This window comes from Pecten maximus, chromosome 5 (assembly GCF_902652985.1).
Source record: "Pecten maximus chromosome 5, xPecMax1.1, whole genome shotgun sequence".
Classification (NCBI taxonomy): Eukaryota; Metazoa; Mollusca; class Bivalvia; order Pectinida; family Pectinidae; genus Pecten; species Pecten maximus.
The window spans coordinates 5931863-6071100 of record NC_047019.1 but is presented as its reverse complement, the minus strand read 5'-3'; the positions used below and the strand labels follow the sequence as shown (position 1 = coordinate 6071100).

Here is a 139238-nt window from a genome sequence, read left to right as displayed (position 1 = left end):
ACAAAAAAAAACTGATACCATATATTATACGTGTAATATGAAATTTTATTCTTGACTCAATAACATTTTCTGTCAAGGAAGGGATTTTAATTCTATACGACCGATCTTCTTTAATGATTGTATTATAGTCCTAAAAAGCATCAGTTTCTTTCAATTTTTCTTTCAACACACACATAAACGTTCTCATATTCATTTACCATTATACTTCGTTTAATTTTATCAGGTTTATCATCCGATAGCTATTTTAAAAAAACCTTCCCAAGACTTAAATTAGTTCAGTACTAACATGCTTCATGTGTAGGAATATTAATTTTTGGTATAACTAGTGCATTTATTATAGCACTTTATCCATTCATAAATTTTATAGTCTATATTATCCCAGTTAATCTACTCTTTTACAACTCCTAACATCATGTTTTTGTTTTTGACCAACCAGATTTCTTCAGAGTATCCGATATACAATTATTATTAGTTATACACCCGTATACATTTCATAATACATTGTTCGAGCCCAAGACACAAAATATTCCACGAATCTAAAACGTTTTAAAGCCTTTAGCATAAAATCACGTTAAATAGTATCAAAAATCAATAAATCGGTTTTATGTATCCGTTTGGTCGGGGTCTTCCCCGAACACCAACTCTGGTTAGGGTGGGGTGTTTACATAGGGATTAAGGTGTGTTGATAGGGAGTTATAGTCTGTTACAGAAATGTTCTCAGTGTTAGAACACAGGTAAATCAGAACACAGGTAAATCAACTCACCTGATTCAAGATTTAAAGATTTTATTCACTATTCATAAAGTGTGTAACAAGAGTTCAATATGCCAAAATAATGTACAAAGCTGACATGGTAATAACGTGAAAAAGTGTATCTACTAACATAGTTATAAACAATGTTATCTCACTATACATATAATAACTACAATACAACATATGAAATAACATACTTATCTATTATCTACTTGAAATACAAAGTTTTTCTACAATTTCCAGGAAATGACTCACTCTAGATAATAATGACTTGTTACATATTTCAAACATACCTTCCATTTTAGTTAAACTTGGATTTATATAGTAATAATTTGGAATGTATCTGTGTCCAAACTCTGTCACTAAAATATCATTGCATTGAAATAAATAGTGGTATTCATCACCAATACCGTTATGACATAATAAGCAATTACGATCATTACGTGGTATACGAATTCATCTACCAGTTTCAACAGGTAACTTTAAATTTGAGATTCTAAATAATAATGCGCTCTTGGGAATTAAGCTTAATTAGATAAGACTCAATGTTAAACTGTTTTTTAAAGATAGAGTAAAATTGTCCACGAGACGGTGATTGGATAGTAGAAAACCAGTTTTGAATGAATTGGTCACATAAACGTCTTTAAAGCAGCGTTTTAAAAACAGTTTTATTTAATGTGCAAGGGGTTTGGTATATCCAAATGTTGTTAAAACCAGGATCATTAAGTATTTGTTTTATATAGCTAAGCCATTTAAAGTCTGCTACTTGATTTTCTTGCACTTTGTAGCCCTTCAGGAGATTCGGACATCAATACGGTATCATCTGTATATAGAATAACAAATAATCTAACATATACACCAAGAGTATGTTCACATAAACTATCAATTTCTTGCTAACAAGAACCATTATTTTGTTGAAGATAATCTTCTAAATCGTTAAAGTATATAGAAAAAAAATGGTAACAAATTTTCGTCTTGTTTTAAACCCACGTTACACATGAACAAATCAGATGTCTCACTTCCGTTTCGAACACATGATTTAGTGTTATTATATAATTTATTGATAACTTGGACAATTTTACCCGTGAGGGAAGAGGTCTGCACTTTTCTCCATAATCCGATACGCCACACCGTATCAAACGCTTTTTAAAATCAATAAATGAACAGTATAGTTTTTTTTTATTTTTAGAGAAATAGATAGAGATAAGAACATGTAGTATGAAAATATTTTCAGTGGTTGCGTATCCTTTTCTAAAACCAGATTGTGCTCGAGATATACTACTTAGTTTTTTTGTGTTTTTGTTTTTTTAATTTACATGTTTACATATTTATATAATTTTAATCTAATATTGTCATTATAAATAGTAATATATATATTTAGTGCTTTGGTTTAGGGAACAGCTTCTGAATTTTATTTGTTTTTATATATATATTGTAATCTGATATTGTTACTATTGATAATAAAATATATAGTTAGGCATAGTGCTTTGGAAATTAGATTTTTTTATTTATATATTATATTTATAAATATTGTCATTTCATTTTTATTACTAGTAAAATCATCTATATGATAGTGCTTTGTATTAGAAAACTATATATCTGATTTATTTACCTGAGTTGACCCTTTTTTTTTACCTGAGTTGGTATTCCATATTGAACAGGCTATAACTAAACTTCAAAGAACTTCCTACAATAACACCTCCCTTTGTCTTCACCAGAGTTGGTGTTCGGGGAATGAGCCGTTTGGTCGATATGTATGATTTTTGGCATTATTTTTTAATACTTTAATTGCAATTTCATAAGTCACATTTAGCAGAGCGATAGGTTTCTAGATTTGTAAGAAGGCTTTATCATTTTTTTTTTTGTAGATTAATGACAGTATACCTATTTTTGTGATTCTGACATTTCACCTTCACTATGCCCTTCATTTAGTTAATCTTTCCAGTCACCTTAAAAGTCAATAAGTTGTAAGTTTGATAAACATGTACTTTAAACAGCCAACTATATAAATATGGAAGCAATAAACATATATGCACATATATTGGAACATGTACATACACATGCATAGTGTGCATGTATATACATATGCATACCAACCTTTTACATTTACATTTTTACTTTCTGATACATTATGCATATTGAGGTTAATTGCTGTCTTTTAGTGGAGAACTTAACACTTGCATATAAGGTTGACATCATACATGCATATACACAACATACAGATGCAGACATTTTATTTATACTTATACTTCAGTTTTGTATGTTTTGAATATATAAATATGTTTTTATCTTAATATGCACTTTACATATATGCACTTGAATGTTACATACACATTCAACCATATACACATACATGTATTTTACATGCCGGATTTCTATTTTCAGACATTTTGCACATCTTTTTATTTCTAAACAATTAGATGCATCTATACAATTACGTTTGATAGTTTCACACATACGTGTACATGTACAATATTGTAATAAAATATACACATAATTTAAGTGAACTCCAGAACTTAATCTTCCTTCTTTCAGAAATTTTGCATATGTATACATGTAGTTTGATGTACCAATACACTTATATATATATATTTTTTTTTTAAACAAAAAACTTAACGTTTGTTTTAAAATTATTATTCCGTCCGTAAGGATCAAATAACTGTTTTTATTGAATATATATGTATATATATATCACGGTACTTATATTTCCGCATCATTTACATCCATGCATGAACCTATACATGCATATGAGAAATGTGAAAGCATATGTTCATGCATATATTTATTTTATTTTTACATATGTAAGGTTTTTTTTTCTACACTTTAAAAAAAGTATAACTAGATATAATCACATACTTTATGTTACAATGCATGTATCCTAGTTACTTCCTTTTAAAAAAAAACCACAATAAATGTTTGTTTTGATACCTTAGTTTTGTTCAATAACAAAGTTCAACACAAAAAGCGTTTGTCTGCAGTTACCGAACACGGGGTAAGTGCTTTGTACTATCTATGTGACCTGCACTTGCACATGCAACTTAGTTTTTTTAGACTTGCAGAGGAAGAGATGGAGTTCTGTTCGAGTGCCCCCCCCCCCCCCCCCCCCCCCCCCCCCCCCCCCCCCTTTTTTTTCTCTCTTTACTTTAGTCTTTTTTTTTTTAGTCTTTTGAGTGCCTTTCGGGCTATAAGAAGTGTTTATGAACTCTTCAATAGAAAATCGATAGATCTTTTTGCCTTCAGATCTTTTCATTTTTTGTTCTTTCTGCGCTGTTCCTGTAAAGGCGTTGAGATGCTCGAACTTGCACGCGAGAAAGTCTCTTTTCTTATCTCATCATCACCTGAAGAGTCGCTGTCGCGAATTGCATCTGTGCATGTACTGGTGCCATCGTCAAACCTGTCAATGTCGTTGGGCTGTTCACATCGCGTTTCGCGTTCTTCCGGGGAATCCGAATTTAGTTGTTGGTCATCATTTGCTTGTATGTTTGGTGTGTCTTGCAGTAAAGTGTGATAGTCAAATATACGATGCCCTGACATGTTGAACTGCCTGTATACCCATACATTTCTACAGTCCCTAATCACACATGCCCTGCCTGTTTCTACATCTAGTCTTGGCATCTGCGAATGAAATAGAGGTTACACAACGAGTGGTTGTTGGATATGGAATTTATTTCACACGAGTAAGTTATTTTTTAAAAGTTACAAAAGACACGAGCTTTAGCGAGTGTTTTTTGCAACTTTCAAAAAATAACTTACGAGTGTGAAATAAATTCCATATCCAACAATTTCGAGTCGTGTGACCTGTTTCTACCACAATAATATCGGCTTGAATCAAAGGGAAACGTGGCCAAATATAATTTCGCGTATGCAAATAAAGTGTACCGGTGACGTCCGGGACCCGGTGATGTGACGTCATTAGATTATTGATGACGTCAATAACAATTGCAGCTTGGGTCAAAGTTCACCGTGTTAGCCAATCGAAATGCGTACAGAGTTTATACCACGTGTGGTATAAACAGATTGTTAATCAACAGCTGTAATGGTTAACTGATGGTCTGAGAGTTGAATAACACGGCGTATTGTGGTAGAAATAGAGGTTACACAACGAGTGGTTGTTGGATATGGAATTTATTTCACACGAGTAAGTTATTTTTTAAAAGTTACAAAAGACACGAGCTTTAGCGAGTGTTTTTTGCAACTTTTAAAAAATAACTTACGAGTGTGAAATAAATTCCATATCCAACAATCACGAGTCGTGTGACCTGTTTCTACCACAATAATATCGGCTTGAATCAAAGGGAAACGTGGCCAAGTATAATTTCGCGTATGTAAATAAAGTGTACCGGTGACGTCCGGGACCCGGTGATGTGACGTATTGTGGTAGAAATACGGTTTCATTATATTTACCGATTTCATACTTCTGAGGCGGGAGTGGTTAGATTGTCCGCTACCACTACAATGTCCCCTATGTCACAATTTGTGAGTTTATTGCCCACTCTCATCTTCTCACGATGCATAGACTTTATTACACACTTGTACATTGTTAGAGCTCTTTGATTTATCCGCTATAGACCGATAAGGGGTACTTTAGAAACACGGATTCAGTTTGTGTATTCTGGGTTGTTATCAGGACGCCTATGATTTGTGGACAATGAATGGACATTTTTTGCGTATGATCGTACCTGAAATCAGCAGTTTGGTCCGATTGTGCATGTTGTCCACATATATCCGCCACATTTTCAATGTTCGTTGCAAATACCACATCCATGGTTCACCTCTCTTTTCACCAATATCATTGCAAAGTTCCTTGTGTGTGAGCCGGTCCTTGCGCTTCGATTGAATCAGACCAAGAATGTATTTTTTCTAGTAAAAAGATTGGCGTAGTAGATCCGTATCCTTCTACAACATCCATTCCAGTATGGTCTCGGCTACTGGAAGCTTTGATGTTAGCAAAAGATGATTTGCCTTCCGTATTTCCCGCCATCTTGTCCTCCATTGTCTCGGATATATCTTGAGACATCAACATTTCTTCCAGGTTTTGGTAATTATCGCCACTCAGTTCAAGAAGATCTGTAGACCGGCACGATTATGTGCAGAAAACAATTGACGTAAATATTTATATAACTTACGTTATTTTGCAGTATTCCATGAAAAATACCGAAAACATCGAGGTGGAGAGAACATTCCAGTCATCTTAGTTCAGGGGCGATACCTCTTTTCTCTCTCTCATTGCAATGTATCGTATAATATACAAGTGTAGTATTTGAGCGGAAATGTCAAGTCTTATCTAAATTAGATTGTCTCGGCATATAACTGTTTTTTTACATTTAACAAAACCTTTTATTTTTTGTTTGTGTTTTTTGGATTTTTCTTCTTGGTTTTTTTCCAAGATCTGCTTTATTTGTTCCATTATGCCACACAGATCAACTTTTATTTTTTCCTAAATATGGCTATCATCACTGCAGAGATGTTGGGTTTGAGGTTTTCATTCCCATGAGTGTCATCTTTAATTCATATTTGAGAAATCCGTACGTATATGTAAATAAAGTTCGACCTGTAGGTATAGAATATATTGACATAGCCATCGAAGATAAGACAGCTGCTATTAAAATATTCAAGAGCTGTCCACTGAATAGCCTTTGGCCAGCCGAAGCGATGTTTTAAACTCTTCATTCTGTGTATCATTTACTATAGACCTATATATATCTGTACTTGTTTACATGATAATGGCCAAAATGACAAAGTGACCAGAAAAATTGACAAATTTCCTCTATTTAATGTTTGTATTGCTTCCTTGCTAAAACTCTGCAGTTCCACATTATTTGCCAACAAGAAATGAAAAGAAAAACAAAATGGAAAAAAAAAAAACAAAAAAAAACAACAACATAAATTAGATCTTTAGTGATATTTATTTCATAACCAAAATAGATGACCAATTAGCTAAACGTTTTAATGCATTAACATTGTGGTTCAATATGTTTCCTGGATTCTAAATTTCAAACCAATGATCAATGATTTTCCGAACAAATATTGTAAGTAAAAAAATACATTGAAATTCGACCCATATCTACATTGATATATTTATTGATAGTAAACATTGTTGTTATTTCGAAATAATGGAATCAATTTTGTAATCACCTACCTTGCCGATAGGTTTCCCGGATGTTTCCATGGCAGCCTTAATTCCAACCCCGGCTGCCACGCCCAGTTCTGCTATCAGGTTGTGTCCACATGCGTGACCAATATCTGGCAGCGCGTCATATTCACACAACACCGCCACATGTGGACCCGCGCTATCGTCACCGAATGTGGCCCGGAAAGCCGTGTCGAGTTTGTACTTCCTCTCCACGTGAAATCCTTGATTATCCAGGAAATCAGTCAGTATTGTGTGAGCATGGTGCTCCTTATAGTTCAATTCTGGGTTTTTCCATAATTCCTGACTGATATTGTTTAGTTCCGAAGCTACCCCGTCGATCGCTTCACAAGCAACTTTCTTTAACTCCGCCATGTTTTGTGCCGTTGTGACTAATGCTGTACTGTTGTAATGTTACCGTATATAACGGATATTGAGTCGCCGTTAATGATAAGTAATGTAATAAGTATGATAGGTATAGAATATATATGAATTTCCTGTCGTAGTTGTACTCGACGAATTTAAATAAATAAATGAATAAATAAATAAATATTAGTATATATGTATCGAATTATACAACAAATCTCGTCATAAGTTAGTTGATGGTATGGCGCTCGTGTCTTGATCACTGAGGTAAACATTGTTTATTTTATTACTATGGTATGATGATCCAGATTCTACTACAATAAAGAAGAATCCATTTTCTAAACATTTTCGTTCTGTTGTAATTAGTTCTGTAGAAAGTCGATTTTGGGAGTTTTCGCTATACATTCATAGGAAACCAACATTTGGTAATTTTCCGAGTAGGTCGTTGTTATCTTGTTATCCCTCATTTCATTCGACATAAGTTGATAACGACAGATGTTACCGACATTTTCATTGGTCAATGAAATCGTTGGAATCTGTGCTGTTTGTTATTACTATTATGTTATGTTATTCTCTTGGGTTCTCCTAAATATTATCTGATGAACAAAATGGCTATATTTTTCAATATGTTCAAAATTTTATTAAATCCAGTAAATCGATTTAAGGTCATCTCTCTCTCTCTCTCTCTCTCTCTCTCTCTCTCTCTCTCTCTCTCTCTAGGTCGTATATACTCTAGAGCGCATTTAACTAATACAAACATGTTCAGGTATACAATCTAAAACTGTGTAAACATTTGTAACAGCAGAACATTTTAAATATTCCATCCAAACACGGTTCGTGTGTTTCCGTCAACCTATAAACATCGGGAAAATTGGCCAATTGATGAATATCCCAAACGAAAATTGTAATTTATTTTGCTGCTAGAAATATGGCTAAATTTTTACCAATTTTATGTAGAATTGATAATTTTATATTCATGTTTTTTATCGATTTGAAAGATATTTTTTATCTTAATGCGTTTCCTATGTAGCTCTGAAGTGGAATGAAAATATATCCTTTTTCATAATGTACTTACTAACATTTAGTGTAATTTAAACTTCCATTCTCAGTAAACAGTTAATTATTCCTTTGTTAACAAAATATGTTGATAACAACGGGATGCAAGGGCTTTTACTGTCAAATATACTGTAAAGTGTTTATTTTCGTCCGGATGGAGCCGTATGGGTAAAACAGGTTACGTAATGAGTTACATCCGACAAAGTGAAATATGGATTACAAGATACGTGTTTCCTTGTATGCCCGAGTGCAGAATATGAATATGATTTTATTTTGAGGTAAACAACAGGATATTACAAATAGACATTCTGTACCAGTGATTTATAAAATTCGCTTTCTCTTGCGATGCTTGACAGCACTGTTTCCCTCAAAGGATGAGAGGCAATGCATCAGACAAAGGGGGAAATCTCCTCTACGATCGAGACAATACTTTATTTCTATAGACATATTCATATGTCACTGATTTAAAATTAAAGTAAATAGAGGGATACGGTTTATGCCATGTGCTCTTATAAAAAGAATGAGTTTTGAATACACGTGATCGTTGATAAACAGTGAGTTCTGGATGGCTCATAGACAAACAATCAGTTATGAATACATGTGATCGTAGAGAATGATTTCTGAATACGTGTGATAATAGACAATGCGTTCTGAATACACGTGATCATAGACAATGAGGTCTGAATACACGTGATCATAGACAATGAGTTCTGAATGCACGTGATCATAAACAATGAGTTATGAATACACGTGATCATAGACAAACAATGAACTTCGAATATACGTGATAAAAGACAAACAATGAACTCAGAATACACGTGATCGTAGACAAACAATGAGCTCATAATACACTTGATCATAGACAAACAGTGAGTTTTGAATACACGTGATTGAAGACAAACAATAAACTCTGAATACACGTGATCACAGCAAACAATGAGTTCTGAACACTCTTGATCGCAGACAAACAATGAGTTCAGAATACACGTGATCACAGCAAACAATGAGTTCTTGTTACACGTAATTGTAGACAAATAATAAGTTCTGAATACACATGATCGTTCACAAATATTGCGTTATGAATACACGTGATCACAGACAAACAGTGAGTTCTGAACACACGTGGTTGTAGACAATGAGTTCTGAATACACGTGATCATAGACAATGAGTTCTGTATACACATGATCGTAGACAATGAGTTCTGAATACACGTGATCATAGACAAACAATGAGTTCTTGTTACACGTCATTGTAGACAAACAATGAGTTCTTGTTACACGTGATCACAGCAAACAATGAGTTCTTGTTACACGTCATTGTAGACAAACAATGAGTTCTTGTTACACGTCATTGTAGACAAACAATGAGTTCTTGTTACATGTGATTGTAGACAAACAATGAGTTCTGAATGCCCGTGATTGTTGACAAACAATAACTTCTGAATACACATAATCGTTCACAAACATTGCGTTCTGAATACACGTGATCATCGACAAACAATGAGTTCTGAATACACAGGATTACAGACAAACAATGAACTCTGAACACATGTGATCACGGCAAACATTGAGTTCTGAATATTCGTCATCATGGACCAACAATGAATACACGTGATTGTTGCAAACAGTGAACTCTGAATACACTTGATCGTAAACATACATTGAGTTCTGAACAAACGTGATCGTAGACAATGAGTTATGAATAAACGTGATCATAGACAAACATTGAACGCTGAACACACGTGATCATAGACAAGAATGAGTTCTGAACACGCGTGATCATAGACAAGGATGAATTCTGAATACACGTGATCGTTGACAATGTGTTCTGAATACACGTGATTGAAGACAACGTGTTCTGAATACACGTGATCGTAGACAATGAGTTCTGAATACACATGATCGTAAACAAACATTGAATTCTGAATGCACGTAATCGTAGACAAAAAAAATGAGTTTTGAATACACATGATCGTAGACAAACATTGCGTTCTGAATACACGTGATCTTCGGCAAACAATGAGTTCTGAATACACGTGAACACATACAATGAGTTCTGAATACACGTGAACACAGACAATGAGTTCTGAATACTCTTGAACACAGCAAACAATGAGTTCTGAATACACGCGATCACAGCAAACAATGAGTTCTGAATACTCTTGAACACAGCAAACAATGAGTTCTGAATACACGTTATCACAGCAAACACTGAGTTCTTGTGACACATGTTCGTAGACAAACAATGAGTTCTTGTTACACATGATCGTAGACAAACATTGCGTTCTTAATACACGTGATCATCGGCAACAATGAGTTCTGAATACACGTGATCACAGCAAACAATGAGTTCTTGTTACACATGATCGTAGACAAACATTGCGTTCTGAATACACGTGATCATCGGCAAACAATGAGTTCTGAAAACACGTGATCGTAGATAAACAATGAACTCTACGCACACGTGATAGTAGCTCTAAATGCTCTTAGACAATGATGTCTTTGTTTCTGAAACAACGGAGTTGACACTTGATCAAGTAATAAAACAAATAACATATTTACGTTTCTATATTCTATGAAATTTACAAGGAGTAGAAATTGTAACACCTTTATGATCATTATACCAGATTAATTTTTAATGTGTCATTATCTTTATTCTTTATTTCAGATATTAAATCTTTATTAATTGTAGGTCAATACTGGTGAATATATCTATTGATGAATATGATTGGACGTATACTTTGAGACCAAACTTTGTTGCAACAAAAGCACGTTTTCACAAATTAAATCATAGAACAAGACATTATTGGATGATAACGGCTTACCAACGCATAGTTTAAAGCGAGATGCAGTGATCCTAGAGACACAGGACATGTATGGGGGCACAAAATGGCTAAACACTTTATCGTCGAATGTTACACTGAAGCATCATAGAAATAACACAATACATTTCAATCAAAATTTGGACTTCTGTTTGAACTGCAACCCCTACTCAATTGTGTTATCTGATGATTTGATATACCTATATATCGTTAAAATATAATCGCCAGTGGTTTATCGAAGATGCTGAAGATTGTAACATGATTCAACAAGGCATTAAAATGCAATAGATTTAGCTTGTCGCTCGCATATATTAACTTACAATGCAATTTCTTCCTCAGTGTAAACTTTTTGAAAGGGTCAGGGAACAGAACCTTTGTAAGCAGCCTTGATTAATTTAATTGGTACCACATAGCCTAATAGTATGAAATCAGAGCTCATATTGTTAACTGACTTAATGATATACTATATTATCTGCCATTTAAATCTAAAACACATGCTTTCATAATGATGGTTATACGTGACACCTCTTAAACAAAGCACATACTACTTTGCCATGAAGTGCGATCATAGGGCTTTATGAAACCTAACATTTCTAAGTTCATCAGTTGACCTTATCCTAAGAATTTCCGGGTTTACATTAATCTTTGCTCTCTGATTTCATGTAATATGACATTACGAAAACGGAAGCACAATCACCGCCATCTTGTGGATTAAACAAATGGGTTAGTCTGATCCTTTGATATACATCAAAGAAATTTCAAGACCGCCATGCCAATTATTTGACAGACTTTGAACTTGGTTGTTACTCATGCATTAGTTCAAAGAGTGGTCACGTTTTTTGTTTTATCTTGATACCAATCATATAGCTTGTCGTCCGCTTTCGATTTTACCTTGACATATTCCAAGGATGCAGGAAGCGAAAGTGAAAGTATCCCTTTAAGTATCGAGGATGGGGTGACTGACAATATAATAAGTTTCCGTAAAGTGTTATCAGTTATATGACATGCTGCAAGTTTTGTCAACAGTGGTGTTCTCAATAATCACCAAATTTAGATTGCTAATGTATTGGTCCGAGTACATTTGTTGGTTAAGTGTATACTCTTTCTATAACTTATGCTATTATAATTCTCGTTAATTGTTACAGAATTTTTATTACAACTGCTATAACTCATTGCTGATTTGAATACAGCCAAACTTCGGTATCTCGAATTCTGATGACTCCAATACTCTGCTTAACTCAGAGTAATAATTCAGCTTCAACAAGAAAATCCTTATGAAATAAGCAAGGTTATCTCGAATATTCGGGACATACCGAAGTTTTCCATGATTTCATAATTAACTTCGAGATAACAAGGTTTTACTACCATATAAAGGTTTTTGTCTTACAGGCACGTGCTTATTAGAGAGTTTGCATGAGTGGTATTACAAACCGCATGTACAAAGAATATAATAGCATATTGCTTCAAGGATACGTAGCCTCCTTCCGACAATGCATCAGACAAAGACAGAAAATAATTAAAGGGGAAAGTAAAATTCTAAGATTTGCAGAAATCACAGTTGAACTAGGAGTAGTGGTTTGCCCTATTATTCAAATATTGAAATAAAGAAATATTGTTGACGCATTGTATTATTCTATGGCTGTATATGACCACTCATAACTTCAAGAACATGATTCTTACATATATGCTATAACAAATAATATAATACATATATGATATAACAAATAAAATGATACAGCTATGATATAACAAATAATATGATACAGATATGATATAATAAATAATAATATCCAGATATGATATAACAAATAAAATGATACAGATATGATGTAACAAATAATATAATACAGATATGATATAACAAATAATATAATACAGATATGATATAACAAAAAATGATACAGATATGATATAACAAATAATATAATACAGATATGATATAACAAATAAAATGATACAGATATGATATAACAAATAATATAATACAGATATGATATAACAAAAAAAATGATACAGATATGATATAACAAATAATATAATACAGATATGATATAACAAATAATATAATACAGATATGATATAACAAAAAAAATGATACAGATATGATATAACAAATAATATAATACAGATATGATATAACAAATAATATAATACAGATATGATATAACAAAAAATGATACAGATATGATATAACAAATAATATAATACAGATATGATATAACAAACAATATAATACAGATATGATATAAAAAAAATGATACAGATATGATATAACAAATAATATAATACATATAAGATATAACAAAAAAATGATACTGATATGATATAACAAATAATATAATACAGATATGATATAACAAATAATATAATACAGATATGATATAACAAATAATATAATACAGATATGATATAACAAATAATATAATACAGATATGATATAACAAATAATATAATACAGATATGATATAACAAAAAAATGATACAGATATGATATAACAAATAATATAATACAGATATGATATAACAAACAATATAATACAGATATGATATAACAAATAATATAATACAGATATGATATAACAAAAAAATGATACAGATATGATATAACAAATAATATAATACAGATATGACTAACAAAAATTGATACAGATATGATATAACAAATAATACAATACAGATATGATATAACAAATAATATTATACAGATATGATGTAACAAATAATATAATACAGATATGATATAACAAATAATATAATACAGATATGATATAACAAATAATATAATACAGATATGATATAACAAACAATATAATACAGATATGATATAACAAATAATATAATATAGATATGATATAACAAAAAATGATACAGATATGATATAACAAATAATATAATACAGATATGATATAACAAATAATATAATACAAATATGATATAATAAATAATATAATACAGATATGATATAACAAAAAAATGATACCGATGTGATATAACAAATAAAAGGATACAGATATGATATAATATTAAATAATATGAAGGTATGATATAACAAATAATACAATGCATATATGATAAAACATAAAATGTAATACATATATGATATTACAAATAATGTTATACATATATGATATAATAAATAAAATAATGCAGATATGATACAACAATAGTTCAGACAACAAAGAATATACAATATTCAAATATACATTTTGTAAAAACATAATCTAGTGCACAATAGCTCTCCCTACATTTCTACAGCTGTTTCGAGAACGTTAAACCCAATATTCAACAACCGATTTTAGCTACATTGCATTTCAGAATAAACTCACGTTTATCTCCTGAATCATTCTAAAACAAGATATAGATCATTAGATTCCATTCTGTTTAAGGTTTATTGTAAAGGATTGTTGTACGTTAGACACACTAAATGCTATTTTAGTTTAGTTAGGCTTTGGCGGAGTGAAATGAAATTCGGAACGGAAGGAGTTGTAACATTATATATATTTGCAAACGAGTGAAGACAGTAGCTTATCATGAATTTCCGCTTCATAGTTCTTTCTTTGGTTGACGTCGCAACGTATGTCACATATGACGTCACAGTTTTCATAATCGAAACATATAGCCAATAACAGGTCTGCAAAATGCCACAATAGATAAAACAACAAACAAACAAAGCAACAAACAAACAAGCGAACAAACAAACAAATGCATTTACTTTTATTTTGAAAATGAAAACAGTGTGTATTAGTGTCCTATTAAAACTACTTAATCTTAATGTGAAATAAAACATACAAACTTGTTATCACATAAATGTATACTAGGAGGATGAAAAGCTTTTAGAATACATCAGAAGCACATGCCGTGAATAACATACTTTTAAGTAGAGGACTCTCAACAAGACGCTGGCGATGACAGAGAAATGCGATTAATTGAGATTTAAATGAGACACTTAAAGAAATGTATTCTTAAATCAATGGTATGCAGGTGAAAATAAAATATAGAACACAAATTGTATTCTGTAGGTATTATTGCATACTCCAGCTTTCTAACTAATCAGCTAGAAGTAATGAAGTACCCTTACTTCATCTACCTATGTTGAGGGTGATTCGACATTCAACGACTTCTCGAGATTTTCCTTGACAAATTGTGTCTATAAATGGGAAGGCTAACAACATATGTTTTTAAAAGATACAAGTTGATAAGGATAATTGTTCGTTTTATGACCAACATCACGATCTCCCTTGGAAGTATGTTTCCTTATGCGATACGAAGCCGGTTTCTGATGTTTGTTGATACGCTTGATGGCTACATTGTCATCATCCAAGTTCAAGACTTAACCTGGATTTGCATGGCGTGTGTCGTCAATAAAGCTGAAAATGCTTACTTTATGGACCACCTTATCTTAATATACCTGTACTGTTTCCGTTTACATTTAAAATTTCCAATTGTTTTATTGATTTTTGTTTGGATTTACGGATTTGTTTACAAGTTTTATGAGAACTCGTATAATACAATACCACCTTACAAACTTTATTGGTCAGGTGGCAATGACCTATATTCTGTTCTATTCATGATAATATTATATATGGTTTATTATGATAATATTATGATAATTATTAACTAAAGATTTGATAGCATGTGATTGTGAAGAGAATGTGTTAGTATTACGAACACACGGCTTATTGAATTTACATTTTCAAAGCTGAATTTACTTTTTCAATGGACTGTCAATGTGTGATGTTAATCGGACACCAACAGTGTTGTATTCACACAAATATGGAAACGAAAATCAATAGTTTTGAATTCACCCAAATATGGAACTGAACATCAATAGTGTTGAATTTACCCGAACATGGAAACGGAAATCAACAGTTTGGCATTCATCCCAAAACAAGGTGGTCATAGAAGAGTAAAATAAAAGATAATATTTTTGAAGTCACCGCAAGACAGACTAGTGACGTGTTGGTGAAGTGAAAGTTCTAAGATATGACATCTAGTGGTTCTAGTATACATTTATACGGTTGGTTTATCGGTGCATCATGAATTAAACTGCTCTCTATCAATATATACATATCAATCTGATAATTATCTCCCTTTGACCGGAAAAGGGTTTATATATATGCTGGTCTGTGTTCAGGTCATCTCATATACTGTTCCGTAGAGAACAGTGGTATTAATCAAATCTAGATGGAATAGATGACGTCCAAAACATGGATGTCGGGTCATTTGAAAAGATTGAAGATTTGTGTTTTGTAGTTCTCATTTTTATGCATTTTAATATGAGGTTTCTTTCTATTAAAATGAAGGGGAGGTGTGCTAAAAATGCAGTGTTAAAGATTCAATCGTTTCACTATCAAACTATCAAAGCGTATTAGGTATCATCCCTGCTATATTCGTTCTGGAAAGAGGTTGACCCAGTACAAACCGGCACCCACCGGTTTCTTGGCTTGGTTACCTGCGTAAAAATGCATAACCAACATATTCCACCATTTTGGACAGTATTGTTTAAGACATCTAAAAACACCAAAAACGAACAGGAAATCTATCTTCCGCTTGACAAGGTCTAATAAAGCACATACTACGTAATAAGAAGGCCTCTATCTATCAAATGGACTATAATGATCCAATTAAATGAAATATAAAGATATATATTTTATTTAGATCTATACAATTATATGCTAACTTGGGACTGGTATATAATCAGCTATGGACGGCAAGTAAAATAAACAGTATATTTTTATACTATATATTATTATATATTATTGACAATATAATTATTTCGTTTCGTTAATGTAAGTGTGAATTCTGATACCGTAATTTGGAAAAACATTCCATATTTGGACCAAGGCCATTTCCAATTGGCTGAAATAGGTAAAGGTAAAATTTAATTGTTCAAGGAAAGGGCCGTGGGGCTGGGACTGTAGTCATCATCTCCACTCTCTCCTCTGCATCAAGACGACGTCTTGGATTTGTTAGAAATTTTTCCTCCGAAAACAGTGAAAATTCCCCTGCCTCCTCCCCTTCATTAGTAAGCAATTGTCTCAATTTACATGGGTTATTTTTATACTATTATTATTTAGATCAGCTTTATCAGCTGAGCATTGTAAAATGTTGTTCCAAAAATATGTGTTTTGTATGTGAAACCTTACTAAGACCATTGTCTTTTGTTGTATCATATCTTTTTCATGTTTGATTCAAACTGCTTTTCAGCAGATTTAGGTCAATTTGTTGCTTGTTTAATTTCAGGGTCACTTGAGGCCAAAAGAGTATTGTTTATATATGTACTAAACAATGTGTATTTTAATCTGTTGCATTTCATGCAATCAATTCATTGTGGTTATGAATGAGTGAGTAAACACTTACCAGCTGGCCTCGAGTTTAGATAAATCCTACTCCCTCTTAACCTAATAAAGGTGAGAGGTTGGGGCAGCCCGCTTGCAGCACACTTGAGGTGTTAAATAAAGCTTATGTTTGATGTTATTGTACCATTTTAAAGTGATGCAGACTCTGATGGCGGTAGCTGTTGCCACATCTTCACTCAAAAATCTTTTATGAGGCTTAGAAATATTTTGAATCATTCTTAACTTCATGTAATAAAATCCAGCAACCTTATCAAAGTTAGCAATTTACGCAAACACCTGTCTGTTTGTTGTCTATTTTGAGTAAACAAAGCTTCACTGCATGTTAAGGGACATGACAATGATAAGGGAGACCAGGAAAATCAGTTAACAGGTCAAATATATTCTTTATTTATTTTTCAATTTTGTTTCCTGTCTTCGATAATGTTATCTGTAGATAAATTAATATTCACGAAATATAGGAATTTATGACTCACAAAATATGAATCTCAAATCATCCGAAAGCATTTTGTGATATTTAAACTTGTGTTGCATTGGCTCGATTATTTGCGGATATGCAGTTTCAGGGGAAGAGATTCCATCAAGCATTCCAAATGTCGTGCTTGAACTATTGTCTCAATGTTCTGTTTTTTGTGTTACGTTTTTTTGCTATCGATGTGTTAGATTCATTTGGTGCACTACTTACGTAAGTAAAGTAATATTCATATTTTGTGACGTCATGACTTATAGATGGTCTCAGACCACAATTTATCTACCTCTATATTCTACCAAAGAATAAAAACAAGATTAAAATATTCCAAAACTTTGCAAAATAACTGTGTTCACATCACGTTGTAGAACTATTTAAGCTGAACCCTACAGTGAGCTGGAAAGTACCTCATGATCGGCATTTAAGAAAGATATTTCGATTTAAGTGTCAGCACCCCAACATATTATAGGAATATCCGGAAAATTACAACAATATTACTACTCAAGCCTTATAACTCCCTGTGTCCTACCACACAAACAAACATGGAAATTGTGCCAGAACAAAATTATATCACTAGAATATATATTGCACTATAATTCTATGCTAAAATTATGCACATATCTGCAACAGCTAAGTCAGGAAAAATGTTTAGTAACAGTCCTGAAATAATCATATGTACTACATTTATGTACAACGACCCGGAAGTATAATTGTGATCTAGATCTGAGGCCAAATGTTGGATAGACATCGAGAAGGCAGGAACTACGTAAAGGTCAGTGTGTAAATGTTTGGTTTGCTACTCGAACGCAATGCTCAAATCATAAAACTTAATTAGCTTTGAATTAATGCAGTGTTTAGGGGATCTTCCTGGAACAGAGTTCAAGCTCACGTTCCAGCTCGTCTCTGTCTTTACCCTGTATACATTGTTCAGGGATCTGGCTAGCTCGAGTTTATGCTGACCCTGCCGCCATAGCCCCTGATATCATGTCTGGTGTAGACTTTGTGTCGGGGCTAGCGGAATTTCTAACTAGGATCTGGTATCAACAATCGAGGATAAGTTGGGTGAAGCTCTCTGGGTCTTTCAGTAGATGTTGTTTTGTTGGTTTAATAAACTTGTTGAGTTATTGTGTTGCATAGCTTTCTGATGTCTTTCAGTCTGCTACATTGATCTCTGCTTCATGGATCTGAAACTCGTCTGTTGTAAAGACACACGTTCATTCTAATATTTTTCTTTTACAATGTTGCTGCTTGTTTCCAGATAGTGCAAACCATGATTTGTACAGGAGGATTTTAACTGTCAGTTCTGATATGTAAATGTTCGTGTTTTGGAAAATATTCAAAAAAAATATTTAATTTAAACCTTGATTTAAAAAATTGTCATTTTCTTCGGTATACAAAAGCAAATACTGAACGACCGGAACAGGCCTAGAGTAAATCTCTGCAGAAAGAAGTCACTTGAAAGCTTGTAAAAGGTGGTTTTTATGTTATGATCAGTGTGATCAGTATATGCAGAGAGTATCAATTTTTCCTGCCTTCAGCATTCATCATAAGTTTGTCTCTTTTCTTTTAAATTTGATATACGATGCATCACACATTTGACACAACTGTCATTCTGGCGACAAAAACCACAGAATTATGAAAGTATGTATCAGGGAGAATACCTGGATTTTATGAGTTGCCATATAAGAATGACAGTGAACAGGGAACCAGGTAAATACTTTACCATAGGTGTTCTGTGTACTGCCATATAAAAGGGAAAATATTCACAAATCAGATGGAAAACCAAGGGGTATATCTGGTTATGTGTGTTGTCATGTTAGAATAACAATGCACAGAGGCAGCCCAATATCCAGGGATACATCTGGCTTTATGTGCTAGTATTTATTATCAGGGGTGGTTATTTCGTCCTGTGTGTTGCAAATATTTCTACTATTCACTTAACCAGATAATGACAAACCTACCAGGGTATCCGGCTCTGATTTTTGAAAATCCACAGAACCAGAAAATGACATACCCTAGCATGAATCTGGATCTCTGTGTAGCAGTGGTTCAGAAACAGACTAAATTCCAAGGGGTAGACATCTGTTTGTTGTGATGTTAGTAGGATAATTCACAGAACCAGAAAATGTTCTACCTGGGGTGAACATGGCTCTTTGTGCAGCATTGATAGTATACAATTCACAGAAGCAGATGTTATACCTAGGGGTGAACCTGGTTCATGTGTAGCATTGTTATTGGACGATTCACAGAACAAGATAATGTCATACCTAGGGTGCACCTGGTTCATGTGTAGCATGGTTAGTGGACAATTCACAGAACCAGATAATGTCATACCTAGGGTTGAATCTAGATCTATGTTTCAATTATACAGAAACAAATAATGATTTATCCAGGGGTATACATGGTTTTCTGTGTTGCCATTGTAGGATACAAATTCATAGAATCAGATAATGACATTCCCAGGAATATACATCAGGTTCGGTTTTGTTGTGTTGTTAGAATGACAATTCACAGAGAACCAGATGATAACCCAATCGTATATCCTGTTATGTATGTTGTCATGTAAGGAGGATTATTTTCATACACAGATGGCATACCAAGGGTTTTGGTTGTTGTCATGTTAGAATTATAATGCACAAAGGCAGTGAATGATATACCAGGGGTATGTCAGGTTTTGTGTTGTAGCATTTGAGGATGACATTTCACAGAGACATATAATGACTCACCCAGGGGTATATCTGTTACTTTGTGATACAATTTCAAAAGGAAAATTTCCAGGAATTTAAAATGACATACCCAGAGGTGTCTATGATTCTGTGTGTTGCTTGCTATCTTTGGAAGATTATTCACATTGCCAGATAATGACCTACCAAGAATGAACCTGGTATTGCATATTGTAATTTTAGGAGGATTATTCACAAAAGGAGATACTGAAATATATATGAGTGGATCTCGTTCTGTGTGTTGCCATGCCAGGATGAAATATCACAGAACCAGTGACTAATCCAGGGGTACATATAGTTTTGTGTTGCCATGTTAGAAGACTATTCCTAGAATCAGGTAATGAGATTCTCAGGAGTATACACTATGTTATGTCTGTTGTCATGTTAAAATGGCAGTGTACAACACTAGATAATGACTTATCGGGGTTATATTTGGAACACCAGATTCTGTTTGCTGTCATGCTAGAATGGCAGTGTACAACACCAGATAAAGACTTATCCAGGGGTATATCTGGTTATGTGTGCTGTATTTTTAACAGACAATTCACAGTACCAGATAATGTTATACCTAGGGGTGAATCTGGTTATGTGTTTTTCAATTTCAGAGAACTAGGTAAGGAGTTATCCAGGGATATATCTGGCTCTATGTACTAGTATTTGAGGTTGATTCACTCAGGGGTGGTTCATCTCGTCATGTGTGTTGCAAATGTTAGTCCTGTTCACTTAACCAGATAATGACAAACCTACGGTGTACCTCTGCATTTTAAAAATCCACAAAACTAGATAATGAAATAACTTAGCATGAATCTGGTTCTGTGTGCAGCAGTGGTTCAGAAACAGATTAGATTCAAAGGGGTAGACATCTGTTTGTTGTGATGTTAGTAGGATAATTCACAGAACCAGATAATGTTCTACCTAGGGGTGAATGTGGCTCTATGTGCTGCACTTTTAGCACAGTGTATACAATTCATAGAACCAGATAAAATCATACCTAGGTATGAACCTTGCTCTGTGTCTCAATTATACCTAACTAGATGATGACTTATGCAGGGGTTGCAATGTCAGGATGGAAGACCAGGATCGGTTTGTTGTGATGTTAGTAAGACAATTCACAGAACCAGATAATTACTTATCCAGGGGTATGTATGGTTGTTTGTGTTGCCATTGCAGGATACAATTAGACAGAATCAGATAAAGAGATTGCCAGAAGTATACATCAGGTTCGGTTTGTTGTCATGTTAAAATGACATTTCACAGACTCAGAGCAAGAAATTACCATGAGCATACATCAGGTTCGGTTTGTTGTGATGACCATTTACAGAGAACCAGATGATAACCCAATCGCATATCCTGTTATGTATGTTGCCGTGTAAGGAGGATTATTTACATACACAAATGACATACCAAGGGGGTATAACAGGTTTTGGTTGTTGTCATGTTAGAATTATAATGCACAAAGGCAGTGAATGATATACCAGGGGTATGTCAGGTTTTGTGTTGTAGCATTTGAGGATGACATTTCACAAAGACATATAATGACTCACCCAGGGGTATATCTGTTTCTTTGTGATACAATTTCAAAAGGAAAATTTCCAGAAATTTAAAATGGCATACCCAGAGGTGTCTATGATTCTGTGTATTGCTTGCTATCTTTGGAATACTATTCACATTGCCAGATAATGACCTACCAAGGATGAACCTGGTATTGCATATTGTAATTTTAGGAGGATTATTCACAAAAGGAGATACTGAAATATATATGAGTGGATCTCGTTCTGTGTGTTGCCATGCCAGAATGAAATATCACAGAATCAGTGACTAAACTAGGGGTATATATAGTTTTGTGTCGCCATGTTAGTAGACAATGCTCAGATTCAGATAATGAGATTCTCAGGAGTATACACTATATTATGTTTGTTGTTATGTTAGAATGGCAGTGTACAACACCAAATAATGACTGATCGGGGTTATATCTGGTTATGTGTGCTTTATTGTTAACAGACAATTAATAGAACCAGATAATGTTATATTTAGGGGTGAATCTGGTTCTGTGTGTTACAATTTCAGAGAACTAGGTAAGGAGTTATCCAAGGATATATCTAGTTTTATGTTGCCATGTTCAAATGAAAATGCACAGAATCAGATTATGAAATTTTCAGGAGTATGTATCAGATTCTGTTGTGATGTAAGAATAGCAAAGCATAGCGCAAGATAATGTCCGACCCAATGATGAATCTAATTCTGAGTGCTGCTTGATTAGTAGGGCTTTTCACCAAACCAGAGAATGAGAATCCAAGAACCATATATCTGTTCATTAGATGGTGACATACCTAGAAATAAATTTTGTTCTGTGTGTTTTCATGTAAATATGACACCTCGCAGAACCTGATATTAACCTACCCGGGGATGAATATGGCTCTGTGTGTTGTCATGTCAAAATAAAATGTTCTTATGTTTTAATAGAATCTATCAATACAATACAGGCGTGATATCAAATTCCATGGGGTTATTGTAGCACACTTTACACCGACGCCATGTATTCATGATAGGAACATATTCTGACATGTGTAGTATTGTAGTATTTGATCTCAACGACACATGTATATATCGCGGTAAATATCAGAGCCAAATCGAAAATAGACACTGCGCATGATCCCTTTTTGCACTTCCGGCCAATATGAGTAGACGGTGATGGAATTGTCACACCACTAGTTTAACAACTTTAACATCTTCTCATAATAAAATCCATGTAACCGGTTACTAGCTTCGCCAACACAGGATTTGAAGTTGTATTAGGTGAGGTTTGAGCACTTAAAAACATACCAAAGAGAGTGCAATTGTGTAAAGTAGGCTGGTCAAGACATGACCTTCGAGATTGAAAAAAAGTAAACATTAGAAATTTAATCTTTTTTTTTTTTTAGGTTTTATTGCAAATCTAGAGAATAAATCACATTCAGGTGTGATTAGGAAAGCTGTTTATCAGCCATACGCCAACATTTGACACAAATTTGATTTCGTGACGTATGCAGTTAATCATCGAGCTCATTGTTTCTCCCGGACTGTTTCGTATTCAGAGTTAGCGTTACATGTGCTCACCAGGACTCTTATTTTTACACCTCTAATTCTAAATTTGAACTTCAGTTTTATATTTTACGATTGCTATGGCTTTTGTTTGTTAAATGCAGCTGTGGTTGAGCGTTTTATTTTCTTGTTTACACCAGGTTAGGAATATCCCCTCGTTTGGAAGGACACCGTGAAATCAAACACATTTGAAACTCATACCAACTCAGTTGCAGCCATATCAAGGTAAGTTCCTTGTCAAAATCACCACAACAAATAGCATATTCTAATTACACATGCAAATGAATAACTTAAAAATGTGTTGTCTGCTAAGTTGACTGTCTGATAAATGCATAAACTACACTATAAAATGCATTTTACAATCACAGTCAAAATTATGCAGTTTCCATCTCAAATTCGAAATTTGAATTTCAGTTTGATTTTTTTACGATTGTCTTGGCTTTTGTTTATTAAATACAGCTTTTTTTGAACGTTCACTCAGTGACGTAGCTTGTTCTGTGTGTTGCCATGTAAGGAGAAATATTCACAAATCAGATGATTAACCAAGGGTTAGTATTTCTGGTTATGTGTGTTGTCATGTTAGAATAACAATGCACAGAGGCAGCCCAATATCCAGGGATATCTGGCTCTATGTGCTAGTATTTGAGGATGCCTCACTCAGGGTTGTATCTCGTCCTGTGTGTTGCAAATGTTAGTACTATTCACTTAACCAGATAATGACAAACCTACGGGTGTACCTGACTCTGCTTTTTAAAAATCCACATAACCAGATAATGACATACCTTAGCATGAATCTGGTTATGTGTGCTGCAATGGTTCATAAACACATTACATTGCAAGGGGTAGACATCTATTTGTTGTGATGTTAGTAAGACAATTCACAGAACCAGATAATTAATGTTATACCTAGGGGCGAATCTGGTTCTATGTTTCATATTTACAGAACAAGATAATGACTTATCCAGAGGTATATATGGTTTTCTGTGTTGCCATGACAGGATGTAAATTCACTGAATCAGATAATGTGTATGCATTAGGTTCGGTTTGTTGCGATGTTAGTCAGACAATTCACAGACTCAGATAATGCCATACCTTTGGCTATATCTGACTCTATGTGTTTTTATTTGAGGATGATTGCTCACATAACCAGATAATGACATATCTTTTGGTGGATCTGGTTCTGTGTGTTGCCATGATGGGATAAAAATTCAAAAGATGAAATTGTATTGTGGTGAATAGATGAAAATCAACTGAAACAGAAATGACTCACCCATGGGTATATCTAATTATGTGTACTGCATTATTTGTACATATTTTACAGAACCAGATAATGCCATACCTAGGGTTGAATCTACATCTATGTTTCAATTATACAGAACCAAATAATGACTTATCCATGGGTATACATGGTTTTTTGTGCTGCCATGGTAGGAGACAAATTCACAGAATCAGATAATGAGATTACCAGAAGTATACATCGTGTTCGGTTTGTTGTCATGTTAGAATGACAATTCACAGAATCAGATAATGAGATTACCAGAAGTATACATCGGGTTCGGTTTGTTGTCATGTTAGAATGACAATTCAACGAATCAGATAATGAGATTACCAGAAGTATACATCGGGTTCGGTTTGTTGTCATGTTAGAATGACAATTCACAGAATCAGATAATAAGATTACCAGAAGTATACATCGGGTTCGGTTTGTTGTCATGTTAGAATGACAATTCACAGAATCAGATAATGAGATTACCAGAAGTATACATCGGGTTCGGTTTGTTGTCATGTTAGAATGACAATTCACAGATTCAGATAAAGAAATTACCATGAGCATACATCAGGTTCGGTTTGTTGTGTTGTTAGAATGACAATTCACAGAGAACCAAATGATAACCCAAATTGTATATCCTGTTATGTATGTTGTCATGTAAGGAGGATTATTTACATACACAGATAACATACCAAGGGGGTATATCAGGTTTTGTGTTGCAGCATTTGAGGATGACATTTCACAGAGACATATAATGACTCACCCAGGGGTATATCTGTTTCTTTGTGATGTCATTTCAAGAGGAAAATTTCCAGAACTTTAAAATGACATACCAAGAGGTGTCTCTGGTTCTGTGTGTTGCTATCTTTGGAAGACTATTCACATTGCCAGATAATGACCTACCAAGGATGAACCTGGTATTGCATATTGTAATTTTAGGAGGATTATTCACAAAAGGAGATACTGAAATATATATGAGTGGATCTCGTTCTGTATGTTGCCATGCCAGAATGAAATATCACAGAATCAGTGACTAAACTAGGGGTATATATAGTTTTGTGTCGCCATGTTAGTAGACAATGCTCAGATTCAGATAATGAGATTCTCAGGAGTATACACTATGTTCTGTTTGTTGTTATGTTAGAATGGCAGTGTACAACACCAAATAATGACTTATCGGGGTTATATCTGGTTATGTGTGCTTTATTGTTAACAGACAATTAATAGAACCAGATAATGTTATATTTAGGGGTGAATCTGGTTCTGTGTGTTACAATTTCAGAGAACTAGGTAAGGAGTTATCCAAGGATATATCTAGTTTTATGTTGCCATGTTGAAATGAAATTGCACAGAATCAGATTATGAAATTTTCAGGAGTATGTATCAGATTCTGTTTGTTGTGATGTAAGAATAGCAAAGCATAACACAAGATAATAACCGACCCAATGATGAATCTAATTCTGTGTGCTGCTTGATTTGTAGGGCTTTTCACCAAACCAGAGAATGAGAATCCAAGAACCATATATCTGTTCATTAGATGGTGACATACCTAGAAATAAATTTTGTTCTGTGTGTTATCATGTAAATATGACACCTCGCAGAACTTGATATTAACCTACCCGGGGATGAATATGGCTCTGTGTGTTGTCATGTCAAAATAAGATGTTCTTATGTTTTAATAGAATCTATCAATACAATTCAGGCGTGATATCAAATTCCATGGGGTTATTGTAGCACACTTTACACCGACGCCATGTATTCATGATAGGAACATATTCTGACATGTGTACTATTGTAGTATTTGATCTCAATTACACATGTATATATCGCGGTAAATATCAGAGTCAAATCGAAAATAGACACTGCGCATGATCCCTTTTTACACTTCCGGCCAATATGAGTAGACGGTGATGGAATTGTCACACCACTAGTTTAACAACTTTAACATCTTCTCATAATAAAATCCAAATAACCAGTTACTAGCTTCACCGACACAGGATCTGCTGTTGTATTAGGTGAGGTTTGAGCACTTAAAAACATACCAAAGAGAGTGCAATTGTGTAATGTAGGCTAGTCAAGACATGACCTTCGAGATTGAAAAAAAGTAAACATTAGAAATTTAATCTTTTTTTTTTTTTAGGTTTTATTGCAAATCTAGAGAATAAATCACATTCAGGTGTGATTAGGAAAGCTGTTTATCAGCCATACGCCAACATTTGACACAAATTTGATTTCGTGACGTATGCAGTTAATCATCGAGCTCATTGTTTCTCCCGGACTGTTTCGTATTCAGAGTTAGCGTTACATGTGCTCACCAGGACTCTTATTTTTACACCTCTAATTCTAAATTTGAACTTCAGTTTTATATTTTACGATTGCTATGGCTTTTGTTTGTTAAATGCAGCTGTGGTTGAGCGTTTTATTTTCTTGTTTACACCAGGTTAGGAATATCCCCTCGTTTGGAAGGACACCGTGAAATCAAACACATTTGAAACTCATACCAACTCAGTTGCAGCCATATCAAGGTAAGTTCCTTGTCAAAATCACCACAACAAATAGCATATTCTAATTACACATGCAAATGAATAACTTAAAAATGTGTTGTCTGCTAAGTTGACAGTCTGATAAATGCATAAACTACACTATAAAATGCATTTTACAATCACAGTCAAAATTATGCAGTTTCCATCTCAAATTCGAAATTTGAATTTCAGTTTGATTTTTTTACGATTGTCTTGGCTTTTGTTTATTAAATACAGCTTTTATTGAACGTTCACTCAGTGACGTAGCTTGTTCTGTGTGTTGCCATGTAAGGAGAAATATTCACAAATCAGATGATTAACCAAGGGTTAGTATTTCTGGTTATGTGTGTTGTCATGTTAGAATAACAATGCACAGAGGCAGCCCAATATCCAGGGATATCTGGCTCTATGTGCTAGTATTTGAGGATGCCTCACTCAGGGTTGTATCTCGTCCTGTGTGTTGCAAATGTTAGTACTATTCACTTAACCAGATAATGACAAACCTACGGGTGTACCTGACTCTGCTTTTTAAAAATCCACATAACCAGATAATGACATACCTTAGCATGAATCTGGTTATGTGTGCTGCAATGGTTCATAAACACATTACATTGCAAGGGGTAGACATCTATTTGTTGTGATGTTAGTAAGACAATTCACAGAACCAGATAATTAATGTTATACCTAGGGGCGAATCTGGTTCTATGTTTCATATTTACAGAACAAGATAATGACTTATCCAGAGGTATATATGGTTTTCTGTGTTGCCATGACAGGATGTAAATTCACTGAATCAGATAATGTGTATGCATTAGGTTCGGTTTGTTGCGATGTTAGTCAGACAATTCACAGACTCAGATAATGCCATACCTTTGGCTATATCTGACTCTATGTGTTTTTATTTGAGGATGATTGCTCACATAACCAGATAATGACATATCTTTTGGTGGATCTGGTTCTGTGTGTTGCCATGATGGGATAAAAATTCAAAAGATGAAATTGTATTGTGGTGAATAGATGAAAATCAACTGAAACAGAAATGACTCACCCATGGGTATATCTAATTATGTGTACTGCATTATTTGTACATATTTTACAGAACCAGATAATGCCATACCTAGGGTTGAATCTACATCTATGTTTCAATTATACAGAACCAAATAATGACTTATCCATGGGTATACATGGTTTTTTGTGCTGCCATGGTAGGAGACAAATTCACAGAATCAGATAATGAGATTACCAGAAGTATACATCGTGTTCGGTTTGTTGTCATGTTAGAATGACAATTCACAGAATCAGATAATGAGATTACCAGAAGTATACATCGGGTTCGGTTTGTTGTCATGTTAGAATGACAATTCACAGAATCAGATAATGAGATTACCAGAAGTATACATCGGGTTCGGTTTGTTGTCATGTTAGAATGACAATTCACAGAATCAGATAATAAGATTACCAGAAGTATACATCGGGTTCGGTTTGTTGTCATGTTAGAATGACAATTCACAGAATCAGATAATGAGATTACCAGAAGTATACATCGGGTTCGGTTTGTTGTCATGTTAGAATGACAATTCACAGATTCAGATAAAGAAATTACCATGAGCATACATCAGGTTCGGTTTGTTGTGTTGTTAGAATGACAATTCACAGAGAACCAGATGATAACCCAAATTGTATATCCTGTTATGTATGTTGTCATGTAAGGAGGATTATTTACATACACAGATAACATACCAAGGGGGTATATCAGGTTTTGTGTTGTAGCATTTGAGGATGACATTTCACAGAGACATATAATGACTCACCCAGGGGTATATCTGTTTCTTTGTGATGCCATTTCAAGAGGAAAATTTCCAGAACTTTAAAATGACATACCCAGAGGTGTCTCTGGTTCTGTGTGTTGCTATCTTTGGAAGACTATTCACATTGCCAGATAATGACCTACCAAGGATGAACCTGGTATTGCATATTGTAATTTTAGGAGGATTATTCACAAAAGGAGATACTGAAATATATATGAGTGGATCTCGTTCTGTATGTTGCCATGCCAGAATGAAATATCACAGAATCAGTGACTAAACTAGGGGTATATATAGTTTTGTGTCGCCATGTTAGTAGACAATGCTCAGATTCAGATAATGAGATTCTCAGGAGTATACACTATATTATGTTTGTTGTTATGTTAGAATGGCAGTGTACAACACCAAATAATGACTGATCGGGGTTATATCTGGTTATGTTTGCTTTATTGTTAACAGACAATTAATAGAACCAGATAATGTTATATTTAGGGGTGAATCTGGTTCTGTGTGTTACAATTTCAGAGAACTAGGTAAGGAGTTATCCAAGGATATATCTAGTTTTATGTTGCCATGTTGAAATGAAATTGCACAGAATCAGATTATGAAATTTTCAGGAGTATGTATCAGATTCTGTTTGTTGTGATGTAAGAATAGCAAAGCATAACACAAGATAATAACCGACCCAATGATGAATCTAATTCTGTGTGCTGCTTGATTTGTAGGGCTTTTCACCAAACCATAGAATGAGAATCCAAGAACCATATATCTGTTCATTAGATGGTGACATACCTAGAAATAAATTTTGTTCTGTGTGTTATCATGTAAATATGACACCTCGCAGAACTTGATATTAACCTACCCGGGGATGAATATGGCTCTGTGTGTTGTCATGTCAAAATAAGATGTTCTTATGTTTTAATAGAATCTATCAATACAATTCAGGCGTGATATCAAATTCCATGGGGTTATTGTAGCACACTTTACACCGACGCCATGTATTCATGATAGGAACATATTCTGACATGTGTACTATTGTAGTATTTGATCTCAATGACACATGTATATATCGCGGTAAATATCAGAGTCAAATCGAAAATAGACACTGCGCATGATCCCTTTTTACACTTCCGGCCAATATGAGTAGACGGTGATGGAATTGTCACACCACTAGTTTAACAACTTTAACATCTTCTCATAATAAAATCCAAATAACCAGTTACTAGCTTCACCGACACAGGATCTGCTGGTGTATTAGGTGAGGTTTGAGCACTTAAAAACATACCAAAGAGAGTGCAATTGTGTAATGTAGGCTAGTCAAGACATGACCTTCGAGATTGAAAAAAAGTAAACATTAGAAATTTAATCTTTTTTTTTTTAGGTTTTATTGCAAATCTAGAGAATAAATCACATTCAGGTGTGATTAGGAAAACTGTTTATCAGCCATACGCCAACATTTGACACAAATTTAATTTTGTGACATATGCAGTTAATCATCGAGCTCATTGTTTCTCCCGGACTGTTTCGTATTCAGAGTTAGCGTTGCTTGTGCTCACCGAACTCTTATTATTGCGCCTCATGCTCTAAATTTGAACTTCAGTTTTATATTTTACGATTTCTATGGCTTTTGTTTGTTAAATACAGCTATGGTTGAGCGTTTTATTTTCTTGTTTACACCAGGCTAGGAATATCCCCTCGTTTGGAAGGACGCAGTGGAATCTAACACAATTGAATCTCATACCAACTCAGTCGCAGCCGTACTAAGGTAAGATTCATGTCAAAATCACCACAACAAATAGCAAATTCTAGTTACACATGCAAATAAATAACTTAAAAATGTGTTGTCTGCTTAGTTTGATAAATGCATAAATTACACTATCAAATGTATTTTACAATTACAGTCAAAATTATCTAGTTTTCATCTCAAATTCGACATTTGAATTTCAGTTTGATTTTTTACGAATGCTTTGGCTTTGGTTTATTAAATACAGCTTTCAATGAACGTTCACTCAGTGATGTATCTTGTTCTGTGTGTTGCCATGTAAAGAGAAATATTCATAAATCAGATGATACACCAAAGGGTTAGTATATCTGGCTATGTGTGTTGTCATGTTAGAATAACAATGCACAGAGGCAGACCAATATCCAGGGATATATCTGGCTCTATGTGCTAGTATTTGAGGATGCCTCACTCAGGGTTGTATCTCGTCCTGTGTGTTGCAAATGTTAGTACTATTCACTTAACCAGATAATGACAAACCTACGGGTGTACCTGACTCTGCTTTTTAAAAATCCACATAACCAGATAATGACATACCTTAGCATGAATCTGGTTATGTGTGCTGCAATGGTTCATAAACACATTACATTGCAAGGGGTAGACATCTATTTGTTGTGATGTTAGTAAGACAATTCACAGAACCAGGTAATGTCATACCTAGGGGCGAATCTGGTTCTATGTTTCAATTTTACAGAAAAAGATAATGAATTTGCCAGAGGTATATATGGTTTTCTTTGTTTCCATGGACAGGATGTAAATTCACTGAATCAGATAATGAGTATATATAAGGTTCGGTTTGTTGTGATGTTATTGAGACAATTCACAGAACCAGATAATGCCATACCTAGGGCTATATCTGACTATGTGTGTTATTATTTGAGAATGACTGCTCACATAACCAGATAATGACATATCTTTTGGTGAATCTGGTTCTGTGTGTTGCCATGATTGGTAAAAAATTCAAAAGATGAAAAAAAAAAAAAAAAAATTATCCATGGTCATATCAAGTTTTGCGGCAATGCACTGAATCAAATAACGAAGTTTCCAGGAATATGTATCTGGTTTTGTGTATTGTGATGAATAGATGGAAATTAACTGAAACAGAAATGACTTACCCATGGGTATATCTAATTATGTGTACTGAATTATTTGTAGACTTTTTACAGAACCAGATAATGTTATACCTAGGGTTGAATCTAGATCTATGTTTCAATTATACACAACCAAATAATGACTTATCCATGGGTATACATAGATTTCTGTGTTGCCATGAGAGGAGACATATTCACAGAATCAGAAAATAAGATTCCCAGAAGTATACATCAGGTTCGGTTTGTTGTGTTGTTAGAATGACAATTCACAGATTCAGATAAAGAAATTACCATGAGCATACATCAGGTTCGGTTTGTTGTGTTGTTAGAATGACAATTCACAGAGAACCAGATGATAACCCAATCGTATATCCTGTCCTGTTATGTTGTCATGTAAGGAGGATTATTTACATACACAGATGACATACCAAGGGGGTATATCAGGTTTTGTGTTGTAGCATTTGAGGATGACATTTTTAGGGGACATATAATGACTCACCCAGGGGTATATCTGTTTCTTTGTGATGCCATTTTAAGGGGAAAATTTCCAGAAGACAATGCTCAGATTCAGATAATGAGATTCTCAAGAGTATACACTATGTTCTGTTTGTTGTCATGTTAGAATGGCGGTGTACAACACCAGATAATGACTTATCGGGGTTATATCTGGTTATGCGTGCTTTATTGTTAACAGACAATTAATAGAACCAGATAATGTTATATTTAGGGGTGAATCTGGTTCTGTGTGTTTTAATTTCAGAGAACTAGGTAAGGAGTTATCCAAGGATATATCTAGTTTTATGTTGCCATGTTGAAATAAAAATGCACAGAATCAGATTATGAAATTTTCAGGAGTATGTATCAAATTCTGTTGTGATGTCAGAGTAGCAAAGCATTACACAAGATAATAACCGACCCATTTATGTATCTAATTATGTGAGCTGCTTGATCAGTAGAGCTATTCACCAAACCAGAAAATGAGAATTCAAGGAACATATCTGTGTTAACCAGATTATGACATACCTAGAAATGAGTTTTGTTCTGTGTATTGTCATGTAAAAATCAAACTTCACAGAACCAGATAATAACCTACCCTGGGGTGAATATGGCTCTTTGTATTGTCATGTAAAAATTTAATGTTCTTATATTTTAATAGAATCTATTAATACAATACAGGCGTGATATCAAATTCCATGGGGTTATTGTAGCACACTTTACACCGACGCCACGTATTCCTGATAGGAACATATTCTGACATGTGTAGTATTTTGGATGGTTCAAAATTTGAACTAATATGGGAATAAAAACAGAAAACATCAACTAAACCGTGAGGTTTGATCTCAATCACACATGTATACATCACGCTAAATATCAAAGCCAAATCGAAAATAGACACTGCGCATGATCCCTTTTTGCACTTCCGGCCAATATGAGTAGACGGTGATGGAATTGTCACACCACTAGTTTAACAACTTTAACATCTTCTCATAATAAAATCCACGGAACCGGTTACTAGCTTCACCGACACAGGATCTGTGGTTGTTTTAGGTGAGGTTTGAGCACTTAAAAACATACCAAAGAGTGTGCAATTGTGTAAAGTAGGCTGGTCAAGACATGACCTTCGAGATTGAAAAGGTTAACAATGTAAACATTTGAAAATGTAACCTTTGTTTAGGTTTTATTGCAAATCTAGAGAATAAATCACATTCAGGTGTGATTAGGAAAGCTGTTTATCAGCCATACGCCAACATTTGACACAAATTTGATTTCGTGACATATGCAGTTAATCATCGAGCTCATTGTTTCTCCCGGACTGTTTCGTATTCAGAGTTAGTGTTATATCTGCTCACCAGGACTCTTATTTTTACATCTCAAATTCTAAATTTGAACTTCAGTTTTATATTTTACGATTGCTATGGCTTTTGTTTGTTAAATACAGCTGTGGTTGAGCGTTTTATTTTCTTGTTTACACCAGGTTAGGAATATCCCCTCGTTTGGAAGGACGCAGTGAAATCAAACACAATTGAATCTCATACCAACTCAGTCGCAGCCATACTAAGGTAAGATTCATGTCAAAATCATCACAACAAATAGCATATTCTAATTACACATGCAAATAAATAACTTTAAAATGTGTTGTCTGCTAAGTTTGATAAATGCATAAACTACACTATAAAATGCATTTTACAATCACAGTCAAAATTATCTAGTTTTCATCTCAAATTCGAAATTTGAATTTCAGTTTGATTTTTTACGACTGCTTTGGCTTTGGTTTATTAAATACAGCTTTCAATGAACGTTCACTCAGTGATGTATCTTGTTCTGTGTGTTGCCATGTAAGGAGAAATTTTCACAAATCAGATGATTAACCAAGTGTTAGTATATCTGGTTATGTGTCTTGTCATGTTAGAATAACAATGCACAGAGGCAGACCAATATCCAGGGATATATCTGGCTTTATGTGCTAGTATTTGAGGATGACTCACTCAGGGGTGGTTATCTCGTCCTGCGTGTTGCAAATGTTAGTACTATTCAGTTAACCAGATAATGAAAAACCTACGGGTGTACCCGGCTCTGCTTTTTAAAAATCCACAGAACCAGATAATGACATACCTTAGCATGAATCTGGTTCCCTGTGCTGCAATGGTTCAGAAACAGACTAAATTCCAAAGGGTAGACATCTGTTTGTTGTGATGTTAGTAGGATAATTCACAGAACCAGATAAGGTTCTATCTGGGGGTGAACCTGGTTCATGTGTAGAATTGTTAGTGGACAATTCACAGAACCAGATAATGTTAGACCTATGGGTGAACCTGGTTCATGTGTAGCATGGTTAGTGGACAATTCACAGAACCAGGTAATGTCATACCTAGGGGCGAATCTGGTTCTATGTTTCAATTTTACAGAAAAAGATAATGAATTTTCCAGAGGTATATATGGTTTTCTTTGTTTCCATGACAGGATGTAAATTCACTGAATCAGATAATGAGTATATATAAGGTTCGGTTTGTTGTGATGTTATTGAGACAATTGACAGAACCAGACAATGCCATACCTAGGGCTATATCTGACTCTGTGTGTTATTATTTGAGAATGACTGCTCACATAACAAGATAATGACATATCTTTTGGTGGATCTGGTTCTGTGTGTTGCCATGTTGGGATAAAAATTCAAAAGATAAACAAAAAGAAGACTTATCCATGATCATATCTAGTTTTGTGGCAATGCACTGAATCAAATAACGAAGTTTCCAGGAATATGTATCTGGTTTTGTGTATTGTGATGAATAGATGAAAATTAACTGAAACAGAAATGACTTACCCATGGGTATATCTAATTATGTGTACTGCATTATTTGTAGACATTTTACAGAACCAGATAATGTCATACCTAGGGTTGAATCTAGATCTATGTTTCAATTATACAGAACCAAATAATGACTTATCCATGGGTATACATGGTTTTCTGTGTTGGCATGGTAGGATGTAAATTCCCAGAATCAGAAAATGATATTTCTAGGAGTATACATTAGGTTCGGTTTGTTGTCATCTTAGATTGACAATTCACAGATTCAGATAAAGAGATTACCAGAAGTATACATCAGGTTCGGTTTGTTGTCATGTTAGAATGACAACTCTCAGTTTCAGATAAAGTAATTACCATGAGTATACATCACGTTCGGTTTGTTATGTTGTTAGAATGACAATTCACAAAGAACCAGATGATAACCCAATCGTATATCCTGTTATGTATGTTGTCATATAAGGAGGTTTATTTACATACACATATGACATACCAAGGGGTTATATCAGGTTTCGTTTGTTGGCATGTTAGAATTATAATGCACAAAGGTAGAGAATGATATACCAGGGGTATATCTGGCTCTGTGTTTTAGCATTTGAGGATGACATTTCACAGATATATATAATGACTCACCCAGGGGTATATATGTATCTTTGTAAAAACATTTCGAGAGGAAAATTTCCAGAATTTTAAAATGACAAACCCAGAGGTGTCTCTGGTTCTGTGTGTTGCTATCTTTGGAAGACTATTCACATAGCCAGATAATGACTTACCAAGGATGAACCTAGTATTGCATATTGTAATTTTAGGAGGATTATTCACAAAAGGAGATACTGAAATATCTATAAGTGGATCTCGTTCTGTGTGTTGCCATGCCAGGATAAAATATCACTGAACCAGTGACTAATACAGGGGTACATATAGCTTTTTGTTGCCATGCTAGAAGACAATTCCTAGAATAAGATAATGAGATTCTCAGGAGTATACACTATGTTCTGTTTGTTGTCATGTTAAAATGGCAGTGTACAACACCCGATAATGATCTATCGGGGTTATATTATAATTACACATGCAAATAAATAAGAAATAAATAAATATGTGTTGTCTGCTAGGTTTACAGTTTGATAAATGCATAAACTACATTATAAAATGAATTTAACACTCACAGTAAAATTATGCAGTTTGTTAATGTTTATTGAAGAATACACTTACCTAAATATTTCAAAACGATTGCACACTAATGCGTCACATTTGAGAGAGCCAATGTCGGTCGTCAGATCTGAGAGTTCCTGTGTATATTTTTAATGAGATATATTTATATATACTACCGACCAGTTCATTGTTTCACTGCTTCGCATTGGTTCCCTGCTCTATCAAATCCCGTTAAATGTCAGAAATGTATATAATGTTCAGCAACTCTTTGCTGAAAATGACATTTTGAATAGAGATGATGCTTATTGATATAATACGATAAAGTATTTATTAATATTTACACACTAATGCAATACTTACGGATTTCCTTCGTGTGATTTTATATATTTTCATATCAAATATCCTCTGTTTATGTTTCCCTATCATTTGATTTCGACACGACCCCTCAGAAATTCTGTTTTAAAAAGACCACCGAAGTAAGTAAACAGAGCGTTACTGACGTCAGTATGGTTGTATGCACTCGAATAAAACTACACTAGATAAAGTACACCACTTAAACATTGATAAAAATGCAGTGTGTATATGTGTATACTTTAACATTTTGAAACGACCCCGTAAAACAAATATTTGTGACGATCATAGGTCAGTTAAAGAACACATGACGGGCCATTTAAACAGTGTTGGATAGCGTATTATTAGCAGTTTAACTGCATGTAGTCACGGAATGTACAAATGAGACTCATCATTATTTATTTTTTATAATGAGGTTAGTTGGGAATATATTTCCTAAAAAATACAACGAAAATAGTAAAAATAATTAAACAATAATGTTTTACACAATACCAAAGTCACTCTCTTTTACCCACATAGTCGTTTATGTTATAGCAGTTGTGTATGTATGGATTTGAAGTGATGAAAATTGACCTATATCAGATAGATCTATTTTGATTAAAAATGTGGATTTTTGAGACAATAAATGAATAAATAAAATGTTTTACTTTGGCTTTGTGGTACTAAATTTAGAACGTATTATTCACATATGATTTAACTTAAAATGGTATTTTGAATGTAAAACACTAAATTTAGTACATCATTAAATAATTTTATTTTAATTAATATGATAATACTATGAATATTGATAATTTGCATCAGAAGATATATATATATCAAAGATATTAATGGTGGTACACCCGATATCGTGTGATTAAATTTTAGACTTAAGAATGGTTTTAGAAAAAAATAATTTTACTCGGTCGTTAAAGGAATATGGTCAAAGCAACTGTAGGTGACTCGGTACTGGCGGTGTTCCGTAGGCACTGGAACACTAACCATCTCATTCGTTTCCCAGTATTCCGTCCAGGTTACTGGTACTTGTATACCTGACCAGTTTTAATATCAGTAATATTTGATATACAAGGCATCCAGTACCAGAAACCTCGGGTCAAATACACGCGGCAAATTTGACATACGACTTTTACATGCTGTGTGTCAAGCTGATGCATCACTTTTCGGCCTTCAGTATAATATACAGATAATGCCTATGTATGCCTTGCCAACGCTAAATGAAGGGTATGAAAGAAGACAACGACACGCCCACAGAATTAGCTATAGCTTTTCGAGGAGGACATATACGATATTAGGTGTAGGTTCGACAACATAAGGGTACCCTAATTCATGGCGGTCTAATGAATTATCTATTTGGTAAAAGACGGATGGTCTAATATTCGAACTTAACTTTTGCATTTCATATTTCGGTAATTATCTCACCAATATTTTATTAAAACATGAATTTGAAATTGCGTTTCTTTGTTAACTTTATTCATTTGATAATAATTACGAAATAAGTTATATAAACTTATATTAATCACGCCAAGCCTGCGAGGGGCCTAACTGTGGAAGGAACCCGGAGAACACGGGGGAAACCCACATAGTCGGGCAGGTGACCCGATACCTTTTCACGTCCGATCTGGAAATCGAACTCCAGACGCCTAGGTGAAATGCAAGTGTGTACCCACTGTGCCACCCGTTTCTTTATCCTTTCATTATATTTAAGGCTTCCAACTCGTAGTAACGTTTGTCTTTATTTGAATATGTAGGTTAGACACTAACCAGGGTTTGTAGAGTTTGTGATTAACCCATTTGTAAACGTCACAGAATTTTCAAAGCGAGAAAATACAAAAAAAATCTGCACAAAACTGGTCATGTGATACACCACAATGTTGATCTAGAGTTGCCATGTTAAAATGTGGAATATTCAACTTATTACATCATTATTTACTCAAATGTCGAGCTGGTACCAAACAATATTATGATCCGACATGCAGATACGGCGATATCAGTTTTAAACATCAGGATAGGGGATGCCTTACAGAATCACTCTTGTTTCTAATAATATGATGTTAAACCACTATCATCATTTTTCTTGCATTTAGTATGAATACAATATATGCTTACATTTTATTTTTTTTCAGGTTTTATCGTCAATACCTTTCCAAATATGTGGAAACGAAAATCGAAGACAAAAAGATGTAGTTTCTGTCTAAATGACATCCCTCCATCTACATTGGATCAAGACAAGGGATCCATTTTAACTTCTGCTGACTTACTTCCGTCCTCTGAATGGAATCGGAGATACGGCAAAATTACTTTCATATATGGAAACCATTCCGAGCAATCAAATACAGCTGATGATCATTCAAATGAATATAAACCATATAATTTTTCTGATTCAAAACATTCTACGACCATTGCGCAAAAAGATGAAATTTGCGCTAAAAAACGACAGGGCGTTGCTCTTAAACTAAGAAATGGCGTGAAGAAAAAGTGTAACGTTCTTCGAAAAAGAATCAGGCAAACGTTTTTTGGTGATGAATGCAAACGGCCAATCCAGGAAACACCACAGAATATAGACAGTGACAATGAAACAACATTGCTGTCTTCATATTCAGATGTTCTTTGCAACAAAGACAAAATTTCAGCTTTATCTATGGAAAATGGAGACGAGCAGTTGAAAACGGAATTCGAAAATGACGAAAAAGAAGATTTTTCACTCCTAAGCGAAAGCTCACAGTATAGTCTTAATAGCAAAGTTATACCGGTAGAAACTCCGTGCCAAAACAAGTTCATAAGTACAGAAGAAACAAATGATGAAGTTGATCAGAAGGTGTCGAATGATTCATTAATTGAAACTAAAGATGAACATGTCTCTCAGGCAGTGTCATGCTCTGTCTTTGTTTCTTCAACAAGAGAAGGACTATCTTCAGACGCTGGGTGTTTAGAGTCAGTGGATGACGAAAGCACTTTCACAAAAGACATACATAGTGATTATCTTTTTTTACGCAACACCTCTAGAAAAGAAATACCTGCACCGATTCCACCGGACCATTTGTGTTTAGCAATTCCATCTTGTCCTTCGTCTCAGCCAAGTTCAGAACACCAAGTGGAAACCCAATCGTCATCAAACCAAATTACTGCTATCGGTAATTATGCATTTTCTATATAATTTTTGCTTTGTTAACAATTTCATTGTGAATGTATTTGGTATATAAGACAATGTTTGTTAGTAAGGTATTGGAATTAGTACTTTAAAATCAAACATACAAAGGTGTAGTAATGGTGGGAGGCTATATCAATTTTCATTAATATTGAAACAAAAATAATTCATCTGACATTTTGAATGCGGCTTCATTTTGTGATAATAATTGAAATAAAAGACATTCCGAGAAAAACAATGGCAATCTTTCTGGTAACTCGATATTGCGAGAAAAGAAAAAGCAATGAGTATTTTTATAAGTTCTACTAAAATGTTGAACATGTAAAAGGTATATCTAAAAGTCTTCTTTCAAATATAGGAGGTGTTGGATGAAAGTAGGAAACCAAATTATGTCTAAAAAAAGAAAATTTCCCAAAATGTGCTTTCAAAACATGACTAGTAAAAGATCAAACTTCCGGTGTTCAAATAACATATAGTAACAATGCCATCTATAATGTTAACAGACTGCATATTAAGCATAAAAATGTTTTGATTAAATGAAAAGTTTTGTCACCATTGAAGCTAGCTCTTTTAACATTGCAGCTACGAATGAAAACCGCCATGGAGTTCGTCATGGAGGTGACAACAGTAGTTATATCCTGGACGAAGAAAGTACCAGTGAGGAAAAAAGTTCATCCGATATCAACAGAACAAACACCACAGGAAACCCTTATATCTTCTGTGAAAAGGATTTACACAATGGGAGCATTGTCAGACATGATTATTTCGGCAATTCATCAAAATTTGAACAAGAAAAAAAATTCAGAAATACAAGAGAAACCATAGAAGATGATCGAAACAAAAATCGAAACAACCATTTTTTTGTAAGAATCGGCAAAAGAATCATCGTAGAAACAGAACGACACGAACAAGATATACACAATGAAAAAATAAATGATAGGTTACGTGGCATTCCCGACACTAGGACACACACGGTAACACGGCCCAGTGACAATCAGGAAACTGTGACACAAGAGGGAACACGGCCCAGTGACGGTCAGGACACTGTGAGACTCGAGGAAACAAGACACAGTAACGGTCACAACACTGAGACACACGCGGTAACTGGGTTCCGGGACGGTGAAAATGTCACAAGAGGTAACCACGACAGTCACGAGACTGAGATACACGCGGAAGGCGATCCGCGTTACTCTCTCGACTTTAAGATAAGATGGTCCAATGACAATCACAACTCTGAGAAACAAACACTTAGAGAAACCCGTGGCAGTCGCATCATGGAGCCACAAGCTGAAAGGCGGCGCCATGACAGACATAACGCTGGCAGAGGACCGCTTCACTGTCACAACTCTGAAAAACAAGCGGTCATAGAAATCCATCACATTTACAAATTAGACTGGCAAGCTATAAATGTGCCCCGTGACAATGAGAACACTGATAAATACGCCATAGGAACGTCCCGCAACAGAGAGAAACACGCGAGAAAAGAGTCTCCTGGTAGCCACAGTACTGAGCGAAAAGCTGAAAGAGGCCACTATCACAGTCACAAATCTTACCAACAAGCTGGGATAGTGCCCCGTGACAATTACAACACTGATAAATACACCAGAGGAACGTCCTATGACCTTCGCAATAGGGAGAAACACATAGAAAGAGAGCCTCCTGACAGTCACATCATTAACCAAAATGCTAGAACACAACCCCACGACAGTGACAACTCTGTGAAAAACACAAACATAGGGCCCCGTGATCGTCAAAACACTGACCAACAAACTGGAAAAGCACCCTGTGACAGTCAAAACACTGGAAAACATCCTGAAAAAGTGGCCAGTGACAGTCACAACATTGACCAACAAACTGGAAAAGCGCCCTGTTACAGTAAAAACACTGGAAAACATCCTGAAAAAGTGGCCAGTGACAGTAACAACATTAACCAACAAACTGGAAAAACACCCTGCAACAGTCAAAACACTGGAAAACATCCTGAAAAAGTGGCCAGTGACAGTCGCAACATTGACCAACAAACTGGAAAAATACCCTGCGACAGTCAAAACACTGGAAAACATCCTGAAAAAGTGGCCAGTGACAGTTACAACATTGACCAACAAACTGGAAAAACACCCTGCGACAGTCAAAACACTGGAAAACATCCTGAAAAAGTGGCCAGTGACAGTCACAACATTGACCAACAAACTGGAAAAGCGCCCTGTTACAGTCAAAACACTGGAAAACATCCTGAAAAAGTGGCCAGTGACAGTCACAACATTAACCAACAAACTGGAAAAGCGCCCTGTTACAGTCAAGACATTGGAAAACATCCTGAAAAAGTGGCCAGTGACAGTCGCAACATTGACCAACAAACTGGAAAACCACCCTGCGACAGTCAAAACACTGGAAAACATCCTGAAAAAGTGGCCAGTGACAGTCACAACATTGACCAACAAACTGGAAAAACACCCTGCGACAGTCAAAACACTGGAAAACATCCTGAAAACGTGGCCAGTGACAGTCGCAACATTGACCAACAAACTGGAAAAACACCCTGCGACAGTCAAAACACTGGAACACATCCTGAAAAAGTGGCCAGTGACAGTCACAACATTGACCAACAACCTGGAAAAACACCCCGCGACAGTCAAAACACTGGAAAACATCCTGAAAAAGTGGACAGTGACAGTCACAACATTGAGCAACAAACTGGAAAAACACCCTGCGACAGTCAAAACACTGGAAAACATCCTGAAAAAGTGGCCAGTGACAGTCGCAACATTGACCAACAAACTGGAAAAACACCCTGCGACAGTCAAAACACTGGAAAACATCCTGAAAAAGTGGCCAGTGACAGTCGAAACATTGACCAACAAACTGGAAAAACACCCTGCGACAGTCAAAACACTGGAAAACATCCTGAAAAAGTGGCCAGTGACAGTCGCAACATTGACCAACAAACTGGAAAAGCGCCCTGTTACAGTCAAAACACTGGTAAACATCCTGAAAAAGTGGCCAGTGACAGTCACATCATTGACCAACAAACCAGAAAAGGGTATTTTCACAGTCACAACTTTGATGAAAAAGCTGGAAGAGGGCTCCATGACAATCGCAATCCAGAACAACTAGGTGGTAAAATGCCACGTGACAGTAACAACTCTGAACAACTAAGTGGAATAATGCCACGTGACAGTCACAACACTGATAAATACGCCAGAGGAACGTCCCGCGACCGTCACAATTATTACAAAGAAGCTGAAAGAGGGCTGCAGGACAGTCACCACTATGCACAAGAAGGAAGGAAACTGTCTCAGAGCAACAACATTGACCAACAAGCTGGAAGAGGGCGCCATCACAGTCACAAGTATGACCAAAAAGATGGAACAGCGGAACATGACAGTCACAAAACAGAGAAACAAGCAGTCAGAGTACCACATGCCAGTCGAAAAAGTAGGAAACACCTTGAAAGAGGGCATGGTGACGGTCACAACTCTAAGAAATACGCAACAGGACTTCCCCGTGACAGTTACAACGCTGAGCAACAAACTGAAAGAGGACCCCATGACAGTCAGCACTTTGAACAACAAGGTGGAAGAGGGCCCCAATGTGTGAAACGACCTGATGAGAGTAACAACACTGACCAACAAGATGGAAGAGGGTGTCATGACAATTACAACAATGAGAAATACGCGAGAGGAGTGTCCCGTGACAGTTACAACACACAGAAACAAACTGGCAGAGTTCCGCATGATAGTCACAAAATTGAGATTCAACCGGATATTGGGCCCGGTGAAAGTCACAACTCAAAGAATCATGCCAGAGGAATGTCCCAAGACATTTTCAACCATGAGCAACATGCTGGAGGAGGGGCCAATGATAGTCAAAACTCTGACCAACAAGGTAGAAGACGGCCCCATCAAAGTAACCACGCTGACCAACAAGCTGAAGGAGGAGCCCATGATAGTCAAAGCTCTGACCAACAAGGTAGAAGAGGGCTCCATGACAGTGGGAATTCAAGCCGTCATGGTGGAAGAGGGGCCCATGATAGTCAAAACTCTGACCAACAAGGTAGAAGAGGGCCCCATCAAAGTAACCACACTGACCAACATGCTGGAGGAGGGGCCCATGATAGTCAAAACTCTGACCAACAAGGTAGAAGAGGGCCCCATGACAGTGAAAATTCTGCAATGCCCACCGAAATAGTTTCCCATGACAGTCAGAATTCAGACCATCCAGGTGGAAGAGGGCCCAATGATAGTCACAATACTGACCAACAAGGAAGAGTGCCCCATGATAGTCGGAATTTAAACTATCAAGGTGGAAGAGGGTCCCATCAAAGTAAAAACACTGACAAGCATGCTGGAGGAGGAGCTAATGATAGTCAAATCTCTGACCAACAAGGTAGAAACGGGTCCCGTGAAAGTCGGAATTCAAACCATCAAGGTGGAAGAGAGTCCCATCAAAGTAACCACACTGACCAATATCCTGGAGAAGGAGCCCATGATAGTCAAAACTCTGACCAACATGTTGGAGGAGGGGTCCATGATAGTAAAAATTCTGACCAACAACGTAGGAACTGGTCCCGCGACAGTTGGAATTCAAACCATCAATGGGAAAGAGGGCCGCATCAAAGTAACCACACTGACCAATATGCTGGAGGAGGGGCCATTAATGATCAAAACTCTGACCAACAAGGTATAAGAGGGCCCCATGACAGTGGGAATTCAAGCCGTCATAGTGGAAGAGGGGCCCATGACAGTCAGAATTCAGACCACCCAAGTGGAAGAGGGCCCCATGATAGTCACAATACTGACCAATCAGGAAGAGTGCCCCGAAATAGTCGGAATTCAAACTATCAAGGTAGAAGAGGGTCCCATCAAAGTAACAATACTGACCAACAAGGTAGAAAGGGGTCCCGTGAAAGTCGGAATTCAAACCATCAAGGTGGAAGAGAGCCCCATCAAAGTAACCACACTGACCAACATGCTGGAGGAGGGGCCCATGATAGTCAAAACTCTGACCAACAAAGTAGAAGAGGGCCCCATCAAAGTAACCACACTGACCAATATCCTGGAGAAGGAGCCCATGATAGTCAAAACTCTGACCAACATGTTGGAGGAGGGGTCCATGATAGTAAAAATTCTGATCAACAAGGTAGAAGAAGGCCCCGTGAAAGTTGGAATTCAAACCAACAAGGTAGGAGCTGGCCCCGAGACAGTGGGAATTTAAACCATCAAGGTGGAAGAGGGCCCCATCAAAGTAACCACACTGACCAATATGCTGGAGAAGGAGCCCATGATAGTCAAAACTCTGACCAACATGTTGGAGGAGGGGTCCATGATAGTAAAAATTCTGACCAACAAGGTAGAAGAGGGCCCCGTGAAAGTTGGCATTCAAACCAACAAGGTAGGAACTGGCCCCGTGACAGTGGGAATTCAAACCATCAAGGTGGAAGGGGGCCCCATCAAAGTAACCACACTGACCAACATGCTGGAGGAGGGGCCCATGATAGTCAAAACTCTGACCAACAAGGTAGAAGAGGGCCCTATGACAGTGGGAATTCAAGCCGTCATAGTGGAAGAGGGGCCCATGACACTCAGAATTCAGACCACCCAAGTGGAAGAGGGTCCCATGATAGTCACAATACTGACCAATCAGGAAGAGTGCCCCGAAACAGTCGGAATTCAAACTATCAAGGTGGAAGACGGTCCCATCAAAGTAAAAACACTGACCAGCATGCTGGAGGAGTAGCTAATGATATTCAAAACTCTGACCAACAAGGTAGAAACGGGTCCCGTGAAAGTCGGAATTCAAACCATCAAAGTGGAAGAGAACCCCATCAAAGTAACCACACTGACCAATATGCTGGAGAAGGAGCACATGATAGTCAAAACTCTGACCAACATGTTGGAGGAGGGGCTAATGATAGTCAAATCTCTGACCAACAAGGTAGAAACGGGTCCCGTGAAAGTCGGAATTCATACCATCAAGGTGGAAGAGAGCCCAATCAAAGTAACCACACTGACCAATATGCTGGAGAAGGAGCCCATGATAGTCAAAACTCTGACCAACAAGGTAGAAGAGGGCCCCATCAAAGTAACCACACTGACCAACATGCTGGAGGAGAGGCCCATGATAGTCAAAACTCTGACCAACAAGGTAGAAGAAGGCCCCATGACAGTCAAAATTCTGCAATGCCCACAGAAATAGTTTCCCATGACAGTCAGAATTCAGACCATCCAGGTGGAAGAGGGCCCAATGATAGTCACAATACTGACCAACAAGGAAGAGTGCCCCATGATAGTCGGAATTCAAACTATCAAGGTGGAAGAGGGTCCCATCAAAGTAAAAACACTGACCAGCATGCTGCAGGAGGAGCTAATGATAGTCAAAACTCTGACCAACAAGGTAGAGACGGGTCCCGTGAAAGTCGGAATTCAAACCATCAAGGTGGAAGAGAGTCCCATCAAAGTAACCACTCTGACCAACATGTTGGAGGAGGGGTCCATGATAGTAAAAATTCTGACCAACAAGGTAGAAGAGGGCCCCGTGAAAGTTGGAATTCAAACCAACAAGGTAGGAACTGGCCCCGTGACAGTGGGAATTCAAACCATCAAGGTGGAAGAGGGCCCCATCAAAAAAACCACACTGACCAACATGCTGGAGGAGGGGTCCATGATAGTCAAAACTCTGACCAACAAGGTATAAGAGGGCCCCATGACAGTCAAAATTCTGCAATGCCCACCGAAATAGTTTCCCATAACAGTCAGAATTCAGACCATCCAGGTGGAAGAGGGCCCCATGATTGTCACAATACTGACCAACAAGGAAGAGTGCCCCATGATAGTCGGAATTCAAACTATCAAGGTGGAAGAGGGTCCCATCAAAGTAAAAACACTGACCAGCATGCTGGAGGAGGAGCTAATGATATTCAAAACTCTGACCAACAAGGTAGAAACGGGTCCCGTGAAAATCGGAATTCAAACCATCAAGGTGGAAGAGAGTCCCATCAAAGTAACCACACTGACCAATATGCTGGAGAAGGAGCCCATGATAGTCAAAACTCTGACCAACATGTTGGAGGAGGGGTCCATGATAGTAAAAATTCTGACCAACAAGGTAGAAGAGGGCCCCGTGAAAGTTGGAATTCAAACCAACAAGGTAGGAACTGGCCCCGTGACAGTGGGAATTCAAACCATCAAGGTGGAAGAGGGCCCCTTCAAAGTAACCACACTGACCAATATGCTGGAGGAGGGGCCCATGATAGTCAAAACTCTGACCAACAAGGTAGAAGAGGGCCCCATAACAGTCGGAATTCAAATCATCAAGGTGGAAGAGGGCCCAATCAAAGTAACCACACTAACCAACATGCTGGAGGAGGGGCCCATGATAGTCAAAACTCTGACCAACAAGGTAGAAGAGGGCCCCATTACAGTCAAACGTCAGATCAACAATCAGTTCTAAGAACAGGACAATTGGTAAGTAGATTAATACTGGTATTTTATCCCCCGTCCAACGAAGTTGGGTTCCGTCCGTCCGTCCTTCTGTCCCTCGGATTCGCTTTCTGGACGATATCTTTTGAAGGAATGATTGGATTTTGATTAAACTTGCTTGGTATACCTATAACCTGAACCCCTCGCTGAAGTTCGATTATCGGCATATTCCGCGCATATTTATTGAGGCTGCTGTGACCTGGTTGACTGATTGCTTTCGGACGATATCTTTTGAAGGAATGATTGGATTTTAATGAAACTTGCTTGGTAGACTTATAACCTGAACCCCTGGCTCAAGTTCGATCATCTGCATATTCCGCGCATATTTAATGAGGCTGCTGTGAGCTGAATTGCTGATTGCTTTCTGGACGATATCTTTTGAAGGAATGATTGGATTTTTATGAAACTTGTTTGGTAGACTTATAACCTGAAACCCTCGTTGAAGTTCAATTATCGGGATAGTCCGTGCTTATTTAATGAGGCTGCTGTGACCTGATTGACTGATTGCTTTCCGGACGATATCTTTTGAAGGAATTATTAGATTTTAATTAAACTTGCTAGGTAGACTTATAACTTGAACACCTGGCTCAAGTTCGATCATCTGCATATTCCGCGCATATTTGAGGCTTCTGTGAGCTGAATTACTGATTGCTTTCTGGACGATATCTTTTGAAGGAATGATTGGATTTTGATGAAACTTGCTTGGTAGACTTATACACTGAACCCCTGGCTCACGTTCGATCATCGGCATATTCCGTGTATATTTAATGAGGCAGCTGTGACCTGATTGGCTGATTGCTTTCAACATGATATCTTTTGAAGGAATGATTGGATTTGGATGAAACTTGCTAGATAGACTTATTACCTTAACCCCTTGCTCACGATCATCGCCATATTCCATGCAAATTTAATGAGGCCGCTGTGACCTGATTGGCTGATTGCTTTCCCTTTAATGTATTTTGAAGGAATGATCAGATTTTGATGAGATCTGCGTGGTAGACTTGTTATATTGATAGCTTTCACAGGAACTTGATACACAAATAATTTAATGATTCTAAATGATATGTCATGTGTTTCATGTTTTTATGAATGTTGCCCACTTTAATTTCGTGTAATACAATATTTGCATTGGCGGGGGATCTTGACGACTATATGTCCTTGTTGAAATATATTCTTTGAGTGTTTAGTACCATATTGAGCATTTTACATCGATATCCAAATATATTACTGAAAGAAATGAAGTATTTGTTCGTCGTAAGGATGGTTATTGTTGTTTTCATAATAGACTCTGGGTAACCAATATGCCATCAAATAATAAATAAGGTTTTTGTTTTCTTTCGTAGGAACCTGTTGTAATAGAAAGGGATAGTTTGGATTTACAAACATCAACAGTTCCACCAGGTATTTTTTTTACGTTATCAGAAACCTTTTGAGTAATTGTGTGACACGCCCATCGAGTATCGTCCTTTCGACATTTCAAAACACAAAATGTTTATTCTTGAAAGTGAATGGTATTATCTTGATACAAGACTCTATTGCAAATGAATTTTAACTTCCAATTCCTGTGTAGTGACATACAAGCCTACTTACCAATTGCATGCTACAATAAATTTGATTTTTGCCAACACCATGACATTATTTCTAGATCAGTATGAAAGTATCAATAAGTATTTTAGTTTGTCGATAAATGACATGTGAAAGTTGAATTAAACTTGAGATATCTCACCATTGTAATATTACAGATCGGTGTCTTCAAGCTCCATGCAGGGTCCACTCTGGCGCGCGACCAGAGGAACCAGATCTAAGCAACCTTGCTACTCGTTTAAGGTCGTTCGATAATGCACCTGACAACCTCCGTGCCTTGGGAGAAAGACTGGCTGCTGCTGGATTGTATTATCCTGGTATGTGGCTAATATAATGCTTTAGTTAGCGTAGGAAAATCGACGACTAAATATATCGAAGAGTTATGCATTACATTTCAAGTGTTGGCATGAAACGTAAAAAAAAGGATTAAAAACATGCTTTGCTATCTTCGAAAAAAAGATCAAGAACATTTCTAGAGTGGTTCATACATCTTCATAATTATTGTTGTTTATGCTTGAATTGATTACTGTAAATATGGTTATTTCGCAGTAAGTTAAATTTCGCGAGTTCTATAGGGTAAACTATATGAGTGGGGTTATTTCGTGATTTTTTTCTTTTTCACCTGTACCATAAATGACACATACGTCACAAGTTCATACGCGTGGTGGAAATTTTCGAGGCTAAATAGCCTTTGTGTATCTAGAGTAAATTGTACCAACTGTACATTTAGGGCATGTTTGCTAATTGGATTCGTCATTCTTTTGCAAATGTAGCATTACATCAGGCAAAATACTGACAGAACTGCATGTGTTAACACAGTCCTTGAAAACCTTCGTCAAGATTCGTCTGAAAGTAATATAAAACCACAAGGCCCACCTTTATTCCATCACAAATAATCGGTCCAACCAAAATTACCCCGGATGTTGGCATTTTGACAAAAAACATGCATGCGGTCTTCATACGACGAAATAAAAAAAAGTAATAAAAAAGAAAATCTTGTATCTTTTAAACTTTGATAGTATCTGTCCCTTTAAAAACAGAAGCATTTCTTTAAAAAAAAAGAAGTTATCTTTGGTAGGGTGGTGGTTACATTTTTCGAAGACAACACGTACACCTTTGTGTACACAACTTCGCTAACTCGAACTCGGATAACTCAAAGAACCCATTTAACTCGAAATATCACTGCGGTCCCGGCCAAAATCCTTCTCTTTAGTAGTAAAAATTCGGATTATTCGAACCGAAGTATATATCTTATCATATGTTTTACAGATCATGGAACATCGGTTAGGTGCTATTCATGTGGTGTCATATTGGACATTTGTAATAGAACCCTAGGGATCAGGGAATTTTATGCTGTCATGTCTCCCAGATGCCAATATCTTATCCAAAGGATGGGACAAAGAGGTATAGCGCTTGCACAAAAGAAATTAGTTAACCAGGTAAATATTAGTCTACTTTGTGGTGACTTCTAAAACATTTTTATAATTTCATTTGACAGCAAAGCTAGTCTGGTATTTTGCGACTGTAAAAGCCTTTTTAGTATTTTCATTCTTAGTACAAAAGTTATTCTATTTTAGTATTTTCATTATGGCTGCAAATCTATTTAAGCAGTTTCATCGTGGCAGCAAAATTAGCTTGATCTTCCATTGTGGTCTTGCTTCAAAATTGTTTTAGTATTTTAGTCAATAGGGACTTGAACAATCAATACACATTGTTTACACTGAAAACCATGTCCAGTACACATTCAAAATATTTTTGAAAAAAAAACACAACTAATTTTGGCCGTCATAGTACATGGTTCAACTAACCCTTCTTAGTACCAAGGGAAGCATCATACATAAATACTTACGATGGTTCTCACTTTGAAAACTTTACATTATGTGTACTTGACTTAAGATTAGATACATTGAACATTTTACATTTGATATATAACTGTACAAACATTATGTATTAAGGAATACGCCAGAAATACTGGCAACAGAGACCGTAACAGCGTTGCCTCTGGACACCAACAGTCTCTTGCAAGGTATGCAACTCCATCGCCGTACCAACAAGATCATTCTAGAGCAGATGGAATGAATTATTGTGTTCGAAACGATTACATCAATGAGATGACCAACGGAAATGGAGAACCAAATCGACAAAACACAATTTGGAATCCAGGAGAACCATCTAACAGGCATAATACCGGGATATGCTCGGGTGATGTTGCATCAGGATTGCAATGTGGAGACCCTACCGAGGTCTTGGTGAGTATTCCCCAAAAGTCAGGTTATACAACTGAAACAAGATTATTTATTGTAAGGTTTAGTTTACAACTCAAGTTCGTTTTACCATTCATTTCCTCAGTAGCAACATGCCAGCTCCCAGTTTTAATTGAATTTATTTGTTTCAAATATCATGTTTTATCATACTATTGCGGTCAAATGTAGGTTAAAGGAATGTTAAAGTAAGATTTATTCACGTATCTGTTCTTAGCCTACATATTTGCTATCTTCTAGGAAACCTCCAGAGACGAAAGCAGCAGCAACAATAGAGAAATTCAGCAGCCATCTGCACCGAATGTCATCGTATCTGGTGATGACAATGTTGATAACGACGATGCAGGACGTTCTTCCACACGCCATACTGCTGATCTAGCATTAAGGGGATGTCTTTTAAAAAGTTTAGGAACCGAACCCCTATCATTTGCCGAACTGCAAGAATTTTTTAATGCATTTCCTTTGCTACAAGGATGCCTGGTTTTCTCCAATGTTGACCTGCCACGGCCATTCCCCACTATGCCCATCAGCGTGGGGGTTTTCGTGGTATATGAAGATGCAAGAAGTCGTGGCGGCTCTCCTATTGGTCTCGGACATTTCATTGCCGTCGAGATCAACAGACTGACTCCCAGCGAAGGGCATGTCACTATATTTGACCACTTGAGGCGAAATGAAATTAACGAGCACACCATACGACTAATCGGAAAGCTTCTTAACCTGCAACCCGGTACTATACTAAACGTATGTCTATTTCCGGTGCAGAAGCAGCTTTTTAATAGGGACTGTGGGCCGATGACACTGAATGTGGTTATACATTTAAGACATGGAAAAAAGGATAAACTGCGAGGACGGTTTGATCAGTCACAGATTAGAAGTCACCTTCGACATTGTATAGAAATTGATTCATGCAAGTGCTTGCCGCCCATCGTAGAATATGAACCTGATGCTAGCGATGAAGAAACCATTTTAACTTATAAACTAAAATAATGTAATATCATGGAACTGTTTCAACATTCACATTAACAATTAAGGACCTATTTCCCTATAAAAGGGGCCGTGGTGACCGAGTGGTTAAGGTGTCCCGACACTTTATCACTAGCCCTCCACCTCTGGGTTGAAAGTTCGAAACCCACCTGGGGCAGTTGTCTGGTACTGACTGTAGGCCGGTGGTTTTTCTCCGGGTACTTCGGCTTTCCTCCACCTCCAAAACCTGACACGTCCTTTAATGACCCTGTTTTTAAATAGGACGTTAAACAAAATATTTCTCTATCTGTTTAAATCTATACAGCAGCTATCTAAATATAGCCAGGAGATGTAACAGATAGACTAGGGAGATATGTACTTACTCTTTTGTGTATCATGCATTATATCCATATACTAACAATCTTGAATCATTTCATTATTTGTACAAATTCCTGTGCTGTATTTTTGTTCGTTGTACGTATTTCTCTTGATGTGCATGACTCATAGATAGATTATCGACTCAATATCATTTGACATTTACCATAATGAATATAATTCATTTAATCTATCTATGTGAATTAACCATGTTTTAAATCAGCCTTACTGATGTGTAGATACCTTAGACCTTATTTCATCCAGCCACATTCTCCTTCCTGCCAGGTTTATTAATTAAAATTGGTTGTTTAATGATAATGATAATAATCAACGGTGCCTTGTAAATCCAAACTGTATTTGTATTGTTGTCGGATAATGAGGGGTGGCTTGCATAATTAGATTGGATAGTGACTGGATTAACTCTGTTGGATAGTGGGTATCTAAGTAGTGGTGACTTGATTAACTCGGTTGAACAGTGGGTGTCTCATTAGTGGTGACTTTATTAACTCGGTTGTATATTCGGTGTCTCATTAGTGGTGACTTGGTTAACTCAGTTGTATAGTGGGCGTCTCATTAGTGGTGACTGGATTAACTCGGTTGGAAAGTGGGCGTCTCATTAGTGGTGATTTGATTAACTCGGTTGTATAGTGGGTGTCTCATTAGTGGTGACTTGATTAACTCAGTTGTATAGTGGGTGTCTCATTAGTGGTGACTTGATTAACTCGGTTGTATAGTGGGTGTCTCATTAGTGGTGACTGGATTAACTCGGTTGGATAGTGGGCGTCTCATTAGTGGTGACTTGATTAACTCGGTTGGATAGTGTCCGTCTCATTAGTGGTGACTTGATTAACTCGGTTGGATAGTGTCCGTCTCATTAGTGGTGACTTGATTAACTCGGTTGGATAGTGTCCGTCTCATTAGTGGTGACTTGACTTTTTTAACGGATGGATAGTCGTCGCCTACTTCGTTGCAACTAGATAAGGCTTTTTAACGTGCGCCTAATTCGTGGCGGCTTGATTATTTATGGTTGTTGAATTGCTAGGCTAGATATAGACTGGCCACCAGCCCCCAGGTTTTTTGTTAGAACTGCTCCACTAAATTGTAATACTAGATTGTCTCCCCCTAGTTTGAAACTAGAATCAGACATATCCTAGTGACCAAAATCATAAAAGTCCATTTTGTTTATAATTTTAATATTCTAGAGACAGGGAGCCAGTCTAGGCTAGATAGTGAGCAGCTAGATGAACCGAGTTAAATAGTGAGTGCCGCATTAGCGATAAATTGATTTTATTTTCTGTTTTTATTGATTCCCGAATTGATCATCAAATATTCAGAAGCGTTATAAACTTAAAACATATTTCCATCTATAGGTAAAAGGCAGATGTATCATTCAGGTTTGTTTTGTTTTTCTATTTATTTATTCATACTTCATTGTAAATATTCTGGATTGGCGTAAATCATTGATTAAAATTTTAAATAGATGTGTTATTTACTTACGTATCTGCTGTATATTACTTAAACTTTTTCGAAATGGAGAGCAATATGATAAATGGGACAAAATTACCTTATAATGGATCAAACAGAAAATATGGATAAGAAACCTTCAATATTAAGATAACACAATGTACTTGATCCATGAGATTTATCAGATTTATGGTACAGCTGTAGACATGTGAATTATTCTGTGTTTGTCAATAATGTCATACGTATAGATGTATTCACATAAGTGTGATATGTACAATTTTTTACTTGAGGTTGAAAACACATTCTATTCAGTTTTCCATTATCATCACAGATGATTTCGGGATGATTAATATACAGTAAACACGAAGCCTGATTTTACCTAGTTATTTATTCAGTATCTTGTTTAGTATTATACTTAGAAATACACTGATTGATATAATACATGTTTGCCTGCAAACTCATGCTTGGCCGGCCTGCCTAGAAAAGGAAATGTGTTGTGTAAACTGTATGGATTGTATTAGCGTGAACAATATTGGTATTTATGATACTTTGTGTTAGAATATCAATTGGTGTTATTTTCAAATATTAAATATGTTTTGATATTGTATGCTATATATTGGAGGGTGTGACTTTTGAATACTAAAACTGTTTTAAATATTGTACAATATTGGTGTGATTTTTAAATATATATGTTTTAATATTGTATGATTGGTTGTGATTGATGAATATTGAAAATGCTTTTTAATATTGTATGATATTATTGTTATTTTTAGAAATCAAATGTTTTTGATATTGTGTGATACATGTATTGCTGTGATTTTTTAATAATCAAAATGCTTTAATATTGTGTGATATTGGTGTCATTTTCAAAAATCATTTATGTTTTAAATATTTTGATACTGTCGTGAATTTTGAATATTAAAAATGTTTTTAATATTATATGACGTTAGTCATTAATAGTGTTGTTTTCACATATTCACTTTGTTTTGAAAATTGTGTGCTATTGGTGTGATTTTCGAATATCAAATATTGTTTTCAATATTGTATGATATTGGTGTGATTTTCGAATATCATATTTGTTTTTAAAATTATATGATATTGGTATAATTTCCGAATATCGAAACAGTTTTAAATATTATATGGCATTGGTATAATTTTCTGTTGACATATTAATTTTAAAGTGTCATGAACGTCATTAATTATGTCTCTAAATGTCCATTAACATGTGTAAGTCTTGAAATGCAATATTGGAATATTATTGTGAATCAACATTTGTGTATATATAACAAATAAAAGTAATACAATGTTTCTAAATAGTCATGGTTTTCTATAATTGGACTTTCTCGAGTACATGGGTAGGACGAAGTCATTTTTATATAGATACAGGGGTATAAAAATATGAATTTGATTGATCGTTGTCGAAAGTATCCCATGATCAGATATTAATGACGTCCAATGATTAGAAAAGGGACTAGGCTGTTCCCTTCTTTCACGAATGTTTCCTTTTTTTTTTTTTTTTTTTTTTTTTTTTTTTTTTACATATATATCAAACATCTTTTGATAGTGGTGGCGTCCCTCTAACATCCTGTTCTTTTTTCTTTTTTTTTTTTTTTTTTAAAGGAGTATTGAGTATAATCACTTTCACACCAATAGACGATCGTGCATCCATAACAGAATATGAATGTAAAATAAGCCAGTTAGTGACTGACACACTATTGTCACACATAGTCACTTTTCAAAACTGGTCTCAAAAATGAAAAGTCAGCTTTCGATACTTGGTTGCTAACAACGCAGGTACTATTGTCATTCAAGCCATTGACATCATCTCTGTCATCGAGATCAACTGACATAGTTCCTGGTAGGTATATTGTACCTGCTGTCATCATGGCATAGTCGTATGAGGCCGCGGTGGCCGAGTGGTTAAGGTGTACTGACACTTTATCACAAGCCTTCCACCTCTGGGTTGCGAGTTCGAAACATACGTGGGTCAGTCCTCCACCTCCAAAACATGGCATGTCCTTAAATGACCCTGGCTGTTAATAGGACGTCAAACACATACAAACAAAGCATAGCTGTAAAAGTCATCACTGTGTGGAAGGCTTTGGGTTCTGTATCCTGGGCGAAACATATCAGAGCCGATAAAATGGTAGTTGCTACTCCTGCTTAACGCTCAGCATTCTGGGAATGGGACGACTGGTTCACCCGTTGTCATTATAATGCGATTAAGTCGGGTGTCCTGCTGGATGTAATCGGTAGTACATTGTATGTTTCAATGAGGTAACTCTATAAAATCAACAGCATTTTTGCGCTATCACAAAGGACACAGACACATTCTCGCAAACAGAGGAGGCCGTCTTTAAAAGACCTTAACTTTAAAAGATGTTATGAAAGCTATGACCAGATGCAATAATCAATAGAAATCAAGATAACGGACTCTGCGGTGCAGTTAGGCTGGTCACTGGCCTTTAAGTTCTTGTAAAGGTTTTGCCCAGTCAGATCATAATACTACATTATATCCTCTTAACTCTAGATTCAGACGTATCCTAGAGACTCAAATTATGAACCCAATCCTAAAATTGATATAAAAATCCCTGACTACCTCACAAAGTTGTGGTAGTTATCCTTGACTACCTCAAAAAGTTGATATAAAAATCCCTGACTACATCACAGATGTTCTGTCCCTCATCTCTTAGGCGTGAAGAATTACTTAGGTAGACAGATATCGGGTACCATTAATGTTTATTTCAAACGCATCAACCGTAACACTGTAAGAACTGTAATGATACAAAACAAAACAGTTCTTAACAATATAGTACATAATAATGTGATAGACCCTACATGTACATTAATACAATACAAATCTGTTCTATGAACCTACATTTAGATACCCTAACTAGTGTATCATTTCTATAGCATATCATCTTATTCAAACTTCTTTATAATGATGTACATAATGTAATACATTATGTTATTTAGTATCTAATTTACAAAAAAAAAAAAAAAAAAAAACTAGCGTGTAATATGTAACTTACTAATTGTAACCAATCAACATGGACTATTGTTGTCGATATAACTGCATATGAAGATCATCATGAAAATATCGACATACAATTATTAGAATTATTTTAAAATGCAACAGGTCTCTGCATTATTCTTTCTTTAACCGAATTATTGGTTGATACAGTTGATACTGCCCAAATGCATGAAATACTGTCGAATGACCTGACAATAAGTTAACACCAAACTGTAGTTACTTAATTATACAGACTTACTTCAATGAAATTCATGAATAGCATATAAAAAGAATTTACTGTATAAACTTACGCTGTAGGGACACCGAGGGCAGTCATGATCTCACGACACATGTGGCATGATAAGACTGGATATATTATATTTTCAACAAGATTCAATGCAAGAACACAAAAACCTACTATCAGTTACGTACAGAACGATAAAACCATATTCTCTAACCTGACAGTGCTAGATTTGTACCATACATAACGATGGAACCATATTCTGCACGAAATAACAGTACTGGATGTATACCATACAAATCATATTGTTATTGTTCCGGGTGTCTGACACAGATGTAAACACACATTACATTCATGAAAAACTTATGAACAACATTTCACAATAAAATGTAAAATGACTAGTTAAAGTTTGGTTTGTTTGTTTGTTTTTGTTTAACGTCCTATTAACAGCCAGGGTCATTTAAGGACGTGCCAGGTTTTGGAGGTGGAAGAAAGCCGGAGTACCCGGAGAAAAACCACCGGCCTACGGTCAGTACCTGGCAACTGCCCCAAGTAGGTTTCGAACATGCAACCCAGAGGTGGAGGGCTAGTGTTAAAGTGTCGGTACACCTTAACCACTCGGCCACCGCACTAATTGTAATACATTAATTTACTCGTCTATAATGAAACTTTTGAATAAGAAATATCATAATCATGTCCACAAGTACCTGTGATTTCTGTGGGATCTTACCAATATTTTAGTGGTATGGAACCTAGAAAAGCTGTTGTAGTTAGCTCCCTTTAGTTGTCGGCAGATATCGACCAATCAAAACTACGCATGAAACACCAAGACGAAGCCATGTTTGCGTGTTGGAAGCGTGCTCTGTGAGATGTAGCCACGAAGACGCCGTTTGCTGCTCATCATTTATTGTCACCATGGCGCGACTTTCATCTTACAATAAAACTAATAATACTGAAGGATAATTTTACTTGTATATTCAATATTCACTTTTGTCTTTATTATAACGCGTTAAAATGGCACAACAAGGATCGACTCAAACTACCGGGGTCTTGCCCCCCGAGGTAAGATAATTCGTGAACTTGCCGTTATTGCGGACCTGTTCTGTATTTAATCAATGCATTCGTTTTGTTTCTGTATGTCTGTATATTATCAATTTATGTTTGTGTTTGAGAAAGTCGAATGGGCCTACTCGGTGCACCGGGACATGATATTTCAAGATTTTTCAATAGCCACTTCCCCCAATAACAAATAGGGCCCATGCTGGAAATATCCCCTCACTAGGCCTAAATGCAAAACAACAGGTGTACTCCCATGTTCAAAAGAAGTAACAAATCAAAGAGTACACGAACTTTGGTATAATTATGAAATTTAATAATTACTGGCCTACAGGGAAAAGATCTGCAGGTCTTAAATTAAATCGATTTGAAAATATGTTGTCTTATGCACAGTCCAGAAAAAAAACACATCAAAGTTCCAATTCAAGTTGACAAAAGACCACACGTAATCCTATAGGTTGTAGTTTTCTGATCATGACCCAACATGGATAAATTAATGTCAGAATCTGACTTCAGCTTCATTTAGCTTGTAGGAGAAGAATTGCATTGTAGGCAAAATGGATGGCATGTGCCTAAATTGAGGGATTTGGGTGTACTTCCTAGTCGGGATGGGGATTAACAATATTGTATTGTTTGCAGCCCATCAACAATTCGATTCACTTATAATTGGGGCCAAATAACGGGATATTACCTGACGGTTTTAAGGAAATTGAAGTGAAAACTATGCTTTTTCTGTTACACTGCACCTGTGCTTTTTGTGAGTGTATACATATGTACTAATATTTGATATGTTTTGTCCATATAGACCCTCAAAATGTTTTGATTTCAGATCGATGGAACATGCAATTTTGAATTTTTCTGAGAATTCCTGAAAAGTGTTTGAATTCTGTCAAATTTAACTGTCAAAGCGTGCTAGATTTTTTAACTGACAGTTAAAGAATCTAAAAGAAATCTATGAATTTTGATTTGAATATAGTTTGTCAAATAGTAATCTTGTTGTTTGCTTCCAAACTTCTCAACCAGGCTATGTTATTGCCATAAAAAATGGCGACTCTTAGATTGCTTTGTTATTTTGTCATCAACATCAACATTCTATTGAAAATACTTTCTCTCTCCAATCACAAATCAGAATAATGCTGCAAAGTATTTGTAATATTAACATGTTTGGCAAAATCTGAAGAAGTACAGTAACTTGTTCAGTGGAATGAATTACTGATTAAACCACAAACTAAAGGAGAGAGAGAGAGAGAAAAAAGTGGATCACAAATGAAGCAATGGCTCCTTAATCATGGATGTTTTCTCAAAATCATTTAGGATTTCCTGTTGTATTTGAATTTATTTTGATGAATTAATCATAATTGAAGAGTCTGCAATCCTGAAAAGTGGCATATGTAATATAAGTATATACTAAAAAAAAATAAGCTAGAAAAGTAACAGGAGAGCCTTGTCTAATTAAGATAGCTCAACATATTGTGTACACCAATTATTAGCAAAGTGCAAGTAATGGATAACTTTTACGCTTCCTATACAGTGTAGTTACAGGAAAAAAATCTTCGTTGCAATGAAATACGGTACTAGCTATATTAATGAGCAAAAAAAGGACAAACAAATTGTTTTGAGTTACCTCCCCTGATTCTCTTAAATTCATCAGTAAAAATGTTTTCAGAGTGTGCTATTTTAAGAGTGACTTTTTTTTTTATAATTTTGTATACATTTGTGGCAACAATTTAACATTTTATAGTCATATTTTGCAATCTTGTTGATCTTGAATCTACAAGTACAGTTATGCTGCCAATTTTAAAATACTTTACATATTGAAAAATGGGAGAAAATACATCCAAGGTAAATTGTTTAATGCATCAAGTGTTTTCAGTGTCAGATTGAAAACATGCAATGTACCTTAGTAATAAAAAAAGTGGATATTCAATGTTCATATTTAAAAATCTATATTGATGTATGTATATTTTGATTTTGTTTCTATTGCTGACAATTTAATGTAAATTATTCATTTTCTCTGTCTTGTATGAAATTTTAGCAACATGGATACATCCCGGACAAATTGAAGAAAGCAGAAAAACGGATTGAGGCCCATCCCTACGACACAGAAGCATGGAGTGTTCTGATCCGAGATGCTCAGGTAGCTATCGTTTAAGTGTAATTCAGCTTAAAAAATGTCTCAAATGTAGTTGACGTAGCCTCAAATCAGAATGTTGTACTCTTTGAAAAAAACTTTCAAGATGAAAACGATGACAAATATTTTGTTTATCATATGGTTATATATTCATGTAGTATACTATCAATATAGTACTTAAATACTAATTTGTTGTAAATTTCATAATGAAATGCACATCTACAGTATGCATTTTAATATATATTGTTAATTTTTGAAATGATAGTTTTGAGGTATGAAATGGAAAATGAAATCAAAGTTGTTTTTGTTGCAGATGAAGACCATAGAGGTAGCCCGACAGGTATATGAACGACTGGTAGCACAATTTGCCAATGCTGGGAAATACTGGAGGATTTACATAGAACAGGAGGTTATATCAATTTACTTGTAGTCACATAATAGCAGTTTATTCTCGTTAGTAAATCATTAAAAAATAACTGTTGAAAATACAGGCATAACACAATTAAAAAATATGTTCAAGAAAATGTTTAAAAATTCCTGTCAACATAAATATGAAGTAACCTTTTTGCTTGCTCTTAACCGGAATAGACTGCTGAAATATGTTTTTATAAATACAATTTTTGATTAAGTAAATACCTATTTCAGAGGTTTTGATTAAGTAAATACCTATTTCATAGGTATGGTGTTATAGAAATGTATTATGATGAAATGTTGTGTATGTATGATGACAAAAGAAAGTCGTCACAGTAAGTCTGCCACAGTAATAACGAGTTGTAATTAACATCGAACCATTCAGAAAGATGTAGCATCATGTAGCTGTGATGTTATTTCTGTCGTCCTAATGACATAAAATTTGAGAAACCCAGCGGAGTTGTCAGTCTTGTTTATCTCGTTCTGTTTTTCCTCTGCGTTTTGTTGTTATTTTACGAGCGAGAGTCTGAGTGCGTGTGTGGTCGATACCAAAAACTAACATGTTCCGCGTCAAGATAACCATAGACACCAGAAATTTATTGTGTATCTTCTTCCGGTTTCGGAGTCAATCATTGCTAATTCATTCATCTGGGAAACTAAGAGCTATTTCTTCCATTCAAGCAATACATGGAATAAAATCAGATTCAAACACAATTTCTTCATCCAATAATATAACACCAGTTTGTTGTCATCAAAAAATTGACAATTTCTGGGTAATCCGGATGAGGCTGATCGTAGTCTAACAGTAAACAACAGTTTAAGTGTTGTTTCTGTCCAGTTCAGTTTTGATCGTATTGAAGACAGTTTTAAGTTTGCCGTTGGTCTTTTGCTCTCTCTGAAGTCTTGATTAAAGAAAAAGGAGTTTTCATGATTCTGTAATATTCATAGAACAGTATTAGGATCAGTGTAATCATTGATTTGATATACCACTCGTAATTTACAAGATATTATTTTAAACCTGATAATTTAAGTTAAAAAAATGATAATAGATCTTGTGACTGTAAATGGATACACAAAATATATAAAATTATCCATTTGTTAAAAGTTGTAAACTTAATTTTTAGATAAAGTGAAATTTTGGTAGGCTCCATAGTTATGTTTTCGCCATCATTTTATTTCGGCACACCCTATCATGTCTTGTATTCGGGGTTGTCTAGCAACTTCATCTCTTAATGGAATTTTATCCAGTTTTAAAGCTTTTAGTTTGCGGTTTTAAAACTAAGATTACTATTTTTATTTGTTTGAAAAATAACAGTATTTTGATTTAAATAACTTTTTTTTTTCATCTTTGAAAATTGTAATGTATCACAAGAAATTATAGGACAAGATCACCTATTTATAGAAATATGGAATCAAGGGCAAGTTCACCTGGCTATTATTTATAGAAATATCATGGAGTCAAGGGCAAGGTCATCGTCTGTTTACAGAAATTTGTTGAACGTTTTCCTGTTTCATTATCACATTGACTCAATTTCGAGGACAAGTTCACCTCTATTTATGAAAAAAAATATTTAAATTTGTCATTGACACTAATGGGGTGGGGATATTTTACATTTTCTTTACCACATACAATTTTGAATTAAACTTATGTTCTTGATCACAAAATGATATTTTTCCATTTATACATACACACAAACTCGTATTACCAAACTTATGTCGATACAAAATCGCCTTCCGTCCCTGTATACTTTGATAGTGAGCTGAGTGTGAGTGGGCTTGAGTACAACACTAACCGTCTTTGTTTCAGCTTGTAAGTCTTAATGTTATTACTGTGGCATTTCAATATTAACTTTTATGGTTGTAATGATCATCTCATGTTTAAATATTTTCATATGTTTGAAAATTTATGACGAGGGTTATTCAAGAATTTTTCGAAGTCTGTTCTCAAATTTTATTTGTGATTTTTTCAAATACTGTTTGTGTGATTCTAGCCAAAAACTATTTCTACTTTGAGATATTTCATGTAAAATTCTTGAATGATATCTCAAGATGTTCTAAAGCTTTATCAAGCAGAATAATTTAACTTGACAAGTTGGTAAGTAAGGGTGTCTAGTAAGTGTAGGAGAAATTTGAATTTTGATGGACTATGTAGGTATATGCTGTGAATGGCTACTTGTCAAAAGCAGTAATAAATCATATTATCTTATATAAATGTTATTTATTTTTGACTTGAGTTGTTGTTGCATGTGTTTTATACCAGACAAATATATACTGTTTTATATATACAGTATATCAATATTTTGGTAAATTGTGACATATGTTTCTAATAGTTATAGTTACAACCAGTTGATTTTTGACCGACATATATTTCTTGACAATTATCTCACTTGAAACATATCAGTTCATAAACTCATAAGTTCATAACACTTCTAAAACTGACAAATTTCTGACTTGCCCTTCATAAATCACTGACAACTGAGCTTTTACTATACTTACACTCAACTTAGGGGAAAAAATCTCTTACTAACTTCAAGAAACGAGTACATGTGAAGCAAAAGCAGCCAATGGTTTGTAAAAGACAGCTTGAATATCCTTCGAGTTACAAAAGTAGGAAAATAAGATTTAAAATCAACAAGACAGGAAGTATGCAGTTTACTACATTAAAAATACAATTTTTTGCAGAAATAACAAAACAAAGATCATAAATGAGTTTGTAATTTTCTACACATTTTTGCATTTATCAAAACATTTTTGAATACCAAAAATAATGACACAAAACAAAAACAAAACAAAAAACATGTAAGGCAAATATTTAGTACACCTGGCAATGTGAGCTCATGATTTGACGCAGCATCCGTCATCTGTTTGTTCATCGTCAACTTCTCTTTTTCAAGGTTACAGATAATAGTCCAGAGTAGGTGAAGAAAAATTCACTTATTTAGTCTAAGTTATCCCTGCGCTAAAGAATTCAGTATTTCTACCAGATATGGCATGATTCATCCCAGGGTTAAGGCAATTCAACATGCTCCCGTGCTTCCATAATTGAGTGGTCTAGTGTCATGATATTGGAACTGTGATATACGTTAAAATGAATGACCTTGCGTGACCTACTTTCAAGGTCATTGGTCAAATGTGTTAAATCTTTAAACAGCTTCTCAATAATCAAGAGGTCCAGCTGTCTGTCATTGAGCCAGTAGCATGCTATGATGATCCGAGATAAGAGCTACAAAGTTTATTCAAATAAATGACATTACCTACTTTCAAGCTTAAGGTCACCATAGATTTTGATGAAACTTTATAGTATATATCATAAATAATGTCGATCTTCATATTAAAAAAAGAATTTTGTTATAAATGAAAACTTTATTTTACAACAATTGCAAATCAAGTTGCACAAACTCATATTTATCACTTGATGGCCCAGATGGAAGCACACAAGGGGCCTTACTGTGGACAACCCGGGGAAGACCGACTTGGTCGAGAAGGTGACCCTGTACCTTTTCACGTCCGATCGGGGAATCAAACCCCGGCCGTCTAGGTGAAAGGCAAGTGTGCTTCCACCCGAGCACCTGAAAGAATTTTACCACATTTTTGTATATCATCAGTCAAAAAGATTATGGTATTTTTCGATAGATTTTGGTGAAACTTCATAGTTTGTTTGCATTAACATGCCATGCTTGAGTTTTAATATTGTGGGAGGTCAAGGTCAGTCATGCTCCTTGTCATCACTATAACAACTATATGTATACACTGTAAAATGGAGAGTTGCTGGTACATTAGTACTGTATGAACAAATTTATATGTTGATCTGAAGATCATTGAAACTTACCAGATATTTTTACTATGAAACTCTGGTGCTTACAAACAGATTTTGATAAATTTTACAGATATAATATTAAAATTAGGACAAGTTTGAATATAGGCATGATCGGTCAAAAGTTGAGGTTAATGTCAGTAAAATAGAAAATTCACCATTGCACCACACTATTTGAGAGGTATCTACTTTTAAATTTGTATTACGTAAATCAGTCTTTGAAGACTTTTTCTTTAAATGTTATGATAAATTAAAACAATAACATTAAATCTTATGCAGCTTCATATATACTCTTCTTAGTCAACCAGGGATTTTGAGCTCAAAGGATCAAGTTAGCTAGTATATCATAGTGCAGTGTTTGTCCACGGTCAACTTTTCTCAACTTCTCAAAAGCCAAAAGTCCCATAATCAAGTTGTTTGGCTGGTAAGTTCTGGCATGAAGCACAACAAAGTATTTAAAAAGAAATTATATTGACCAATGTTCAACATTCAAACATTAAAACAATTAATTGTTCTAAATAAATGAAAGACCTAGAACCAAGATAGCATGCATGGCACTTTAAATCATTCAAACAACTTCTGATTATGAATAATTCTGAATTAAGGTATTTGGCAAGTTTCTGAGATGATGCATGACAGAGTTAGCAAAAACACATTCAAGGTCACGGAGGTCAAATTTTGTTTTAATCGAAAGGCTTAGAATCACTATCTTTGGCTGAAAACTGAGTTTCTGGAAAGACGCAGGACATCGTTTGTATAAAGAAATTACCTTCACCCATATTCAAGGTCACATGTCAAATTGGCTAAAACAACAAACAAATCTTTTGATTAACTGAAAGTAAAAAAATTATCATACCAGGTGAGTGATACAGGCCCATTGGATCTCTTGTATTTTGGGTTGATTTGGAATACATAATGTAGTTCTGTACTGTTCCTTTTTGGCAGAGACAAAATGTTATTGACTATCGATCCATTTCACCTGATTAAAATCTAACCAAAATGTTGTCATCAAATTAGTGACAATTTTAACCCATCATCATCAGATGATTCAAATTCACGCTTTGTCCGTCCTTACATTACACAGTTTGTGTTCCATCTGTAAACAATCCTTGTTACCACTATTTCTCAAAAAGTGCCGAGGGATCTTTCTCACTTTTCGTATGTAGGTTCCTCGTGTTCCCTATATAGCTAGTTGTGCATTTCAAATTTTGAGACAGCTAATTTGAAAACAAAATGGCCAACAAGTGTCCATTTTGAATTTTGACAGGGTGAAGTTGAATTATCGCTGGTTTATAGAAAGTACTTAACGGACCATTTTGCATATTTTATTGGTAGGATCCCCTAGGTCCCTATAGCTAGTTAACGTTGTGCATATTGAATTTGGAGACTTGAATGGAAAACAAAATGGCCAAAAAGTGGCCATCTTTGATTTTCAAAGTTCATCAGTTTCTTCAGAAGTACTGGAATGATATTTCTCAAATTCGATGTGTAGGTTTCCCTAGTTGTGCCCATTAATTCCGAGTTTAATTTGGAAACAAGTTAGCGGACAGGTGGCCATCTTTGATTTTGGCAGATTCTGGGATCTCTTGCGATTCTTTGGATCCTCATGTAATTTGAAATATTGATATGGATACAATTTTAATAATAGATCAGGTTCAAATAAAACAGAAAAAATAGGTGAGAAATACATGCCTCATGGGCCTTTTATCCATTTTTCACATATAGACTTGGACTAATATTTTTGACATCAAGTAACTTATCCATATTTACCATATGTGTAACCCGGTGTCTTGTCCATTCAGGATGATATTTTCACAACTTCAGTATGTGATGGACTAATAATCTCGTTGCATCCTTGTGAACACATGCACAATCATTTCTCCAGTAACTTAATCAAGAATGATATTTACACATAACATTAATTTACATATTTTAACAGGGTTGTAAGTATAACGATAAATCTGTCCTGTCATACATATCAGATGGTGGCCTGTATTCAAATTTCCTTTCATCCATGGTCAGTGGTCTTTTTCCCTCAACATTCTAAGTATATGTTATGACAATTTCTGGAAGAATATTTTTCAATATTCATTGTAGGTTTCCTCTATGCCTTTGTAGCTGGTTGTGCGTGTTCAATTTTGAGACTGATCAAGAAAATGGTTGCCTATTGGCCATCTTGGATTTTGACAGTAGAATATTATTATTGCTATTTCTCAAAAAGTACTGGAAAGATATCTTTCAAACTTGATGTGTAGGTTCTTCTAAGTCTCTTAAAAAACAACAACAACAACAAAACGAGTTGATTGATGGCCAGTTCAGTTGCTGAAAGCTGGAAAAAATTGGTCATTGACTTATTAACATTACTTTTTAGGTCACCTGAGACAAAGTCTCAAGTGACCTATTCTAATCACCTTTTGTCCGTCGTCGTGCGTCCGTAAACAATTTACATTTTCAACTTCTTCTCCAAAACCACTGAACCAAATTCAATGAAATTTGGCAGGGAGCTTCTATGGCTAAAGTTAACTGAAATTGTGAATTATTTTTTTTTGTCCCCATCCCCCAGGGTCCTGAGGGGCGAGGCCAAAAAGGGTCAAATTGACTGAAATTTCAAAAATCTTCTTCTCTACTCTCAGATATGGTAGAATCAAATACTCTTTATAGATGGAAGGGTCTTAAGGTGCTTTACCAAAATTGTGAATTTCATGACCCTAGGGTCTTACGTTTGCCCCTGGGGAAGGGGTAAACTTTACTATAGTTTATATAGGGAAATCACATTTTTGACTATTATTTGTTGATTTTTTATTGGAATTCATACTAACTTGGTTAACATTATCAGCTTGGGATGACAGTTTGATAGTATGTACATGTTGGCCCTGACTGACCCCCAGAGGCTGATGGGCGGGGCCAAAAAGGGTCAAATTAACTGAAATTTTAAAAATCTTCTTACAACCCGAATAAGGTAGAATTAAATACTCTTCACAGATGGAAGGGTCTTAAGGTGCTTTACCATAATTGTCAATTTCCTAGCCTTGGGGTCTCACGTTTGCCCCATGGGAGGGGATAAACTTTACTATAGTTATAGGGAAATCACATTTTTGACTATCATTTGTTTTATTTGTTTTGAAATTCATTCTAAATTTGTTAACATTATCAGCATGGGATGACTGCTTAATGGTATGCACATGTTGGCCCTGACTGATCCCTTAGACTGATGGGTCAGGCCAATAAGTGTCAATCAAATTTACTGAAATATTTCAAAAATCAGGTGACCGTTAAGGCCCATGGGCCTCTTGTTTTTTGTCCAATCCCTAGTTGTGCCCTTTCAGTTTTGAGACTGAAAGCAAAACAGCAATAGCTTATTGGGGCCATTGTTGAATTTTTACAGATGACGTTTATTGCTGCAGTTTCTCTGGTTTTAAGTTCATCTTTGTATCTCTTTTGCGTGTTTAAATTTGCTTCTGATCAGAAAAAGAAGTTCATATTCTTGTGAATATCACATGTGAAAAGAACAGATTAATTATCAGAGGAAAAAAGGAGAAACATACAAACTTGCATAGAACCAACATGTTCATCATACAACGGTGAAGATCTCTTAATGTTTAAAAATAAACCTGTTCTAAATTAGGGTAGATATCAAACAAATTTAAATACACATATAGTCACAATTTTAACAGATTTGCCATTTAATTGTAATTGTAATGCACTAACTACATCAATTACAGTTTTTAATCAGTTTTGATGAGTTATTTTAAATTCAGTTATCTTGAGATGCGGTAGCTATTGTAATCAGTTTGTCAGTCTGTCTGTAGTTAATTTGTTAATACACAATATCTCAAGTTTTGGGCCCATTGCACTCAGACTTTATCCAGTTCTGCCTTGAGGTAGTTTTTAGGTCCTGAGGTCAAAGGTCAAGGTCATTGTTGATATAAACAGAAAATCAGTCTAAACACAATACTTTTAATTCTGTTGGGCTGATTTCACCCATACTTTATCCAGTGCTTCCACAAATGGTTAGCTTTACACACCTGGAGATCAAAGGTCAAGGTCATTACTACTATAATCAGAGATGAAAATGTTCAGCCTTTTTGAGAATATCAGTGTAATGTAGACTTGTAATTTTTCCCATTGAAAAGATTGAGTAATCTAATTTTCAGCCTTTTTGCCCTTAGTCCATTTTCATCTCTGTATAATAGAAAAAAACACTCGGTGCACAATATTTTGAGTTCTGTTTAGCTGAGTACACTCATACTTTGTTCAGTGGTTTCTTGGGGAAAAAAATGCATACTTGGGATAACTTTTCAGCCTTAGATGTCAAAGGTCAAGGTCACTGTTTTTTATTAGTATATATATATATATATATACACACATCTTGAGCTACATACTTTTATTATTAGTTCACACTGCAATGTTACACGTAAGCCAACTTTATATACTTGGTATGTACATACATATTGGCACTTCCCCAGCTTTTTTTTATTACAAATTGTATAGTTGTTGGAGCTGTTGAGAGTAATCGATTGTTCATCTGTAAAAAAATTATTTTCTACACAATAACTAGAGTTAACTTGTACTGATTGTACTTCCAAAATTGTTTACATGGGAGATTTTTAGCCCAGGGGTCAAAGGTCAAAGTCACCATTTCAGTAATCTTAGCTCTAGATCTGTACATGTAGAGCCAATTGCACTCTGAATCTATTTTAATTTGCTTCTTCGAAGAAAGTGCTTGCTGGGTACAGCCTTCCAGCCCAGGGTCAAAGGTCACTGATACTATAGATAGTTTGCTTGGGATAGATTGAACTGTCAAATGTCATGGTCATTATTAATAAAAATAGATCTAGGAGCATGCTGTTAAAAGTACATACAATATAATTAGATAATAGACCCATACAGAAAAGGCACACTTAATGAAATTTCGTGATTTTAATGATACCCTATGATATGCACAGGTGCAATAAGGGTGTAGTTCCTACGGTCAAGGTTGCTAAGGCTAAAAATAGAATTGTGAGTGTCCTGTCAGATATGTCTGATTCTAGAGTTTCAAACTAGGGCGAGATAATCTAGAATTAGAATTAAGCATGGCAATTCTTAACAAAAAGACTTAAGGTCTGGTAGCCAGTCTAAAGGCTCTAGTAAAAGCCAAATTTTCTGAAACTTCTTAGACATTAGTGAAAACACTATGATTAGATGTGATTTGAGGGCTCATCGTTCATGGTTAAATGTGACGGTCATACCCAAATACCACGCTTGACTGATTTTGAAATAAAAAGTCAGTGTAAAATATATCTAATGAACACCTCAACAAATAAAGTTCATGATAATTTCATAATATAAAAAAATGTATAATATGTTTTGATTTGTACATTTAGAGCATATAAGCAATAATGAATATTTTAATATAACACTTAGCAGGGCCCTTTCTGACCTGTAAATATTGCTACTTGTTTGTAGCAATGTTAGGTTTTCATGGTCGTAAGCCAAGGGTGTGTGACCTCAGGTGAGACCGATTTCCAAGCCATTCAATATATTATATTCTCTGAGCTAGATAAATCCCTGGAACGGATATGGGTGCCGTATTTTCCTCCACCTGCCTACTCCCCTGGGCAGAGTTTTGGGGCCAAACATGGGCATATGTTGATTGCTTGTAACATGGAAAATGGAAAAGTATTTATAAAATAACTGTAAATGGGATGTGCTCTATAACTAACACTGCTGAAATATCCATGTGTTTGAATCGGGGCCCTCTCAACTTCTGTGGAAAACATTCTACAATAAAAACCATATGAAGACATTCTATAGCTAAAACACATTGACGCAGGCCACCCTATATTCAAGCACAACATGGTCAAGAAATTAACTGATGAACCGATATTGTTATGAAAATTGACATGATTGATCTTTATGCCACCATTTGCTTTGTTAACAAAACAAATTATATGCCTTTCGATTCTAGTATTTTCTCAATATCTTGACTTTTTGGGGGAAAAAACATGCAACATGGAAATTGACCGGCTATATCTAATAGGCATCAGCATTCACAAGGGAAATAACTCTTACAATCTGTACTCGAACGTATGTCATGACGTTCGATTGGAAATCTTTTTGTCTGGAGATAGCATTTTACGAGTGTTTCATATCCCAAACCAGGCACATGCAGATCATCTCGAGACACTTCAACTCAGATTTTATTGAATGATATGAATATTGGTAACATAAATGTTTTAACTAACCCTGAAACTGACAAAATTGTGGAAGATTTTAAATCAAACAAATTCCGTTTGGACAGATATTGTGTACAGCTAAAAAGAAACAAAACAAAAGTAGGTGTTACGTATACTATAAATAGAATTTTAAGATAATCACAGATAAATACTTTGTTTAGAAACTTCACGCACATTTAAGGGTATGTTTACATAACCTCATGTTACTGCAAATTGAATATTGTATAATTGAAAAACCTAAGTTGCTCCAAGACTCCCTGCATCCTTGTATACATTGTCAAATCTGAACACTTCATTGTCCAAAACGTAAATTCTTCAGTCATCTAACCCAAAGATCTTCATTATAGTGAGGAATGACAGTTTGATGATATGGATATTTTGACCCTGGTCTTCCCAGGGGCCTGGAGCACAGCAGTGGACCAAAAGTTATCATATTTGTAACTTCAAAAATGTTTTCATTCGACTAAAATTGTGAAATTCCGACCAGTGCCCTTGGGAATGGGTAATGTTTAAATGTATTCATTACAAAATTAAGGTACGCATGAGAATTTTCAGATAAAAGTCTGATTTAGACCCTTTTTCTCATGTTGGCTGTAATGTTGATTTTAATATTTAATCATAGAAAATACACTACAAATTGGGATTTAGACTTTTTTTACATTCAGCTGCTCCCATCCCCGACAAAGGAAACCAGGCTTCCGACATCTTCTGCAAAACCATCCCATATTTAGCCACAAGTTAAGGTTATGGGTCTATAACATACCTAATTGTGGAATTTAGACCTTGACAGATTTTTGAGCTCTTTACATTGTTATGAAGACTCTGCAAACCAAAACAGACCATTTATCATCTAAGCCAGTTTGACTGAATTTTTATGTCTGATTTTTCCTTGTTTTCAGCTAAAGCCAAAAATTATGAACGAGTTGAAAAGGTAAGAGAAAAATAAATAGGATTTTTTTAGATAGAGATATAATTCAGCAGCTAACTTAAATAAACTACCTTATTCATCTGTAAATAAGCCACTTAAGATTCTATTCATAGAAACAAGTGATGCTCATAGAAACCAGTTATGTTGTCTTTATATAAATCAATTTGAACTTCGTTAACTTACATCACTTTTGAAATTTTCAACAGAATGCATTTCTTTATTTCAAAAATGTGCATCAAAAACTAAAGGGAGGTAACTGAACACAAACTATGAGTATTATATTAAGGTTATAAGATTACAGAGAATGAAAAATTTTCCTGAATGTGTCTCCACTTCATTTCCCCCTTCGAATAAAGGGGAGATGGATTAATTGTATTGGTAATGGATTTCCTGGTTCTGTTTCTAGTAATAAATTCTGGTCCGGACCATAACTTCTAAAGCTGATATGCAATGCTCTGTCATTGGATCATTGCGACCTTGATCCCAAGGTCAAAGGTTAAATGAGTGAAAATTATTCCAAAATTACTTTTCTCGAGTGATAACTTTTAAACCATTTAAAATGTCATAATGAAAATTGCTGTATATATACCTTTATCACCAACTGATGAAGTGCAGTGCTCTGTCTTTGGACCTTATTAGTGACCTTGACCTTAAGGTCAAATAAGTACATAATTCTCAAAACTTTTTTGTCTGAGTGATAAATTTTTAACCATGTGTGTTAATTATATGTGGAATGATTGCTTTATTTATTTGTCTATACCACCAATCTATCAAAACTTGCCAAATAAAAAAAGTATTCATGCACAGCCAGAAATAAGGAGAGACATATATTATTATATTTTTGTTCACTAAAAAAGTCAAGTCTAATAATTATTCAATATCCAGACAAGTAGCATTCAAATACTAGTAGCTGATATTTTTAAAAAGGATTGGTATAAGCTAGGGAAAAATCATTTCAAAGATCAAGGTCACAAGTAATTTAAACACATTTTCAATTTCTAAAGTCTTTAAAAAGAGATCAAACTTAATATGTCTGTCTCCGAATCATATATACATTTAATTTTAGGATCAGATTTCAAGGTCAACACTGCTAAAAATGGGTTTTCAATTTCTGCAGTTTGAGAATTGCGTGACCTCCCCCAAGTGCTTTAACTTCATATACTGAGTATGTTCTTCAAGGAAATGGTAAATGTAATTAATTGTGACTATATTGCATTATGAGGTCAATTTCACAGAGGTCAAGGTCATAAATACTTTCATCAGACTTTTAGTTTTGGCACTTTACACAACCACACTCATCAGAGTTTCTTTTTCTCCAAGAAGCAGCTTGAAGATTAAATTACAAGAAAAGATTATGAAATCAAAGATTAAAACATTTTAGAATGTGATGTGTTTGTTTTACCAGTTGTTCCAGCGATGCTTGGTGAAGGTGCTGAGTATTGACCTGTGGAAGCTTTATCTGACCTATATAAAAGATACCAAAGGTTCCCTACCATCATACAGGTACAGTTTTAATCAAACTAATTGTTTTAATCTTAATGAATCTGCACCTTCAAAAGAACGAAGACTTGAAGTCGGGGAGAATTTAGGTCTGTCTTGTACATATGTACATAATGCCAAATTTTATCAGCACGCTAGCAAGTTCATTCCTTGAGGAAATTTGGTCGAACTTCACACAATAATAAAGAACAATTATATTTAGGATATCTTTAAGTTTCAGGGTATTTGGGTCAAGGTCAGTGTTACTATTTTTAGTGGGGGCCGGTAGGGGACATGTATCGCGTTAGCAATACCCAGTATGCGTGTAGGTGTTTCTTTTATTCATTGCCATTCTAATACAATATATTGTCCAGGGCATAAAACAGATAAAAATATATGGTTGAAACCTATACATGCATGCATCATCCACAGATGCTTTGCACTATACATGTCACTGTGACCTTGAAATGTCAAAGGTCAAGCTAGTGCAAAATTTTCAAAATGTCTTTGGCATAATTGAATAACTTTTCTACAGTAAGATACATCAGAACTGAGAATACTTGAAACGTGAAAAATATATTAGTATTATGAGAAAGGAAGACATAAATTTTTGTTCACAAATTTCACAAAGTTAAAAGAAATTATCTATGATTTTACAGCATTTGGTTGATGTTGATCCATATAATTATGAGTTTGTAAAGTGTTCATCATAGGCCCGTAATAATGGTTGTCATTTTGAGGTTTGATTCTAGCTTCTCAAGTGCGTTTCCTTACACTCTACTTTTAAATTATTACTAGTCTGATAATAATTGATGATTGTTCATGATATATTTACCGGAGGTATACGTTATGTAATCTTTTGAGGGTACTATGGTCTGATAGTGTTGTTGAGGGATGGCATGGTACCAGAGCTGGAAGCGAGGATAAGATTCCATCTTGAGACAACACTATTAGACCATAGTGCCCTTAAAAAATGGCAATATTTTTTTGGTACACTAATTTTCCATACTTTGCTAATTTGGGCCATTTCCTTATTTTCTTTGTCGTCATCAATCACAATAATAACCGTGATGTCACAATAAATTCACATTTAATCTCGCCCCAAATTTATATAGTGCCCGGAGGAGAGGGCACTATCGCCTCATTGTACCCATGTGTTTAACCAATAGGAAGTCCGTGTTTTGTCACATGATGTTTAAATATCTTGGTGTAAATAATCCATTTTAAAACCATTGGGGTTTTTTTTACAGAGAAAAAATGGCCCAGGCCTATGATTTTGCACTGGATAAGATGGGGATGGATATCATGTCTTACCAGTTATGGGTAGATTACATCAACTTTCTCAAGTCTGTGTAAGTATTCTCAGTGTTAAGCTTGCTTTAAGTAGCATTTTGTATCCTTTCACTGCAGCAATTTTTGGGACGCAAAATTTCTTGACAGCATACATCAAGTATTGCTTCATCAAAATTTATGTTAAATTGAATGCCTTTATAAATTTGCTGAGCAAAAACGGAACGATTTTCATAGTGATGAAATAAAGACAAATTTGATACTAGAAAGATATTCTTTTGTGTCATGGTTGCCAGAATTATCTCCCTTTACAAGGAAAAAAACAACAGGTTTGAAACAACCAATTGAGTTTTTTTTTTTATATATATATATATGTACATCAATGTACTGTTTGACAGAGATAGGTGCCAGTACAGTCCCAACTAATGTATATTGTGAATATGATGTCCTCTTCATGAAAAATCTTGAGTCTTGATCATTTAACATACATTTGGATTGTTTCTGGTTTAAACTATTTATGATCAATATTAGACAACATGCTTTGCGTAACTTTTGAAAAAATATTTGTTTGCATTAAAAACATGCCTGCATTTGTAATGTCACTCTGGGTCACAGAGATGCTGTTGGATCCTATGCAGAGAACCAGCGTATCACAGCTGTCAGGAAGGTCTACCAGCGGGGCGTGGTCAATCCAATGATTAACATAGAGGCCCTATGGAAGGACTACTGTGCATATGAAAATGTAGGTGTAGTATTTCAGAGTTATCTCCCTTGCTTTTCTAAGGCTTTAAGTTAAATGTATTTGACAACTTTGGCTCAAGCAGTCACATTTTAAAGACTGTTGTCATAAAATCTAAATGACTTAATTATAGCCTTACAGCCGGCTTAATTCACTTTGTGAAATTATTTTTATTATTTTGATTGTTATAGAAAAAGTGTTTCAACTCCATTTCTTCATTTGTCTGCTAAAATGACAAAACTGAGATTGGATCCAAATCTATTGTTCCTTCCCCACTGTACCCTTGTTTCAGAAACTTTTAGCATTTTTGTGATCATTAGTATTGATTTCTTTGACAGAATATAAACCCGCTGATTGCCAAAAAGATGACCGAAGATCGTGGCAGAGATTACATGAATGCCCGGCGGGTTGCCAAGGAGTACGAAGCTGTGACTCGGGGTCTCAACAAAAGCCTGCCTTCCATTCCACCATCTAACTCCCCAGAGGAGGCCCAGCAGGTATTCAAATAGCCAGCCTGGATGATACACTGTATAATCTTTTGTTCTCATAGGTCAGAATTTTCCAAAAATTTTACTCTAAATCGTGAAGTTAAATTTTTATCCGGCACTCCAATTTTGGCAGAGAACAGATAAATAAACACAGTGATGACATCATTATTTTGAAAACATTTAGAATTCACAAAATAATGATGTCATCACTTAATGCATCATGTAACAGGAAAACAAAGAACTCATAAAATGATGATGTCATCACTGTATGCATCATGTAACAGGAAAACGAAGAACTCACAAAATGATGATGTCATCACTTTATGCATCATGTAACAGGAAACCGAAGAACTCACAAAATGATGATGTCATCACTTTATGTATCATATAACAGGAAAACGAATACATGTATAAATGTATACAATGCACCATCAATGATGACATAATGTTTTCTGTTCAATATTTCAACTGTTGGTATCTGGTGAAGGAGAAAATAATCATCCTCCCCTTTTTAATGTGGACGGATATCTCAACTTATTTCTCTCAAAGATTTTTAGCTCACTATCATCAGATGGTGGACTGATCAAATCACTTATCATCAACTGGAGCTAAGTTCTGCATATTACATAAAAAAATCAGTTGACTTAAGATTTTGTCCTGATATTGAATATTGTATTGAAATAGCAAAATGTTTATGTAATATTTGACTGCTCCATAGAAAAAGATCTATATAGTTTTAATTGTGAATTGGACTATGACATTCCAGGTAGAGTTGTGGAAAAAGTATATATCCTGGGAGAAAGGCAACCCACTTAGGACAGAAGACCATGCTCTGATCACAAGACGAGGTAAGGAAAAACATTTTTGGACACACAACTTACAGTAAAACATTGACATGCTTTCTTGATTGGTGCCTTATCACCAACAAAATGTCCTTACCATATTTTACTGGGTATAAGACAGGGGGGCTGATGCACTGAAAATGGACAAAAGTGGGAGGTGGGCAAACTGGGCTTATCCCCAAATAAGACCCAATGCAAGAGGGAAAAAAATGGCTGCCATCTTGGATTATGATTGGAAGAGATATGCCAGATGTGCATCAATGATCTATGAATGATATAATTTTTTGAAATAATGCAATGTAAGGGCTGAATTAGTTTGAGACTTTTGGTCATGTACATCAGAATCTATGCTTTCTATCCCATCTGTGAATGAAGTATATAAATTTCTACAATTCCTAGAGATCTTCAATCTTGTATCGGTCAGTATAGTACTCTTGATACACATAGACATTGTGGCTTGATTCCCTAATGCAGTAAAACAAGGGTATTTTTGTTCATGAATGACAAAATATTTTGTCTGTGTACAACTGATATCATTTTGCCAAGTGTTGTTGAATTTTAAATTTGACTATCAAGATTTAATCATATAGCTACTTGAAGTCCTTTAAGGGTTTTTTCGGTTACTCTGGTTTCCTCCCACAATAAGACCCCTCATACACTTCTTTCGGTCCAACAAGCATAATCAATATGAGTTGATATCACTTGTTTTGCATTTGTTGTAAAATAAATAGTTTACATTTTTTAAAATTGTATGTATTGTTTGACACATAACAACTTAAATACCTGTGTCTCCATGGTAACTGGCCAAGCTGACCTGTAGTCCATTTGTTACAGTGATGTTCGCCTATGAGCAGAGTTTGCTATGTCTAGGGCACCACCCTGATATCTGGTATGAGGCCGCGTCCTACCTAGAGGAATCCAGTAAAATCCTTACAGAGAAAGGAGTGAGTACCATGTTTTCAATTTACCTAGTCTATGAATTCATTTGTCTTGACCGTGACATTTGACCTACTTTCAAAATACTATAACTTTGGCCACAGTATGTTATAACCATATGAGATTGGGCTTTCATATTTGACTTGCGTGTTGCTTGTGACAAGACTTTTCTATTGGGGCTGCATCTATAGACCTGACCTTGACAGTGACCTTTGCCCTACTTTTAAAAACTAATTCTGAATTTCAACCCACTCACCAAGCTCTATTGTCTTCTAACAACTCTTTGTTTCTTTCAAAGAATCTCAGTTTATTTCATGGGTAATTTACCAGTCAAATCATAGTAAAAAATAATGTTTTTTCATAGCATTGAAATTTGAGCTCAACAAAGATATTTGATTTTACAGTAGATTTATTTTTATAAAACTAATCCTCAATCACGTTTAGCATATGGCTAGAAAAAGTCAGTATCTTTTTACTATCCTATATATCGAAGTTGGTGCAATAAGGGGCCGCGGTGGCCGTGTGGCTAAGGTGTCCTGACACTTTATCACTAGCCCTCCACCACTGGGTTACAAGATCGAAACCTACGTGGGGCAATTGCCAGGTACTGACTGGTTTTTCTCCATGTACTCCGGCTTTCCTCCACCTCCAAAACCAGGCACTTCCTTAAATGACCCTGGCTGTTAATAGGACGTTAAACAAAAACAAACCAAACAAACCAAATGGTGCAATTTAGCTTTGTATTATATATAAGGTTAAGCTCATTACGATTGTTTGATACTAATTGGTCATGGATGTTACAACATAAACCCAGGTCTGTTGGTATTAACTCCTGTTGTTTACTGTTGGTTAACAGGATCAGAATGCTGGGAAGATGTTTGCTGATGAGGCTGCCGCAGTATATGAGCGGGCCATCACAACCCTCATGAAAAACAACATGTTGGTTTACTTTGCTTATGCAGATTTTGAGGAGGTATGTATTTTACCTTATTAATTTTTATCGTCGATCTTTTTCCAGTCTGTTGTAATATGTTTGTTATATTTATCAGTCTGTTGTAATATGCTTGTTATATTTATCAGTCTGTTATAATATGTTTGTAATATTTATTAGGCTGCTGAAATACGCTTCTTTTATAATTATTTATCAGGCATCTGAGATGGTGAAAAGCCTTTTTCAAATTTTATTTTGACACTATTTACATTTTAAACTTTTATTTTAAATTTTTCATATGGATATTATTGGCATTTATTAATATGAATTTTGATATATATTATCAAATTTATATTTGAAGTAATATGTGATTAATAAATAGTTGATATTCATGTAATTTATATTTTTAGAGTCGTATGAAATACGAAAAAGTCCACAGTATATACAAGAGAAATCTGAATGTGCCGGATGTGGATCCAACCTTGGTAAGAAATTTTTATTGCAAAAAATGTATCATAAAGAATAAAGTCGCATTGAGATCACCTGTTACCTATGGTTGTTCGTCATCCGTATCTATACAATTGACATTTAGAACATTTCAGTGACATGTTATCTATGTTTGTTCAGCATCCGTATCTATACAATTGACATTTAGAAAGTTTCAGTGAAATTTTCATGCAGTTTCCATGGCAGTCATGATCAGAGTTGTGAACTTTAAGGTCCGTCTCCCTCTTCCCCAAAGGTCATTTAAAGGGATAAGGGCTGAAGGGGTTAAATTGACTGATTTTTTTTCGGCAATCTTTCTCTTTATCCCTCTACGATTACACAACAACTTAAATGAATGTTCGAATACACAGTCTACTTAGTACACCATCATCGGATGTCATTGTTTTTCGTACTTCTTGAGAAGTACCTGGAAGCTCTTGCTCTAATTCCATATGAAGATTTCCATAGGTTCAATGTTGAAACTGATGGGAAAAACAAATGGCTGATAAGTGGCCATCTTGAATTTGACATTTATAAAACACATCCTATAGTACTGAAACTAGATTTGTTGCTATCTGCAGTCCTACATCCAATACATGAAGTTTGCCCGGAGAGCTGAAGGGATCAAGTCAGCTCGATCTGTCTTCAAAATGGGACGTGAGGACAACCGAACCAAGTACCAGGTGTTTGTAGCTGCTGCTCTCATGGAGTACTACTGTAGTAAAGTGAGTAGTTGTCTCCCCTACATCCAAAATTTCAAACACAAGACTATGGTGCAATTAATTATACCCCCGCAACGAAGTTAGGGGGGGTATACTGGAATCAGGTTGTCCGTCCGTCCCTCCGTCCGTCTGTCTGTAGACGCATATTGTCCGGACAACTCCTCCTAAACCGATGGGCCAATTCCGATGAAACTTCACACAAATATTTATGATCATGTGTAGATGTGCATGCCACTTTATTTTTCACAAAATTATGGTTGCTATGGCAACTGGTCACTATATTACTGGGTTATCTTAGTTAGCCTCTAATTAACAGTTCCAATTCACCATTGACTCGTGCAGATTGCGGGGGTATTAGTCGGCCATCCTGGCGACAGTTCTAGTTTTCCAGGTCATCAACATTTGACTATGTTTAGATCCGTACATGAAAAGTATAAGTCCAGCATTAACCAAACTATATAGCATATACTTGTTAGATCTCGGTTCTCTGGCCATGGGTGGATGATATTTTTGGGGGCAAAAATGTCAGTTCTCTGGAAGGGTGATATTTTGGGGGCAAAAAATTTCACATTTTTGATAAATTTTGGAATTAGTTATATTTAACATATTCAACCGCTTCCTTATTTACACCTTAAGCGGTGAAAATTGCTTTGAATAATTTTCAGTGATAACATAGTCATGTTTTTACATTTTTCCTCAGGAAAAGAACGTTGCCCTGAAGATTTTTGAGTTGGGATTAAAGAAGTATGGGGAGTGTCCGGAGTATGTCCTGTGTTATATGGAGTTTATGTCTCACCTCAATGGTAAGTCATTAGACCGTGTCCTGAGACGGACCGTCATATATCAAATTCCACGCAATTTTTAAATCGTTTTCTTTTCTGTTGGTATAATATCTTTGTTAGACATTTATCTATCTCTATAACTCTGATACATGTAAACTGTCATCAAGCTTCATAAGCATACTCTCCAACTTTTCGGAATTCCCAGGAGAGTTCCCCGGAGTTCGGTCGAGGGAGGGATAGTATGGCAAATATATGAGGATTAGTATCTTGATGACTGATACATCAATAATGTATTTCATTTATCATTTTGACTGTATTAAAACTGGTTAGCTATGAAATGAAACAGTTTTATTCCCTATAATTACTGTAACAATATGTTCCAAAATTTACAAGTTATACTCATCGTGACATCAATTTGATTTTCTTAATACATGGAATAACACAGTTTTAATTAAGATTATCTGTGCTTTATAGGATTTTATTTATATTTTTTTTTTTACCATTTCTTTGCTTAGATTTTGTGTTTAGGATTATTTCATTCAAAATTGGAGCATGTTGATGTACAAGTCTTTCTAACAGTTTAAGTTATGTTCTCCGCTTAATAAATTAGCGGTGAGGCCCCGACTTGCAAAAGAATAAATAAAATTAATAGAAAAATTGACATGAAATCTTATACCTGGAAATAATTAAATTTATTGTAGTTAAAAAGGTAAAAAAAATGTATTTACTATTAATAATTCATCATATTGTGTCGGAGTGAAGATATACTTTGGTATTTATTTATTTAACAGAGGATAATAATACAAGAGTTCTGTATGAAAGAGTGCTGTCGTCCGGACAAATCCCACCACAGAAGTCCATGTAAGTTATAACCAAATCAACATCCACAATGATTCTTAGTTTGCCAAGCTTATCGCTCTGTTACCAACTAGTGTCATTTTGAGTGCGGTCTCCTTGTAGTAGCTGGTGGCTATCTCATTCTCTCTGATCAATATGTTATCCAGATTGATCATTGTAGTAGCTGGTGGCCATCTCATTCTCTCTGAACAATAATTATGTTACCAGATTGATCATGGTAAATTGTCGTACCCAAGGATACAACCTCAGCATCACAGATCTGTGATCTCAACTTCCTAAAGCTTTGGTGATAAAAGATGAAGCAGTTCCTAAAATCAGATATAGAAATTAAAAAGAAGATATTTTATTTTTCGAATTCTCAAATTTCAGTGAAATATGGAGTAGATTTCTGGCATTTGAATCAGAAGTGGGAGATCTAGCATGTATTCAGAAAGTAGAGAAGAGAAGAGCTCAGGCCATTGAAAAGGTGAGAAATTCATATTGAAAAAAAGTGAAAAGAAGAAAGAAAAATGTTGTACATAACAAGCTCTGGTTGTCGTGTTAATTATTTTAATTTAAGTAAATTGAAAAGGAAAACAATTGGAACACCATTTTCTAGTTTGATTGATTTTCAAGAGATAGAAATATTCTTGTAAATGATTATTGAAAATTTTCTTGAAAATCATTTATTTCATACTGTATATAAATAGGAGTTGCTTATATTTTCATTTAAATTCATATTTTAGAAATGGAATGAAATATATTTTTTTTGAAAATGTGACACACACCTTGTAATATATTTTGAAAGATCAAGCTTCTATCTTTTTCTAGGTGCAAGAATTTGAAGGAAAGGACACGGCTTTATTGATAGACCGGTATAAATACCTTGACTTGTATCCCTGTACAACAAGTGAGCTGAAGGCTGTTGGGTATTACGTAAGTATTGTAACTGGAGGGCTGAGATGTATTTAAAAATAATACTGGTTTGTCAGAAAATTAAAAAATTTTATCGGATGTGGATTGGTCTATATCCGATTATGTGTTGTTGCATTTAACATCAAAATACACTCTGCAACTGTGTAGATGTTCCGTCAAATTGTAGGAGAGTTTTATCAAAGATGCGGTATTATGATGCAGATTAACCCTTTCACCCCTACTGACCATATTGGACTTCAAATGATGAATGAACGGCAGAGTCCACTAAAGTTTCTGAGGATTGAAAGGGTTATATACCAATGGATCATGACCTTTCTGATCTTAAGTTTTGATTCAGAAATGAAATAAAAAATTATGGGTCTTTGTTTTTATCGATATGATGATTCATGGAGCGAAGATATCCGGTATAGACCGAAGCCGGAAACAAAGTGCCATAATTGTATAATATTGTGAAATATTCATGGGTATCTTTAGTGGTTTCAAGCTATTTAGGTAATTTTTTTATGCAAACTTTCATTTACAAAAGTATAGGTCACCAGAGCTTCAAAATCTTCAGTACTGATAATCAGGGGCTTATCAACAGCTTTATGAAATCTGAAGTTTTCTTCATTTTCTCATTATTAAATTCAAAATAATGTAGAGAGCCATTTGTTACTATGACAACAAAATACTTGAATGTATACACCAAGATTGAATTGTTAGAAAACAAAACATGTATCAGAAATATGTATATCAACTGAATAAAAAATATTCTATATATATTGAGAGAAATTAGGAGTTAAGATATATAAAGTGTAATTCTTTTTAAGTTTTATGAAATATAATCAAATGTATGGTTGATTTTGTCTCCACTAGGACTTGGCTAAGCAGCAGGTCGTACAGCTACCCTCCAACAGTGTCACTAAGGTAGTGATGGAGGAAGAGGAGGGGAAGAAGGCTCCGGAGTACCCCAAACCTGACGTCGAGCAGATGCTGCCCTTCAAACCCCGAACAGTTATACGTATGTCATATCTTGATCAGTTTATCATGAGTAACCCTTCATTTTCATCATGCAGAATTGTCTGAACAGCAAAATGCAGAGAATGAACACAAATTTTGTAAATTCTTTCTGGTCAAATCCAAGTGTTTTATCCCTAGGATTTATTAGAAATTGTCATGAAAGTTATTGATATGGGAGGGGTGAAACGCTTTTTTCAGAACCCCACCACCCATCAAATATTAAAGCTTATTTAGTATAAAGAATGCTAGAAAAATGAGGCTTACCCCACCCCAATCCGTCCAGTTTTATTACAAGTGCCTCCCACCTCTGCCACACAGATAATGGAATAGCCCTTTCAAATTATGCATAGAAAAAAATTTATTTATCCATTTTGAATTTGGTCTGAAGTTCGAGTTATATAAAGCCACTAAGCCATTTTTGAAGACAAAGCCTTTCAGCATATTACATCGGTTTTAGCTAATGGATCTCACATCGTGGACGGAGGTGTTTTCCCCCCGCCTCCCTCGGCGGCCAATCTGATGACGCAGCTTCCACCTCCGGAATGTTTCCATGTAAGTACACCAGCTGTTAAAAACTGCCTCACCATTTACGGTTTTCTGTAAATTATGAATAACATACAAGCATATTCAATTTGGTGATCACTGTTACTTTACAAAATTATACAAAGGTACAGAATATGATTTTAAGATTTGGCAATATACTCATGTTCTGTTCTGTATTACTTAAATATGAAGTATACAAGTTTAATGACAACTAGTATAGCTGTTTTAATGTTGATCCTAGCATGAGATAAGATATTACCGTAAATATTCGCGTATAGTGCGCACTTTTTTTCAAAAATTGACAAGTGAAAAAGACCACTGCGCACTATACGCAAGTACAAGCCTTTTCCCAGTGAGAATGGATGTGATTTGACGGAGATTTGTGATCGTTTCCTTTCACAGCAGGATTGATTTAATACTTATATATATATATATTACATATATAAAGCATTAAGAAAGTAATAGTTAACAAATAATCAAAGAAATGATTAGTTATTTTAATGTTTAATTTCTTGAAATTGTGTATTTATCAGCAATTACGTGGATTTATCTAAGTCGGTCGTGAGCCACATGTTCCGTACACATACGATCTCACTTGAGCATGCTCCCGTATTCAGGTCCAAAACGATGTATAACATCTCAATAAACATCAAACAAAACTTGAAATGATATAGCAGTACTTAGTTATTTCATACTTCTAAATTAATCACCTTATAAATCCAGAATGTTGCCAGAAACTGATAATGTTCAACTTGTTTATTTACGGAAGCTGTAACAGCACGCATGCGCAATTAGGCTCGGGTAACACTAATGCCTTGATCTCGTGCGGCAGTCACTGACCAACTGGCCTTATAAAATACGATATGACTGTGAAAACTACCGGGTTACTCTTATTTATCGTCTGCACTGTAGATTTATCCATTACACATGTTAATTCATTGATATAAAAGTTGTGACCAGCACGACGACTGCAGACTTGTTTCCGTACTGTATACAAAATGGCGGCCTGTGTTACATTCGGCCTATGTAGCAGTCAGCTTACTATTCAATCTTGTTATAATTGAGCTTAATTAGCTTTGTATGTTCGTGGAAAAATACCACAAGAGACCATACCTGCGTGAAAATCACAAGGTAATTGAGAGTAGGATTAATTATTTTGTTGGTACAACAGCGTAGATGGGACCGCTACAATTTGCAAGCTGACTAGGCCTGTGGCGATATAATGTAAACAACCTGTCAATCCAATGTGTCAAATCTGACCGGTGATTCCAATTAAATGTGGTACATTGTAAATTAGCTTTCATAAGTTACAAAGTCCTATCATCTTATGCTTTAAAATTCATCTACCGCTCAGTTGAAAATTGAAAAAAAAAAAAAAAAAAAATTTGAAAATGAACCTCAAAAACGTACCTGCGCACTATACGCGAGTGCGCACTATACCCGAATATTTACGGTAGTTGTATTATTTCAGTTGTATAGACATTTCTCGCTGAAGTCATAGGATCTACAATATTCACATAAAAAATAAATGTCCAGTTTTCAGGGAAATGACTCAAGTTATTAAACAAATTCAAAAAAATACCTTACATTGTTTTATTTTCACTAAAAATCGTACAGGTAGTGATAATTGTTTTCCGCCAACTCATCAGTATTGCACATACATTTGTATATCAAATAATTACCTTCCGATTTTCAACATACATATTTTTTGTTACAGATTATATACATGTAGTTATATTAATGAAAACAGGCAATGATTTTGTGAGAATATATCGTCACATGCCTTTAATACACAAAAAAACTTGATATTCCCAACCATATGAAGTGTGTATGTAGAAAAAATCTGGAGTTATGTCCCTTTAGTCAGTCTGCCTAATCACAGAACTAATAATAAAATCGTTGTCTCTCATCTTTTCAGGGACCATTTGTAGTTATGGACGCTTTCATAGAACATATGAAGAAACTGGTGTTACCTGATGGTAAGTAGAAACAAATCTTTCCTGACTACCATAGAATTTGAAATGAATATACATAGCCCTGATAGTTAACAAGAGTCGGTGGTATAGCCCTGGGTTCATTAATAGCCACGGTTTTATATGTAACCCCAGTTGGTTGCCATTCAAAGGTGTTATTTTCATAAAATTGATCGTGAAGGATTTGAATTCACGATAGACTCCCCTCGCATAATATAAATTCCACACAAAATTAAAAATTATCGTGAAAGATTTAAATTCACGCTAGATTCTCCTCGTGTATTATAAATCAAATGCAAAATTTTAAATGATCATGACAGATTTGAATTCACGATAGACTCCCCTCACATGTTATAAATCAAATGCAAAATTTTAAATGATTGTGAAGGATTTGAATTCACGACAGACTCTCCTAACGTATTATTGATCCCACGCAAAATTTAAGTGAGTTACAGTAATAAACCACATTTTTTCAAGAACCAACTACATATTGAATCTGTTTATTTATGGCGTTCCCCCATAGATTATGAAATATTTTACTGACAGAGCCCTAATTTAATACCAATGTATTGATACACTCGGGTTTAGAGTAAGACACATTGCGAGGATGTATTCTGACGTTTCACTCTAGTTTGAGGATGTATTCTGACGTTTCACTCGAGTTTAAGGGTGTATTCTGACATTTCACTCTAGTTTGAGGATGTATTCTGACGTTTCAGAACTCTAGCTTGAGGATGTATTCTGACGTTTCACTAGTTTAAGGATGTATTCTGACGTTACACTCTAGCTTGAGGATGTATTCTGACGTTTCACTAGTTTAAGGATGTATTCTGACGTTACACTCTAGTTTGAGGATGTATTCTGACGTTTCACTCTAGTTTGAGGATGTATTCTGACGTTTCACTCTAGTTTGAGGATGTATTCTGACGTTTCACTCTAGTTTAAGGGTGTATTCTGACGTTTCACTCTAGTTTGAGGATGTATTCTGCATTTCACTCGAGTTTAAGGGTGAATTCTGACGTTTCAGAACTCTATTTAAGGATGTATTCTGACGTCTCAGAACTCTAGTTTGATGATGTATGGTACCTGTCTGTACTTTCCTGAGTTTCTCACTGTGACCACTTTTTAAGAAACCTGTAATTTGTATTCCACAGTGCCAATTCCACAAGAGAACGGCATAGACACCAAACCAGATACTGGCACGCAATTCTCCATAGACTTGGCTATGGGTAGAAAACGCAAGATCACGGAAGGTGAAGAAAGCGACGAAGAAACCAACGAAACCGCAGCACCACCTATTCACGATATTTACAGAAGTCGCCAACAGAAACGCACGAGATAATCAATGCATTTCATCTGTTCATTCATTTGTTATCATCCTATCATGACTTTTGCTGAGTAATTATTGTGTAACTTGTGGTATATTGTACCACGTTGAGACCCTTATTTTAACAGTGTTTATATTTCGGTGTTTCAAAAAGACACTTACATTGCTGTTATGTGCCTCACTTAAGTTTGTCCTCGGATATTTCAAAACAAGTATTTCTCATGTTGAGATTGGCAACCCGACTTCGCTACAGTATATTTAATATTTCAAATTTTGTGTTGAATTTGGCCTCTTGCTCAAGATGAAATAATGAACCATAGAGAATATTTCTCCTTTTCAGCTTGGCTACTTACATTTAGGTATATCAGTATCTGGTATCTGGGAACATATGTTTTATTCTGTTTGTCTTTCTTGTATGTCTATGTGTTTCTTCTTGTCATTAGATTTGACAATCATCCTACCCGATGTTAATATTATTGTTAAAATGATTTGAATCGTACTTTTGTTATACCAGTGTCTGTAATAGTGCTTATCTTTGGGTTTCGTTTACGGCCTGTTTTTCATGAAGCTTTGCTTTTACTCAGATGCAGTTTTACCAAATTCTGGCAAATTCAGGTAAATCCAGCAAAATATATAGGTTTTGGCAGATATCAACGCAATATCTGTATAATTGATACAACTCGTTGAATCAGCACAGTCTCTGTGTGCAATATATACAATACTTCGAATGTAACTTAGATATATGAAGTGTACAAAATTTTGTTGGGGCCGAGTGGTTTAGGTGTCCCGACACTTTATCACTAGCCCTCCACCTCTGGGTTGCGAGTTCGAAACCCTATGTGGGTTAGTTGCCCAGTACTGACCGTAGGCCGGTGGTTTTTCTCTGGGTACTTCGGCTTTCCTCCACCTACAAAAGCTGGCACATCCTTTAATGACCCTGGCTGTTAATAGGATGTTAAACAAAATAAACAAACAAAAATTTTATGAAAAAAAATGTGCAGATATAAAAATCGGCGAATTTCTTCACAACATGTTCAAATGAAGAGTATACATTCTATTAATTATCAGTCCGAACTTTATATGTGTTTTGTAAACTGTGACCTACATCAATTTGAACACTATATGGTGTGTAAGTTAAAACTATTTGTAGATTACTACATAAAGACTATTTGTAGATAACTAAGTCAGTTTCAACACTTTATAGAGTGTAAAAATCTATTTGTTGAAAACGACATCAATTTGAACAGTTTATGGCATGTGTGACCGACCATTTGCATTTATTTGTAGAGGTGTTTAAACTATAAAATAAGTTTGCTCACCTATTGAAGAATTACAGTGTTATTTTTGTATATGTGTATTTTGATACTGTATGCTGCCCGTATTATTTGTCTTGATGTTAAATAGAATGTCTGGTGTTTATTCTAGACACTTAATCAGTTAATCATCACTTAATGGTCTTATCACTACTTCTCCTAAATGGATAGTAATTTATTCAGAGATTTGACTTCAACAGACGAGCAGGAAATGGTTTTATCACTACTTCTCCTAAATGGATAGTAATTTATTCAGAGATTTGACTTCAACAGACGAGCAGGAAATGGTTTTATCACTACTTCTCCTGAATGGATAGTAATTTATTCAGAGATTTGACTTCAACTGACGAATAGGACATGGCCCATATATTTGGCCCTAATGGAATTTAGACCTTTGTTACAGAGGCAGGACAATTTCTGAATCAATCTAATTAAAATTAGGCTTGTAATTTCCATTCCTCTACGGTTGATGTCAGGATCATGTTAAATTCATGATTTTGTTCTTGTGTAGCAGATGTCCACCCTTCAGATTTATATACAGACAACACAACAAAACTATCAACACCAGTAATGCATCCATTCAATCAGAAATTCATGTTTTACATCATTCTGTATTCTGTTCACTCTGTACACCACCCCAAACTCTGATAACGCTGACAGAATATTGTTGACGAGTCATGTAGGCGGTAAACCAGTAATTAAGACATTTGATAATTTTACACGCTTGTATAAATACTGTAAGATTCTTGATCACTGTATTATGTGATTAAGAGGTCACACTGGTTTTAGATATATGGATGATTGTAAAATCACAAACTTTGTTACAAATTTTGTGTTATTTTCACAAAATGAAAACAACAACTGATTAAATAATGTGGCATTACGTAATTGTCTTTTTCGTTCTTTTATATATATATATATATTTTTTTATTTTTTTTTCCAAACACAATATCATCATTAACAGTCAATAATTGTAATATATCATCCTGCACAATACTGTCATCATCATTTAACAATTATCATCACTACTCACAATCATCATCATCATCCTCATCATCATCCATCATCATCATCCATCATCATCATCATCATCATCATCTCTTCGTTTTCTATTGAAACATGTACATGTACATTTTTTTCTCCCACCAGGGATCAGATGAACCGAGAGCCAGAGATAAAAATAAATATCCATATAATTTTCGCCTTTCTACGCCACTGTCTGCGTGAAATAAGCTGTTACGCTAACATTGCATGTAACGTTTTTTTTTTTTTTTTTTTTTTTTATGGCGCGTGTTCGGAGTCGTCAGAAAACGTGCAGCTATATTTACGAGACAATTATGGGCATTCTCTAAAACATGGAATGTTCATGTTCGTCTCCTAGTGGTAGCGTGGAACTGATGACCGAACGTTCATTCGGCAGCCTCCCAAAACACGCATCTCGCATGCATGGGAGGTCGTCCTTGAATGACCTTAGCCCGAGTTTCTTCCGGTCCTGACACCATGTCTGGTGCAGACATGTACATGTTGTCAGTGCCAGAGGAAACTCGGGCTAGACTGACTTTAGCTGTGGATAGGGCGTTAAACCATTTAAAACTAATACCTTAATCTCATTAAAATAATATCTCTCCGTCCACTTCATTTTTTCTGTATTTCCCCGTTATACTATCTTCGGGTTCCCGCGGTTTATTTCGCTACACAACAATGTATCTAATCCGAAGCTTTCAGATGTTTATCGGCCTTTTAAAAATCCGATACGAGTGTCCATATAAGATTTTTAAAAGCCAATAAAACATCAGAAAGCTTCGCATGGTGTGTAGTTATATCAACCGTGGATATCCGACGAACAAGATGAAATTATTTGAAAAGAGCCAAAAAATTTACAGTAGCAAAACATATCACAGTAACATCAGCCAAGCAAGCCACATGGGGTAGGCGCAGACCTACGCCACAAAAAATAATTGTCAGGCAGGCTATTTTTTTATCTGACAATATTTATTTTTTTTTATTTTTTTTTTTTTTGTGACGTAGGTCCGCGCCTACCCCTTTTGAGTAAGCCTTCAAAAACAGTTTTAGGTTTATTTAGCAGCATGCATGACAAAGCAATGCTAATGCTACAATAGCTATATCATATAGAGCAGAGAATCTGCTAGCAAGCTCAAGCATACTGAACACAGCTAAAAGGCCAGAGTAAAAAAATGGCTAAGAAACGTATAGCGTAGCTTTCACGCTATGTGAAACAGAAAGTGGAATTGGTAGACATTGACCCCAAATATACATACTTTTTTATGTGTCAATACATACATGGAAAAAAAACTTTAACTCTCCAGAATATATGCCACAACAGCAAGGATGAAAGTTTTAGCACATCTTGTTTCCACGACTGGGAGGAGGTTGAGGCGCAAATGTGTCACGCATGCCGTCATTGGACTGTAATTAAATTAGATGGAAGTATAAAATAATGAACGCATTTAGGGGCACGATGGAACGTAGCTTATAGTGCGACCCCTGGTTTTGAAAAAATAATAATATAAAAAAAAAATGTTTACAGAATATCTCGAGTTATACTTCATACACTGCAATCAAATTTGGCGAGAAGTTGTAAATAAAAATAAGGACGGAATTAATAAAATCTGGAAACAAATAGACATCAAAAGAATTAAAATAAATTCCATTTCTTCTTTACTATAGTAAAACGGTTGTCAAACACAATGCATTATGGGGGAAATATATGGCTGACTTCTCCACTTCAAACTGAAAAAAATATTGCATCCAAAGTGCTTTAACATTATATTTACCTATCTCAGATGTTTTATATCCCTTGGAGAGCATCTCGGTCGACTGCTAGGACTGGTCAGATGTCCCGGTTTCTACATATGTGTTTCTGTTGTGGGAGGTGACAAAAGATGAAGAGGTTACCTTTAAATGTAGATAGTTCGAATTAATGTGTTCTGCGACGGAGACCCTTTGCACGGCCCATATTCCAGAGTTTTATGTTGCTGCTAAAAAATTGGTCCACATTATAAGTGTAGCATATTTCAAATGTAAATGTTTCAAAAATTAGAAATATAAAACATGTTTCAATTGATACATGTAGTAAAGTCTGCATTGCTACATTGATTAAGCAAGTGCTACATGTATTCTTTGTTTACTTCTTAATTGACATGCTTAACTTGAATTTCATAAAATAACGTCAGTGTGACCTACTTTTGTATAAATTGCAATAGGAAAATGGAAATCGATATCTGGGATGAGCAATAGACGTTGAACTTGAATTTTGTAAAATTAGGTCAATGTGGCCTACTTCTCGAAAAATGACCACAGATGAGCAATAGACGTTGGACTTGAATTTTGTAAAACTAGGTCAGTGCGGCATACTTCTCGAAAATTACCACAGAACAATGAAAAATTACATCTTGGATGAGCAATAGATGCTCAACTTGAATTTTCAAAAATTAGGTCAGTGTGACCTATTTTCTATACATTGCAAAAACGTATGACATTGAAAATTGACATTTCGGATGAGCAATAGTTGCTGGATTTGAATTTTTGCAAAATTATATAACTGTGGCTTACTAACCCCAAACGCTGTCACTGGACAATGAAATTTGACAGCTGAAATAAGCAATAGAATTCGATTTTTGTAGAAATGGGTCACTGTGACCTACTTTCGAAAAACTGCCTCAGAACAATGAACATTTATATCTTAGATGAACATTGGATCCTAAACCTGATGTTTGTATCACTAGGTCACTGACCTATTTTTTCTAATCACTGACAAGCATTGATTTTTTTTTCAAAATTATGTCGCTGTGACATCTTTTCAGAAAATTTAAGAATGACATACTTATACATGTATGTGAGTGTTTTGGAGCTAAGGCTGCGGTATAACGTTGTAAACTTTAAAATAACCTCAGTAATTTCAATGATCACTTACCACTTACTCGATTCTCTCAACAATTAAAACAAATATTTTGTTGTTGATAAATTGATCAATCAAGAAACTAGTCTATGCCATTCATTAAACAATCAATTGGACCGTCGTGCTACGAGGTCATTAGCCTCTTAATTGTTATAATACTTAAGGTTCTTCCAATTATTCTTAAATACGAAGTTGTTTTTGAGACTTTCCATTTTTCTTCTTCTTTGTTTAGTGGGTGTTTCGATAGCCGCGATTGTTAATGCGTCGTTATAAAAGATGATTTAGATTCTTTATTTGCTTAAGTTTTTTAACTCATCACAATTACATAAGACATAATAAGATATTTACACGAACACATTAACTTTCACACAACAGCGTTGGTAGATTTAGTAAATCTAAGTGAAATCATATCTAATCACTTGGATTATTGTTGATACATAGTACATATTATTTCAATCAGATTTCACTAATTCACATGCACACCATATACATTCATTGACATAGTATTATAGAGAGAGAGAGTATATGAAATTATGGATTTCTTCTGTGCATAGCTAAACCAATATATTTTCCAAGATTGTATACTTCTTTCAAATTTTGTGTGCTTAATAATTGAATAAGTTTGTACATACATGTACCTGGATTTTTTTACATAATAAGGTTTAAGATATTTTGCTCGTAAATCTGCGTAAAATTACATTTTATCAAAAAGTGAAATTCGTCCTCAATATTATTATCATTGCAAAATGTACATATCCTCTGGTTTCTATCTAAATTTCTGTATCTTCTTCTTTCTATATTCAAGTCATGTGCAGATAACCGAATCATAGTTACATTTCTCTGTATGTTAGTGTCCAATGGCTTATTCAAATATGACTGACAGTAAGAGGAAGTGATAAGATATTTATCTAAATCTCCTTTAGACGAATTGTTTATCAGAGTTATACACTCCTGACGGAAAATATCCTTGATTTTTATCTTTAATAACTCAACATCATAATTTTGTACAAATTCCAGTTTATATGTATAACCTATCCCACAAATGTTTGATTCCTGTTTCAACTGTAAAACTCAACTATGATTGTTTTCTTCCATCTCTATAAGACATTCTTTTAAAATGCAATTATCAGTATTTTTCAGCAGCATCCAGTACTTTAATATTCTAATTTTCCTGACAACCAATAAAGAAACTCTCCCGATTTCAGTATAAACAATAGCATTTGTTGCGTTTTTCTTCACTCCTAATAATCGTTTAAAAAAAAACGATATGTAAATTTTCAATGTCAGCTGCTTTATGTGAACCCCTTTCGTACACAGAGCTTATATATGTTGATTATTAACCTTGTAAACGACGTAAGATAAATATTATTTTCATATGATGGTAAAGTTGGAGATTAGCCCACATGCCCTAGTTGACGTCACAATATTGATTTCCTCCCTGCGTGAAAGCAGTATAGGTATATAAAAAGGGATTTCATGTTTAACAAAAATCAAATATGAGTAATCCTTTTTCTGTGTATAAATCAGTAGAACTTATCAAAATTTCAACAAAAAGCTTTATTTTATGAAAATGTCGCGATTTCGTTATTACAATAGCCTATTATTGGTTTCAATTGGTGGTTTTGCACTAACTATTTATATATGAGTTAAGTTCCTGATCAAGGTTAGACCGTCCTAATCGTGATACATAAATTAACATTTTTATGTAGCCAGCTGAGTGTGTGATTAACGTCCAAGGAGTTCCGAAAACTACGAACTGTCAATGTCAAGTTCAGTGTAAGTAAAACGTGACTGTCGACCAATCAGAATAAATCGACAAAGACCTGGAAGCTCATTAGCATACAGTCACGTTTTCCAAAGCATGGATTTCCTGCAGTTTGGCGGATAACTAACTTCAGATGAAGATTTGGCTGGGATGTCTAATAGTAGTCAAAGAAAGCAAATTCTGCTCTGGTTACGGAAAGGTTTGCGATACCACGGCAACCCAGCTCTGAGAGATGCGTTGAAGGACATTTGCACTTTTTACAGAGACACGCACAATTTCACAATTAACTGTAGAAAATGTGAAAAGTACCATTAACCATACAGTTCGCGTATCTTTAGGTATATATAAACTATCGTGTAATTACGTCATTGAATTAATTTGACAAGTTCGCTAAATTTCATTTTAAATTTTATTGACAAAGATTATTAAAGGAAATATCATCAAGTAACAGACAAACCTATATAGATTTTCTCTGGCGGTGGCTAAAGTTATAGATCGATATTTTGTAAATAACAGACATAAACTATAAAATCATCATTTACGCATCGCACACACAATACTTTTGGTTTGTTTTTGTTTAACGTCCTTTTAACAGCTAGGGTCATTTAAGGACATGCCAGGTTTGGAGGTGGAGGAAAGCCGGAGTACCCGGAGAAAAACCAACGGCCTACGGTCAGTACCTGGCAGCTGCCCCAGGTAGGTTTCGAACTCGCAACCCAGAGGTGGAGGGCTAGTGATAAAGTGTCGGGACACCTTAACCACTCGGCCACCGCGGTCCCACGACACGCATAATACAATTACAACAATTATTTGATTATCATGAACATTACATATTATATATACTCTATGCCCCTCAGATATTGACAGACATCGACCAAAAATCCTTGTGCATAAATCTGCACTGGTCATAGCTGTCAATAATATTAAGTTGTTTGGAATTCAATTGATCAAATGAATGCTGAAAACAATTATGATTGAATAAAGTACAAAAAAAAAAGAAAAAAAAATCTCAACGGAAGACTTGATATACCCGTATAATATTATAATTTACAGAAGATTTATCAAAGCAGAAAAGGACCTTTTCCTGATAAATTGTGAAGTGTAAATTATATTATACAAAGTAAAATCAAAACCATGTCATGGCTCATCATGAAGTAATTAATCGTCTGTTTGTTGTTCCGTCATGTCAGGATCGACAGCCTGAAGAAAAATTCATGATGTTGGTGTCGACATGGTTATTATTTCCATAACTACCAACATAATTAAATACAGAAAGTCTAAGATTATCATACCCTGAACACTCAAAAATACACACTTACAATGTATAAACCTCTGACTTTATTTTGATTAATTTCAGCACAGGTTTTTGTATTTATAGATTGAAAAGTAATGTAAAACAACTATGATACCTATATATATATATATAGGAGACAATACGTTCTATACTAATGCCTGTGGTTTGAGCTTCAGTGATATGGCTCCTTTAAAAAAAATCTTCTTCTCAGATGCAGTCGGTCTTGAAAACATTCTCGAAGTGAAAATCACATTTAATAAGTCTCAGACCGTTTGCCCATGTCAAAATATCTTGCGCGTTTTTAATACTGCGGCCCATATTCTTTTGCTTATTTTAATGCATAAATTACAAACAAACCGCATGCTGATTGAAATAAACTGTTGTGCTTACACTGCATATATATCGGGGAATATATGTGTGTTTGTATATATATATATATATAATCATATATATAATGTTTAAAAAAAAGATGGCGCGTGTTCCGAGTCGTCAGAAAACGTGCGGCGTACCGACACTTATGGGCATGCTCTAAAACATGGAATAACAAAACGTTCGCTCACCAGTTTCACCACGCTATCAGCAGCCTCCTAAACACACGCATCTCGCACGCATGGGATGTCGCCCTGAAATTACCTCAGTTGTCGATAGAACGTTAAACAATCTTTATTATATACATCAATTATATAACTGATAACCTTGAACGTCTTTCTAAACTATTTGCAGACGACACCTCCTTATTATGTTCTGATAATTCTTTGTCGAAACAAAACATTAATAATAACCTAGCAAAAATTCAAAGTTGGGCAGAAAAAATGGCTTGTTAAATTTAATCCTTTAAAAACGGAAGCTCTACTCATTTCAAACACTGAACACGATTATGCTATAGATATTATTTTTAATGATGTAAGTGTTGATTTTGTGGATCATCGCAAGGACCTAGGAGTAACGTTAGATGAAAATTGTAAATGGAGTCAACATATCGAAAATATAGGTAATAAGAAATATCTTTAAAAAAGATAAACGGCATAGTTTTAATGCTGGTGGTTATAATGTAAAACTGCTGGTGAAATAAACTAACGAACTAATGCGTTTCAGCACGAATAACAAAATTATATCAGTTTGAATCATTTTTTGTGATAATAAGACTGCATTTGAATCAGGAATATAATTTTATTAATTTGTCCTTTGAAAAGATACACCCACTTATTCAGCTTGCATTCAATCTTAACTTTGTTTCGTTTTTAACTGCATCTCTGCATTTTGCATTTACCGCTACATTGACCAATCACATACTTCATCTTGACCAGAAACGCCACCTATCGCGTCATATCCGGGGCCAAAAGAATATTATACGGCTATGCCGAAAAACGTTGCAAAACAGATACGTGTACTTCGTAAATTAAGATATGTATTATACAAGCAAACTTTATTAAAGATTTACAAAGCGTATTGTCTACCACTATTTGAATATTGTTGTGAAGTTTGGGATGGGCATCTCAGTGATGCAGACAAACTCGAAAAGCTACAATTAGAAGCTGTCAGAATTATAACTGGGTTACCATCGTATGCCAGCAGAGAATCCCTCTATTCAGAAAGTGGATTGGAACCATTGTATAACAGACGTTCCAGAAGAAAAATGCAATTATTTTATGAAATTAAAAATCACCTGGTTCCAAAGTACGTATCGCCACTATTACCTCCTCCTGTTTCAGAAAACTCTCAATACAATCTGCGTGATTCACACAACTTTTCTCTACCAAACTTCCGTCTACATTTAACTAACTCCGCTTTCTTTCCATCCTCCATTCGACAGTGGAACCAACTTGATCTTGGGTGGTCGGGTGGCACAGTGATAACACACTTGCATTTCACCTAGGCGGCCGGGGTTCGATTCCCCGATCGGACGTGAAAAGGTATGGGGTCACCTGCCCGACCATGTGGGTTTTCCCCGGGTACTCCGGTTTCCTCCCACAGTAAGACCCCTTGCGCGCTTCTATCCGGGCCAACAAGCGTGATTAATATAAGTTAATATAACTTGTTTCGCAATTGATGTAAAATAAATAAAGTTTACATTTTTTACAACTTGATCTTGAAATCAGAAATAGTGTGTCTTATCCATCCTTTAAAAAACACTCAAAAACAGTTCTGTAGTTCCAAAATATTATTCTTTCGATGATGGAAAATTAAATATATTGCATGCTAGACTAAGAAACAAATCCAGCACACTAAATTACCGTCAGTGCCAATGTTGACATCCAATTGAAGATGCATATCACATTTTCTTTGCTTGTAATAAGTATGTGAACCAGAGAAAAGCATTGTTTCGTGATCTGAATGAGTATATTCCACTAGATCTGCAGTTACTTTTACACGGAAGAAATGCTTCATTGCAAGATGAAAATTTGAATATGTAAATATGTAAATATGTAAATATGCGATCTTGTTGTAATGATTATGTGTAATTATATCGGGAAAGGGCTTTATATATATAAGTTGTATAACTTGTGCCCAATCCCTTTGTAAAGTTCAGTTACAAATAAAAATATGTTTAAATAAAAAAAAAAAACAATTATAAACTAATAGCTTAATCTCATTAAAACAATACCTCTCCGGCCACCTCATGTTTCCGTATCAATTTTAGTGTCACACCACCATCGGATATCAGCAATTGATTGCACTTCATTACCTCTATTTATCATTTTATCGGCTTTTTAAAAATCTGATATGAGTTGGTCCATGTCAGTTTTTTGAAAGGCCGATAAAGCTTTATTGTAGTGCAATCAACCTGTTACATGGAACGTATGATATTTCAAGATGAATTTATCCTTAAACAGCCTAACATTTACTAGCAAAACAAATCACGGGAATATTAGCTAAGAAAGCCTACAAAACCGTTTTTACTTTACTTATATTATAATTAGCTGATAGAATTATCAGATTAGAAAAGTTAAAAACCTGTCAATTATTAGGGAAAAATAATAAGTTTTTAAAGTGAATACCTATTCTAGGTAAATTTTCCCTTTTTTTTCGGAGAAGGAATTTTTTTTTTATAGCCTTTAATAATGGAAAAAAATTCGGCTCGCGCCTACAGCGCGCGCATTATCACTAAATTACTACCACCCCCACCCCCTACCCCCTTTCGAAAATCCTGGATACGCGTCTGATCCTGAATGATTGCAAATTTGCTATACATATTCATTTTCCACCAGGGTGCTACGCTACCCGCTGGGCGGGTGTCTTCTCACTTAGCCAACATTCTGAATTTTGTGGTATACAGGTAAGGTATTTTGTTTGCCAAGTGAGACTAGGTGTGAAAGGTAGAACAAAAGGAGATAATTACAGGTAAGGCTATAGACTGCTTCATAAAACTTCAAACTTTAATGAGGATATCATCGTGATCTATTTCTATTGAGTCATTTCTTATTTATTTCAATTTCAACAGACCAAAAGGTAAAATTACAGAACCAGGGACATATATTATACGTCACTGACAGAACTGATAACAAATTGATAAAATCAGAGACATATATACATGTCTCTGATAAAATATACCAGAGATATTATTATTTCTCTGAATATATTATAAGATAAAATAAAATGCATACAGTAGTAAGAACAAATACGGTATATAAAGAGCATACACGTGTAAAATAGAATTGACGTCCTAAATATATATCATCTAGACAATCATGTTATGAACAGTAAAAAATCTAATACTAAAACCAATTTAAGTCTCCATGTCCAACTTAAATCTTTCAAGTAAGACGCAAAAAAACTGTCAGAAACAGGCCCAATGTAGTTAATTTGGACACTACATTATCTTACATTAATCCGGCATTTACAGGGACACAACAGAGTTGAGCTACTCAACCTTAAAACCCGACGTGGAACTAAAAAGTGAATTTCTTCTGTGAAATAACTACAAAGTTCAATCAAGCAGGCTATGTACATATTTGAATAAACATAATAATAGACTAATCTAAACTATACGAATTTACGTCTACATTCCAGACTAGGAACATTGAATTGTGTACACATTTGCAAGTAAGATAGACCATTATAGGCCTAGTTTAATTTCGATTTAATCAGAGACGTGTATAGTATGGCGCGGGAAGGATGTCATAATTAAATATTTTTGCCTAGGCAAAAATAAAATATTGCCTAGGCAATATTATTTCTGCCTAGGCAAAAATCGAATATTGCTTAGGCAAAAATATTTCAGCCTAACTGTTAGGCAATATTCGATTGATGCCTAGGCAAAATTATTTCTGCCTAGGCAGAAATCGAATTTTGCCTAGACAGAAATAGAATATTGCCTAGGTAAAATTCGATTTTTGCCTAGGCAATATTATTTTTGCCTATGCAATATTCTATTTTTGCCTAGGCAAAATTCGATTTCTGCCTAGGCAAAAATAACAGTCACGCAGTAAGCTAGCCTATATTTGTTTCAAATGCCCTTGTCCTTAATCTACACCTATGAAATATCTATTTACATGTAGGGCCTATATAATATATATATATTATATGTATGTGGTCCCTGCTTGGTCTATGGGATCATTCTTATCGTAATGCGAATATTCTTTATTTTAGTGCATGCCAGTTGAGTATGTGGTTAACATCCAAGGAGTTCCGAAAATTACAAAATGTCAATGTCAAGTTCAGTGGAAGTAAACGTGACTGTCGACCAATCAGAATTGAAGCAAGACTAATCGTCAAACACCCAGAAGCTCATTAGCATACAGTCACGTTTCCCAAAGCATGGATTAGATTCTCCGTCAACAAAACATACACTAGTAAGATTGAACCAAATTTGTCAAACGGAAATGTTGCAATTTGGCGGATAACAAAACTTGTGATAAACACTTTGTTGGAATGTCTAATAGGAGTCAAAGAAAGCAAATTCTGCATTGGTTTCGGAAAGGTTTGCGATTACACGACAACCCAGCTCTGAGAGATGCGTTGAAGGGGAGTTCCACGTATCGATGTGTTTATATTTTGGACCCTTGGTTTGCAGGTTCATCTCAAGTTGGCATCAACAAATGGAGGTAACACGTTTCAGAAAGAATCTTGTCTTGTTAATAATAATGATGTAAATTTATACATGTAAGCTTAACAGTTATATATAAGTTACCTAGTTTTTACAGCATTCTAGTTCAGCCTGTCTCCCTTGTTTACATAACCTGGCTGTGTAACGTGGATTCAGGCTCTTTTTTATCATCAACCAGTGACAATTAGTAGGAAAAGCGAAGACAGGACACTACTAGCCTGATTCTGTGCCCGACTTTCCTCTGGGATTATGACACCAGACAGAATGTCCAAGTCCGGTGTCGGGGCCAGAGGAAACTCGGTATACATATATAGAGCCTATACCAGTAAATGTACTGCAGTAGACCTATTATGTAAGACTTTGAATCTTCATTTTGGAGGAAATAAAGAGAATAATAATCAGACTGAATGTCAAAGTCCGGTGTTGGGGTCAAAGGAAACTCGATATATACGTATAGCCTACCTGTACTGCAGTAATCCTTTTATGTAACACTACGAATGTTCATATCATATTTTTAAACATTCATTATCGAATATTTTCATTTCTGTTTTATTATTGAAAGTGAATCGACTTTCAAGGTACGACAATCAACAAAAATGTAAAATTCAGATATGATTAGCATTTAAAAAACATGTAAATATAATCAAGTATTATATGTGAACCTTCAAAATCTCCATTTCTCTTCTTATCTACCAAGCTTGTAAGATTTGAACTGGGTGTACCAGTGTAGGATGCCCAAGTTTTCTCTGGCCCTTACACCATATGTCAATATTGTCATGTCTGGGCCATTCAGCGAACAAGCTATTCAATGTGAATTATTGTTTCTTATGTATTTTTTTTTTTATTACAGATTCCTATTACAGTGTTTAGAGGACTTGGATTGTTCCCTGAGGAAGTTAAATTCTAGATTGTTCGTTGTTCGGGGTCAACCGACAAATGTATTTCCACACTTGTTCAAGGTAAATGAAACCTTGATATCAGTTGGGGTCTATATAATAGCCATAATTTTCCCTGACGCAGGTTTCCTGCGTACCTTAGACGCAGAAAAAACATAAAGGACTCCCAATTCAACTACATTTCTGTGCCTTCTTGCCATTCTAAAGGCATTGGAATTCGAAACAAAAAACAAATAAGCACAAAGATATTTATAATTAGGTCAGTCAGGTTAGTGGAAACACATACAAGTGCCATTTTTGCATATAAAGCAAATATCGGAGATAAGATAAATAATAATCCAGTTTTTTGTGTGTAGGAGTGGAACATTACCACCTTATCATTTGAGGAGGATCCGGAACCATTCGGAAAAGAGAGAGATGGTGCGATCAAAGCGCTGGCATCGGAAGCAGGGGTTGAGACAATCGTTCGCATCTCACACACTCTGTATGATTTACAAAAGTAAGTTTTTACAATTATTGGGAAAATTTCTATCCACAAATAAGCCCCTGCTAACAAATATGCCCCCTCATTTTTGCAGAATCATTAGTTTTACAATAGTAATTGTTAAAAGTCTTTCACAAATGATATTAAACTCTCCGTCAAATTTTATAAAAACTAAACATTTACACTAGGATAGGGGGTTTATTATAGAGCCCCACAGAAAAGTGTGGGTGCCCTATATATAGTAATCGCCAAGTCCGTCAGTCTGTCTGTCTGTCTGTCAGCTGCAGTCTGACCAACAGCACTTTTATTTCCGTGCAAGAACTTGAGTTACCTTGGGCCAGTCAAACTCAAACTTCATACAGTACTTCCTTATTGAAAGTGCTTACTTTGGATCGATTTTCTGTGTCAAAGGTCAGAGGCCAATGTTACTCGCTAAATACAGAAAATCAGTTTCTATACAATAACTTCAGTTTGCTTTTGCAAATCAAACTGATGCTTCAAAGCGATCTACTTCAAATTTCATACAGTACTTCGAATTCCTTATTGTAAGAGCTTTTCTGGAATTGCTTTTCAGCATAAATAGTCAATGGTCAAGGTCACTGTTTCTGTAAATAGAAAATCAGATTCCAAGCATTAGCTCTAGCTGCCTTGGGCAGATGTTATTCAAACCTATACAGTATAACCTTTCACATTAGAGGAGGGAGCTTATTTGAAGATGATACAGTACTTGACTTTTACACTAGGAAATCGAAGGGGACTTATTTGAGGATAAATATGGTACTAAACATTTGTGCTAGAGAGGGGAACTTAATTGATGATATATTATGTATGGTAGTACTGTTATGTTTGAACATACCAGACTTCTGTATGTGTTGTTTATTTCTATTGTTAAAATTTTTAACTGGTCTCCTTTTATCTTCAACAGAATTATAAATCTGAACTATGGCGTTTCACCCCTGACATACAAGCGTTTCCAGATGTTTCTGTCCAAGATGGATCCCCCGAAACAGCCAGTGGATACAATAAATGCCGCGTTACTGGGGAAATGTAGAACACCGCTAAGTGAAGACCATGATGAACATTATGGAGTTCCAACCCTTGAAGAACTTGGCTTTGATACAGAAGGCTTAAAACCAGCTGAATTTCGCGGAGGGGAAATGGAGGCATTGTCTCGCCTGGAACGACACTTAGAAAGAAAGGTACCACTTATTCTGAGATATATATACTTGTGTTTGTCTTCAATTTTGTTATTTACTTATTCGTTATAGTTGTATTTGTGAAATGCACCATTATGGATGAAAAGAATCTTTATTCCCCTTGGGGATGAGGCAGAGGGATCACAACGCGATAGGGAAGATTCAAAAGTTGATGAACATGAGCCATTCCAAGTGTCACGCAGCTTCAGAATCTTTCCCATATATGGTTGAGATTCCCTTGCCTCAAATATATCCCAAATGTGTGAATGATTTATTTTATTTTCCCTGTTGGCTCTTAAATGCCAGATTATGGATGTGTTAATGGCGTCGATTGTCATTATACCGCCCTAGTCAAACTTTCTGCTTGTGACTGTCTTCAGAAAGGATCGTCGCCTATACGTGTGAGGCCGGTGACTTAATTCAAGAATCGAGCCCCCGCTCTCAACTTACTAAAGAAGTAAAGAAATGCTTTAATGAAAGACAGCTTATCAATTACAGCCACATATAAAGTAATCAAATTTCCATCAGAGAAAAAATTAAGTCCACCTGAGTAACTGAGGATAATTACAGTTTACAGTCATGTTATAATATATAAGTTGAAGCAAAAAGGGATGAATGTGCATTTGTAAATTATTCATTAGATTTTAAATGTTATGGAGGAAACATACCTGCAAAGGAAAAAAATGTAGGATAAATAATAATTAAACATTTTCAATATTAATTATTAACTCATTTTTTTTTTTATTATTAATTAAAAATTTCTTACATTTAGCTTGGAATGCATGAAAAATTGTACTTTGATTGCATTGTTTGTTTGTAGACCCAGTTTGTCCACTTCCACCTGTTTTTTACTCAATCTACCTCGTTCTTTATTAATTGAGATTTATACTAAATATAGTTTTATATATTCTATTAAGTTTTTATCAAGAAATGTTCTTTATTAAATTTAATGTTCCTGAAAATTATGGATGGTTTGCATAACTGTCTATTTTCCATCAGTATTAAACTATATATCACAAATATTCTCTGTCAATATATGTCGAAAGCAGTGCTAAATCATTATACACTGTATATATAAAGTACTTATTAGGTAAAATAAATTCAGATCTATGATATTATAGATAACTTTTCAGGGAACCAAAAGAAAAGACAATCACACAAAATTAAAGGAAGTTTAAACCAATATTAATGGCTGTTGTTTGCCTGGTAAAACATGGCTTTAAGGTAAAAGGATATCTGAAGGCAGTGTTGGATGTTCAAGCAGTATAGGTAAATTCTGCCACTTTTCAATTTCACTGATACGTAATGCTGGAATGGACTTTTGGACAATCGGTTAATTGATTTACATACATGTATTGTTCAGTAATTGATCATGACTGGACGAGGATTTTCCGAACTCATCAGACTTTCGGGACATCTCATATGTTTTCAATTTGAACTCTGCAACAGTCGTTATTCACTGGAGGTGTGTTAAAATTCAGTGACCCTTCAGCGTTAGTTTTATCAATATCAACGCATAAATTACATATTTGAACTTGAAATGTCTGTGCTGAAAAATCTTATCTGTGTATAAACTTCAGCAATCTGAGACAATTTTGTTTCTGATTTGAATCCAATAGCTGCCTTTTGAGTTATATAATTAAAGCAAGACTATATGCAGGTTTGGAACTACCCAGAAACTCAAAAGGCAGCTAATTATAATGCAGTTTCTTGGAGTATGGTAAGATTATGCCGATGAATTCAATACCATTAAGAATTTATTCATAAAATACATATAATTCAAAGCAAGTTAATTTTCCTTTTACAGATTTTTTTGTGTGACCAAGACAAACCATATTCTCAAATTTAATGGAGATTGTTCTTATATATTTAATTGGCCAGTTTTTTCCAGGCCCTTTGGGCCTTTTGGAAATGTCTTTCTTTTATTAATATGGCTCCAGTTAATGTTTACGACAGTGACCGAGAAACTGGATGGGATGCTGATCTCTCATATGTTTGCTTCCAAGCATGTACTGACTTACAGCTGGTTAGACTGGACCTATGTATGGTAACATGTATTTGTCGAGGAAACACATTCAAAGTCTTCATGGACTTTTAGAGAGGAAAATCGTACTTATATTGTGTGCCACTCATTTTGTCATAAATGTATAATTTTCAACTTTTTCTGTTTCTATATATGTGGATTTTGACCTATAAATGTATAATTTTCAACTTTTCCTTTTTCTATATATGTGGATTTTGACCTGTAAATGTATAATTTTCAACTTTTCCTGTTTGTGGATTTTGACGTATAAATGTATGAGTTGCAACTTTTTCCTATTTCTATATGTGTAGATTGTGACTTCTGACCTATGGCATGAAGTAATTCTCTTTTCCATTGTCTACTCTTTCAATCAAACAATCAATGCATACACATTTTACTTAATTAACTTTAAGTATAACCATCACTGAACCAAAGGAACAAATGAATCAGTAATTTTTAATATTGATTAATAATCAGTATGTAAACATTACAATTCAAATTTGTAATTGAAAACATTTATTGCCACTTAAAGTTATGTTTTTGTTTCAGGCATAAGAAAAAATACTATGATTTTGTGGTTTGTTAAAAAATTTGTTGTCACTCAGCGTTTTTAATTCTAGGCATGGGTAGCCAGCTTTGAGAAGCCAAAGATGACAGCACAGTCGTTATTTCCCAGCCAAACAGCACTTAGTCCCTATCTGAGATTCGGCTGTTTAGCTCCACGCCTTTTTTACTGGAAACTAGCAGAACTATATAGAAAGGTAATAAAGCTTCTTTTAATCAGTTAAACATCACTAATTTTTAATCAGTCAAACTAAATATATGCTTTTGTAAAATTGGTTTAATTATGCTTCCTTATAATCGGTTAAACTATGTTTCCTTATAATCAGTTAAAATATGTTTTCTTATAATCAGTTAAAATATGTTTTCTTATAATCAGTTAAAATATGTTTCCTTATAGACAGTTAAATTTTGCGTCCTTATAATCAGTAAAACTTTGCATCCTTATTTTCAGTTGAAATACGCTTCGTTATAATCAGTTAAACTAAGTTTCCTTATGATCAGTTAAATTATGTTACCTTAAAATAAGTTAAACTATGCTTCGTTATTATCAGTTAAAATATGCTTCCTTCAAATCGATTAAACTATGCTTTCTTATGATTGTTAAAAGCAGTGGTGCATTGTAATAGATTATTTTAATTGGTTAAATGAGGTACTTGTAGCTGATTGGTGAATTGGTGTGGTCATTGAATACCTGGTAGCACCTCACTGATCTGAGTTTAGTCATTACAGCATGTGCATCGTACAGCTGTTTTGTCCACTGTCTTTGTCAGTGATACTGAGAATGTGGCTTACTTTAAATTTCTTCTTCAGAGTTAAAGATAAAACAAAAACATAACTGATGGCTGCATTGGGATCAGTTAGAAGACTTATTTCATTGACACTGACCACATAATGATGTTGTTATTAAACAATAAAAACCTATATTTCTCAGTTTATTTTCAATTTTAGCCATGAGAAGTTTTGATTAATGCAGAATGTCATGACATAAATGCATTATCTTTTCAAATTTATACTAAGATATTTGTTTTTATTCCACAGGTGAAAAAGCAATCCGATCCCCCACTGTCTCTGCATGGTCAGCTGTTATGGCGTGAATTTTTTTATACCGCTGCCACGAATAATCCAAACTTTGATCAAATGAAAGATAACCCAATCTGTGTAAAGGTACCCTGGGATCATAATCCTGAGGCTCTGGCCAAGTGGGCAGAGGTGAGTAACATATCTGGAAATCTATGGCGTCACCTTTCCACAGGTGTAATTAACATGACATTGTGTCAACTTTCCTCAGGTATAATTCACATGACATCGAATCCCTTTTCCACCAATGTAATTAACCTGACCTTGTGTCGTCCTTTCAAGTGTAATTAACATGACATTGAATCACCTTTCCACCAATGTAATTAACACGACTTTGTCACATCTTTCCTTAGGTTTAATTTACATTACATTATCGCCTCTCCATCGATGTAATGAACATGACATTTTGTCACCTTTCCACAGGTGTAATTTATATTACATGGCATTGTGTCACCTTTCAGGGTATGACAGGATATCCTTGGATTGATGCTATAATGCGACAGCTGAAACAAACGGGCTGGATCCACCATCTGGCCAGACATTCAGTGGCGTGTTTCCTCACTCGAGGGGACTTGTGGATCTCGTGGGAGGAGGGCATGAAGGTAACTATCTCATACCAACTGTATCAGTGTAAAAAAAATATATTCTGGGAGTAGAATTTTAATATAAGCATCATAGGTAATTTATCTGGTACCTCCAGACTTTTGTCAGATTCAGTTTATTTCAAATAAAGCATAAAGAAATTTTCATTTAGGCTTCGTAGTAACAATAATTTTGGGAAAGAGAAATAAAACTGCTTCACAAGAGAAATAGCTAAGCTCTGCTGTCTCCATTCTTTTGTCATCGCCTTTTGATCTACATCAGATGAGAACATTTCTACCTGTGTCTCCAGGTGTTTTCTGTATTTACCTGTGATGCATGTCTTCAGGTGTTTTCTGTATTTACCTGTGTTACATGTCTCCAGGTGTTTTCTGTATTTACCTGTGATACATGTCTCCAGGTGTTTGATGTATTTACCTGTGTTACCTGTCTCCAGGTGTTTGATGTATTTACCTGTGTTTCAAGGTGTTTTCTGTATTGACCTGTAATACCTGTGTCTCCAGGTGTTTGATGTATTTACCTGTTATACCTGTGTCTCCAGGTGTTTGATGTATTTACCTGTGTTTCAAGGTGTTTTCTGTATTTACCTGTAATACCTGTGTTTCCAGGTGTTTTCTGTATTTACCTGTGATACCTGTGTCTCCAGGTGTTTTCTGTATTTACCTGTAATACCAGCTGTGTCTCCAGGTGTTTTCTGTATTTACCTGTGTTACCTGTCTCCAGGTGTTTGTTGTATTTACATGTGATACCTGTGTCTCCAGGTGTTTTCTGTATTTACCTGTGTTACCTGTCTCCAGGTGTTTTCTGTATTTACCTGTAATACCTGTGTTTCCAGGTGTTTTCTGTATTTACCTGTAATACCAGCTGTGTCTCCAGGTGTTTTCTGTATTTACCTGTAATACATGTGTTTCCAGGTGTTTTCTGTATTTACCTGTAATACCTGTGTTTCCAGGTGTTTTCTGTATTTACCTGTAATACCTGTGTTTCCAGGTGTTTTCTGTATTTACCTGTAATACCTGTGTCTCCAGGTGTTTTCTGTATTTACCTGTAATACCAGCTGTGTCTCCAGGTGTTTTCTGTATTTACCTGTGTTACCTGTCTCCAGGTGTTTGTTGTATTTACATGTGATACCTGTGTTTCCAGGTGTTTTCTGTATTTACCTGTAATACCTGTGTTTCCAGGTGTTTGATGTATTTACCAGTAATACCTGTGTTTCCAGGTGTTTGATGAACTTCTCCTGGATGCTGATTGGAGCGTTAATGCTGGTATGTGGATGTGGCTCTCCTGTAGTTCCTTTTTCCAGCAGTTTTTCCACTGTTATTGTCCTGTAGGCTTTGGGAAGAGGGCTGACCCTACTGGAGATTTCATCAGGTAACTAACTAAATCATTGAACACAAGTATGTATGCATGTCTACCAATGATGGTAATATTATGGCATGACTTTGTCCTGCGGCCATAGGTCTGATGTAAACTTCTGTTATTCCCCACTTTCACCAAACGGGGGATATCAATTTGGGTTTGTCCATCTATCAAAGTTCATTTCATTACAACAAATGTGAACAGATTTTCTTCAAACTTAGTTACAAGGTTTAAAGCCTTAAGGGATCAGCAAAGTTTGATTGCCACTTTTCCTTAACTTAATTTGACAGAGTTATGGCCCCTTGATTAACTAAAAACGTTGTTTTCTGCTGTTTCCATGAAATACCTAGAACAGTTGTGGGCAAATTTTCTTCAAACTTGACATAAAGGTTATATTAAATTGCCTTATAACAGCCATGTTCAATTGCCACTTTGCAAGAAGTTATTTGGCAGAGTTATGGCCCCTTGATTTACAAAACAATTTGTTTTCTGCAGTTTCCATGCAATTACTCCCACAAATATCCGATTATCATCAAAATTAGTAACAGAGTTATCCTCTCATTATTCAGCAGAATTCATCATTATGTCAAGCCGTAACGACATGTTTACTTCTAACTTGGAAAATGTTTACCTGGGTTAAGGTCAAGGCCACCATTATATTTATAAAAAAAAGTTTCATCAAAAACCATTACAGTGTTGTTTGGGACCTGTTGGGGGGTATAATAGCTTTAGCAATACTCAGTATGCTCGTTTTCCTGATCAAAATTTTTATCTGACATTTTATTACAGTGTTTTTATTTTGTCTTTGGATTTTCTTTATTGTTATATTTTGTTATTGTATAATATGTCATAGTCAGGGAAGTCCGACTGTGTATGTAACATATATGGTATACTATATGAAGCTATTTTGAAAATAAATGCCAAATCAATCGCCTTTCTTACATTCTGGCTTGTACACCTCTCTAAACAGGTCCTACATACCAGAACTCAAGAACTATCCTTCTAAGTATATCTTTGAGCCGTGGAATGCCCCACAGTCCGTCCAGAAGGCAGCCAAGTGTGTCATAGGGAAGGATTATCCAGTTCCTATCATCCGTCACAGTGATGTCAGTAAAATCAACATGGAGCGGATGAAGCAGGTCTACCAGCTCCTAGCTCAGCGAGCATCTGCAGGTACTTGTACCAATACAAAGTAGTTCTATCTGCAGCTTTCAACAAAGGTTTCCCTGAGCTGATAACCATTAATATGGGGAATAGACTGAATCTTACGATATTTCCTACAACTCTTACCCAGAGCTTTTGATGTCCACTGTCCATCTTGGTCAGTCTAGTGGTGAATGCTAGGTTGTGTTGCTATGTCACTCGAAAGAATGATGCAAACACACAAAAGGCTACTTGACCACTGTCCACTATCCAGCTTGGTCAGGCTAGTCGTGAATGCAAGGTGGTGTTGATATGTCACTCACAGGAATGATGCAAACACACAAGAGGCTACTTGACCACTGTCCATCTTGGTCAGTCTAGTGATGAATGCTAAGCGATGTTGCTATGTCCTCGAAGGAATGATGCAAACACACAAGAGGCTACTTGACCAATGTCCATCTTGGTCAGTCTAGTGATGAATGCTAAGCGATGTTGCTATGTCCTCGAAGGAATGATGCAAACACACAAGAGGCTACTTGACCACTGTCCATCTTGGTCAGTCTAGTGGTGAATGCTAAGCGATGTTGCTATGTCCTCGAAGGAATGATGCAAACACACAAGAGGCTACTTGACCACTGTCCATATTGGTCAGTCTAGTTGTGAATGCTAGGTGGTGTTGCTATGTCACTCGAAAGAATGATGCAAACACACAAAAGGCTACTTGACCACTGTCCATCTTGGTCAGTCTAGTGGTGAATGCTAGGTGGTGTTGTTATGTCCCTCAAAGGAATGATGCAAACACACAAGAGGCTACTTGACCACTGTCCATCTTGGTCAGTTTTGTGGTTGATACTAGGTGGTGTGGCTACATCACTCAAGTGAGTGTTGCAACCAAGCAGGAGGTTACTTGTACCATAGTTGGGGGCAAATGGTACCTCCCGCCGTCTTTGTTCATAAACATTAATTTATGAAATTATGTAGCAGAGTTATTTGAACAGAGCAAGAAGTCAACTGACAAAAAAAAAAACCAGGATTAAGGTCAAGTTCAAAGGTTGACGTTACTGTTGCACATTATATTTATAAGCTATCATTGATATAAATGTATTTATGATTGTAACCGAGCGCATGATAAATTGAATTTAAATCACTGCCTCCGCTAGGGATCGAACCCGGGACCTCTGGCTTACTAGTCTTACGCTCAACCGATCGAGCTAAAGAGAAGATCTCTCTAGCCGAGCGGTATATTGCGGCTAGTATTTACCAGGGTTACATGATTATAAAGAAATTTATCAGTAGTGACAAGGTAATAAATATCCATATTCAATTTCCCTCAAGATTATAATTTTATGCCCTTCATCATAATATAATTTTTAGATAATTTTGAACATTGCCTGCTACAGTATGGAAGTGTAATGCTATGTCAAGTCCAGTTACTGTTGTTATATGTATATTTTGATTGTTTGTAGTGTCATCAATACCAAAGCACCCGGAGGATCTGACGAACAAGACAACAATGGCACTTACAGGTAAATACAAAATATCACCCTTTAAAATCTGAGTGTAAGGGTTTTTCGAGTAAAATTAATGGATACTTCAGGAGAAATTTCAAATGAATCAGCATGGTGAGTGCTGAGAAAATGTAGTTTAATATATTTGTGAATTGAATCGCTTCTGTTGGTGGCGGCTCCTGTATAAAAAAACTGGAGTCTGATACCTATAAAGTAGATCTTTTACTGGATGGAATAGCTCCCAACTCATTCCATTACTAAACTCATTCACTAACCTGGTCCAAAAGGTCCGTAATGAGGATAATTGGTTGGTTCTTTCCTAATAGGATCCATATTCATGACTGCATTTATTAAAACCCTTAAACAAGTTCTTCAGATTAATCAAAATACTTACAACTGGCTAGTGTGGTCGTGGTGTTTGTCAGAAGAAATGACCTTGACCTATAGTCAAAGTTGCAGGTGTCAACTCGGCTTTACAAAGACACAAAACATCTGATAAATAACTGTAAGGCCGAGAATCATTATCTTTGTCAGGTCTGACATTTTTTGTGGAAAGAAATGACTTTGACTCCTACTTAGGATTTTTAGGTGTTGTTTCAGCCCCCTATAGCAATCATCACCAAACTTAGTGAGAGCATATTTATTTGGAACTCTTGGGGGGGGGGGGGGGGGGGGGGGGGGGATCAAATGTAGCTTATTTCTATGATAAATCACAGAAAACACTTACAACACGCTAGACAATCTATCTCCTTCCGCAAAGTATTTGTTTGTAATTTAGTAATACGATTCATGCAATTAAAGAAGAATACTTCCGATTGGTTCTGAAGTCATTTCCAAGAAATAGGCCTACAAAAATGTCCGTGCTGGTTGAGATGGTTGAAGTGATTATGGGGCGAAACCTAACATAAGATTGTTTCCGCAACAAAGATTCCGATAGCAATAAAGAGGTTGCATGGTTTAAAAGAGTATCTCCCGATGAGATCATGATGTAAACAATGAAATTTCCCATGGTCTTCATCTCTCGAAACCTTGTGTTGATATCTTTCTGTCAGTATTTAACACATGTTGTAGAAATCATAAAAATGGGAACAAGCCCTTGAATATCAAATCAACTGGAACATGCTAACACTATGGATTGGGGATGCAGGGAGATTGCTTTCTAAAAATGGAAAATTTACTATTTAGATAAAAGAAACAAACATCATTACTTACTTACTTAGAGGAAGTTTAAAAGAAGAAAAAAAATACACTCATCTTGTTCATTAACATATTGTTAATTGACTGAAAAACTTATCTTATTGGTCCGAGACTGTCGTCGCTGTTACTGAAAATAGAATGTTATTCATGTTTGTGTTAGCCATTACCGGTATTCATATTTGTGTACTAGGTGCTCACTCCGGAAACCACCCGACCCGAGGGCCAGCCTGCTGTAATGCCGCGGCCCAGCAGACGAACATTGAGGATAACGATCAGGGTATTGGCTCTACGTTTGCCGTGTACACCAGTGCGTCATAGTGTTCATAGAATTACCCGTCACCCTTTCTGGTGTTTCCTATTACCAGTGCATAACTTGTTCTTGTGATGGTGGAAAAATTATGTAAACAACAGACCAGAATTCAAAAATATCTTCTGCTTGTCATAGCTCTTCGGGTGAAAGAGACTTCATTTGTGTGGGTATATTATTACAATTACGATGGACAGTCCACAAATGAACTCTTATGATCAACAAACATGTGTATATTTATGTTACAAAGAAACAAAGAAAGGCAATTCTTGTCTCGGGTCTGAGTCGGCCTCAAACTACAGCACCATCTTTTCTATCCGAGAAGTATCTATTTATAGCAACACCGCCATTAAAGGGTTATTTCAGTGCCGTAGAGCTAAATAACTAGATACTCTCTCTTTACATGATCCTGGTGACAAATTGTCTGTCATATATGTCTAGTAAGTGATAACAAAGATGTAAATAAATTCATATATTTATTTATTTACAATTAGCATTTTAATAACTGTACAAAGTTTACTTGGATCCATTTTGTATGATTATAAAACATCATTTCTTACTAGATCATATACATATACATATGTACAAAGTACATTGATAAGTCTAGTCCCTATCCATATCCTGTTCGTAGATATATGTGTTCATGAATGAATGAATCCCAATTCCATGCACCATTTGAAATTCTTTCACGAAATTCCGTTAAAAATTATTCATTATCACAGTATCTTTTAAACAGAATGTACGGTAGAGTCAAACAGGTCATCCTAAAAGTTATCAGTGAAACTTTGTCATTATTCAGAAGTTTTCAGAAATTGGTCTGTAAATATACTTTTTCTGAGGAATTCTGATCATGTGCAATCGCCCTAAGAATATTTTTGTAAGTTGGCAATTATGAGATTTCATCTTGTTTCTTTGTCATTAATATGGTAAGATAGACTTTAACAGGTCCATTGTCGGTGTAAATATCATTGAATTTCATATTGGTACATAACATGATTATTTATGAAAATATCCGTGAAGCGGAAAATGGTGCGATATTCTATTGGCTTGTAGAAGTAATCGTGCTTTGCTTTTTGAACATACCATAGTCATTATATTTTACTTACATTTGTAATTTAACAGAAGACCTCATAGGTAGATACATCGAAAGTTTACTGTAATTAATGAGGTTATGTATCTAAAATGTTTGCTACAATATAATGAGTTTAGTATCATCATTACATTGAAATAGTCCATTTTCTCTTTTGGTACCTTTTAAGTTACACACATTGAATTTCAACAGATGTATTATATGGACTATATGTCCGTCCATTTGTCCGTTGGGTTGTTTGTCCATGACATTATGGGTTAAATCTCTGAATTATACCTGTAAGTATATTGACGCACAGTATTGCTGTGTGTCCATATATATATATTGTTTCTGTTCGTTCACGTGTATAATGTTATAAATCTGTTTATAAAGGAAGATACCTGGTAAATTTGTTTTTAACGTTGAGATGTCAATCATCACGTTATGACGAGTAAGTGTACCCCTCCTATTGAATGAGTATCTCTTACTAGATCGAATATCATTGATTAAAACTTGACCTAAAACAGTTAAAAACCCTGTTCTGAGCTTATTTCTTGCAGTGTTATACTGTTATACAGTCAATGTCATAGTATATTCACGGGTCAGTCTGTCCTTTTCAACTAATTTGTGACCATGTAAATATCATGGTTTGAGTATTTCTGATTATAGATTTTCACCACGTTTATGGTTTTGATGAACTTTAAAATGAATTATACTTCACTCGGTCGTTGAAAATTGTTTAGGGTCTCATCTGCTGACATCGTTTCACTTGAATTTTATTTGCGAATTCAGAAGACGACAGAGTGTAGTGTACTTGAAAGTAAATTCTTTGTCCCCACTTTAGTCATTTAATATAAAAACTTGTTTGAAATATGATCTGCACATGGGCATGAAGTTGAGTATGTAAGGGAATCATCATCAGGGATGGACTATGGTTTGTCCTTCAGCGATTTGTACATAATGTTATTTGTTATTATTGTTGTAATATGAAGTAGAATGGCTGGCTGTTAACATAACTCCTGTCTGGTTACGGAGCTATGTTGAGAGCTGTTGTTTTCCTGCAAAGCAAGGTTAAGATTCTTTGTTAAATTGGGTACGAACTTTAAAGTACCTCTTTACCAATGAGAAATTAAAGAATGCTAAAATAAAGAAAGTGTGTTTGTCTTGTTTACCCGGTAAATATGTTCAGATCAACGGGTCCAAAGGACAGATGGGCTTATGCGAAGGGAGTCGTCCGTCAACTTTTCCTTTAAATCGTCTCTAGTCATGAACAAATCAATAGATTTTGACCAAATTCGGCATATGGAATAAAATTTTGACGACCCTGGAGCCGGAGAGACAGGACTCGATACGGGAAACAGGTCATTACTTTATATAAAAGATTGGGGGGTAGGATGTCTCGACATATTTGTGACCTTTCTCTTTTGGGAAAGTATCCTAAAAAGGCACTAAAAAGCATTGTGTATTTGCTTGTGTAAGTTAATACAAAGTAACTGAAATTGGGTTGAAAAGGAATTTCAATCAAATCACCATTAAGGGAGCACTGCATGACGTTCGAGTGAACCAGGGGAACTCAAAGAGTGATGGACTTTAAATGAGTTGTGTATGTATGAGACAAAACAAAAAAGAAAGATCGGAAGATTAATATGACATGGTTTATTGATCAGTATGAGAATAAACAGTACGGTTCACAACACATGACGTAAACAGATACTTTGTAGGTTTTGTTTTAAATTACATGTTCTTACTTCAGGACGGTAGGATAGTAATTCTAAATCCTTCATTGGTTTTTAAAAATCTCAATATTTGAGAAATTTCTGAGGTTTCTAAACTTTTCATTCGTTTATCTCGTGATTTAAGAAACAGACGAGATTTCTAAAAAATCTTTTATTGGCTTAAAATATATGATGATATGAGAAAATCTAGATTTCTTAACTTTTCATAAGGTTAGAAAATCTCATGATTTGAGAAATCGCCGAGATTTCTCAACTTTCTAAGAAAACTAAACCTTTATAAACCTTTAATTGGCTTTAGATATCTCCTGATCCTGCAAGAACAAATAATAAAATATTGCTTCTTTTTGAAAGTCCAGCTTACATTTCCTTCAAAAAATGTCAATACACATATACAAATTTCCACAAGAGTAATTATATATAAGCTATTGAGTGAACACACCACAATGGTAAATGATGAGTATTTTGATGAACATTACATTCAAGTCCATGAACACAACATTAGCTATATACATGTATATATACATACGACCACAATCTGCAATATTTGTAAATAAACAAACTCTTATAAAGGAATTCCTCCTTGTTGAACATTGCAGATTTTCTAAGTTAGATTACTCAATAAGATAACATGATTGGTTTCGTTCACTTCATGTAACTAAAACTAAAAAGTGCACAGTCGGATATTTTGATTTCAAAAACTTATATCAGCAAAGATTTCTCATTTGCTTTACATTGATTCTGAAAAATTGACACATTATTTGATAAATTCCAAAGTTTGTTCAGCTTCTCCGTTCCTTACACTTGTACAGTACCGGTAGTACCATATTTAATACTGATCATCCAATAAAATCTACGCTGTTGTTCATTATATTAACTTATTCCTTATTGTTACCCTGGTGAATACTAGCAGCAATATACTACTTAAACATTGTTATACTGTGATTACAGTAAATGACATAGCATATTCGTAGTACGGGTCAGTCTGTCCTTTTCAACTGATTAGTGACCACGTAAATATCATGGTTCGAGTATTTCTGATTATAGATTTTCATCACGTTTATGGTTTTGATGAAATTTAAAATGAATTATTATACTTCACCCTGTCGTTGAAAATTGTTTAGGGTCTCATCTGCTGACATTGTTTCACTTGAATTTTATTTGCGAATTTAGAAGACGACAGAGTGTAGTGTACTTGAAAGTAAATTCTTTGTCCCCACTTTATTCATTTAATATAAAAACTTGTTTGAAATATGATCTGCACATGGGCATGAAGATGAGTATGTAAGGGAATCATCATCAGGGATGGACTATGGTTTGTCCTACAGCGATTTGTACATAATGTTATTTGTTATTATTGTTGTAATATGAAGTAGAATGGCTGGCTGTTAACATAACTCCTGTCTGGTTACGGAGCTACGTTGAGAGCTGTTGTTTTCCTGCAAAGCAAGGTTAAGATTCTTTGTTGAATTGGGTACGAACTTTAAGTACCTCTTTACCAATGAGAAATTAAAGAATGCTAAAATAAAGAAAGTGTGTTTGTCTTGTTTACCTGGTAAATATGTTCAGATCAACGGGTCCAAAGGACGGATGAGCTTATGCGAAGGGAGTCGTCCGTCAACTTTTCCTTTAAATCGTCTCTAGTCATGAACAAATCAATAGATTTTGACCAAATTCGGCATATGGAATAAAATGTTGACGACCCTGGAGCCGGAGAGACAGGACTCGATACGGGAAACAGGTCATTACTTTATATAAAAGATTGGGGGGTAGGATGTCTTGACATATTTGTGACCTTTCTCTTTTGGGAAAGTATCCTAAAAAGGCACTAAAAAGCATTGTGTATTTGCTTGTGTAAGTTAATACAAAGTAACTGAAATTGGGTTGAAAAGGAATTTCAATCAAATCACCATTAAGGGAGCACTGCATCATGTTCGAGTGAACCAGGGGAACTCAAAGAGTGATGGACTTTAAATGAGTTGTGTATGTATGAGACAAAACAAAAAAGAAAGATCGGAAGATTAATATGACATGGTTTATTGATCAGTATGAGAATAAACAGTACGGTTCACAACACATGACATAAACAGATACTTTGTAGGTTTTGTTTTAAATTACATGTTCTTACTTCAGGACGGTAGGATAGTATTTCTAAATCCTTCATTGGTTTTAAAAAATCTCAATATTTGAGAAATTTCTGAGGTTTCTAAACTTTTCATTCGTTTATCTCGTGATTTAAGAAACAGACGAGATTTCTAAAAAATCTTTTATTGGCTTAAAATATATGATGATATGAGAAAATCTAGATTTCTTAACTTTTCATAAGGTTAGAAAATCTCGTGATTTGAGAAATCGCCGAGATTTCTCAACTTTCTAAGACAAGAGATCCCAGAGGGATCTTGGCGCCCACCATTGAAAGTTCTTCATAGGTTCCATGTCAGATTGATCTTTTCTCTACTTTTCTCTTCTTCTAAGTCTTACTAATCTGTGTAAATTCAGAAGAAACCTCTAGTACTTTTCAAACAAGGGAAACCTATATATAAAATTTAAGATTTAGGCACCAAGGGGAACCTATACATGGAATTTGAGAAAGATTCCTTCAGTACTTTCTGAGAAATAGCGATAACAAACTTCAATTGTCAAAATCCAAGATGGCTGCCTGTCGGCAATGTTGTTTTCCGATTGGTCTCAAAATGCAATATGCATAACTAGGCACGAAGGGGAACCTACATATGAAATTTCAGGAAGATCCCTTCAGTGCTTTCTGAGAATTAGCGATAACAAACTTCAATTGTCAAAATCCAAGATGACTGCCTGTCGGCCATGTTGTTTTCTGATTGGTCTCAAAATGCAATATGCATAACTAGGCACCAAGGGAAACCTACATATGAAATTTGAGAATGATCCCTTCAGTACTTTCTCAGAAATAGCGATAACAAACTTCAATGGTCAAAATCCGGATGGCCGCCTGTCGGCCATGTTGTTTTCCGATCGATCCCAAAATGCAATATGCATAACTAGGCACCAAGGGAAACCAACATATGAAATTTGAGAAAGATCCCTTCAGTACTTTCTCAGAAATAGCGATAACAAACTTCAATGGTCAAAATCCAAGATGGCTGCCTGTCGGCCATGTTGTTTTCCGATCGGTCCCAAAATGCAATATGCATAACTAGGCACCAAGGGAAACCCACATATGAAATTTCAGGAAGATCCCTTCAGTACTTTCTCAGAAATAGCGATAACAAACTTCAATGGTCAAAATCCAAGATGGCTGCCTGTCGGCCATGTTGTTTTCCGATCGGTCCCAAAATGCAATATGCATAACTAGGCACCAAGGGAAACCCACATATGAAATTTGAGAAAGATCCCTTCAGTACTTTCTCAGAAATAGCGATAACAAACTTCAATGGTCAAAATCCAAGATGGCTGCCTGTCGGCCATGTTGTTTTCCGATCGGTCCCAAAATGCAATATGCATAACTAGGCACCAAGGGGAACCTACATATGAAATTTGAGAAAGATCCCTTCCGTACTTTCTCAGAAATAGCGATAACAAACTTCAATGGTCAAAATCCAAGATGGCTGCCTGTCGGCCATGTTGTTTTCCGATCGGTCCCAAAATGCAATATGCATAACTAGGCACCAAGGGAAACCCACATATGAAATTTGAGAAATATCCCTTCAGTGCTTTCTCAGAAATAGCGATAACAAACTTCAATGGTCAAAATCCAAGATGGCTGCCTGTCGGCCATGTTGTTTTTCGATCGGTCCCAAAATGCAATATGCATAACTAGGCACCAAGGGAAACCCACATATGAAATTTGAGAAAGATCCCTTCCGTACTTTCTCAGAAATAGCGATAACAAACTTCAATGGTCAAAATCCAAGATGGCTGCCTGTCGGCCATGTTGTTTTCCGATCGGTCCCAAAATGCAATATGCATAACCAGGCACCAAGGGGAACCTACATATGAAATTTGAGAAAGATCCCTTCAGTACTTTCTCAGAAATAGCTATAACAAACTTCAATGGTCAAAATCCAAGATGGCTGCCTGTCGGCCATGTTGTTTTCCGATCGGTCCCAAAATGCAATATGCATAACTAGGCACCAAGGGGAACCTACATATGAAATTTGAGAAAGATCCCTTCAGTACTTTCTGAGGATTAGCGATAACAAGAATTGTTTACGGACGGACGGACGGACGGACGGACGGACGGAGGGAGGGACGGACGGACGGACGGACGACGGACCACGGACGCAGGGCGATTTGAATAGCCCACCATCTGATGATGGTGGGCTAAAAACTAAACCTTTCTAAACCTTTAATTGGCTTTAGATATCTCCTGATCCTGCAAGAACAAATAATAAAATATTGCTTCTTTTTGAAAGTCCAGCTTACATTTCCTTCAAAAAATGTCAATACACATATACAAATTTCCACAAGAGTAATTATATATAAGCTATTGAGTGAACACACCACAATGGTAAATGATGAGTATTTTGATGAACATTACATTCAAGTCCATGAACACAACATTAGCTATATACATGTATATATACATACGACCACAATCTGCAATATTTGTAAATAAACAAACTCTTATAAAGGAATTCCTCCTTGTTGAACATTGCAGATTTTCTAAGTTAGATTACTCAATAAGATAACATGATTTATTTTGTTCACTTCATGTAACTGAAAGTGCACAGTTGGATATTTTTATTTCAAAATCTTATATCGGCAAAGATTTCTCATTTGCTTTACAATGATTCTGAAAAATCGACACATTATTTTATCAATTCCAAAGTTTGTTCAGCTTCTCCGTTCCTTGCACTTGTACAGTACCGGTAGTACCGTATTAATACTGATCATCCAATAAAATCTACGCTGTTGTTCATTATATTAACTTATTCCTTATGTTACACTGGTGACTACTAGCAGCAATATACATCTACTACTAAAAGGAGAACTATATTATTAAAATCACTGTCTCCACTAGGGATGGAATCCATGACCTCTGGCTTACTAGTAACACCTTAACCGGATCAAGTTAAAGAGAAGTTAGCTCTGGATGAAGTTACAGTGCGGCCAGTATTTACCAGGTTACAATTATTCGAAAAAATTTACAATTTGGGCATAAGCTGTGAGTTTATGGTAATTAAGGTAATTTAATTGTGAGGTGACCAAGGGATTACCTCTGTCACTGTGATATCACAAACAGGAAATAACTCGGCACTAAAGCACGGTCAACATCCAACTGAGATGCTGGATTATGTATATATCGAATTACCAGCAGGAACTATTACCTGGTCAAATGATCAATATTTCAATCCGACCTGTGATGATAGCAGTACTTAGTAACAGTTCAAAATTATTTCTGAAATATATATGGATACACATGAACACAAAATAAAATACATTACAGGGCAAATCAGTCACAAAATTACTTTTAAAAACATGTTATATCTATACAAAATCACATTTTAACTAACACTGACAATAAAATGGCAAAAAAAAATAAGAAAAATTTTACAACCATTTTGTTGCCAAATACGGCATAATGTATACAGCAGCTGTAGGAAGCTTATCACAACTCATCGTCTATATCACGTTACGTAACAACCGTAGTCATCATCACAAATTATGTCAGGGTTTGATAAGTCGTGGAGGGAGCACGATAAAACAGTGGAAAACATTTTAACACAATGTACTTACAACAGTTATGATTTTTTTCCCGTTAGCGGTTATATAGCTAGTGTACAGTTATCTTAATCCTTCTGATATTATATGTAGTATACTGTTACAGTATCATATGATATATAAATACACTTGGGTATCCCGTGATATTTTTTGTTGAATTTACACTCTGTATTATGTTGTTAAATATTCTACGTTAAATAAAAGAAATCTTGTTTCTCCACACTTCATTAGCAATTCTCAACTTGCAGGCTCATGATCATCTGTCTTCACTTTACCGCAATACATATAGTGTTTACTTAATTTACAGCTTTTTAATTAGTACAATGACCACTTAGATATTATTATTGGTGAAACCTGTCTATCAACAGTTAGTGACAATTATACGGGCCAATTCATTTTTTTGTGGTTAGATATTGATGGGTACGTCCCTGGAATAGTGGTATTTGTATATACTGCCAGGGTTTGGAATGGGAAATACAACACATCTATCTGGAAATGAACATTTTACTATAATATATGAAAATAATTAAAATAAAATCATAAAAGCTTACACCAATTCGTACAACTCACACATGTTAATTATTTTATCTGTATTACAACATGTTAATTATTTCATCTGTATTACAACTGTAATTCTACATTGGGACCAAAGGGAACAAAATCATTTAAACATTTTACAGTTACTGGCGTCTCGATACACATTATAAACTGGAAGAATAAACTGTGCAATGAAAATATCTTGCAACTACAATTCTGGTGAATATTTTTGGCCAAATGTGCAATGAGAAAAATAATATAAAATAATACAATTTGATCCGAATGGCATGGAATATTGCATTCAGTATTCTGTACTTTGATTTTGATACCGAAATTCAATAAAACTGTTACGGTGCTTTTGTTTGGATCAATTTTTCATTTCGATCAAAACAGAGTGACATATTTGTATATTATTTCTTCAATTATATTCATCAGAATTAGCCAATCATAATATATATTCAACCATATTTCCAAAAACATAAATCATGGAAATATGATCATTATGGAACAATAACCATATACAATGTATATGATGTAAATTATGGAAGTATTTCATTTTCACAATATTTCAAGTTATATCGACACTGCTTAGTTTGAAAGCAACAAAAATAGTGTCTTTTAAAAATATGTACCAACATCACATAACAAAGCATATCATATTTGTATTTCCTTAATTCTTATTTCATAATGCTTTCTTTTAATTAATTGGCTGTTCACAAACAATGCTATACACAATGCTATTAAGTAAATATTGATAGAAAAATACTGCCATTCAACATATCCCTTAGGATTCTAAGCCATTAAAAAAAAAAAGAGTGAAAAATATCGAAATATTCTGTCGTACGAGTGAAATGTATGTTAATATATTAAACAGGAAACCATTAAATTTTCTTTTTATTGCATTTTATGTACTTAAAAAACAAAATTAAAAACATTGAAAAATTGAGTGTCAAAAAGTGCGGGAATCGGTAACATAATTGATGACGTCACCTTTTCGTGACATTACTCCACGCCAACTTGATGGCGCCATTTTGAAAGGACTGATCACCCAATTAAGATTTTTCTGCTGTTGTCGGAGAATCTGTGCATGATTTGCTTACGTCAAGTGAGTATTTTGTCAAAAACTAGTCTGAATATTTCAGAAATATGTACAGTAAAATAACCCATTTATCTATCTTCGCTTCGATTCGAAAAATCATTAAGTTTCAATGAGCCGAACTCGAATGCAAAGGTTCGCTGTGATTGGTGAAAAACGAAAATCTTATATTTTCAATGCAAAATCTTATTCATATTTTCAATGTAAAATCGTATATTTTCACTGCTCATAGTTGCAGTGAAAGTTTAAGTTTTATAAATTTCTATGTGTCAATGGCAAAAAATACAATAAATATATGTACCACCTTAAATGACATTTCCTGGGAGAATGGCCATGGACTATACACAATTAACTAAAAGCAAGGCTGATAGAATTTACTAGATAAACAAAATCTATTGTTGTTCATCTCATGATTTGAATGCATCACCTATCTAAAATTTGTTTCCTGAAATCAGTTTGAAGTAGTAATGTTATATGTTAAGTTTACCTGTTTTCAAGGATAGAATTAAGCTTTTAACTTATTTTCAGCTTGGTAGCTTCATTGCTATGCCTAGGAAATGACCAATAAATATCCACCCGCCATGTCACTTGAAAAAAAAAAACGATAATTTTCTCTGCAATCGCAACAGTTGTTTTTGCCATAAACATGGTATATTGTATCAGGAAGAAAGACAAATTTGTTCATTACTTTCAATACCATTAAGATCTCAATTTATCTGAAGTATATTTAGGGGTCCAATTGATCTCGTAAACAAGATGCCCATGTCGTTGGAAGACTAGCTACATGTCCTCGATTTGGAATTTGTGCAGTGTGTCATGGCAGCATTTGTTTTACAATTACCATACTTGACCTAATAAGTACACTGTGCATCTGCAAAAGAGGTGCATTTAATAAAATCATGCACAGGAAAACGTTTCCGTGTGAAATTTGGACGGGATTTTTTTTTTTCATTAGGGAGCACAGCACAAATTTCTTTATGTAGTAAAACAATCCAGAGTCTTTGGTGAAAAGACTGAAGGTTTTATCAAAAAGATCATTTAGAAGAAACTTGTCAATTATCACATCCATCCTATTTTTCTGAAAAAAAAAATGTGGAGATGCACTTGCAAGCCAAGTGACTAACAGAGCACCTGCACTTTTTTTCAGGAAATTTTGACTCTATTTTGGTGTTGTTCACCCTATTTTTACCCGATCTTTTATTCCAATGTACTCTAATTTCATTTTCTTGTCTGAAACACCTATACAGGTACGCTTATTAGGACAAATATAGTATAGGAATAACACACCTGCCCACCCTATAATTAACATATTAACAATGAATTTGAATATCATTTACATAATTTATATATATGTTTTGTCTACAATACCTTTATTACATAGATCTGTAAAAACAAAACGAAACACTTTCCCTATTTTTCTTAACTTTAAATCTTGAATTGACAAGCACAGGCAAACATGTTATATAAATACTGGCCGACAATTGATGATTTCTAATCTGTGTTAAAAATAAATTTACTTTCTTAGCGATTGGGAACAAGAAATTAAAAAAATAAGAGTTGAGAAAACTGTTAATAAAAACACAAAATACTGAAATCATAGCACATCAATAAGGATTTCACTTTGATTCTCATGAAACAGCCATTATAAATATATATATATCATGAATATGTTTACATATTACATACACACTGAACCAGTTTATGAGTAATTATTAATTAAACTGCTCTTCTTTTATTAATTAATGCTTATGATTATTAACATAACATGAGTGGAGGAAAACTGCACAATATATATCGACATATATATTTTTCTATATCTGTTGTTTCACAGGAAATACAATGAGTTATGCTCGATATATAACTAGTGCACAGTAATATTTATCACTATATATATACATACAAATATATATATATACAAGGATAATGCTTAATTGCTTGTTTACAAATATGTACTGGAACCAATGGCCCTAGTAACACAGACATACTGTAGATTTTTGTTTACTATGAATAACACATGTACACACTTCTATAGCAAGTTTATATAATTTCACATATGAAGGAACATTTATTTATGTTAATTAATGCGGTTGTCTACATAAACATTTTAGATGTATATGTACATTACACAGAAATTATGCTGATTTCAGGCAGTTCAATTTGGTCACCATGACCCATTCCGATCTATTGGAGTTACCTCCCTTTATTTCACTCTGTCTGTTAGCTACTTATGCATAGGAATATGTGCCTATGGCCTTGGATGGGATATTTTCCTCATTTTAATCAACATTTCATGATCAACAATGACTCTTGAGGCAAAACTTCTATACAGAGGAAGTTGGCTAAAGGTCAAACTTATTTTCAGATGAATTATTATTAAAATGCCAACAGAATATTTTCATTCTAATAACTTTTCAGTGTAAAATTAAAATACCGATAGGAAATAAAATCTCCAAGAAATTCCAATAGATCATTTTAATGATATACCATATCCCCTAACTCCAAATGTCAAGATCACCTCAAATACTATATATTTCAAAATCTGTTTTCTTGAATTTCATGAAGTATATACCATCATAATTTGCCAGTACAGGAAGTCTATGAAGTTTGAAAAAATAATTCAAGTTAAATCATGTTTATAATGACAGAGGTCAATAATATGTTTACAATTTTTGAATAAACAATGAAGAAGCCAAATTGGCGCTGCATGGCCTATACGTATACCATGCAAATGTGCTCAAAAGACAAATGAAATTGACATTCTGTCAGAATGAAACATGGACATTTACGATAATACCCTCCGCTATGTTGATCTTTTTTACTTTGATATCTAGAGCTTGCACAGACAAGTAAATGAATATCAGACATCTAATTAAATAATGCTGCGAAAAATACCAAAAAAATCTGTACATTCCTAGAGAATACCTGATAATATATTTATATATTGTACCAGGATGTACTGCTAAATAACAGCAGTAGGTGTGGTGTACACACAGTGTAGCTGTGTCCAGCTGGCACAACGTTTTATTCATGTAATTTATATAATTAACCTACCGTGAACAACAGTGCTAGCTCCTTATGGAAGCAAATTAATGACAAGATATTTGAAAATGTCAAAATAATTCTAAATTTTCATTTCCCTAACAGCGTGCATTAAAAGTACGAGCGAATTTACATGTATATTATATAATAACTCTACCATGAACAAGAGAGCGAGAGCTACTATATATGGAAGAAAATTAATGACAAGCTACTTGAAAATGTCAAAACATTTCTATACCACCATTTTTAAATGTCAGCTGGCAGCTTCTACAAGCTAAACACTTTAAAATTGTATCTGGTTGAAAATGAATGTTTATAAATTCTATAACAATGCACAAGGCTATGTTGTTTTCTTTACATTTTTGAATACACAAGTTTTACGTCCTTGAGTGTAGATATGAGCATGCATGAGGGAGAGGTAGAAATCCAGTATTTGTGGCTGTTGGTGGAAATCAAATTTACACATTGTGGTATTTTTGATAATAGGTCTCGTGTAAATCAAATTTACACATTGTGGTATTTTTGCTAATAGGTCTCAATATACTATCTGAAATTAAAAAAAAAAAAAATTAAAATACCTGACTTTTAAACATCTGTAATAATTAGCATGTGTTGTAGATTTCATAAAATCTTCAAAAGTATTTATATGATTTCATCTACACATGGAGAAATGTTATCCATCGCTTTGGCTATCAACAAAATACCACTGAAGCTAATTATCAAATTAATCAATAACAATCCAAATTCCAAATAATTTACATATGAAGGTGGTATAACATATAAAGTTGGTATTAAAATTTATTTTGATTTTTTTTTTTTAAACAAAAGCATAATTATTAATAATTTTACGCAAAATGGCTTTCTTTGCTGAATTAATAAACATGACATTAATTGATTAATTGGAAGGTGATCTTAGACATTGTTGCTTAAAATATGTTTGTTTGCTGCCCATGAACAGCCAGGGTCATTTTGTAGCAGGGTCCCCTTGTAGTAGTTGGTGACTACCTCACTGAACAACATACAGCTGGAGGTCTGTCACATGCCATACAGAGAAATAAGGGTAAAGTGTCTTGCCTAAGGACACAACCACGACAGCACAGACCGGTCTGTTTGTGCTCAGCATCCATAAATTTGAACACAAACTGACACAGGTAGGGAGCATCGAACCAGGCACTTCGGATCTTCACCTGAGGATACATGGCCGGCACTCTAACCAACTAATTATATAAGCAATCTTAACCACTTTTCTGATGACTGTGTTTAGGTTTACATATCTGAATGAAATACACCGAATTTGAATGTGTATATATATGGGTAAACTACAAAATTTAAGTGATTTTTATTTAGCTTAGGAGCAACACATTGTTTTAATTGTAAGGTCTGTAATATATTAATGTTGTTTATTTGGGATTTCACAGAATCTTCGGTCACATGACAATGGATAAAAGTCATGTGACTGTTAAAATCAATGACTATGAAAATTCAAAATCAATTTTTACAGAATCACACCAAGTCTATATAAAAGAATATGAATTGATCTTTTGATAATAAAAAAAAATCTAGATTGTACATTAATTAAGATTTTATACCAAAGTTTATATTTATCATTGATCAGACATTTTTTGACTTATGAACAGCTTCATTTGTATACAATTGTAATTTCAAATTGAACCATTCATAATACATACATGTATGTATACTGGATTATATATGATGCATCTGTTTTAAGAAGCAAGTATAGATTCACATTATTATTCAAACTCAAACAGCGCTAGCCAATCAGAACTCGGAACAAGAATGGCCAATCAGAACTCCGAATCAAAACAGCCAATCAGAATTCTAGACTTATCACTGATCAGCACTCAGCGCTCCAAAGCTTACATAAGTGATATAATATATACTGTTCAAACTTAGTTATGTTTGTACTTTAAAATTATTATATAAGATAAAACAATGATAGAGAACTTAAAGCTCAAGGTACATTTAAAGTTGTTATATAATTAGCAGTTACAAACATTTCATCATTAAATAGATACTAATTAAATAAAATAATCTTTGTATGTGACGGTACCTCCATTGGACGCTACTACTGGGCATATTCAATTAACAGCGCTATTATTTAAAATTTTAGTAAAACATAATTTTGGTAATGAAAAATGTGCATGTATCTTAAAAAATAACAAAGACAACTTAATTAGCTGCAGAAAAAAGGACGAGACGCATGGAGCACAAATATTTCCGTACATTATAATTATCAGACAATACTGGTAGGAAAATACGTTGATGAAATGTTTACGTTATATTGTGACACTTAACATTTTAGCTGTATTTTAAATATTATATATCAGGTATATAACAGCATATATATTGCCCCTCTCAGGCAGTGACATATGCATGCCTTACAATTGCAAGCGTTAAATTCCTTTGTAGTCATATGCAAACATATACATCTGTGTATTTGTAATACGTACTATATAAGAGTATATAACAAGAGGAACATGTATGCACATATACATAAATTACAATTGGACCAAACCTGTATACAGTACTTTATATAAGTTTCACCAACATCTATATATATATATATATATATATATGATTAATCACATCCATAAATAATAATGAGCACCAGCTTTACCCACTAGCTGGTGATCGTGCTGTTGTGGCGCGTCTTACGAATTCCCTCCCCTGCAGCGTCACTCATCACACGAGACGAGTTGGACAGTGCCTGAGTCTTGGCAAAGTCGATCACGGTGTAACTGTCTGTCCTTTTGCTGGGTGATTCTACAGGGTACGAGTTGTACGACACAGGGGACGTAGGAGTGGTTGAACCCGTGCCGTTTGTCAGGTTCGCCACTTCTATGTAGTTGAGACGACCAGGTCCCTGTACAGGTGGGGCACAAGATGGCACACTGCTACCGTTGGATGTGGAAATCGGATGCGAGATATTCAAATAGTTGTGATCTGCATTTTTTGACTGACGGACTGGATTTCCATTGCTTACTCTAATTCCATCTGCGGTCACATTCATGTAATCGGGTTGATTTGCGCCATCAAAAGGCGCGTCATCGAACACGTCACCGTTTATTGTCTCGTCTAGCTCAATATTTGGCAGACCGTGATCATCACCCCCGTCCACATCAGGCTCTGACTGTATCCTTGGGCGGTTGACATTTTGACTAGGCATGACACTGGCTTCATCACATTCATCTTCTGCACTTTCTGCTAAATCGAGTCTGATATACTGTAAACCTGCTGAATTTCTGTTATAGTCACTGTCTTGCTGAAGCTTAGGATTGTGTAAGAAATCAATGAGTACCGATTCTGCATTCACACTATCCATTCCGCCATTGGGCAAACTACGCTGTCGAGTACCATTTGCGCCACCAGTGTTCACGTTCACATACTGATGATCGGCATCGACAGTCGTGTCAACGTTTATATAGTTGATGTCTCTCGTCAAAGCATTCGTTTGTACAGTTCCTGGCTGTACGACAAATCCATTGACTTGCTGCATTTCTATAACAGACGATGGCCGACTGCTGTGAATGTTATGGTCGAATGCCTGGTTTGCCCCTAGCTCATCCTGTTGTCCGGCCCTTTGAATACACCCCTGTACTGCAGCAAACAGGGACTCGGCCCTGCGGCATTTGAATGCATATATACCTGGACCTGTGGGACAACGTCTGCCGCTTTCAAAGGAGAATAACTCTTGATCACATCCATATCGCCTCAGGCACCGTAACGGCCAATGAATGGGATCTTTTCCTTTCTGATGTAGAATCAAGTCTACATCTGTAACTTCAATTTTGCCAGAATTCAACTCATCTCCATTTTCATCCACATTGTAGACACGGAATGTTCTAGAACTTCTGTCGGATCTATCCGCACTGGAATACATACACCCCATGGTGATACATGCATCTGTTAAACCAACAACTCTGGGAAGTCTTTACCTACAAAAAGAAAATCTGAATGTACAAATGATATTACAGAATAATAGAGATGAAAAATATTCTTGGTTTCTTGATGAATGATTTAACACAAAATTAATAATACTCTCACCCTCTCTGATCATGTTCAGTAAATGTTGTATGTGAATGTGATCTAAAGTTAGCGCCTGAACGTTATATACATATGTATATATAGATAATACATAAGTGCCAGGTCAAATGTGACCATTCACTTTGACTTATATGACCGCCAAAACCTACCCAGGTGTAGAAAATCAGTAACACAGCACACGTAATATTATGGTGTTAATATGAACTTAAGCTTAATCTATAGATTACGTCATTGAGTTCATGATCAAGTTGACAAGATTTCCATTTATATGTGAACAATTTGACCCCTAACTTTGATATTTTGATTTTGATGATTGACCACCAAAATTTTGGATCTCATGAGAGATCTTGGTAAATAAGCCGAGATAGATGCATGCTTGCACTGTCTAGCTACAAGGGTGGGTTAAATTAGTGCCTGGGTGGGGACCGCCCGACCAGGTACAACAATATTTTCATGTGCTCTGCATAAAAACAAAACAAAAATAGAAAGTTATCAGACCATATATTATTCTCCCATAATTATAATTCAAATTGATAAGTGATATGAGAACAATATTCATTATTTTGTTACTAATTAATGACACTATTGCTGGACTCATATTTTTAACGTCAAAAAATTTGTGATACCGGATTAAAAAAAGCCTGTTTGATCAATGTCACTTGTAACAATTAATGAACCAGCTGGTAGTTCTATTGTGTAAAAGGTGAATATCCTCATGGTGGAATATATGGATTAAAATGTTGAATTTGAATCGATAATTTATGTTTATTTCTTCAAACTATATTTTTTATCAGGAACAGCCACATGTACTAACTAGAGACGCGACAAGTATATACTTTTTTGTAGGTCCCCTTGACAGGCAAAATTTCATTTGACTTGTGCATGCATACATGTTTAAAATTGAAATATGAATGTTCAATTTTTCTGTGATTTTAATTGTGAGAATTATAGGACAATACCTTTTCAAAAAAGGCAGTTTAATTCCACGGTACTGAAAATAATCAGCATGGGTGAAAAATATCAAATATTCAATAAAAATTGAAATTAATACAAAAGGTTCAATAATGGGCCTGTATCACCCACTTGCTACTAATTATATGTAATATATATAAAACAACTTTAAGTTTAAAGTTGATAGTGACTTTTTGGTATGTCATTAATGTTAATGCTATAAGCTAAATACCTCAGTCTTCATTACAATATAAAAGTAGGCTAAGCATATTCATTATGAATTTTCTATCCCACCATATGCATCCTATTGTTCCACTGGCACATATATATCATGAACTTAATTCTTCGGTTTATAATAGAAAATAATAAGAGGATTAGAAGAAAAAAAAATACTTTATGACAATTTTGAAAAGTCAATTAATGGGAAATTTCTGGAAGTGTTTGTTGATCTTTGGTTTAAGTCTCTTATTTCATATAATATTAGCGGCCCCAAAAAGCCCTCAGAAAAAGCCCCGTTGTTACAAAAAAGCATATGTTTTGTTTGTTTCCCAGAAAACATTCTTGAATTTAGATGACTTGGATTTCAAATAACTTCAACAGGCAGCTTTATAAGCCACAGGAGCGGCCTGGTCAGCCATGTTATTAACTACTAAATGTAGGCCAACATTGGTCAATTAAGAAAGAGATAACTACAGATTTTCAGGTTACAAATCAAGGATAGACGATGCATTGATGCAATACTCTGTGATCCAATACATTGATGCATCGGTGAATCGTTACAACATAAAAAACACTACTATTAGCCTATCAATTATCAAATACATTTGACTCATGTGCCCTTGAAAGTAGGTCAGGGTCATTTATTTGAACAACTTGCATCACAAAATCCTTCTAGCCTTATAGCACGAGAATTACCCTGGGCCTCTTGGTTAACGAGAAGACATTGTTAAGAAGATTTTGATAGATTGGACTCAATGTGATCTTGAATGTAGGTCAAGGTTATTTATTTGAACAAATTTGTTTACCCTTCGTCCCAGCATGCTACAGCTGACCCTAATCAGGTCAGTTGGCCTTTTGGTTATCGAAGTGGAAAAGCTGACAACAGCTGACGTACACTGCACCACAACAGCACAAAATTAGCTCTCTTTGCAATTGACCTTCGAACAGGTAAGCTAATAATTGTAACTTATTCGTCAAGAAACAAAGAATAGTGTTAATTATTTTCAATTAAAAACAGCATTTTTTCTTGCAAATTCTGAATATGTATGGTCATGAAACGATAATTCAAAATTTCTTGCCAAAAATATTATGCAGTATATTCACATAAGATTTAAATGTCCAAGTAAGGATATGTAAAGTCCCAGGCCAGACTGTACCAGTTGTTTGTCTGACGAAGGTACATATTTAGAATTCCTGCATTGCCAGATCATGCCAGGTATGCGTCTTTTAATAATGTATAACATTATTAAAACAACACACTAATTAATCATGCATGCATAAAAATGACACTGTAATTTTCATGACACAACAGAATTCTAGATCAGCAAATTAGCAATAAAGCTTGGAATTCACACTGTGTCATCTGTTAAGATGAATTTAAACAAAGCAAAGCATGATTGGTCATGCTGAGTGTTAATTCATACACTGATGTTACCTGTAACCCAATATGCATTAAGTCTGAAGTCAACGTTTATTAACTGGCATGGTCATTTCTTAGCCTGGGTTTCCTCTAGCCCCAACATCAGACGTTAGACATTTTGACAGACATATATACTGTATACACCAGACATGCTCTGTCCGTCTAAATCCAGTCTTAGAGCCAGAGGAAACCTGGGTTTCCATCCATTCCAGTCATCATCAAAATGAGGGTGTACATGTTCATGAACTGTTACAGAAATTTACGTGTTGGTTTGTGTGAAATTTTTACATGGAGGAAGCTTTAAGTGTTAAATACCACCTTTGCTAATCAGCTGGCAGAGTGAATCTTTGGAAAATTTAGCAGTTAATTAATAGTTACAGAATAATATATTGCCATGTCTATATGCAGGGTTAGATTCCTTTAAGGATATTGTGTGGACAGTATATCTATCTTACATATGTTTCATATGTTGTTTATAACTAGTTCCTGTTTAACACCCTTTCAATTACAGTTCTTATATCAAGTATATATATATTTTTTCATCATTTTCTGTTGTAAGCTGACAGTACACGTATATAACGCATAGAAAGATTGATCCCAACACAGAGTTTATCCAGAAATTTATTACTTCAGTTGTTTACATGTTTCGACTATAGGGTAGTCGTCATCAGATGGGGATCCCCCATAGTGAGTACATGTATACGTTTGACACACTGATTGTACAATGCAGTCACCCAAAAGTACCCAAATCGGAGTGTCAAACATATTCATGCATCAATGTAATTCACATAAACATTTCTATTAATATATATACTGTAATGTACATGTTAAGACTGAAATTAATTAATTTTATTTTGAATACAGTTGCAGATTAAAATAATTGTTTGTGACAGGTGATCCGTCTTGGCGTTTTAATCTGATTTCAACAAATCATTTCAGTCCCGTCTTATAAATCGCTAGCTTAACAGTTATATAGATTATTAATTATGTGTAATATTGAATAACAGGGATGAACTGTAGACATAAATCGAATATCCAGACCATTTGACCCGGTTATAATTAACAGGCTATTTTGATTATGTAAGTAATACTACCCATGTACATAACTTAATCCTGTTACATTAAGAACTTCGTAGTGCTGAAGATTGCCATCAAATCCTTTCACAGTTATTTATAAACAAACCTCATAATCACAAATGAATCACATGGACGTATCACAAAGACGGTTACGGGTATAAATGGAATAAAAAATATGAGCTTGTTGATTAAAACAAACCGCTCCGGTGACATGAATTGCATTCGAAGTAATTTATAATTTACGTAAATGTCATGTCTGTTAAACATTATTTGACAGCCTGTTGTCTTGAAATCCTCAACACTTCTGACTTTCCTAAAATCTTCAATGGAACTTGACAAGAAAACGGCAGAATAACGAAACGTTGACAATTATTTTTACCTGTACTTCATTTGAATTTCCCTCACAAACATCGAAGGCGGCGTGTAAACACTTGTCTACTTACCAGCTTCATTTAACCGTGTCCTTGTCCGTAATTCTATGTCGTAATATTTGAACGAGGATAGAATTTTAAAGTTCTTCTGTCCCCACTTCCGCCATATCGATGACCTCGACCTTTAATCTGCCTCCCAGTAGAGGGCGCTGATAAGATGCCTTATCGTGGGGCTCCCCATGGGGTTTCGTATTCAACAGGTGGTCGACCCTCTCAGGAAACATCGTTTCAACATCGAGCTAAAATGTATTCTTATATTATATTTACGTGTGTGTGTTTAAAACAGAAGGATGACATCAATTTAACACGTGTGCTTATCGAATATGTGCCAAGTAATGGATACTCAGGGGATTTAAATATAACAGTTATACTATTTGTACAGTTGTTACCTATGCGATAATAATACGTGCCAGATTATCTAATATGGGGGGGGGGGGGGGGGGGAGGGTAAGAGGGGCTTAGGTGGGGGTGTTGACGTTAGATACCTGGACGCTTCGCTATACCAGAGACGTATATATCTGATATACAAGTCTCTGACTATACTGAACTTCTGTATTGACGTAATGTAATAATATCATTAATATTTAAGCTACGATTTTTTTTAAGACAGAACAATATATTTCTATCTTTGCTAATTATAATGACGCTCTGTGTTAATACTTTTCTATTAATTACTTGTATAATTTACTGTATATATTTGCTGTGATAACTCCTGCTTGTGAGTTACGGGACTGAGATCAAGTTAATCAAAATAATCATATCATCGTACAAATATACACTGCTATTTGATAGTTTGACGAACCAATTAATGAAAATACTGAAGTTATTAGCCTAGTAAGAAAATGCAGGGGGGGGGGGGGGGGGGGGGGGGGGGGGGGGGGGGGGGGGGGGGGTCCTGGGTTCGATAGCAGATTTTATATTAACTTTATGACAAACAGTACCAATGTCCAATATATTGTTACAGGGAGGTACTTAGTACTGCTATCGAACCCAGGAGGGGGTCCTGGGTTCGATAGCAGTACTAGGTACCTCCCTGTCCCTGTAACAATATATTGGACATTGGTACTGCTCGTCATGAAATTGATATAAATTCTGCTTGTAAACCCGGTGCATCATTAAAAGGATGTACTACAAAGTAATTCATTATGTAAAGTATATTATATCTTTGATTCAAAAGTTAAAGATTGATTAAATGACCATACATGTCTATATATATATATTTTTCATTTAAAAATTTATTGAGTCTTGTAAAAATTTTAATGAATTATTCTTAACTTATATATTTTTTTCTGATAAATTATTTATATTTCTCCCGGTATGTAGTACTTCACTGGATTTTATTTTATTTTATTTTCCGTACCTTTTCTGTCCTTTTTCTACTTTCTAGCATATTACTTAGACATTTTGAATGACTGTGATATTTGTGATATTTGTGATTTTGTCTGTGTAGGTTTGTAGCGATAGTTTGCTCTTTGCATGTATTTTTGCTAATTTATTTACTTTCTGCATCTTAATACAATTTTTCACTTCTGAATATAAACGGCGGTTCTCTACTGTGGTCCTGAGACTGCAGAAATGTTTAATAAGATGTAAGTATTGGGCATTTAGTTGAGTTAATTTTTTCTGATTTCATACCTGGACTTTTTTTTTTTTTTTTTTTTTTTATAATTCTAATATTTTTTGAAGATTTTTCACATATCAAACAATATAAAAGACATAAATGACAAAGGCAAAAAACATACACACACATACTCTCACACTTACATGCCGTGTTTTCATCATCATCATCATCATCATCATCATCATCATCATCATTCTTATCAGCATCAGCATAATCATAATCATCATGCATCGATACCTGAACTTTTTCATTTGTTTCATTATATTCCGTTACTCTGAGCATCTACATGGCTATTTTCTCTTTGAATTTCGGCATTTCGCATGTGATTTTGATACCATTTTGGACCCTTTTATTTTCAGCGTGTTTCATTTTGGGAAACCGACACATTGCAATTTCAACATTTGGCGTTGTTTTGCTTGTGCTGAGTGTTTTTCTTGCGTATTACTTAGTTGTATTTATACGTGTGCCCCTGTGTAAACCTACCAACATTTTGCAACGTTAGGCCCGTTGTCAGTATAATGTGACCGGCTGGGGTGTCCTGCTGAATGCTTTAGTGAGGTAGCACTATAAATCGGCAAAGTTCCGCATCGCATTCAGTCTTAACTTTGCTTCGTTTTTAACTGCATTGTTTCGTTTTTAACTGCATTTCTGCATTTTACATTTACCGCTACATTGACCAATCACATACTTCATCTTGACCAGTAACGCCACCTGTCGCGTCATATCCGGGGCCAAAAGAATATTATACGGCTATGCCGAAAAACCGAGGAGTTCCGGATGATTTGAAGGACGACCAGCCCGAGGACAAGTCTGATCCTGTTCATCTTGAAATTGAAGAAAATGATAATTGAGTAGACGTTTTTCAGTCCTGCCTGCCTCAAAGGGAGATGTGACATACAAACAGTGGAAATATGGACTCAAATGCGTAATGGGGGAGAAAAGAAACCATTGCGCAGGCAATGCGGATGTCACTTAAGGGTGCGCCTAAGAGAGTCGCGATGTGACTTGGACCTTTAACGGATTTTACAACTACTGTACATGTATATTAGCTAATTTGAAAACAGCCATATGAATCTGACGAATCCTTATTCGCAGAATTCTATAGCGCCAAGTAGATGGAAAGTGATAGTAAACATACTGTTGCTGTTTTGGGATTTAGACTGGATAAGATTTTGGGAAGAGTTACATAACGATCCTATATTACGCCAAAAAGGTCAACTCTTTGTTGTGTGTTGTTTTCCTTGAATGGCTTCGACCTGTACGTGATATGGCTGGCTACAAATTCGACAATATAGAGGATTTTAATCGGCTGCATTAGTCCATAAGTCACCCTGCCACCACAGGCGCTTGCATAGAAAATGCGATTTTCAAAAAAAAAAAAAAAAAAAAAAAATTGATATGACAGTGGTATGTGTAATCTGTGAGCTTAACAAATTACACATACCACTGTCCTATAAAAAAAAAATTAAAAAAATTGAAAATCATATTTTCTATGCAAGCTCCTGTGCCTGCGACTACTAGGGGATTATTACCTTCTAAGAAGGGAGTTGCCTCATCCCAGACTCAAGTCAAGATGATGGTTACTGTTACATTATCTGCTACCAACAGTAATTCGGACACATAACAGTTGAAGGCTGTGATGCAGAAGTTGACCTCGCGTTTTGACAAGTTTGAGACTGGGAGAAAGAAGTCGAAGAAACCATCACCTTCCAACCAGCATCAACAACGAGGTGGACAATGCGCTTCTCCTGCTCCAACACACAGGCGCTTGCATATAGAAAATATCACTTTCGATTTTTTTTGATATGACAGTGGTATGTGTAATGTGTTAACCTAACACATTACACATACCGCTGTCATATAAAAAAAAAATCGAAAGTGATATTTTCTATATGCAAGCGCCTGTGCTCCAACACAGCATCAAAACCACAACTTCAATGATGGCCGGTAGCCGGCTTACTGGTCAAAGAGGTGGCAGCAACGACGTAGCAACATTTATTACCAGGGAAAGTAGCCCGAGTCCGCAAACTACTGTGATGAATCAGGATTTTAGTCTGGTGGACCCCAAAAATCATCAGGATGTGATGGGTAATCCTTGGCCACAATATTACCGCTGGCCATCCGCGTATCGGGTGTCAGGTCATCATGGACCATAGTCAACGCCTTCATTTAAACCAGATGAAACCTGCTTTGGAGACTGTAATGGGTAGATATCTTTATCAATAAACTCACCACAAAAAAAACTCTTTGGAGCCACCGTTTCAAGTGTCATGCTCATCTCCGTGAACTTTAACTAAACCATTTTAAAGATGTTACCATAAAGATACAAGTGGCAGGTGGCAGTTTGTTACCATTCATGGGATATGTTGAAGTGGGGATTAGAGTTGACAAGCACCATGTTGATGAGGAGTCCAAGTGTTTTATTACTCGTTGTGTCTGATACAAAATTCAAGAATGAAACCCCTGTATTACTTGGAACAAACATCCTGTTCTATCTAATGCAGCAGTGCAAGGGATGGTTTGGACAAAGATTTTTACAAGACGCTCCACGTACCACGGTACATGGGACTTGTCCTTTAGATGTACAAATCTACCAAACAGCGATGTTTTAAGAACATTAATGTGAACCAGCTTCCATTGACATGGCGAGCCAACAAGAAAGCCTGGATGACGGGACAACTATTCACCGAGTGGGTTTCTGAGCTTGATAGACGGATGAGGCTATCTAGACGGAACATTTTATTATTCTTGGACAATGCTCCATCACATCCTAATGTGAAACTGACCAACGTGAAGCTGGCATTCTTTCCTGTGAACACCACACCTGTACTTCAGCCTCTGGACCAGGGTATAATACAGGCAGTGAAGATGGTGTACAGGAAGTGACTCCTTCGTGCTACTCTCGCGCGCCTAGGTGATGGGACCCAGCTTCAGGCTGACGAGATTTCCAAGGGAGTGTAAGTACTGGATGCTATTCGTTTTGTGAGTGGAGCCGTTAAAGAAGTCAGAAAAGAGACTGTAGTGAAGTGCTTTGGAAAGGGAGGAATCGCTGTGAATGATGTGGAAGTGGCAGCTGACGACGACACTCCACTAAGTGAGTTTAGAGACATGATAATTGCAGCACGAGACCACATGTCTTGTGACATGACAGCTGAGGAATATGCAGTGT

At 35.2% G+C, this 139238-nt stretch overlaps 5 protein-coding genes and 2 long non-coding RNA genes across 9 annotated transcripts in view; 4 read left to right on the top strand and 3 right to left on the bottom strand.

Moving 5' to 3' along the window:
• Nucleotides 1-7287, bottom strand: part of LOC117326727 (peptidase M20 domain-containing protein 2-like) — a 10267-nt gene extending 2980 nt beyond the window's left edge. Inside the window, exon 1 of the mRNA XM_033883449.1 lies at nt 6892-7287. Coding sequence (XP_033739340.1) covers nt 6892-7257 — 366 coding nt within the window. The 5' untranslated portion in view covers nt 7258-7287. The remainder of the gene's footprint in view (nt 1-6891) is intronic.
• A 23747-nt stretch (nt 7288-31034) lies between these two features.
• On the top strand, nt 31035-39721 carry LOC117326967. Its single transcript, XR_004532540.1, has 3 exons — nt 31035-31117; nt 34199-34283; nt 39151-39721. It is a non-coding gene; the product is annotated as an uncharacterized LOC117326967 (long non-coding RNA).
• Nucleotides 39722-41427: 1706 nt separating this feature from the next.
• Nucleotides 41428-55605, top strand: LOC117326966 (filaggrin-like). Of its 2 annotated transcripts, XM_033883768.1 has the most exons (7): nt 41428-44558; nt 45060-47635; nt 48994-49051; nt 49393-49551; nt 50504-50673; nt 51190-51483; nt 51736-55605. In XM_033883768.1, exons 1-7 carry the CDS (start codon nt 41447-41449, stop codon nt 52480-52482), a joined length of 7116 nt encoding a protein of 2371 aa, XP_033739659.1. In that variant the 5' UTR covers nt 41428-41446; the 3' UTR covers nt 52483-55605. The 2 variants fall into 2 exon arrangements, with proteins under 2 accessions (XP_033739659.1, XP_033739660.1); XM_033883769.1 differs by lacking the exon at nt 51190-51483.
• Nucleotides 55606-58360: 2755 nt separating this feature from the next.
• LOC117326964 (cleavage stimulation factor subunit 3-like) lies at nt 58361-115329 on the top strand. The gene is made up of 33 exons (XM_033883767.1): nt 58361-58613; nt 60643-60744; nt 61052-61147; nt 68995-69001; nt 72087-72112; nt 73515-73612; nt 74839-74940; nt 75494-75620; nt 75956-76114; nt 76872-76953; nt 77782-77891; nt 78740-78856; nt 79225-79299; nt 79882-80025; nt 80723-80825; nt 81596-81665; nt 82032-82128; nt 82473-82577; nt 83433-83577; nt 84034-84128; nt 86038-86098; nt 87247-87363; nt 100599-100755; nt 101608-101716; nt 102010-102152; nt 103063-103336; nt 105977-106117; nt 106959-107129; nt 107459-107599; nt 108817-108968; nt 109927-110129; nt 111566-111625; nt 112995-115329. The coding sequence occupies exons 1-33, from the start codon at nt 58566-58568 to the stop codon at nt 113120-113122; spliced, it is 3765 nt and encodes a 1254-aa protein (XP_033739658.1). The 5' UTR covers nt 58361-58565; the 3' UTR covers nt 113123-115329.
• A 491-nt stretch (nt 115330-115820) lies between these two features.
• On the bottom strand, nt 115821-123971 carry LOC117326965. The gene is made up of 2 exons (XR_004532539.1): nt 120226-123971; nt 115821-116188 (listed from the first exon to the last, which is right to left on the bottom strand). It is a non-coding gene; the product is annotated as an uncharacterized LOC117326965 (long non-coding RNA).
• Nucleotides 123972-124184: 213 nt separating this feature from the next.
• LOC117326962 (fibroblast growth factor receptor substrate 2-like) lies at nt 124185-134560 on the bottom strand. Of its 2 annotated transcripts, none has more exons than XM_033883765.1 (2): nt 134461-134560; nt 124185-130241 (listed from the first exon to the last, which is right to left on the bottom strand). In XM_033883765.1, the coding sequence occupies exon 2, from the start codon at nt 130193-130195 to the stop codon at nt 128927-128929; it is 1269 nt and encodes a 422-aa protein (XP_033739656.1). In that variant the 5' UTR covers nt 130196-130241; nt 134461-134560; the 3' UTR covers nt 124185-128926. The 2 variants fall into 2 exon arrangements, with proteins under 2 accessions (XP_033739656.1, XP_033739657.1); XM_033883766.1 differs by lacking the exon at nt 134461-134560 and adding an exon at nt 130351-130501.
• Nucleotides 134561-138649: 4089 nt separating this feature from the next.
• On the top strand, nt 138650-138955 carry LOC117326726 (tigger transposable element-derived protein 4-like). The gene has a single exon (XM_033883448.1). The coding sequence runs from the start codon at nt 138650-138652 to the stop codon at nt 138953-138955; it is 306 nt and encodes a 101-aa protein (XP_033739339.1).
• The last annotated feature ends 283 nt before the right edge of the window (nt 138956-139238 follow it).

What these genes read in the sequence shown, in the direction of transcription:
- LOC117326966 (XM_033883768.1), top strand. Translation starts at nt 41,447, where the DNA reads ATGGAGCCACAAGCTGAAAGGCGGCGCCATGACAGACATAACGCTGGC. An exon ending in TGCTGGATTGTATTATCCTG is followed by an intron (nt 49,552 to 50,503) that starts GTATGTGGCTAA and finishes TATGTTTTACAG; the next exon opens with ATCATGGAACATCGGTTAGG. An exon ending in GAGACCCTACCGAGGTCTTG is followed by an intron (nt 51,484 to 51,735) that starts GTGAGTATTCCC and finishes GCTATCTTCTAG; the next exon opens with GAAACCTCCAGAGACGAAAG.
- LOC117326964 (XM_033883767.1), top strand. Translation starts at nt 58,566, where the DNA reads ATGGCACAACAAGGATCGACTCAAACTACCGGGGTCTTGCCCCCCGAG. An exon ending in TGAAGGCTGTTGGGTATTAC is followed by an intron (nt 82,578 to 83,432) that starts GTAAGTATTGTA and finishes TGTCTCCACTAG; the next exon opens with GACTTGGCTAAGCAGCAGGT. An exon ending in ACTCTGTATGATTTACAAAA is followed by an intron (nt 102,153 to 103,062) that starts GTAAGTTTTTAC and finishes TATCTTCAACAG; the next exon opens with AATTATAAATCTGAACTATG.
- LOC117326962 (XM_033883765.1), bottom strand. Translation starts at nt 130,195, where the DNA reads ATGGGGTGTATGTATTCCAGTGCGGATAGATCCGACAGAAGTTCTAGA.
- LOC117326726 (XM_033883448.1), top strand. Translation starts at nt 138,650, where the DNA reads ATGTACAAATCTACCAAACAGCGATGTTTTAAGAACATTAATGTGAAC.